The sequence below is a fragment of the Oryza glaberrima genome, chromosome 2 (assembly GCF_000147395.1).
Source record: "Oryza glaberrima chromosome 2, OglaRS2, whole genome shotgun sequence".
Lineage (NCBI taxonomy): Eukaryota > Viridiplantae > Streptophyta > Magnoliopsida > Poales > Poaceae > Oryza > Oryza glaberrima.
Genome location: NC_068327.1, coordinates 4756152 through 4864896, shown reverse-complemented (window position 1 = coordinate 4864896; position 108745 = coordinate 4756152). Strand labels below are relative to the sequence as shown.

Genomic DNA, 108745 nt, shown 5'->3' with positions numbered 1-108745 from the left:
TACTCATAGCTGGTTTGGTTCTGGGGGAGCATAACAAATGTAAGAATATTGGCATATTTACTGTCCCATTGTTTGCTCATATTCCCTGATAAGTCAAAGCGACTTATTAGAAAATAAAAATAAATTTATAGGTGAAAGTTTTATATACAGCTTCTTGGTGACTTAAAAGTTAATGCTGAAAAAGAAACCACATTGAGAATATGTTAAAATTAGTCTCAAAATTAAGTTTAAAAGTTCTAATTTTCGCTTTATCTTTGACTGATTAGGGCATCCGATGAGATCCTTACTCACTTTCTTCTTTAGTGACCTTGAGAGCTTTTGTCAAGTTTTTTCTGGTCCGATAAGTTTTTCTTTTCACTAATCTCTCTGTTATACAACCTTCGTCATTTAAAAATATCTGCCATTTAGGATAAAATAAGGTCAAGTTTTTAAAATTCCAACCATCAACAATTTCTTTAATGCTTAATTTAAACCAAAACAAATGATAGACATAGATTTGCCTCCAAAAGTATTATTATAATCTATACTGCTGTAGAAGAACAGCGATGAATGTTGTAGTTCTATACATTACACCTTAAAAAGCTTTTAAGTATTAAAAATCAATCAAATCTAGATGAATAGCCACATATATAAAATCAAATTAAGTGAATATTTCCTATGTCAAAATGATATATAACATATTTTATGAGGAATTATTTTAAAATTTATTTTAGGTATTATAATATATTGTTTTATCTATAGCAAAAGCACAAACATTTGGCTAGTATCATAAATTTATTAGATTTGGTAAATTTATTTCTAACATAAAATTAGTTTTCGGAATTTATTCCACCAAAATAAATAAAGTGCAAATTGTGCAGAGTTTACACAAAAAGGAAAACAAAAAGGAGAAGAAATCAATCAGAACGAATTTAGAGAATGCCGACCAATTCAGTTCCACTATATAAATGCAGGAGCGCAGGTGCTTTCGGAAATAAAAAAAACTTTCTACAAATTCCGGTGATTAATTAATTTATGATTTATTTTTACTCATTGCTGTTTTGGTTCTCGGGGAGCATATCAATGGTAGTAATTTATAAGATTGTCATAATTCCCCACTTTCTTCTTTAGTGAACTCGAGAGCTTTTGTTATCAAGTTTTTCTGGCGTGATAAGTTTTTCTTTTTGCTGATCTCTCTGCTATACTCCATTTGATGAAAATATGTTTACCGTTTAGGAAAATATTTGGTCAAACCTTTAAAATTTCAGCCATTAATAATTTTCAAATGCTTTGTTTAAAACCAAAACAAACTACATACACAAATTTCACTGAAAAGTGTACCATTATAATATCACAAACTTATCATATTTTGTAAATTTATTCGGACACAAACTTAGTTGCTGGAATTTCTTTAATCAAATTTGTCCTAAACAACAAATATTTTTGACCGGAGGAATTAATAATTTATATTTTGCTCACAGGCGTCAGCAGCCAGCTCGGTTCCATCACTCTTCCTGTTAGGTCTCTTAGCCTCTTAGGGCTTCCTTAGTTCGTGAAAAGAAAATTTTTGGGTATCATATCAGATGTTTGACCGGATGTTGGAAGGGGTTTTCGGATATGAATGAAAAAACTAATTTCATAACTTGCCTGGAAACCGCTAGACGAATATTTTGAGCCTAATTAAGCCGTCATTAGTACATGTGGGCTACTGTAGCACTTATGGCTAATCATGGACTAATTAGAGCAGGTACAATAGCATGCTATAAGCTAGCTATAAACATATTTTAAGGAGATAATAGAGGAGAGAGAGGAGCAACGGGCTACAGATTTGTAGCCAACTGTAGCACGGACTCCAAGACACAGTGTGTATATATGATAGGTGGGACCAGATATTAATAGTGTAGTATGTAACTATTGTATGACTTGGCTATTAAGTTGACTATAGGTGATTTGGAGCTAGTAGTTGGCTATACTATTAAACTTGCTCTTAGGCTCAAAAGATTCGTCTCGCGATTTCCATGCAAACTGTGCAATTAGTTTTTATTTTTATCTATAATTAATGCTCCATACATGTGTCTAAAGATTCGATGTGACGTTTTTAGGAAAAAAAATTTGGGAACTAAATTAGACCTTAGTAAAGCAGGAATTATACTTAAATTTCACATGAATCACTCTAGTTCCCTGGGAAATTCTCGCAAAATTCCTCTATTCTAAAGAATACCTTAGGCCCTGTTTGTTTCAGCTTAGGATTATTATAATCTGGATTATTAGGAGTAAGCTGAAACAAACAGATAGCTTATTGTGATAGATTATTATAATCTGTAAGCCAGATTACTATAATATAGTAATCCACTCTAAAGGTGCTTTTTTAGATTATTGGGTTGCTAACAGCTAACAATTTATTCTATGCTGGCTTATTATAATCCAGCTTATAATAATCTGGCTTAATAATCTTAAGTTGAAACAAACAGGACTTAGTTCATGACAACTTTTACAGTGGTCTCTTTTAAAAGTAGTACTCTACAATTTGTTAAAAAAGACAGAATTTTTATCGACCATTTTTTTTTCTTTTTGAGAAAAAGGGACACATGCAGTCTGTTCTTACCTTATCCATCAATCAGGGCCAATTCCAAGGTCCAATCTTGTGTGTACGTACATAAATACGTGCAAAAGCCAAAGTGTCATTTCTTGTTTTTCTGGCCGATCTTTTGCTGTTCTCAAGCCAGTTTAATTATGCTTATGCCATGCCACTGAAGTTTCACTAGTGGAACATCATGATTCCGTTACTCATGTCTGATGATAAGCACCCTAGACGACGCTAGAGGCATATGTATGTCTCCTGGTACTTGAATTTGATCTGTGGAAAGTATTTTTACCATTTGTTACTACAATTATGTTGAATTAATCAAAGCTACTGAATTTACTGAAGTTTAGTCACAATTAATCTACTGAATTCCAGTGAATCGAACTATCGAATTGAAGCTACTGAATTTCAAAAATACTACCTTTGGTTTTTGTTTTCGACAATATTACTCGGTGTCAAGAACACAAGTATGCTTTTAGTTTTGAAATAAAGAGTTGATGTTAAATTCTTGCCATGTCGTTTTCATGGTAAGAAACATGTTCAAGCAAGATCATTTGAAACCTATCCTCCCTAGAATCATAGGATTCACATTTTCCCGGCAAACTACAGGGATCGCATGAACTACCTGTCTCTGAACTCTCATCCTCTCTTTCTCCTTGAGCTCCCAAAGAAAAAAGAATTCCCTTAGAGGTAGGGGCATCAAATCCTTCCTCCCGGCAAATGAGCCTTCCCTCTCATCTCTTTTTTCCTTCATGGCAATTGTCACTTTTGATAGATAAGAACAAGCCAATATAATGATGCCTGACAATCCATTGGACCTGGTGGCTTTCGATCGATCTTTCGAAAGATCGATCGTCGCTTTGCCGCCAATTGCTCGGAATCATCAGTTGCTTTTCACTGCTCAGATTCTTGATCTGCAAAATGCCATAGCTTCAGCTAGCTCACAGCAGTACAGCACTCAGTAGTGGCAGCATCTATGTATCTGATGTTCTTAGTTGATCACTGTTCATGGTTTTTTTTTGACTGTCCAATCCACAGATTTTACCAAAGTAGTGAGAATGCCGGTGAATCTCTGAATGTTCCCTGAAAAATGGCCGAAATGCCATCCATGGAAGAAAAGCAAAATGTTCCCCTGGCATATGCTTGTCACTTTCATCGTCCCTTGTGCTGTGCTACATGCAAGAAACCGCAGATTTTTTTTTCGATAATGGAATTCTGCAATCCAGCAAGCAAGAAACATAGATATTTTGTATGAAAGTTGCAATCTCAAGCCTCTGAAAAATGTCTGAAGAACCCAGTAACACCTACAGAGATGGAATTATGTCAGAGATTTTGCAGATCATGTGTACCGATTCCGTCAACCTTACCACTAATCCATCGAAAACAATGTCCTCCTGCACAAGATACTCTCTTGATGAAACTTAACCAAAAAAATAATTCCATCCTATCTCTCCTAGCCCTATTTGCAAATTGCAACGGCATCATCTCCTTCTCCTGCATGTGGAATGCACAAAAAAAAAAAAAATCTTCCAAATGCAAGAAAGCTCACGAGTTCACACGCACTTGCATCTTTGCCATTTTCTCCAAGAGCTTGATTTCCTAGTAACTTCGACTAATCAGAGACTTTGATTAAGGAATTTGTCGAGCTAATTAATTAGATTACTCATCACCACTGATCAGATGCTCGTCGTCGTTCCCCAGTAGCTCAAGAATCTCACGAGGTTAATTAGCATTTGCAGCGTTGCTGCTTGCAGCTGGGGCCCGGATCGCGCGACACATTTTCCAAGAGACGCTGCGACGTCGTTCTTTCCGGGAGTGGAGCTGGATCGAGCGAGGAGAGGATGGAATTGTGTTGATGCTTTTGACAACAATTTGGACCATTTGGACGGAGGAGAGCCGTCTGAAAACTGTTGCAGAAGTGTGAAGGATTGAAGATCTCTGAACTGAATGATCACAGCTCACTCATCCATCCATCCAAGCAGGAGTATATAGGACTGAACTTTTTCTGTACCTGGAAAGTACAGGTTGTGCTCTCTTCCTTTTGCTCATGAAAAAGCTCACCATGGACAAAACATTCTTGTGATCAGTAGTATTAGTAGTATGTACAACCTGTTTCAGTGACAGCCTAGAATAAGAAGAGAGTAGAAAATTCTGTCTGACTGTAATTGTAAGTACTAGTCTTGATTTCATATTTAGAATTACAGGCCGAACTGAATTCCAGAATCGTATTGCTCAGTTCATTGAATTTTTGAAATCAATGGACACAAGTTGTGCTCTTTTCTGTACCTGGAAAGTACAAGACTACAAGTTGGGCTCCTTTTCTTTTGCCCATGCAAAAGCTCACCATGGACAACATTCTTGTGATCAGTAGTACAACCTGTCTCAGTGACAGCCTAGAAGAGTAGAAATTCTGTCTCACAGTACTAATCTTGGTTTTATATTTACCACGGTTCCCGCCCGAATTACGGAGCTAACCAAATTCCATAACATATTTACTAGTAATTAAAATTTTGAAATTAATCACAGAGTACAAGAAATTGACTACTCTTGGGATTTGAAGCAAATAGTGGAAGACTGCCTTTTGGAACAGAACAATTCAGCCTTGAGGTCAATTTGGGACAATCTTGAGAAGGAAGATGTCCAATACTACCAAAGACTGGATTGCTTGACAGGAAGCTTCAGTGTAGTAGGCAGCAACCTAGACCTGCAGTGATCTCAAGCTGTTATCCACAGAATCAAGAAGCTTGGCAGAAAGGTGTGTGACCAACTAGACCAGTCGATGGACAGACCAAGCGAGCGCCACTGATCGTCTGATCCTGTACTGAAAAATTCAGAGCATGGCGTCGCCATGCATGGACAGTAGTACAGATTGCAGAACAGAACATGTTCTTAGTTTTGAAGTCAATTCAGGCATGCAATGCAATGCAATTGCAAATGCAGACGGCCTCACGATCTGGGAAAATTCAGTGAGCATCGGCATCGATGCCCTTGCAAACTGCTAACTCTGTCTCACTGTCTCACTGTCTGAACTTTATCTGATCTTTCATGTGGTAGCTAGGCCTTTTATCTGAACTTTCCCTGCTTCTTCTAGCTCTTGTTGCTGGATGAGCAGATTGATCAGAACGTCCAAATACGCTGACATGGTAGCATATTCGTACGAGTTGGTACATATGCATGGATAAGGCTAGAAAGATGTATAGGTCTGAAGTGTTGTCTTTCAGAGAAAAAACACACACACAAGGATATATAGGGATTTCATCTTATCTGTATGACTGTATTGTAGAATGGACACATGAGACGACACTAGGTTGATCAATTATTCTCCTGTGTACAAGAAATTTGTTATCCTGTCCAAGAAAGCGTAGTCACCTCGATCGGTTTTATCCGATGAAATTGACACAAAACGAATTAACTTGATGAGGTTGAATAAGTAGTTGATCTTATCTAGGATGAAGAAGAAGAAACAATTGCATGTATGGTATCAATATCCTCGTACGTGCGAAGATATATAAGAATAGTTTTGCTTGCATGCCGGCAGCAAACAGGTCATTTCAATTGGAAAAAGGTAAGAAAAGATACTGAAATACTCCTGTTTGGCATATATTGTTTCATTGGACAAGATTTTAATCAACAATTGCTCTAATTTTATAAAAAATTGTGTCAAAATATTAGTATATTCTTACATAGTACTTGTTGGTAAAAGCTCTGTCATAACAAAATAAAATATACATCTTATATATTTTAAAATGGAGGAAGTACTTGTGTAAAGAAGCATACGTTAATTTTTTTTTTGCACACACACATATATATATATGCATGGATAATTAAATCACGAATATCTATCAATTTAAACAGGAGGGAGAAAGATTTAATTTTCACCAAAGTAAAAACTATATACTGTTGAAAAAGGAAAAAAAACAGTCTAAAAATCAACTCTACAACCACATCATTTCGCTTATAGAAATGTAGGGATGCAAAGCGAGATTTTTTTACCAGCTTATCCTACTTTTAGTGTATTTTTTTAAAAAAATATGTACTATTATATAAGAAATAAATTAGCAAATATATTTTGCACGGGTTGTGAGATCGCCCACTTACGTCCCTAGCAAAACGGCTTACTAGCGACTACAAAATAGTTAATATGTAGGTAAACTTTTTTTATATACATGTTTTTAACGATTTAAAAACAAATACTGAAAATATACTACGGTGAAAAAAAGCCATAAAATCAAATCTAAAATTAAGTTTAAATTTCAAATTTTCATTTATGCTTATAACTAATGAGTCGAAAACTAAACGATGGGGCAACTAATGTATAAGCATCCTAAGTAAAGTAAAATCCAGACACGGTTCATACCCCGACGCGGAAGAATTTACTATTTACCATTCTCCTAAAATGCACAATACTCTAAAATTAAACCGTGTTCTTCGGATAGACGAGAGTCGTCGCGAGACCAGCAGGCTGACCTAAGTAATTAAACAAGGACCAACAAAGTAATAATACACATATACTTTCGGCTCGATCGATGATGAATGCAGGCGTGCGTACGTACGTATGCGTATCATATGCTATGCGAGTGAAGCGAATCAGCCGACCAGGGGTTGACGACTGAGACTCGCTCTCCTCTCGGCTGCTTCCCAATCGGTTTCCTTGGCCGGCACCGGCTCCCTCCCTCCCGTGCGGGCATCTCGATCGTGGACCTGCTTCCATACCGCCCGTCTCCGGTCTCCCTAGCTCATCGAGTTTTGAATCGTATCTTTGAAACGTAATGCTATATATAACGACGTGTCCTTTTAACTTGTAATCCTTTCTTATCTATTATATACTAAAATTCCTACAAACGCTCTCAATCCGCGACGTGTCACTCCTATGAACACTCCTAGACCGCCACATAGCACTATATAATCTCACCGTCGATTTTCACTTAAATTGATGGACCCGATATTTTAGACCATTAGATTAGATCTATTATTTAAAAAAGTAATCCCTTCCTCTGTTGTGGGCCAAAAAAGAAAAAAAATGTACGTAGGTACGTGTGGCTTCGTATAACCGGAGGCCAGAAAAAGAAAAAAAACATAAGAACGTAGTACGCTCTCCTGTCTCTTCCTCTTCCTATTCTTTTATATCTCCATCTTTTTCTCTTCTAATTCTTTTATGTTATCAAATTAAAAACGAGTTAAGTTGACCATAATTTAAATGTACATAGCTAATTTATATTCTATTAAAACGTTGCTCTATTTATAATTAAATTGACAATTTTACATCGAATGTTTTGCTATATATAAGCAATATGTTATTGTGGTATAGACTGTGCATTTTGCAAGTTTGCATGTCATCTAAATAAATTAAATACTTATTAACAACATATATTATATATCTATCTATCTATTATTATATAGTAAATGTCCATTAAACTTCCTATAAACACTCTTAAGATGCCACGTGAGACTCATATAAACACTCCTAAGCCATCATATGGCACTCTAATAAATTAGAAAAAATATATAACTTGAACTGGTGGGCCAATTGGATTTATCTCATAAAAAAATCCTTCCTCAACTACTACAGTACGTTCTCATCTCCTTCCCCTCAATCCCTTCTCCTCATCTCTTTCCTTTTTTTGTATAGTAGTTAAGATTTTTGTTTTATTACTTAATAATTAATTTCTTCACTTCTATCTCACGAGAATGGATGTTGACTCTTGATTGCATGTCCCATGCCTAAATATATAAATGATTAATGATTTGATGCATGCTTTTATAAATAACAAATCTATTTTTAACTAACAATTTAGAAAAAATATAATAGTTACATAGAAAAATATCATAATTTTAAAAAGTTACTCCCTCTATATCATATTATAAGCCATTTTAACTTTTTTCTTAATTAAATTTCTTTAGATTTGACCAAATATATAAAAAAATTTAACAACATCTATCACACAAAATTGTTTTGTTAGATATAACGTTCCATATATATCCATAATATGTTTTTTTTGAAAATTTTACTATATTTTCTATAAACCTGGTCAAACTTAAAAATTGACTTAAAAAAAAGTCAAAATGACTTATAATATGAAACGGAGGTAGTATATCTGTTTTTATTTAGTTTGTTTGAATGGTTGTTTCATAATTAGACAGCTAAATAATTTAAAATCAATATTACCAATATTTCACTATAAAAATAAAATATGTTATTTGAACTGCCACCTATTCTTTACCTGACAACCCAAATAACATCCTATTTTAAATTTATTTGAACTGTTGATTTATGTTACTCATATTTTACTATGTAAAATTTAAAATACGTAATTTGAACATAGACCAACAAGCAAACAACACTGAAACGTTGAAAATTTGACAATATGTATTATGTCATCTTAATCATTCTACATAATAAAAATTAGAAAAATACAAAGTCACCATGTATGACCTTTTAGAGACATGTTAAATTACCAGGCGTCACATTTTAAAAATTAGTAAAATCTTATATATTAAAAGAAAAAAAATAAAACATCTAGCTAACGGTTTTCACCTAGATCGATGACCTATTAACATTATTTTCAACTATCTAATCTACTTTTAGAAAAATATATCTTAATAAGTGGCATGTCACATATTTTAAAAAAAAATCTTGCAAATCTTAGGAAAATTACATCTAATAATTGGCTTTCACTTAATCACTTAGAAAAATTACAAAAAAAAAATCCCCTCCACACGCGCCCATCACTACACAGCCGCTCCTTCCCCTCTCTGGCTCAAGCTCTAAACTTTTCATTCCTCTTACGTTCCTATTTAACTAAAATATAAATAATCTATAATTATAAGTTTCACGTCTGATTACTAATCTAACTATTGCTCTGTTTATAATCAAACCAACGATATAAGATCCATATGCCTATAGCTTACTATACAACAAATACGACATTTTAACACAATCAGCCTATTACTTACAACTATCTCAAATGCAGCTTATGATACATGCCCGCGCGAATGTGCGGGCTACCTTCCTAGTTATAAAGATAAAGCTAATACTCACTAAACATCTAAAGCTAAACATACAAGCATAATATTTAGTAGCACTTTCAAAACCTACATGCAGGCATGCGACGTTAACCCATTAAGCATACAAAGCTTAATATACAAGCATATTTTAATTATATTACAATTTATTACATTCTAAAACTTTCTATTCAAATCATTTCATCATTTCTCCAATATCTAACATATATACCGCAACAAACATCTAGCACTAAATTATCATTCTCAAATCATTTTCATAATATTTCAATTCAAATCATTTCATCATTTCTCCAAGCCCAGGTCGTGGCTCGTTCGTCGAGGTGTCACCACCTTCGCATGACCTGGCGAGCCGTGCCACCCTTCGACTCTGCTCCGCGTGGCCTCCGTGTCCACCATCGAACCGTCGCCACCTTTGCATGACCTGGCGCGAGCCGTGCCACCCTTGCGACTCCGCTCCGCGTGGCCTTCACGTCCACCATCGAACTTGTGTTGGCTCGACGCCACCTTTGCATGACCTAGTGAGCCGTGCCACCTTTGCGACTCTGCTCCGCGTGGTCTCCACGTCCACCATCGAACTTGATCACACGACTTCGTTGTTGCCTCCGACGAGGCCTTTTGCGCCTTCCTCGCACACATCGGGCCCAACAATCTCACCCGTCACCTCAACCCATATGACCATGAAAACTTGTTACCTGGCCCCAACAATCTCCCCCGTCACCTCAACCCATATGACCGTGAAAACTTGTTACCTGGCCTCCCTACCATGTGACCCAAGGTAATTGTTCCGGCTTCCAAACCTGGGCTCTGATACCACTTTGTTAGAGTGTGCAGCCCGGCCCACCAACCATGGGCCACCTAGGTCACATTGGGCCTGCTCCACCACAAGCCCAACCGGAGTCACAACTTTAGGTCCTGGGCCTACATAACCCAAAAGACTAGTCTGAGGGATAAGAACTGTCCTCACCTTTTAAGTCATGCTCCCCCATCATCAATTATCGATGTGGGACTAAACCCAACACGACACCACTCTCCTCGCTGATGCACTGCTCCGGGCGCCACCATCGCTCCATTGTGGGGGAAGATAGAGAAACAGGAAGAGGGGGGGGGGGGGTGGGAGAAGATGATCTCAAACACAACCCCACAGTAAGCTACGTTGACTCAGCAAAGCTGACCACGGTCAAAGCGTCATGTCAGACGAAACAAGGAGCTATATTGTCTTGGTACCCTGTTTAACCTGATCTTGCAATATTAGAGACACATTTTATCTGCTACTCCCTACATTTCAAAATATAAGGCTTAATCACCCCTAACCTAAAGATCAAGAAAATAATTATTATCATCTTGTAGTTTGGATCATCCTAATAAATACAATGCATGCATCCAATAGAATTAGAGAATATGAGAGTGGAGAATTTAAAAAAGTAATAATTTAATGGAGAAGAGGTCATAGTTAATTGCCTACATACATCCATGCTTTATATTATGGAATATCTAAAAAAAAGTTGTGTCTTATATTATGGAATAGAGGGAGTATTATCGTTCAAGGAAGGTTTTCAAACCCGCCCTCAAGATGAGGGACCAAAAGTGAACTTACTACCACAACCACCACGAAGCGGCCCATGGATTCTCACCGAGAGGCTTGGCGGCAGCTACTAGGCCGCGCTGCTGCTCGTGACCCGGCCTTCTACCTAACGGGCCGCAACATGCATCTATTTCAGTTTTTCTTTCTTTTTTTTTTTTTTTTGCTCGCAAAAACGTCCCGGACGAAGGATGCCTCGCTGCTGTTGGAGAGCGCCGACGACTCCATGCTTGCAATGACGAGTTCTTCTCTGCTAGCCGACGACTCCATGTCAGCAATGGTGGTTTTCGTCGGGAGTAAAAAAAAAAAAAGGAAACAAGGAAGATACAAGGGATTTGTTTTTGCAATTCAATCTACAAGATGCAAAACAAATCTTCAAGTTTCTTATCCTTTTTCTACTTTCATCTCTAGTAGAGCTTCGCGTTGATAATGTATTATACAACCCCGGCTACAAAGTAATCTAATGAGGTTGTATAATCTAAGAAGAGAAGTGGAGACACAAAGTATACAAATGACTAGTCACCTTCTTTCTTTATATAGTGCAATCCTAAATATAGAAGGTTCGTGCCAAATAAGTGTATTTGGGCCAGGTCTTTATGGGCCAAGCCCAAAGTTCCTTAATATCGATAACAAGGAAGACACTGGTTTGGCGAATTTGAGGATGGCAAGAGCTGATGCCCCAAATTTAGAAGGTTCAGGCCTCTTCAGAGCTCCAGAAATCCAGGCATAGATCAGGAGCGTCCCAAATTCCTTGGGATTCTAATTGATACACAAAATTTGTACTATTTGTTAGAGCAATTTTACGGTCCTTGAGGAGGTACCATGAGGTACCATTTTTTCTATTGTAAATTTGATACCTCTTGGTACCTAGATACTATGAGGTACCAAATTTTACACTAAATTTTTAGTACCTCATGGTATCTCCTCAAGGACCGTAGAATTGCTCTATTTGTTATGGCAACTGGATGTCATGCACTGTAGAAAAAGGAGATCTGAATTCTGTTGATTATCACTGAATATGTTCGGTCCATTCTAGGGATGTGCCTGTGCCAACCCGTGGACACGTTTATAGGCAAAATTTAGCTATAAATATGTTTATAGGTTGATCCACTTATAATAGATGTGACAAGCTGGATTCCGACATGAAAATCCATAGATGATTACTTATTTGACTTATAAGTGAGTTGATAAGTCAGCCCGCTTGCATCATGAGTCCATGGGTTGTTGATAAGTAAATGAAGTCATCAATGCCGTTTTGACCGTTTGTAACGGAAAAATGGAATTACTTAAAAAAAGGGAACGCCAGTATTTTCTCCTCAAAACTTTCAAATTCATGATGTTGAAATTAATAGATGGGCTAAGGCCCATTCGAAGATTAATTCTTTGGAAAATCACAAAAACCCACCTCATGGGATGGCATGCATGTGAAGTTTAGTACCACCTTGCTTATTCTAGGAGAGAGGGACCTCCTTAAAAGGGAGGATGCCCTCCTAGCCACTTGAAGCATGTGTGGTGGAGAGAAGAGGAGAAACACACGCGCGCGCTCGCTCGCTTGGCCTGGCAAGGCAGGCGGTGCGCATGCACGACGTACACGTCGAATGGTCCGCAAAATTGGCTCCTCACCCTTGTACAGATGCAGCCTCCTTTTGCAGTTTTGTTTTGCTGCAAGAAATTCGGATTTGTCTTGTTTTGGAAACACTCCGAAAAATCCGGTACGTGAAAACGGCATGGAGTCCGGATAGGTTACACGCGACTTATCCGGTTCGGTTTACGCGGGCGCCCTGATCAGGCGATCTATCTCTATATAAACCGAGCCACCGCCTTCACGCAACACACGCGAAATCAATCTAGGGTTTGCCTCCTACTCTGTGCTGCGCCATCGCTCATAGACTACTCCATCCCGCTCGCCAGCGTGCACCGGCGATCGGGAGAGCAGGTCTCCGGAACCTCTGCCTTCGACGTCCTGCACCGGGAGAAGGTCGAAGGCGGCAATAAGGTTTTTGGGAAGCGCTACACGCGACTGCTCCCTGTTCGTCCGCGACGGCTCGCCTTCCTCTCCGCTCGCGTGCTTCGCGCCTTCGTCAACGCTCGCAATTGCGAGTAGTTCCTGCTGAGCAACCGGTCTTTCCGCCACCTCGGTACGTGTTCGACATGTTACGCATATTTGATCTGTTCATGTTTGACTGCTTAGTTTACATGTGTAGATCTAATGATACGTTCAATCTAGTTTACATCTGCAATGTCATGATTTATTTATGGAATAAATTAAATCATTATGTGCTTATAATTTCAACAATCCAAAAACCTTATTATAGGCGCTGTGATTTTACTATGGCTGGTTTTGCCGATGCACTGAGGTCGGATAAATTCACTGGTGTGCACTTTAAGAGATGGCAGATCAGGGTCACTCTGTGGTTGACAGCTATGAAATGCTTCTGGGTGAGTACTGGCAAACCTGAAGGAATTCTTACTGCTGATCAGCAAAAGCAATTCGAGGAAGCCAGTACTCTCTTTGTGGGATGCATTCTTAGCGTTCTTGGCGATCGTCTGATCGAGGTGTATATGCATATGACCGACGCTAAGGAGTTGTGGGGATGCACTGAATACTAAATTCGGTGCTACTGATGCTAGCAATGATCTGTATATCATGGAGCAGTTTCATGACTACAAGATGGCTGACAACCGTTCTGTAGTCGAACAGGCTCATGACATACAAACCATGGCTAAGGAACTCGAACTCCTTAAGTGTGTCTTACCCGACAAATTTGTGGCCGGGTGCATTATTGTGAAACTACCTCCATCATGGAGAAGTTTCGGTACTGCACTCAAACACAAGAGACAGGAATACTCCATTGAGGGGTTGATAGCGTCTCTTGATGTTGAGGAGAAAGCTGGGGAAAAAGACGCCGCGTCTAAGGGCGATGGTGGGCAGTCCAGTGCCAATGTTGTGCACAAGGCCCAGAACAAGAGCAAAGGGAAATACAAAGCTCAACAGACCACCAACTTCAAGAAGCAGAAGAAGAAGAACATCAATCCTAACCAGGATGAGAGGACTTGCTTTGTGTCTGACTAGAGACGGATTTAAGTTGGTTTTTGAGTCTAATAAAGTAGTCGTGTCTAAACATGGATATTTTATTGGTAAAGGTTATGAGTGCGGAGGCCTGTTCCGCTTTTCCCTTTCTGATTTCTGCAATAAGTCTGTGAACCATATTTGTGGCAGTGTAGATGATGAGGCTAGTGTTTGGCACTCACGTTTATGTCATATTAATTTTGGCTTGATGTCTTGGCTTTCCAGCATGTGTTTAATTCCTAAGTTTTCCATTGTCAAAGGTTCTAAGTGCCATAGTTGTGTGCAATCGAAGCAACCTCGCATGCCTCACAAGGCCCGGAACAAGAGCAAAGGGAAATACAAAGCTCAACAGACCACCAACTTCAAGAAGCAGAAGAAGAAGAACATCAATCCTAACCAGGATGAGAGGACTTGCTTTGTGTGTGGGCAACCAGGTCATCTGGCTAGGAAGTGTCCACAACGCAAGGGGATGAAGGCACCTGCAGGGCAGACTTGTAAGTCTGCTAATATGACCATTAGCAATACAGGAGATGGAAGCGGGTATGCTAATTTACCTACTGTTTTTTCAGTTAATCAGTCTACTAATTGGTGGGTTGATACTGGGGCCAATGTACATGTTTGTGCTGACATCTCATTGTTTTCTTCTTATCAGGACGCACGGGGTTCCACCGTCCTAATGGGGAATGGGTCACATGCTTCTGTTCATGGTGTTGGCACGGTAGATCTGAAGTTTACTTCGGGAAAGATCGTGCAGCTGAAGAACGTGCAGCATGTCCCTTCTATCGACAGGAATCTTGTTAGTGGCTCCCGTCTGACTAGAGACGGATTTAAGTTGGTTTTTGAGTCTAATAAAGTAGTCGTGTCTAAACATGGATATTTTATTGGTAAAGGTTATGAGTGCGGAGGCCTGTTCCGCTTTTCCCTTTCTGATTTCTGCAATAAGTCTGTGAACCATATTTGTGGCAGTGTAGATGATGAGGCTAGTGTTTGGCACTCACGTTTATGTCATATTAATTTTGGCTTGATGTCTCGGCTTTCCAGCATGTGTTTAATTCCTAAGTTTTCCATTGTCAAAGGTTCTAAGTGCCATAGTTGTGTGCAATCGAAGCAACCTCGCATGCCTCACAAGGCTGCCGAGGAGAGAAACTTGGCACCACTAGAACTCCTACATTCAAATCTTTGTGAAATGAATGGGGGTGTTGACGAAGGGTGGAAAACGATATTTCATGACGTTGATTGATGATGCTAGTAGATTTTGCTATGTGTACTTGTTGAAAACGAAAGACGAGGCTCTAGACTATTTTAAAATTTATAAGGCAGAAGTTGAAAATCAACTTGACAGAAAGATAAAAAGGCTTAAGTCTGATCGTGGTGGAGAGATTTTCTCAAATGAGTTTGACTTATTCTGTGAGGAACATGGCATCATACATGAGAGGACGCCTCCCTATTGTCACACCCCGAAGTTCTTTCCCAAGCCTAAATTGAAGTTATAAATGGTCTCAAGAAAATACCTATGTAAAGCAAGAGTAAACCTTAATAAATTAATGCAAATAATAATCGGAATTGGCATGTGGAATTTTTCTTGAGTTCTACATGTCGAAATATGCTAACAAGATTTTTAGTGGAATTTTCAGAGCCCTAGAAATAATTTTAACCAATTAAAATTGAGCATAAGCAATATTTAAATCCCTAGGAAAATTCCTTTTCTTTTTCTTTCTTTTCCATTCTCTTTTTCTTTGAATGGGCCGCCGGCCCATTCTCCTTCCTTCCTCCCCTCCCGCTAGGCCGGCCGAAGGCCAAGGCCCAGCTAGGCCGCGCGGGCCGGCCGCCCGCCTCCTCTCACCCGGGTTGCCGATAGGTGGGGCCCACCTGTCGGACCCGTCTCCCACCTCGCGCCGTGCCCGCAACTGCCGCCGCGCCAACGCCTCCGCATCCTCCGGGCCATGTCGGCCACGCCCGCGCATGCACCGCACCTCCCGCGCCCACTCCCCTCTTTCTCCCGCCCGCACCCGCGCTCGAGATGGCCGGGATTCGATTTTCGAATCCCGCCTCTCTCTCCTCCCCCACTCCCCGCGTTGGCCGGCAGAATCCCGCCCCTACCGGCCACGTCCGGGATTCCCCTCCCCTATTTAAGCTCCGCCGTCGCCCTCTCTCTCTTTTTCCCCATTTCGCCGAACTCCATCGTGCTCCCCATCGCTCCCGCGCCGTGCAACCACCCGCCGCCGCCGCTCCCGCTACTCCGGCTGCCGCTAGCCGCCGCTAGGCTCGCCGCCGCGCCGCGCCGTCGCCGCCGTCGGGTTCGCGTGGCCGAGATCCACCCCGTCCGCCCTTCCTCCGTCGAGATTCGTCGCCGGAACCCGCATCCCCTCGCGCTCCGGGCATTCCGGACCTCGTCCGCCCGTCGCCGCCATTTGCCGGTCGCCGTCGCCGTTCGCCGTCGTCCTCCTCCGCGCCGGCCACTCTCGGTGAGGCATCCCTCTCTCCTCTATTCCCCTCCCTCTACTTCCTAGCCGCCGCTTAGCGCCGCCGCCTGCGCGTCGCCTTCGCGCCGCCGCCTCCGCCGCCGGTTGCCGTTGCCGGTAATGCGTGCGCGCGCGCGCGCCGCCGCCCTTGCCATGGCCGGCCGGCCGGCTTTGTGCCGAGCCGAGCCGAGCCAGGTCGCCGCTGCACCGTCCGATCGGTCCCGGGCTGATCCGGGCCGTCGATCCCATGGACCGGCGGTGGACCACCCGCGTGGTCCCGGTCCACGGTAGACCGACCACCCCGCGCGCCACTGACATGCGGGCCCCGCCTGTCAGCGCCGACCCCCCCCTTATGTCGTCAGCCCTGGGACTTATTGCGCAATAAATGATTTAAGGACTTTTTGTTATAGTAATAAATACAGTGAATCTTCTAAAATTCATAACTAATTCATCCGTGCTCCGTTTAAGCCCATTCAAGTCTCAGTAAATCAAGAAAAATGTGTAGAATCCAGTAAAAATGGTTTTGTTCTCTGTTTCAGTAGTCTTATAGCCTGTTTGTATTGTTTGCTTTGTATGTCGCTTAGATTCCGGTTCTTCCGACGCTCCGGTGTACTTCGAAATAGTCGCCGAGGTTCCTCCAGCAGCAGAGCAAGGCAAGTCATGCTTGCCACTTGAACATGTTGATCCTATATTGCAAATGCTCTATTGTTTTTCTTCAAATATTGCATTATTTTATATTGTTACTATGGGATGTTTACCTATTGTCATAGCCATGCTATTGTTGTACCATGTTCCTTTGTTAGCTTGGGTTATAACATGAATAGACTTTGGACTAGGAATTGCTTAGCCATGCTTAGTTCAACAAGCACACAATGGAGGGAGACTTTATTAATGTTTAGACTGTAGGTTCTAATGGTAATGTTGGATTAGTGACACCTCTTCGGTGTTGGTTAATTAAAATAAATCACATGGTGGGCTGTGGGTGCATGGTTTTGTTGGTCGCGCCCATGGCAGTTAAGGACCGGTTCGCGGGATGCCCTGAAGAACTTATCGTACTTACCACAAGCCAGCGTGGGCAACGGCTGGGCTCGTAGTGTAGCTTTCCTCTAGCTGACGCATCCAGGCAAGGGTGGGCGTGATGGAGCAGGGCGGGCCCTGCGACGGCCTCTGTCGCTTCCGGATTCACCTAGGCACGAGAGGGGACAGCCCGCTGCCTTGCGAGAAGTGGGGGTGAAACCTGAGGTGTGGTGTGCTTGGTTAGAGGGGGTTATGCGAAGGGTCCTGTCACGGCCTCTTTCCGGTATGTCGTGGTGGCATGTCGGCGCACGGAACATGTCGTGGGGCTGTGTCTTGTGGGTACAGTTGTACACCTCTGATCAGAGTAAAACTATTCGAATAGCCGTGCCCGCGGTTATGGGCGGTCAACCAGATTCACCGTGATTAGTTTCACCCTAGTTTAGTCTAATGAAATTGGATAGTTTAGGTGGATGGTTGGGCCTGTTGCAACGTGGGATAGCGTTGGACAGTGGATGATTAATATTGATTAATTATTACAACTATTTACTTCTTTCAACTTGTATTTATAAATGCTCGCTTTATGCAAATGAACCACTCTAGCTCTCCTTTGATAATTCCCTGCATCATACCCCTATTCCGGTATGACTTGCTGAGTACAGTGGGTAGTACTCAGTCTTGCTCTATTTTCCCCAACCCCAGAGTATGAGTATGTGTCAGATGGTGGTTTCTCCGAGGAGTAGGCTTCGTCCGTGCCGTCGAGGATGCCTGTGGAGTGGTGTTCCCGCTGCAGTTCAAGTCAAGGCTTAGCTCCTGTTCTTTCGTTTTTCCGCTGCATTTATATAAGACTTTTATGATGTTTGTAAGACGTGGATCTAAATGTCAACATTGTCGTTTGTGTACCCCGGCTGGTCCTGGACGGGGGTTTTAATGCACATTCTGCTTGGAATTCTATTCGGGAATTTCTGGGCGTGACACCTATTCTCCCAAGTCTAATGAGATTGCTGAAAGGAAGAACCGCACATTGACTGACTTGGTGAATGCCATGTTAAACACGGCGGGACTACCTAAGGCATGGTGGGGGGAGGCATTGTTGACCTCGAATCATGTGTTAAACAGAGTTCCTAACAGAAATAAGGACAAAACACCATATGAGATATGGATTGGGAGAAAACCATCACTTTATTATTTGCGCACATGGGGGTGCTTGGCGAAAGTCAATGTACCAATAACGAAGAAGCGCAAACTTGGACCTAAGACTGTGGACTGTGTCTTTCTGGGATATGCTCATCACAACATTGCCTATAGATTTTTAATAGTTAAATCCGAGGTACCTGACATGCATGTTGGTACAATTATGGAGTCTCGTGATGCTACCTTCTTTGAGAGCTTTTTCCCAATGAAGGATACACATAGTAGTTCGAGCCAACCCTCATTCCCAGTTCAATCACACCACCAGAACAAACTGAACATACACATGAACATGTCACTGAGGAGGATGTCAGTGAAGCTCCTCGAAGAAGTAAGAGACAAAGAACGGCTAAGTCCTTTGGTGATGATTTCACTGTGTACCTCGTGGATGACACTCCTAAGTCAATTTTAGAAGCATATGCATCTCCTGATGCAGACTACTGGAAGGAGGTTGTCCGTAGTGAAATGGATTCCATTATCGCTAACGGGACTTGGGAGGTGACAGAGCGACCCTATGTGTGTAAACCTGTGGGGTGCAAATGGATGTTCAAGAAGAAGCTTAGGCCTGACGGTACTATTGAAAAGTACAAGGCTCGGCTTGTTGCTAAGGGCTATACTCAGAAAGAAGGTGAAGATTTCTTTGACACTTACTCACCTGTTGCTAGATTGACCACAATACGTGTGCTACTTTCCCTAGCAGCCTCACATGGTCTTCTCGTTCATCAAATGGATGTTAAGACAGCTTTTCTTAATGGAGAGCTGGATGAGGAGATCTATATGGATCAACCTGATGGGTTTGTAGTTGAAGGTCAAGAAGGCAAAGTGTGCAAATTGTTGAAGTCTTTGTATGGTCTGAAACAAGCTCCTAAGCAATGGCATGAGAAATTTGACAAAACATTGACATCTGCAGGCTTTGTAGTCAATGAGGCAGATAAATGTGTGTACTATCGCCATGGTGGGGGTGAGGGAGTTATTTTGTGCTTGTATGTTGATGACATACTGATATTTGGGACAAAACTTGAGGTGATAAATGAGGTTAAATCATTCTTGTCTCAAAATTTTGATATGAAGGATTTGGGAGTAATTGATGTTATCTTAAACATTAAGCTAATTAGAGGTGAGAATGGGATTACACTCTTGCAGTCCCATTATGTGGAGAAGATCTTGAATCGCTTTGGCTACATTGATATATAGTAAGTCTTCTCCAACACCTTATGATCCTAGCTTGTTGCTTCGCAAGAACAAAAGAATTGCTAGGAATCAACTGGAATACTCCCAAATCATTGGCTCGCTGATGTACCTGGCTAGTGCAACTAGGCCTGATATCTCCTTTGTTGTGAGCAAGTTGAGCCGGTTTACCTCTAATCCGGGAGATGATCACTGGCGTGTGCTTGAGCGAGTAATGCGCTATTTGAAAGGTACTATGGAATTAGGGCTTCACTATACTGGGTATCCTGCGGTACTGGAGGGTTATAGTGATTCTAACTGGATCTCTGATGTAGATGAGATCAAAGCCACTAGTGGATATGTCTTCACATTGGGTGGTGGTGCTGTTTCGTGGAGGTCTTGCAAACAGACCATTTTGACGAGGTCAACCATAGAAGCAGAACTAACGGCACTGTATACTGCTACTATTGAGGCAGAATGGTTGTGTGATCTATTAATGGATCTGCCTATTGTTGAAAAACCGGTGCCGGCTATCCTTATGAATTGTGACAATCAAACGGTAATTATCAAAGTGAATAGTTCTAAGGATAATATGAAATCGTCTAGACATGTGAAAAGACGATTGAAGTCTGTCAGGAAATTGAGAAACTCCGGAATTATAACGTTGGATTACATCCAAACAGCTAGAAACCTGGCAGATCCCTTCACGAAGGGACTATCACAAAATGTGATAGATAATGCATCAAAGGAGATGGGTTTGAGACCCATGTGAGTTATACTATGGTGGTAACCCAGTCTATGTGATCGGAGATCCCGTGAATTAGAACCTGAGAAGAACAAACCATTAGTAAACTAGAGGAGAGTACCAATCTATACCCTTTCTAAGTGAAGATGTATGTACTCTCGTGAGTTGCAAGGCAGGTTGGCTATGCCTTAATGAGTTCTGTTGGCTTTAATTAGCGAAGATGCTATTCTGCAGAGTATTCTTGAAAGAACTCACCTTTGTAAGCTTAACTGTTGGTTACAGTTTATGGAGATTTTGGGTGAATCTTCTAGGAAGCTTACTAAAGACCTAGGAGTATGACTTATATGCTCCATCCGAGGGGTAGTCTACAGACGGTCTAGTACCAGATAAGACTGTGAGTGAAACTTGCTTGCACAAGACTTGCAATTCAAGGCGTAGTCCTTTGTTCAAGTTGTGAGTAAGTGTAGCTTGGAGTTCTAGGTGGATGTTCAACCTTAATCGGTCTCCATCGAACCACTGGTATATAAACAGTACATTGGAAAAGGCAAATCTCAGTGGGATTTTGAGATTTAGTGGGGGATTGTTGGAATTAATAGATGGGCTAAGGCCCATTCGAAAATTAATTCTTTCGAAAATCACAAAAGCCCACCTCATGGGATGGCATGCATGTGGAGTTTAGTACCACCTTGCTTATTCTAGGAGAGGGGGACCTCCTTAAAAGGGAGGATGCCCTCTTAGCCACTTGAAGCATGTGTGGTGGAGAGAAGAGGGAAACACACGCGCGCGCTCGCTCGGCTGGCCTGGCCTGGCCTGGCAGGCGGGGCGCGTGCACGACGTACGCGTCGAATGGTCCGCAAAATTGGCTCCTCACCCTTGCGCAGATGCAGCCTCCTTTTGCAGTTTTGTTTTGTTGCGGGAAACTCGGATTTGTTTTGATTTAGTTTTGTTTTGTTGCGGGAAATTCGGATTTGTTTTGATTTGGAAACATTCCGAAAAATTCAGTGCGTGAAAACGGCATGGAGTCCGGATAGGTTACGCGCGACTTATCCGGTTCGGTTTACGCGAGCGCCTTGATCAGGCGATCTATCTCTATATAAACCGAGTCGCCGCCTTCACGCAACACACACGAAATCAATCTAGGGTTTGCCTCCTACTCTGTGCTGCGCCGTCGCTCGTAGACTACTCCATCCCGCTCGCCAGCGTGCACCGGCGATCGGGAGAGCAGGTCTCCGGAACCTCTGCCTTCGACGTCCTGCACCGAGAGAAGGCGACAATAAGGTTTTTGGAAGCGCTTCGCGCGACTGCTCCCTGTTCGTCCGCGACGGCTTGCCTTCCTCTCCGCTCGCATGCTTCACGCCTTCGTCGACGCTCGCAACCGCGAGTAGTTCCTGCCGAGCAACCAGTCTTTCCGCCACCTCGGTACGTGTTCGACATGTTGCGCATATTTGATCTGTTCATGTTTTACTGCTTAGTTTATATGTGTAGATCTAATGATGCGTTCAATCTAGTTTAGATCTGCAATGTCATGATTTATTTATGGAATAAATTAAATCATTATGTGCTTATAATTTCAACACATGACTCCTCGAGATTCATGTAAAGGATGTTCTTTTCGCAGCAGTGCATTAGTGAGTCGAACTCACGATCTCATTAGAGATCATGATGCTAGCCAATCCAGCATAAACATGTTTCAGCACAATTATATGCGAGTTATATGTAAGTTACGCTATAATAACTCTATTTTTTCAAAAGAATACATTATAACTACTTCCTCCGTTTCATATTATAAAACTTTCTAGCATTGCCCACATTCATATATATTAATGAATCTAGACATATATGTGTGCCTATATTTATTAACATCTATATGAATGTAGACAATGCTAGAAAGTCGGAGGTAGTATATTTTTACAATATAATTATATTTTTATTATACTATAACTATATTTAAAAATATTTCACCTAAAAAAAGCTTGTGATAGTTTTTGGGTAGTCCCACGAAAAATGCCTGGTGTTGTAAAATTAGCTCGTCATCAGCACGCCTGAAATGACACGGCATGCTAATTTGCTAAGCACTCACGTCACGAACGATTGAGGCCGGCCTGCCTGTCCTTCACCGTGATTAATTGCCAGGTGAAGCTACATCTACGTACTTACATCAGCTAGCATAACATATTCATTGGCCTGGGCCGAGATCAGTCGGGCCTGCATGGTCCGACCTACAAGCTATATCAGCTTGTGTCTGTCCACGGGCTGCACCCACGATCCAAGTATGGTCCAATAAGACTCGGGCCGTGCTGGGCTGGCCCAAAATCACGACAACCCATCGCGCTTTTCATAAAATAAGTCTTTTTTTCTCCCTCAACTCTTTGAGTTGTGTCTTATATGGCTGGAAATAAGTCTATTTTGTATCTCTCAATCTCTTCGGGTCTTGCCTTATATGGCTGAATTAAGTCTATTTTGGATCCCTACTATTTTCATTTGACCGTGCCAAAGCATTGGCCCAGGCACGACCCCGACACCAGTCGGGCCATACCGTGCTTGGTCGGGCCAAATGGCCGGGCCGTCAGGCCTCAGGCCTTAGGCCATCTATACATAGGAGCCTTTTCTCACTCTCCTTCCCTGCTTAGATGGATCTAAAACTAAAACCCGATCCATATAACCTCTTATTAGTGCCAGTTTATTAAAAAAACCAGTACTCCTGAGAAGGTTATAGGTGTTGTTTTTTTTAAAAAAAAGACACTTTTAGATACAGAGTCGAGTTAATCACCAAGCCAAGCCTGGTCTTTTTATCTCCAACCCCAGAACTCTCTCTATATTGTCCTCCTCGCCTCTCCCACCTTTCACTCTTTCCCTAGTCCTCCTTGTTGTTGTCGCCGCTAGTCCTCATCTCATCTGCAGTTCCTCCTCCTCCTCTGCCTCCTCTCGGAGAGCCTTGTCCTATCCCCGCACGCCAACTTTCTCACTTACCGAATCCATCTGCAGCGCCATCTCTCTCACCTCTTAGCACGGGCCTCGAGCTCGTGATGGTTGGATCCATCGATCACCACTCAAGCTCTAGGTGTGTTCCTTGGTGACGCTGAGTGTAGGCAACGATTGTACACCAAGGGTGACCCCCTCACCTCCCTCGATAGCAGGCTCCCCCTGACCTTTCCAATATGGTGGCGGCCTGTTTTCACATGGGGGAGGGGGGTCACAAGGTTAGGCACGCCTAGATTTGGGTGTGGCTCAAGGTGGCTAGATACGGCCGCCACGAGCGCAATGATGGCTAGATCTATCCTCTATCATGACCAAAAGGGCGATGGCCTCCCCTTGATGTCATCGAGTGCATCGGAAGATTGAGCGAGCTGACGACCAGTCTTTCATGGCAGCTTCTCCTCCTCTTTCCGGCTCGGGTGACGGCGGTGGTGTGGCGGAGCCGGTGAGCATGGCTGACGGAGGTTTGATTTTGTATTTTCTTGATTTATTTTTCCCTGAGTTGTGGATGTTCTTGATTCGCAGATGTTGTTTCTGATATGTTCTTCATCTATATATAGAATTGTTGTTTCTATGATTCAGCTCTTAATTAGCTCGAAGCATCAGCTCAATTCGAGCCGATACATCGAGCTAACTTTTTTTTACTCCTAAAACCTCAAAGTTTAATGGGATGTCGGTTAAAAAATCCGACACCTATATAGGATTTTCAATCGGTACGTATTGAATATTATGTAGTAGTGTAACCATATATGATATATCTAATCCATCGTTATCCACGAGCTAATAATAAGCTAGCAACTGAGACTAACTGAGTGACTCTTTCCATTGGATCGAAGGATCGGTCCCATTTGGGGAAAGGAAGAGGGGGAAAGCCATATATGGAGAGATGGTGGCGAACAAGATGCGTGTTGCGTCAGATCGCAAGCAGGCAGGGGTCGTCAAAAGTTGCCATCATATCATTCAGCTGCTATACCTAGCTACTAGCTCATATGCACCTGTTATTGTGTGCCTTCGCCGCAGTTTTTCCCAGCATTAGCTGAAAGTTATCACGCACGTAATCATATCCAAGATATATCACTAGTTAGGGAATAGGGAGAGTATGCCTTTCCCTCCTGGGAATTCAACTATTTATTATTTGCCAATGTTGAATCAGCCATTTATCTGATCAATCTTTACGTTTTTGTCACCAGAGAGAGAAGCTTCTCCGTTTTCATTTTTGTCAGTTTTTCTATGTGGCATGCATGGTAGGGTTAGATTGGCAGCGTGGATATATGGCAGATGCAAAATGTTCACCTTCCCCCTTTAATTTGTGCCAGTGACCCACTGCACATGAACTTCTCCAAGGCCCCGTTCTTGTTTACGAGCATGGTGGACTTGACTAGCACCCGGTGATAGGATGGGCGTCGCTGGTGTGCTAGGGTTCTCATTGGCGAGGAATATAGCGGTGCCGAACTGTCGGCCGGCGCCGATGGCCAGGATGCCATGGCCGTGCGCAAAAGAGAGAGAGAGAGCGGGATAGGTGGCCGGATAGGGGCAAAAAGGGCATTTCGTATCCTCGGTCCATGCATATCGCAATGTGGGAGTGAAAAATGGAAGGAGCTCCTCTAACTTAATGGGTCCCTGACAGGTGGAGCCACCCTCATGGCCCATATGTTAGCGACACATGTCTCTCTAACTTAGAAACCTCTTCCGTGGCGAATAGGTAAGAAATGTTCTCTCTTCAATGACAAATTTGTAACAACAAACACAAAAAGAGAGTGGTTGTTTATGAGAGAGCAGCAGATAGTTAAATTCTCCCCTTTCCAAATAAAGAGTACTTTTAATCAATTAGTTTATAATTAATGAAAATTGTCCACTTGTATGTATGACACAATACATATTGATCGCTAATATGGCATACTTTTGAGTATATATAAATATCTTGGGGGAAAAAAAAGGTCAAAGCTAAAAGGTGAATTGTATCCAGTGAAAGGTATTTGAGACCAGAGGGAGCATCATCGAAATTTGAAATGTGCGTCACATACTCACATACATGTAGGCCATGCCTGAAATATGATAAATTAATTTGTAGGATTACCCGATTTAAACCATATATATACACACAACACACCATTGAAATGCTTGTGCACTTGGATAGAGATATATGTAGTTGGATAATTGGATGACCTGACCTAAGACGGTTGCTGGGATCGTGGAGAACCGCAGGTGCATCCATGCACTACTGCCTCGAGTTGTTGCGCCAATAACCAACCAAAAAGGAGGAGAAAAAAATTAAAAGAAGAGGAATTATTGCTCCCACTAGCTAACTGTTGCTGTAATGCTGCTACCAAACCATATATACACACACAGCGAAGAAGCATCCACGACGACCTGCATTATGTTACGCACCAAAAAATGTTAGTACTCTCTTCGTCCGTCCTAAAATGTAAGTTTTTTTAAGATATTTTTATGAGATTAAAAAATAGTTAAAATTGAATGGTTGAATTGAAGTCTGTAATCGGTTAATTAAGAGGGAAAAATTAGATGAATAAATTAAATGAGAAATGGTTGAGATGATCGAGATGATAGATGAAAAAAATAGTTATAGTTTAGAATAAATTTAAACTTTAGAAATAACTATATATATATATATATATATATATATATATATATATATATATATATATTAGAACAGAGAAAGTATATGTGTGTGTAGTTGGTGTGTGTTGTTTAATTAGTGCACAAGTACACGCAAACCATGTCAACCATCGTCAGCATACATGATAGTGTTGGATGCTGTCTACCACTAGCTAGATAGGAAGAAGCCTGAAGCTCTGAATTTGTATATATAGCAGAAGGTTCTATAGCTAGCTAGTAGCATGCATGGTCCATGGATGGGGGGCCCTTAGCTTTCTTGATAAAATTATCCAATTTGGATAGAATTGTGATCGATCGATCAGTTATCAAAACACGTTATGATTTTTAGATAATGGAATATAATCTCAATCGGTCTGTGCTCAAAGAGCTACAGCCAATTATTATACCAACTCAACAAAAACTCACACCTGAATAAATAAAAGCACATACAAACTAATAAAAAATCATGCAGCATAAAAATATCACAAAAATTATTGAATTCTATTTGTGAATCTCCATCCAAAGTTAGCGAACAGCTACATAACCATTGACTCAAGTTTACGACATGCAGCTTTCACTGGCTTGATTTCTTCATCACACTTTAGTAGTTAAGCCCAAAACCAGAGCCAGTATGTTGCCCTGAAAAGAATCTGCATATATGACATAGATGGTGATTTATCAAAAACCATATCATTTCTACACAACCATATAACCCAACATGTAGCGGATGCTCCAACAAGAATAAGTTTGGTAGATTTTTTATCAACTCCCACAAGCCAATTCTAAAAAATATGAGACATACTATGAGGAGTATATAAACCAGTAGTAAACTGCAGAGCTCTCCAAAGAAATTTTGCACAGTGACACTCCACAAACAAATGTTGAATAGTCTCATTTCTCATGCAAAAACAACATTTCAAACTACCATGCCAATTTCTCCTAACTAAGTTGTTCTTTGTTAGAACAACCCCTTTAAGTAGGTGCCACGTAAAAATCTTAATTTTGAGAGGCATCTTAAGTCTCCATATAATCTTATTCCTCTCAATGTTGCCATTATTAATTAAAGCTACGTACATAAACCAAACCGAGAATACACCATTTTGATGAAAATTTCATCTAAAAAATATCATTCTCCTCTGACAAATGAATATGAATAATTGAAGCACATAAATTATGCCAATTGTTTAAATTCTATCATACTAAAGCTCTCCTAAAAGAAACATTCAGTGAAACAGAAGACATAACATTTGCAATTGAAGCATTCCTTCTACGAACTATAGCATATAATGATGGATACCTATCTTTAAAAGAATAATTCCCTACCCATTTATCCTCCCAAAATCTCACTTGTACACCATTATTCACAATCTAGGAATCCATATATAAAAACTTACTCTTAACTTTCATAAGACCAGACGAAAATGGGAATCCCCTTGTTTCTTCTCAACCCAACTTAAGGATTGACTATAAAGATATTTCATTTTCAATAGATCATGCTACACGCCCTGCTCATTTATGAGCCTAAACAACCATTTACCCAAAAGACATTGATTTTGAATTTCAAGATTATGAACTCCAAGACCACCCTGATCTTTGGGTTGACAAATAATATCCCATCTAGTAAGCCTATACTTCTTCTTGTGCTTATCTCCTTGCCAAAAGAAACGTGATCTATAATAATCAATTTTTCAAAGAACTCCTTTTGGAATCTCAAAAAAAGAAATCATAAACATGGCTAATCTAGAAAGCACAGAATTAATCAACACCAACCTCCCCCCAACTGACATATGTTTACCTTTCCAACTACTGAGTTTCTTTTCAATTCTTTCCTCACCTGTTTTCCAATCCTTGTTACTAAATTTTCTAAAATGTATAGGAATACCAAGATATCTCATAGGGAAATTCCCAAGCTTATAACCAAAAATAGTAGAATAAAGCTCTTGACATTCCTTTGCCTGACCAAAACAAAATAATTCACTTTTATGAAAATTAATTTTAAGGCCAGATAATTTTTCAAAAGTCGATAGTAACAATTTTAGATTTTTGGTTTGTAGTAGATCATGTTCTAAAAAAAAATAAGAGTATCATCTGCATATTGGAAAATTGAAAGACTATCATCCACCAAGTGTGGAATAATCCCACCAATTTGACCATCATCCTTGGACCTCAGTAAGCATATCAATGACTATATTAAAAAAAATTGGAGATAATTGATCTCCTTGTCTAAGACCATTATAAGTTTGAAAGTTAGAACCAACTTGATCGTTTACTTTTATACCCACATCAGGAAACAAATGTTGGTGACTATTGTGTTTGTTAATTTTGACCAACGTATGTTACTGTTTAAAATGTGTTCGTTATGCCTCTCATCTTTGTTTATTGGCTTTTTAACCGAAGCTAAAATTTAAATTTTAAAACTTAAATTTAGAGTTGTTTTTAAGCTTTTTTTATTTTTTTTCATTGGTTTTTAAATCGGTGAGAATATATATAGAGACGAAAGATTTAACAGTAAATATTTTTTCTTGATTTGTTTATTTTTTGCGGCTTATCAGTCATACAACAGACGATCAATCTATTAATGTATATATATCGCAAGTAATTTTGTGATGGAGGATGCTAGCTAGCAATCTAGAAGAGTCAATTGTCGCAAGACAGTATGATATATACACACACATATATATATATATATATATATATATATATATATATATATATATATATATATATATATACACACACACTCTCTCTCTCTACGACACTAGTAAGATGCCCCGTACATTACAATGGACTCACACTAGCTATTAAAAAAGGCTAAGCTAGGAAGTGGATCTAGCATAAATCGATGATTTATTTATCTAGATACTTTTCCTTTTTATTGTTGTTTCTTTTTAGCAAATTTTTTGGTTTTTTAATGCGGAGCGCGCAATTAATATCAACTGTTTTTTTCTCTTTTTTTCTAGTATTTTTTAGTGTGTACACAGCAAGGTTTGCAATTTCGGTAGCCACCAAAATTTCAGTGCTAAATTCATAAATATTTGAAAAAAAAACTGATAATTTCGGGGGGAGATTTCAAACCATTGTGCATGATGGGAAGGGAGTCGGAAAGAGGACGACCATATAGGGTGTGTCTAGTTCACGTTAAAATTAAAAGTTTGATTGAAATTGGAATGATGTGACGGAAAAGTTGAAAGTTTGTGTATGTAGGAAAGTTTTGATGTGATAAAAAAGTTGAAAGTTTGAAGAAAAAATTGGGAACTAAACCAGACCATAGTAGAGAGAACAAAGTGTAGGTAGCTGCTAGCATATAGGAGTATGTAGGTGTGAGAGAATGCAAAAGGTTTTCATTCCTTACCAAACACACCTACATACGCTTTAATTTGTCCTCTCCCAATCACGTACGCGAAATTTCACTGCTGATAAAGCCACAGAACGAGGAAGAGACCTGATCAAAAGAAGTCTTACGATCGTTAAACTTTTGACTACTGGTATACTTAGCTACTAGATCAGGTCGAGGCTCTGCCTAATATTCTCTTTTGGAAGACCATTAGCTAGGGTTAAGTATATGGCATATATTAATATATATCATCGATCATTCGATCATCTATTGTCAGGGTTAATTAGTAGTGCCACTTTAACGACGAAGAGAGCTTAATTAGCTTGCTCTTATCCCTTTCGCAGTGCTTTCGGCTGATGAGCTTTGCATTGCTTGCTAATGCTGTTTGCTAGTGCGTGCTTGCATGTAACCCAGCTCCATCTTGGGAGATGCCGATAGTTGATGACGATCGTCTACGTGTGTGTGTCTGGAAAAAGATTTATTTTTCCTGACTTGACTTGCCTGCCTTGAAATATCACAGCTCTGATCTCTAGCTGCCTCTCTCTGTATATCCAGATGTGAATTATTGGATGCATTTTGCCTGAAACTACCTGTCTATTGTCCAGCAACGGAGCAGTTTTTAAGCTTTCACCGGATTGTTATTTGCTTCATATTTTAAAAATATATGTTTTTTATTGTGTTGCATAAACTACTTTTATTTAAAAATTGTCTGTTACGCTTATTTCTTGAAATATTTATATGTCCCATAGATAATTAATCCGCTCCAAATCAAATGGGTCCTTTGTGCTATCAAAATTGTTAATTAACTGATTTCCTCAAAGTACAATGATAAATTAAACCATGAAATTAATTAGCCAAGACCCACTGAATATATATAGCTAGCTGGATGTGATTTTAGAGAATATATATATATATATATATATATATATATATATATATATATATATATATATATATATATATATATATATATATATATATATATATATATATATATATATATATATATATACACACACACACAAATTACAAAGAGACAAAAGCAAGCTTCAAATTAGTATACCCAGCTGCCATACTATCCATGTATATAAGTAATTAACATAGTACAAATGTACAATTTTTTTAGGGAAGAGCAGGAGCTCTGCCAATTTCATTAAAGAAGAGAAAGCGAGAATACAAACAACCCCTATCAAGTTTTTTGATCTAGATCCCTTTGAAGAAAAACTAGGCACAATCCTATCCATATATGCACCCACAAGGCCAGAACAAATAAAGCCCTACAAAATCACACATCAAACCATATACAACCAGACTAGTTGCAAGCAAATCAGCTCCCTGATCCTCCACTCCCCTCAAAAAGCAAAACCACAAATCTCTCTTCCATACCAAATTAATTAAAACACCAAATCCATCTGATTAACCATCATCAGTCCAATTAACTAATCAACCAATCAAATCAAATCAAATTAAATTACTAGTGGCCACAAATTAATTAGAGATTAACCTGGGAGCAGCACAGCACAGCACACAGTTTAGCCCAGCCACAGTGTGATGACAGCGTGACCCACTCCCATGCATCCTCTTCCTCCTCCCCTATATAAACCAACCAGCTCAGCTCAGTAGCCTCACATCACACCACACTAGCTGATTAGCTTAAGCTTAGCTTAAGCTTAGCTGAGATTGATCAAGGCGAGAGGATTAATTTGGTTTAATTTCTTGCAAATGAGGCCGGCTGGAGCGGCTGACATGGCGATGGGCGGGATCGGCGGCGCGGCGGCGTCGACGTCGTCGGTGCCGGCGATGCCGGCGGCGGTGGCGCCGCCGCCGTTCTGGTCGACGCCGACGCCGTACCTGTTCATCGGGTTCGGGGTGGTGATGGCGCTCATCGCGGTGGCGCTCGCCGTGCTGCTGTGCACGCGGCGGAAGGACGGGGGGCGCGGCGTCGGCGGCGAGGAGGGCGGCGACGTCGTCGTCCCGCCGGGGATGATGTCGGTGCGCGTGCTGGCGCCGCTGGACAGGGAGGCGCCGCCCAGGGTGGTGGTCGTGATGGCCGGCGACGACTCGCCGTCGTTCCTCGCCAGCGCCACCCCGCTCGCCTTCGCCGCCGCCGCCGCCACCGGCGTGCCACTCGCGCCAGCACCAAAGGTGGTGGCCCCGCCGCAGCCGTAATACGTACGCCGGCGTCAAGAACGGCGCCGCCGTGTAGTGGCTCGCCGGCGCCGCCATGCGTGGATGTTTCAAGCTACATGTGATCAAGGAGCTAACGATTTTGTCAGAGTTTTCTCCTATTAATTTCGCGGCATATGAAGCAATGCTAATTGCTACCTGCAAATATATATGCTAATCTTGTAACATAATTTCCTGCTAATGAGAGGATGAATTACCGGATCTTAATTTTTTTTCTAATTAGCTACTGTTTTGTGAAGAATTAAGAGTGCTTAATTAACCAAATTTGGGGATTAACTTGGAGATTAATTAATGATTTATCATCGGTTAGTGATCAGTGATCTTGACAGTGACGCGTGGCATGCTTTGATTGGTTTCTTTCTCTTTTGCTTTATAAAGAGAATGAAATTAAAGCAATCTGCATGCTGTCGCGGCCTAGTGATGACTACCGAGTCACTGAGCACTATCTCGCCCCGTTCCCATCCGAAATTCCGAATCCCAATAAACTGGTTTTTTTTTTTTTGCAAGCAGCGCACAAAGTTTTTGCCAACCGTAGTTTCCATGAAATGGATCGGATCATATAATGTTGTGTTTGTATTGCTTTCATTAAGAAAAATGTTGTACTCTATTAAGCTCTTATTTAATTTACAAATTCTTAACTTTTGGATTAACTGCTCGTAGATTCATACTTCGACCACCACCTCTCTAAAGAGGCAGGTAATAAGTGCTCGATGGAGTTAGGGTTTGGGGTGATGGTTGTTATAGAGGTAGGGTGGAGAAGAGGGGGTTAGGGGTAGGAGGAAAAGAAATTGCTAGATCTGGAGGAGTCATGGTGTTGACTGATAATTGTTATCGGCGGTCAAAAGTGTTGTTGTTGCTAGAGTCACTGGTGAGTTTAAGCCGTTCAGCCAATGGTGTTATGGGCGAGTAAGGCTAAAACTAGTTAATTAGAAGGTTAGAGGAGACAACAATAAATCTGACGATGAGAGCCGACGAAGAGAGAAAGAATTAGGAAGCGAAGGAAAGAGATGGTGAGTGTAGACTGGAGAATTGATGGACATGAGAAGAACGACAGGGCGAGAAATGTTTACCTTTTCGATGGACCATCGAATCTCAACCCCCCCCCAGTACGATGTTTTTCTTGCCAAATTTTGCTCGAATTTACTGTTTCAAATTTGAATATCTTGTAAACCACTCAAAATTTTTCCTTGAAATATGCTTTCATCCATGTTGAAACCTCAAAATTTTATATATAGGTTTTGACCGATTTTCTTCGAAAAGATAAACACAAGTAGTCGAAGACAGTAAAGAAATGAAACCAGACATTAAAAAACCGATAAGCCATATAAGCATTACTTGTACATATGGGCAAGGTGGTATAGGACGGTAGTGGCAATGTGGATGTTTTTATTCGTGGGGTTTGTACAAGTCTGGGTGTTTGTTTGGATGGAAAGAGGAGATATAATGGTAGAAATTGAGATGATGTTTTGTAACAATTCCTTGATCAATACACAGACAGTAGAATACTCTCTAAGCTACCATGAGCCTATGAATAATTTTTCCTCTATTCGAAGAATAAGATCAGATTAAGGTTTTTTAATTAGTGGAACTGTTTGCAGGCTGGCATAGAAGTCAGAGGATATGTGTATATATTTATAGATATATATACTCCAAAAGTCCAAAGCTATTTTACAAACCATTTGCAAAGCGAATCGTTTGCTTTTGCTTAATCCAGAATACCAACAAAGAGCACTTCCCAATCCAATGTGCCCCTCGAACAAGATTCGATGTCCATCAGTCCATGAACAGTGTCAACAAGTTAAATTAAGCAGTAGTACATGCAATGCATGTACCATTTGTCGCCTATTAATTCTATATCCGGTAGTAATATCCACTCATCTTTATCCAAGTTAGGCCATATCTCTGCTCTGCATATGCACTTCTTAAACTGTTCAAAGGCAATGGTTAAGTATGATTATTCTTTTGTAGTGGGAGCTATTAGAGATGTGGAAATAATTTGTGGCATCATGCATATATGTATGTTTGTCTAATCTTAATCTGTATATTATATAGCTCACATCACCTGCCATCAACTTTTAAAAGCCAAAATATGCGTGCATCTTGGATAATAATCCTGTCAAAACCCAAAAGTAAGACATCTTGGGCCAAAGATTATGCAGGCCAATTAAGTCAAAAAAAATTGTAGGCCAATTGTTTACATCTGGGCAAGGTACTTATGGGCTTGGGCTGAAATCATTCTCACACTATTGTCAGCTAATACTGGCCATTTTTGCCTTCTCCACAAGACCATAACAAGTGAGGTGAGAGACCACGCTTCATTTCACAACAACAACAACAACAACAACAAAAAAACAAACAAACGTTCAGTTTCATAAGAGGTCTAACACGTAAATCCACTTATAAATCATTTCAATGGAGGTTTAAATGATTTATAAGCGGGTTTGTGGATCGGCCACTTGCATCCCTACCAATTTATCGATTAATCTTGATATGTGTGGCCCTCTATGCCTCTCATTCAAAATGCAAGAAAGGAAAAAAAATGCAGAATTAAGAATTTATATGTATGAAAATTCCTAAGAATTGAAAATATATGAATGAATAAAAGAAGCATTTGGATGCTTCACATGACCCCTTTTTTTTTCTTGAATTTTGGAGTAAAGCATCACATGAAAAGCTAGAGTGAGGCGTAATCTTAAATACTAAAATAAACTAGTAATATATCCGTGCTAACACAACGGTGATATTTAGTAAAAGGGGAATTCCTAACTAAAATTTGAACTTATACCTCAGTGTGTTATTTGTTATGTTGTATTACAAGCTGACGAGTTAATATGGATGCAATATGATGCCATGCATGGTGCGAGTTTGACGGTGGTGCTGAATCCTACTTCCTCTCCCATCCTTTCCCTTCCACCCATTTATCCCATCCTTCTCTCCATAGATCTACTCTATTTATGGTTGGGCTTGTGCCGTTGACGTACCTCTTCTTTCTCTCCCCATTTGTTTGATGAAAAGCTAGAGATTCAAAAGGCGTTGTCATAGCATCTCTAATTTCTCTACTGATGTACTTCGTCTGGATCAAGATTTGAATTGGTATGTCCTTTGATTTGTTGTTCATCTGATTCTAACAATGCATTTCATTTTATCGAAACGAGATTATTCCGAGGATCTCGTTAACTTTTTACTATATAAAACGTGAATTAAGAAGTACAATTATTGATCCGCCATAATATTTTGTCTGTTTAGTGGTAATGAATTATCAAAAACTTCGAGTCTATTTGGACTTAGTTACCATAGTTTTTCAAAGAATTGACTATGCACATCTCTATCCATGAGTTGCCCATACAAGAATTGAAAATTTTCATTGAAAAAGAAAAGGAAAAATCAAAGAGGCGAGATCTAGGAATCAAGAACCATCACATCTCGCTGCTTTAGTTTTTGACATCATGTGCATCTGTTGGCGATCCACCCTGCATCGCATATAAAGCCGTTGACCCCGTGCAGCAGCCCAGATGGACCGGATCGGACGGCTGGGATTGCGCCGAGATTCGTGAGGCCGCCGCGTTAAACCATCCGCGTCTCCCTCCCCACGTCGCGCCACGCGCCACGCCGAGCTCGCTCTCGCCGCGCCACGCCGCGCCGCGCGTTCGACCGGATCGGATCGGCGGCGAGGGAGAGGAGAGGGGAGGGATGGAGGCGGCGGATCTGAGCGCCGCGGCGGAGGCGCTGGCGCTGCAGGTGGACCTGCTGCAGCTGCCGCCTGAGATCCCGGCGCCCGGGGCGCCCGCGCTGAGCGTGGTGCTCGACCGGCTGTTCGCGCACTGGCTGACCCTCCCGGACACCGTCGCGCTGGTCGGGTGCCTGGTGCAGAAGGCGAAGGCGAGCGGCGGGGGCGGGGGCGGGGGCGGGGGCGGGGGCGGCGGCGCGGCGGGAGCCGCCGTCGGCCCCGGGTCCGCGATGCTGCCGTCGATGATGATGCAAGGGGGCGCCGCGGTGCCGCCGCTCTCGCCGAGGTCGCCGCGGCTCTCCAGGAGGCCCAGCGGCGTGGGCACCGGCGGCCAGTCCAACCGCTCCGCCTCCCCGCTCCGGCCGACCACCGCCCGCGCCGTCAAGGAAGTCATACCCCAGGTACGCGTCCTCGATCCCCATCGATCAAATCCACGCAACAATCTCTCGCCGATGGAATCGCCATTGCCGTTGTTGAAATGAGCCAATTCTAATTATTTCAAAATAAATGTTAATGTTGATTTTGATTGGCAGTTCTACTTTCAAGATGGGCGCCCACCCACATACGAGCTGAAGAAGCAATGCATAGCGATTGTTGATCAGCTCTTCGCTGGACACTCCAATGGTCTCCGGATTCAAGGTCTGCTCCAAATCCAATCTGAGACATTCTTTTCGTTCTAACCTTGATTCTTTTCGTTCTAACAATGGATTGATTCTTGGAATTGATCATAATTAAATAATTTAATGGTGTCTGGATGCTGGAGCTAGCATATCCTGATTTAGTCATTGGGTGTTTTCATCCGACCGTATTCGCTTTCATTTTCATAACATGTTCTGTTAATTATTTGTGATGTTGTATAGTCTTGTAGAAGACAAAAAAATGAATTTGTGCCAAGATGTCAACTATCTTGATCAGATCAGTTTGTGAGTGATGCTGTCAACTAATATTCTTTTCTGTCTCCTTTTGTTCTATAATAGAGTTTCGGCTAGTCACTAGGGAACTCTGCAAACTGCCATCATTCTTTACCACTGTTCTTTTTGGGAAGATTGATAAGGAAAACACAGGATTTGTCACAAGGTAGTTGACTACTTGGCTACTTGCACTAGTTTGCAGGGTGCAAAAAAAAAATCCGGTTAAATCCTGTTTTATGTTATTTGTTTTCAGGGATGCCTTCATCGATTTCTGGTTAAATAGCAATATGGTGACTATGGACGTTGCAACCCAAGTATTCATAATCTTAAAGCAAAAGAATCAAGATTTTCTCACAAAGGTATGCCTCATTCATCAAAATATAGGTCTATGGTAAAATATTTCAGAGATGGATTAATTCAGGAAATCAAGGTGTGGGCTTATACACCCCACTGCCTAGGTTTGAGTCCTGTTCAATTCGAAATTGGGTGCCTATTATTCTTATATATAACTAAATTTATACTGTGTCGCTCTTTGGTGTCCCGCACATATAGTTCATTGCTGATGTCCTTGTCTTACTATTGTTCCACAATAACTTAGGAGGATTTCAAACCAGTTCTTCGAGACCTTCTGGATAACCATCCTGGCCTGGAGTTCCTAAAGAGCACACCTGAATTTCAAGAAAGATATGGTAAACTATCAATGACATACTGAAATCATGCAACTGAAATATTAAATCCAATCTTGTATTTTTCTTCTACTTATACAGCATTGTTTGCCAGCTGAGACTGTCGTATATAGGATATTTTATTGCTTGAGTCGAATTGGAGGTGGCCATCTTACACTTAGGGAGCTAAAGCGTGGAAATCTGATTGATGCGCTGCGACATGCGGATGATGAAGAGGATATTAATAAAGTTTTAAAGTGAGTCATTAAAGCATTTGGTTTCACATTATCTTTGTTGCTTCTCTCCTCTCTTATAGTTGTTATTCTCTTTTTTTGGGGCTCTACAACAAGTGCGGCACTAAAGTTTCTCATTTTTGTATAGGTATTTCTCATATGAGCATTTTTATGTGATATATTGCAAGTTCTGGGAGCTGGACACAGACCATGATTTCTTCATTGATAAAGAAAATCTTATTAAGTATGGAAATCATGCATTGACATATAGGATTGTAGATAGAATTTTCTCAGAGGTTGGTATTATTTTTTTTCTAACCAACTTCAGATTAACTATAACATTGAGTTTGTTTTGACCAATTTGATTTGATATACAATAGGTTCCTAGGAAATTTACCAGCAAGGTTGAAGGGAAGATGGGATATGAAGATTTTGTTCATTTCATATTATCTGAAGAGGATAAGTCATCAGAACCAAGCCAGGAATATTGGTAGGTCACGTTGATTTTACTACTATTTGTTATTATTCCTTAACCGTGCGATGCTCAAACTTCAATTATTGTCACTAGTATTAGAGTGTTCATTTATCTGTCTCAGTTCCTGTTGTATATCACATAGGAACGGAATCTAAATTGTTTCAAGTTTATGCATCTTCTATGCTGTTTTGATTTTCAAGTTTATGCCCCTTATGTAAGCATCAGAAACATTTCTGTGCAACTTGGGCATGCTATTAGACCTCAGGCTAAAAAGTAGTCACAGGACAAACCCCCCAAAGTAACCTTCATCAAAAGAATCTTCATGTTCCTATGGTACTTGTTTCACTGCCAATTTAAGATGGCATACTTCTTATTAATGGTCCCTTCACCAAAGTTCCCTTCATGCTAATCATTCAAATGACAAATGAATGTCACTTCTCTTATTTGTCACTTCTTTTGAGCTTGAGTGTTGAATATTCTAACAATTTCTCTTATTTGTGCTGCACATAATCTCTCTTCAGGTTCAGATGTATAGATGTGGATGGCAATGGCATTCTCACACATAATGAACTACAGTTCTTTTTTGAGGAGCAATTTCATCGCATGGAATGCATGGCCCAGGAACCTGTACTGTTTGAAGACATCTTGTGTCAACTAATTGATATGATTGGACCTGAGGTAACCAAACATTTTTCTGTATTTATATTCTGTTACTAGGTTCTTAGGCTTTTTAAGCTGATATATTTAATTTGTTCTTGTTTCAGAATGAGACCTTTTTTACATTAAAAGACTTCCGAAGGTGCAAACTGTCTGGGCATTTCTTCAACATTCTCTTCAACCTGAACAAATTTATGGCCTTTGAAGCTAGAGATCCCTTCCTCATCCGCCAAGTAAGTCAATTGCCCACTCATATTCTGATAAAATTCAAACAATATTAGCAGATTATGTCATGCTGATAAGTGTTTATGATATATTATTACCTGATGCAACTGCAGATGCGTGAAGAGCCATCATTGACAGACTGGGATCGTTTTGCTCGGAGAGAGTATATAAGATTGGCCATGGAAGAAGATGGTGAAGATGCTTCAAACGCAAGTGGAGATGTTTGGGATGAGTCACTTGAATCTCCTTTCTAAATTGCAGAAGCTGAGGAATTTGGCAAGGCACATCAGAGCATTCACAGACATCCTTAATAATATCAAAATGAATCGAGCTGATGGTGAAATACTGAACAGCTATTTGATATCTCTACAGAATTTACAGTTGAGGCAACTGTACTCGTGTTGATACATCTAAAGTTTGAAATAGTTTGCCGTGGAGGGCCAATCCAAATCTAGAGACAAATACTTTGATCTAGTTGCCAGTTTCGGTTCTTGATGCCTGTGAGTTTGAACGGCAATTACATTCATGACATGGATCTGGCCTAGTTTTGCTGTTAAACCGAAGCGCAAATCTACATCTACTTGTGATATTCTGAAGTTATCATCCATAGTCAACTGACAAATAAGAAAGTGCATGGGTTCTGATTGAGGGATGGAATCATCGTATGTTCAACTGTACAGTGGCTGGAACCACAACTTTACTTTTTCTCATAGTGTTGATTAGATATATGTTTTCTTTTTCAATAAAGTCATCGAGAAGATCATTTACCTGTGAATTTTGTATCTATAATAGTTTGTAGTCGCAATGAACAATGAGTTATTATACAAGATTTATTGTTGCTTTTCTAATAAGTACGTGACAAACTGATGCTGAGAAATATAAATTATAATACGATCATTTTTTTTGTCTAATAAGATTCGATCAATTTTTGTGCTGCATGATGTACATGTGTTAAGAAAGATGGAACGACCAAACAACAAAACTATTCTGAATTATCTCAAGTAAATAATTTTGGACCAGGTTAATCTGTAATTTCTGTATGATATACGTATTTGCAACAATTTGATGGTGATACGCACATGACTACAGGAGATAAAAACAGTGGCTTGAGTGGCTGAACTTCTTGCTAATACCACATCAATGATTGCCTCATGGAGAAAGGTACAGAAAGAAAAGAGTATCCTTTTGCTCATCTTTTGAAGCAAAATGATAATAAATAATTAAGAGCAAAAGGAGGCATCTATCATTGAGTCATCTTTCCTACAACGGTGGAAAGAAGCAGAAGGAACACAAGATTGCAAAATTAAGCATATCCATGCTGCAGATAGAAGAATAATAGCATATCAAACTGCAGAAAAATCAGCATGTTAAATTGAAGAATTATTAAGCAGTAGTATCCTCTCATGGTTTACACACACGCACACACAAAATCAAAGATGAACTGAATTCTCATCAAGAGTTTACCCTGGATAGGACAAAGTTTCTATCTTAAAAAAAAAACAGAAAACACAAAAGCCTTGCATATGCCATTTCATTAAGATATCTAAAGTAACATCGACAAAATAGCAGGCCAAACCGCCAAAGGTTGATACAAATTGTAATCTGGAGTTGATACAAATCCCAAATAAGAATTCCTCTCGATTTAGAAAGAATGCCAAATAGCTGACTAGTATTTAGTTTCAAACTAACTACTACTAGTCAGCTATTAAGGGTTGATAATTGTAAGTAGTAATTGGGAATAAGCATCACTCCACAAAAGTAGAAGCAACCAAAGGTTGTGTATACTTCTTTATTGGAGTATATCCAAGATTCATTCCCTCAAAGTTAAGCCCTTACATTTCTTTTCTGAATTGTCTCTTTAGGAACAGTTAGTTGCTAATCATAGGGATTCTGATAGAGCATTGTGTCGCAATCATATTAGCAATACACATTCTGCTCTTTTTCTAGAATCCGTAAAACCATGCCTTGCAAATAATCACTCACAGATTCCAGCAACTCCAAGCTATTTTTGCATTGGAGTTCTTGTCTGGAGTTCTCAAGTTAGGAAGAAATCAAGAAACTAGCCAGCCAACTATTTAGATTTCTTTTCTTTTAAAAGTTGATAATTGAGTAGTAGTTGTGTATAAGCGTCCCTCCAGAAAAAAAGTAGCACCAATCAAAGGTTGTGTATACTGCTTTATAGTATATTCAAGGTTCATTGCCTCAAAGTTAGACCCTTACATTTCTTTTCTGAATTGCCTCTTTAGTCACACTTAGCTGCTAATCATAGGGATTCTGATACGATTTTGTCTCAATCCTATTGACAAAACACATTCCAATCCTTTTCTTGAACCAGTAAAACCATGCATTTTGCAAGGATCAATTCACAGATTCCAGCTAATTTGGCATTGGAGTTCTTGTTTGGTGCCACACAACTAACTAGATGTTCCCCATACGTGTTAAATGCCCAGTTTGAAATTGTAGTAAAGGCATAGGTTCATCTAAAGCCTAGGGCACTAAGGCACTAACTGTTGTGGTGATAAAGGTTGCTTAGACCACAAATCACATCCCTATCCTGTAATATCAATTGTATAATTGAATGATGGTTCTAATGGCTCATTGGCCTAGCCATTGACGTCATCAGAAAAGCTCTTCTGATCAACCCTTTGTTTGGGCTGAGGTACTGCAAAAATTGCAAAAGAGAAAAGGTGTCCTTGTCCATGCTAATAGTCTATAGTTTCCTCAAGCAAGATACTTAGCCTTGTAGGAGATGAACTTGCCGACTAGGACCTGACCAAACACTAGAAAAATTGCTTTCATTTTTTAGTGCTATTGAGAATTGCTTTCATTTTGAACAGAAAATGTCTTGAAGACACCAGATGATATGCAAATAAGATAGCAAAATTCAGTTTTTTTTAAAAAAAAATAGCAAATAAAAAAAGAGTATGCGTGCAAAACTGAGTCTGGACTTTAGACCATCAGCAGTGAGCATGATTCATAAGAAACTCTTGCCAGAGATGTAGGACATAACTCCATGTTCATGATAACAATAGAAAGGCTAAGGCTCAGAAAAAGCAATGGTCAAAAGGAGTCATCGTTAACAATCATCGACTTTTTAATGATAACAACATAAATTGATTGCTAATCAGTCACAAGAACATGAAATAGTTCTTCTACACACCAAAGCGATTTGGTACATTCTGATTAAACAATCATTGCCACTACTGATTGGTAAGTAAACAAAAGCTTTCAATAACATGAGAAGCCTAGTTGCCTAGTCCAAAACTAAAGTACTTCGTAATGCCACTGCAGAGTACAACATAAAATCATGTACACAAAGGACTGTTGAGTAATAGCACATTGGTATATTATTTATGAATTCCAGAAAGGTCACCATATCTACCTACTGTTTTAGGTAAAACTAGCTGTCAATGAATCTAAATAAACGATTGAAGATGAACAAGTAGCCAAAGACTATTCAAAGAAAGAGAAGAATTTACCAGTGTCTTGATCAAACAGTTTCCAAGCTATACGTAACATGCAGAGTGGAATGAACAATTGGAGTGCTGGCATAGGCCATGTTTAACATTTGCAGATTCACTGAAGATATTGTTGTCACATCTTGATATAAAAGGCTAGGAAGGTAATTGCTTTACTTGGTCACAAGAACCAATTTGGCCAGAGTGCCTAATGCATTACTCTATGTTTGAGCACACATTATTCACTATAACTGTGTAGCATTCAAGATGATATTTGACATATTAAGAATGAAAAAGAAAAGGAGAAACTTACATCTGATTGTGAACTTAGATGGTGTAAACAACTGGTGCAATTTCTAAATGAAGATTCAAATATCATGCCCTGTTCATATTTCCAAATCTTTCTCATCTCCCTTCTCTGGGTAAATTTCACATGCATTGCAATCGCCATTCCATAGGAAAAATGACGGCTATGAGCATTGCAGATTCTACCTGGAACAGAGAAAACAGTTGTTACTTTAGACAGAATTTCCACACAGAAAAGCATTTTTTCGAGAAAGCATACCTTTCTCTACGACGCCGACATGTTCGCAGCAATAACCTAATGCTATATCTCATAAATCAACATGATAATCTCAAACAGCCACAAAGATGCAAAGGCAAACTTGCTTACAACACAAGTAGGCCATTGTCTACAACTTTAGATGCTTTTCTGACAATTTAAAAGGAACACATCTCTGCTCAACCTTCCCCTCCATTCATTCAGAGCACCCAACTCCTTGAAACTAAAATCCACTGCCTCTTTCCTCCTCCACATTGCAAACCTTCCAAAATCCCCCTCCCTATCAAACATGCAGCATGATGCCATATCCAACATTGCATACCATCCTAGCATGGATTTCACAAGCTTTTTCCTGCCGCAAACCGACCCTTACTCGCATGATCTCAGTGCATTGCTGGACATGGCTGTGGTTGATCCATACATCAGCTGCAATGGCAGCAGCATCACCATGATTCCAGTGACTGAAGATGAAGCAAATGCTCAGCCGATGAACCATGGCAATGACGAGAGGAAGAAGAGAAGGCTGGTGTCAAACCGTGAGTCTGCAAGGAGGTCCCGGGTGAGGAAGCAGAGGCGCCTGGATGAGCTCTCATCTCAGGTTTCAGAGCTTCGAGACACCAACCAGAGGCTTCTTGTTGAGCTGAATCACATGATCTCCAAGCATGCTCGCATTGTCAGGGAGAATTCCCAGCTCAGAGAAGAAGCTTCTGACCTGCAGAGAAAGCTCAGTGAGATGGAAATGGAAGATGCTGAAGTAGCTGCTGCTGCTGCTGCTGCAGCACCACGAACATTAGAAGTAGCTTAATTAATTATTTAAGCTAGTTCTAATGTTCACTAATTAATTGCAGCATATCATGGCTAGTAGCCTTGGAGTGTTGCATACTGCATAGTTGTACTACTAATTAATTATAGGTGAATATTCTTTTTTTATTATTTTTATTTTTCCTTTGTGCAAAGAGAGCATATAGGTAGTTCGAGACTACTACCTTTGTATTTTGTACTAATATCGATTGAATTGAGAATGGCTGAATTCTCCTCCTCTAGATATGTCAAAAGAATATGACAAAAGAATTTAAAGATGCATGTCATTTCATTTGATAGCACCTTTTGACTGTTCGATTAAGAGCATGTCAATTGTCAATCAGTCCTAAACGCTACTACTACCACCTTTTGTTGGGCATTATTGCCCTGTACTTTATCCATGATTGCCAGTGTTACATCAATTTCAAATGGTAAGCATCGCTGATGATGTTTTTATGTACAGAGCACAGTTACATTTGGCAAGTGTTATAAGAGCACTTTCAGAAATCAAAAGATGCATACCAAAACTGTAATAAGACAGTTCTGCTCCCCCCTCAGAAATTGCAGGTCTGTGACCTCCAAAGAGAGGTAAAGAGTGGTAGAGAAGAGATTACAAAAACAATTTGTGACAATTAAACCCATCTAATGCGTCATAAAAACAATTAAACCCATCTCAATTTGTCAGACAGACAACTTGTCAGAGAGACAACATTTGGGGTAGCTATCACATGTCAGAAGCAATCTCCTGGGCGATCTGATAAAAGATTCAACAAATCCCAACCATTACAAATCATGCATTCGAAGGGGAAGTCTGTTTTCAGCTTCAGAAACAAGAAAAAGGAACTGTAGCTAATCAGATTAGTGCAAGAGCCTTAAAGATAACCGACAACTCATCATTCATACGAGCCGAAGAACGAGAAAATGAGTGGATCGAACTACTTAGTTTTGTACATTTACAGCATATCATAGGACAACAATATGCTGAGTGTTAGCCAAAATGTTGGATGCCGGTACAGTTTTCCTGCCAACATTCCAAGGGAGTTGGGGGGTCCCTCTACCTACGTCAGTTCAGTTTCTTGTCTTAGCTGCCTGATCATCATACCAAATACTGGGACCGCATCAAGATGAAGTTTTGTCAGGTCCATTTTCTACCACACATTCACTTGCGCCTTCAGCACCCATGGTTGCGCTGTCTCCACAGCCCTGTCAATGTAGGAGGCAATACATCACATTACAACACAGCAGTTTAATCGTACCATGTGCTTTACTAAATTTGAAAGATAAGACCGAGTAAAATGATAACATCGACAGAGACTGCCAACAACTATATCATTCCTGGAAAAGACAGGTGGTGACTGGTGTCAAACAAGCCTCCTAATTAGCATTGCTACCTGTTGTAAAAACAACAGACTAAGAATATGCCAGCAAGTTGGTCCCAAACGTTGGGTCAAGTGTGACCTATGCTGAAAAACAAAGGGCAAGCGCAATGTTTGCAAGGATGAAAATACTCAAGTTTAGTAAAATATAATGACTTTCACAGTGTTTCAATTTGGTCCCATAAATAGGTTCGATCAAGGGAAACCTATCATTAAAAATAAAGGTCCACAGTCCCCTGCAATGTTTGCAAGGGAGAGGTAAATTCTCAGATCAGGTTTAGTAAAATCCAATTGCTTTCACAACGGTTAATGAAATTAGCATTCGAACTGGTACATCAGTATACATGAACCAATCATGTCACCTGCCATTACAGCCTTACAGACACAATCAGAGAAGTTGCACAGGTCCTCACTGTTTGCTTTGGTTAAAATTAAGAACAGTGGTTTTCTGCTCATGCATTTTATCCTAAAGGCTTCTTCTATGACTTAATATGAGCTCTTAACTTCTGGTTTCCCTAAAGGCTTCCCATGCTTTCTCCAGTTCATAACTTAATATGTGGGCATGTTTAGCCAACAGAGCTTACAATTAAATATCCCTAATTGTTCATTCCTGAGTTTCAAAATTCAAATGTACATTTGGAATAAGCAAATAGACAGGCAATATCCAGCACACCAATAATTACATTAGCATTGAAATTTAGTCAAACCACTTAACTATAAATACTTTGCAGTTTCACTATTTTATATTGACCATTGAAGTCCAATTCGTTTTTTTAAAAGAGAGCAAATACAAATTTTTTAAAAAAATTATGAAGATGCATGCTGTAAGCCACCGCCATGAAAGTGCACCTAAGATCTTTTCCACTAAATGTCAACATCATACCTGTGCCGGTGCACCCTGATGCTCCACTGCTGCTAGAACAATCACGCGCCGAGCCATACGTTGTTCATAATCGTCATCTTCAGTGCGAACTTGGTGCCGGCAGACAGGGCAAGTGGTCCTGATAGCTAACCATGGCCAGATACAGTCCCCATGGAAGTAATGCTTGCACGGGAGCAAGGCGACGATCTGCCCCGACGCAAAACAGTCCTTGCACACGGCGCAGCCACGAGAGGCCTCCTCTTCACTGAGCGTCGCCTCCGGCAAGCTCTCCACCACCAATTGGGACGCACGCGAGGGCCGCATGCTCATGCCGGCACCGGCCTCCCTGACCTGTCCTCCTCCGAGTACCTCGACAAACTGGAAGTCATCGGAGTCAGTGTCATCGGCGTCCACCATCATCCGGAATCCCGCGGCGGTGCCACTGATGGCCCGCGGCGGCGGCCCGAACTCGAATCCATTCGGCATGATCCCCCTGCCATTGCCGGCCTCCTCCTCCTCCACCACCACCTCTTCCCGTACCTCATCGGCGCCCATCACCTCGTGGATGTCCTCGAGGATGCCCCCAATGGCCATCGCTGTGTCGAGATCGAAGGCGCTCACCATGAACCCATCTACGTCGCCGCCGCCGCCGATGCCGACGCCGTGGCCGTGGCCGAGGACCAGTAGCTCCTCCTCCTCCTCTTCGTCCTCGGAGAGGCGCATCGCGGACACGATCTGGTGGAGGGTAGCGGAGAGGTCGCCGTCGGAGTCGAGGGAGCGGGCTAGGGTTTGGGGGAGGGGATCGTCGTCGTGGGGGTCGCCCGTCTCGCGGGCGCCGGAGGATGACGCGTCGGAGAGGTCGCGGACGGAGAAACCGGAGACGCAGAACTCCTCCACGCCGCCGCCGCCGCCGAAGGGGCCGTCGCAGAACTCCTCCCAATCGTCGTCGACATCGGAGGCGCCGTAGCAGAGATCCTCGACGTCGAACGGCCCGTAGCAGAACTCATCGCCGTCGCCGTCGTCCCCGAAGAATGAGGAGTCGTCGCCGGCGAGCCCCGCCATGGGGATCGGGGCAGGCGTTTCTGTCTTCCGTTGGTTTTTTTTTTTTCCCTTGTCGCAACTCGCAAAGAGGAAGCGTGATTTCAAATGCCGCTTTCCCAGTCTGAAAGCGTATTTTGTTTCCTTCTTCATATAGCCCACCCGACGCCGTTTGATCTCCACGAAGATGTTAGGCCCTGGCCCATTATTGAACTTATCAAACTACGGGCGGAATAAGTTCACTTGCCATCCCTCATCTTTACGTCTAGTTTAACTTATATTCCTAAACCACGGTACCAGAAATCTTCACTCTCCATCTTAACAGAACCGTATAATTCAGGTCCTTTGACGATGGTATAGATGATGGTTTCACTGACGTAGCATCCTATATAGTAAAAAGAAATTAAAAGGCACATGGGGCCCACCTGTAAGTGACATACATCTTCCTCCTCTACTCCCTTTATCTTTTCCCTGCATCTGCATGTCGTAGCAGCAACCCTTCGCCCGCAAATCTACGTGTCAACTGTCAAGACAAGTTAACCAAATAACCATCCCTGAAATAAAACAGATAGCTCCTGAACAAAAAAGGAAGCCTTTTTAATTGTTGCAAGCCTGCAACCGGTGAACATGCTCACACACCGATCGCATGCTCGAATTCTCGGCAATCAACGAAACAACCCAGCAACAACATTAAAAACCAGAGCCTTTCTGATGAAAACTGAAGCAAAATTAATTGAAGGTGGCCTTGCTGTACTTAATGATCCAAGCCACATAGATCAAACTGAATTGGCTATGTGCTTCCGCTGAGCAAGGACAACAACACAAGGAGATAAGTGTTAATCTCCCTTCCTAATCCTTCCGATCCTGTTGCTATAAGTCGGTTAAGTGGTTATGGCAAGGAGGATGTCTATATGTACGCATGTTCTGTGATTATTCAATCTATCGCTTCAATAAGCAATATTTTCTAGTGGGGCGATTGGATTCGCCTGTCCTGAGCTAGAATTCCATGGTGCAACGTCGTCGCTGGTGTGGAAGCCACGGCAATGATGGACATATATACTTGGGTGCCCCGACGCGGTTTGCGTCTACAAGCTCGTCAAGGTCATCATATCGTTGTGCAGCCCCTGCCCCCCTGCTCCTAGCACAACATCTACCTCATCCATCTCCACACGAGCCGAGCCTCTGCGCGCTATCGCGCCCGTGAGCTCAGCCCCGCCCGATCCCTTCGTCTCGTGCACCGGCACCGCCTTCATGCGGGTTTGCTCGCATGCCAAGCCCCTCCGCGCGAGGCCTATCCCGGCGCGGCGTCCACCCGGCATGCCATCGGTCCCTCTGCTTCGTTGCTGTGGGATGTGGGTCGGGGATGGATGGATAGGCGAGGCGGCCAACAAGCTCAAGCATAGCCTCCATTACGGACACGCTTGAGTGAGATTGGGAAAGAGAGAGGAGTAGAGGAAGAAAATGTCTTGGGTCTCATATGTCTTTTTTCTGACTAGGATGCGCCCGCACCGTGGGACCTGATTTGAATGGCTTTGTCAAGATGGAGGATAAAGATTTCTGGTTTTGTGGTTTAAGGATGTTTGTTAAACTCGACATAAAGATGAGGGATAACAAATGGACTTATTGCAACAACGGGCCGTGTCGGCCCAACTAGGTGGCCCGGTTCAGCCGAGCGTTTTTTCCGTTTAGGGCTCATCTAGTTTTTTTTTTCAACAGAAATTTCACGGTTGACAGGAAAAGATCACAAAACTATATTTTCAACTATAGTTTCAAGTTACAATATAGGGTAAGGTTTCTTACGATAGAACATGCCCATCCTGTTTTAAGTTACATGGGCATTTATATTTACGACTGTATATTCTATCAGTGGTAGATGACGTAGTTGAAACTTCTTAATATAAAAGTGTTTGTGGCGATTTCATTACATCAATTTTAAGTTGTATACTTATATTTATACAGTTTTTCAAAGATGCTTATAAAGCTAGAGGATGTGCACATGTGTTCTTATGTGTGTCTCTCAAGTTACGTTGGTCTAGTATTTTTTTTCTCTTTTAGAGGTGCTCATATATTTCGGATGTGCATGTGTGCGCTCTTGTATAACTTCATCAATCATCAATCTTAAATTATGTTGATCAAGTCTTTCGGTCTCTTCTCAGGAGCGAGTCCGTGCACTGCACGTTGTCAGCGCCTTAAAAAAATTACAAATCATTCTAGATCCGCGTTAATAATTCGATAAACAGTTTTATCAAAAAAAAAACGAAAAAAGAAGGATAGTCAGATAATGCCAATCCATAAAGTATGCACACGTGTGACATATGGCAAGACAACAAGACGATTTGCCCCCAAAAAGAAAAAAAAAAGAGGATAAAACGGATTTGCCAACAAAGACGATGATGAAAAAACACCTCTCATAGTCCCGCAAACACACACTTGTGCTATTGTCGAGTAGCGGCAGATCCATCCCTCTCGCCGCAATCCGCCGTCGCCGTCGTCGCGTGGCCGTCGCCGCCACCCGCCAGTCGCCGCGCACACGCATCGCCGTTCTTTTAACTTGTCATCTTGTTGCTGTGGATAAGGGACCAAACCAGAGAAAGAAAGGCGAGGCCGGAAGGAAGCAATCAGCCGCCCGCCGGGGAATTTCTTTTCCTTTTATTTACTTTTAATTTAATCGAGCACAAGCAGGAGGAGGAGAGGCAAAGGAAAAGATCGATTTTGATTGGCGAGCCAAGGGGGAGGAAGGCGGCGGGAGGACGCAATCTGGATTGGAAAGTTTGGCCTTTTCTCTCTCTTTCTTTGGGCGGAAAGCGACCCCCAGCCGCGGCGACCCGGAAGGCAAGAACTCCTCCAGTTGTTGGTCTGGTGTGAAAGAGAAGAGAGAGGCTTTTGCTCTGCTGATCCACCCGGCGTTGGTTCGCCTATAAAAAAAGAGAGGAGTTTGGGGGAGGAAGAGAGAGCTTCTGTAGGTGTGATATTCTCTTTTGATCTTATCTGATCGCCGGTATTGAGCAAGGATTGGGGTTTGGGGTAAGGTATGTTTCTTTCCCCTTCTCATTTTTAGGGCTTAAAAATTTGGGTTGTGGAGATTGGTTTGTTGTAGGATTGGGATTAGGTGGTATTTGATTGGTTGGGCTGAGTGATCTCACTCTGAACAATCCCCCCGAGTAGGCGAATTCGTCTAAATTTCGATGTATGCTTCTTCCTGTCGATGGTTGTAGTGAAACCTCGTTCAAGGCATCCTGTATGAATTTAGCTGGAAAATGTTGGGTTCTGGGGGAATTTTAAGTGGTTTATCCGGTGGGTAGTGCTCAGATTGATCTTTATTGTGATTTTGCCATCATTTATTGGCAAACTTTTAATCAGAATCCGTGTCAGCTCGGATTGGTGTGCGGCAAGCTTATTTCTAATCTGTAGTTTGTCATTGATATGGTGGTTATAACTATGCAAAGCTCCTGAATACCTTATATGAACATTTTGGGTTTTTCCGAACCACAAATAAACTTGAAATTACGCTGCCCAAATTTGCGAAGACAATTAATGATCGTAGGAGTCCAAACAAAGATCCTGTTGTTCTAACTGAAGATTTTTCCCATACAGGATAGCGAACACAAATGGGAATTGGGAATGGATCACCAAGTGACAGCAGGCATGTATCACACAAGGAAATACGAGATGAGACCACACCGCTTCTCCCAATTAAGGAAGAGGAGGAGGGGATCCATGAGTTCAATGGAGCTTCTTTCTCCGGTGCAGTGTTCAATCTGTCAACGACCATCGTGGGGGCTGGAATTATGGCACTGCCAGCGAGCATCAAGATGCTGGGAATTATCCCTGGTATCCTGATGATCATCCTTGTGGCGTTGCTCACTGAGGCATCCATTGACATGCTGGTTAGGTGCAGCCACGAGGGCAAGATTACGTCCTACGGGTGGCTGATGGGTGAAACTTTCGGTCAGTGGGGGAGGATCGCGCTGCAAGCATCTGTTGTAATAAACAACATTGGCATGATGATCGTTTACATGATTATCGTTGGTATGCCTCTGAAAACCACACCCTTTTGTTATCCTACTTCTGAACAACAACCATACTGTTGAATAGTGCTAGTACATGTTTAGTTCCTTTTTTTAGTTGCTCCTCTGAATAATCAATAATTCTTGGAAGCCAGGGAGTCTCTTAATTACTCGTGTTGAACATATGGCATGTGACATGTGAAGAAAACCCATATTTGTTTACAGAGCTTAAAAGTTAAAACTAACTCTTCTTATATTTATTTGCTTGAGGCTCTTCTAAGTATCGATACTGATTGTTGACTAAGTTATTGTTTTGGAGTTGATTTTTCCTTCTTTTTTTTTGTCTTGTTATACTTTAAGGTATGGTAAGCATTCACTCGTAATTTGATTAGCCTCCCTCCACTGTACTAGACAATATAGATGGTTTGCACTTGTGCTCATTATTGTTGTATCATAAGTTGTGGTTGTAAGTTGTCTCGTTCAATAGGCTATCAATTCACCTGAAATTATTACCGTTGATGGTTAGTAGATACTCATTCATCTTTCTTTCTTAAGGTGATGTGCTGTCCGGAACATCAACAAGTGGTGTTCATCACCGTGGCATCTTCGAGGGGTGGTTTGGACCTCATTTGTGGAATTCTCGTCCGGTTGTTCTCCTTGCTACGACTCTTTTTGTGTTTGGTCCATTGGTGAGCTTTAAGCGTTTGGGTAGGTGAATTCCACATTGTAATATGAGGTTCACTGTGCTAACTATTGTTTACGGTTAACTCATACTAATAAAACATCTTTGGTTTATAGATTCATTGAGATACACATCTGCACTGTCAGTTGCTCTTGCTGTGGTTTTTGTTGTCATCACTGCTGGAATTGCGATTGTCAGACTCATTGAAGGAACTGTGGAGATTCCCAAACTCTTTCCCGAGTTAGATGGAACTAATTCCATCTGGGAACTCTTTACAGCTGTGCCTGTTGTTGTCACTGCCTACATTTGCCACTACAATGGTGTGTTTCCTACTGCTCACTTAGTTTACGCTTGCTGTTGTTTATTTGTGTGTGGCCTGAATGTGAACTTTTCATGATTATACAGTACATAGCATCGACAATGAGTTGGAAGATAGAACTCAAACCAAGCCAATTGTGCAAACTTCACTGGCTCTCTGCTCAAGTGTGTACATTGCGACAAGCTTCTTTGCATATCTCCTCTTTGGCGAGGGTACCCTGGCTGATGTACTCGCCAACTTTGACTCCAACCTTCATATTCCATTCAGCTCTGTCTTCAATGATGTTGTGAGAGTGAGCTATGTAGTCCACATCATGCTCGTCTTTCCCATAGTCTTCTTCGCCCTTAGGCTCAATTTGGATGGACTGCTCTTCCCTACTGCAAGGCACATTTCTCGTGACAACAGAAGGTTCGCCATTATCACGGGATCACTCCTTGCTGTAATTTATCTTGCTGCCATCTTCATACCGAGCATCTGGGACGCGTTCCAATTCACCGGTGCCACAGCTGCTGTTCTTATCGGCTTTATCTTTCCTGCCATGATCATACTCAGGTAACCTAGTGACCACTAGTATTATTTTCAGTTGATACATAATTGGACATCGCTCAGGTTCTATCTGATCTAATTTGTATGTTTTTCCTCTTTCATGTAGAGATCCTTATGGAATTGCAACCAAGCGCGACAAGATTTTGGCCTTAACCATGATTGTGCTTGCGGTGCTCTCAAATTCTGTGGCTCTATACAGCGATGCACTGAACATCATCTTTCACAGGAAAGTGGAGGTCTAAAACTCCATACTTCGAGCGACAAAGTGGAATGTACAGTTAGAATGATTTGGTGAGTTTAAATTAGTAATACCCAGCAAAGCAATGTGATTTTCGGTGGTAGCCATTGATTTTTATTCTGGACACCTGAAAGGATTTGATTTGCTGCATTTGTCTAGTTTCCTGAACATAAGCTGGTTCAACATTTAGAAGAGCCACTTGTGAATTGTGATATGGTTGCGGTTGTTTGTATCTATTCCGCCAAAAAGAATTTTTCTTTTTGTTCTATACATGTTTATTCAATCATCCTGAAAATTTTAAGTGGATGACTTGAAAAGGTTGTTTATATATACAATAATGCACATTGAAACTTGAGTTGCTGTTTTGTGTTACAAAGAACTTTGAGCCACTGTATGCTACCCTCTTTTTTTTTTGCGCGCTACTGTATGCTATGTTGATTTGCAGAAATATATAATTGCCCAATTGCCTTAACAAGAGTACAACTATTTGAACAATCCAATTGAATGTGCATCAATATTGAGATTATGTACATTCTTGTGTAATTGTGTTGAACTGGCAGCTTGGTTCCGGAGAAGTTAAGCAAGATGTGGCAGGCTAAAACAGACTTCTGCGCAGATAATTAAGATGTATTGTTTACTTGATTAATATTTTGAAACATAAACTTCACAAGTAGGTAGAAAAATTGGTCCAAACAATACAGTAGATTTTTTTTGAGAAATTGTTTTTTTAGAAGCGTTGGGAAAACAATCAGCGGCAAAAATTCTGTGTAAAAAAATTTTGAAGAACAGGAGGGCCGCTAGTTCATGCACAGGGAGAAATGCTTCAGATAACTGTTGCTGTAATCAATCTTTTTTTTTTTTTTGAGAAATTGATGCATGTACCGCGGCACACGTCAATCAATCAAATAAGCTTATAGATTGGCAGATGAATTGTTTCGTCATATAGAATAAATTGAAATTACTAAGCATTTATTTACTGTCTAGGATACAAATTAACTAGAAATATTTCAGGAAAAGGATCTATATTGTCCCTTAAATTTTACGGTTCCTTCAGCCCAGGCAGCAATGGTAGCCATCCAATCCAGATTCTGTCCATAGGAGAAAATCAGCAATGAAGCAAGCATAGGGAAGACAGATCCCCTTACCTGCTCCGGAGAGAGAGAACTCATCCAAACTGTCACATTAGAATACTAGAGCTACTAACAAACAAAAGGCTAGCAAATGCAAATTTTCCTGCCAAGCATGTATGTACAGATGGCCAATGGCTGCTCAACCTGCAGACACTAGATGAATGCCATTGCAAAGATCAGCCAGCCATACAGGAAAACAGCATATTCTTCGATTGACAGTAGGGTAGATAACTTAATTAGCACATACTCAGATTACAAAGCAAAATAAACCAACATTGTCATTACAATGTACCTGCGCTTTGGCTGAAATCCTCTGGTAGGTCTGAAAATATGAAATTTCGGGGAAGCTGACTCAACAAGCCAAATGCCGATGATTCAATATCCAAAGTTGGCCCGTTCAACTCTGAACTGCTAAAGGATCCACCAGATGCATCAATGATTCCAGGAAAGCATTCCCACAGAAACCAAAATTACCAATGCTCGAATAGCCTGATTCCGTCTTGAATGTTGTCCCGTTGTCCACACCAAACAGCAAAGAATTAGTATTCTGCACTGGAATTTCCATTGCATATTACATCATCTGGTATTGCAGGCATGGGAGTAGACCTTGCTAAAAAGCATGGATTTTGCTTCACTGAAAGAGGAAAACATAGGGCTATACGAGGGCAATCTGTATCATGTTCACCTAAAAAACACAAACTTTTTGAGCTTACAATTGGATAAGATCATTTTCAGAAACATGGATTTCTTGAGGCTCCTGAAGAACTAATTATTTGTTAATCATTACTACTCCACTACTCCAGTTATGGACATCAGTCATCCAACAAACAGAAGAAATTAGGGGACAAAAAAAAAAGAGCGCAATCCAAACTGGTAAACAGAATAATAACATATGCTCCTACTTTTAGGCGGGGCAGGATGAGCCAGCGATATTTGGATTTTTTACCTTAAGTGAGCGGAAGCCAGGGATGACGGGATTAGTCATACGAGCATCACAGCGGCTGGGTGGCAGGAGGAAGATGACCCTTCTGACAATCTGCCTGCTGCTGGCCTATTGCGTTTGCTTTCCGTCTTGGTCTTGGCACTTTGCCCCTGAACTGCCCCAGAGGCGGTGTGCCGGCCCATCCAAAAGATTTTGACGACCCACAAAGCCCATCAACTACCAACCTTGAGGATGAACGGAGAGCATTGTGATGCTCGACACAGCTGACATCATTTTACTGAAAACGCATATTACTGGTATTAGAGTATCAAAATGGCAACAAGAATCTAATTAAGGAGAAGAAAGAGTACCTTTGGTGATCAGAAATTCAAAAGCAATTCCAAACTAAGGAGACTAGGTGAGAACTCCTGTTCACAGTGTTCCTCAACCTCAGCTTTTTCACACACAAAAATTGGTGTCCTATGAAATGGTATTTACCAAAAATCGTTGCATGAACATGTTCCCTCTCTGAAATGGTGGAACCTACTCCGGTCTCTGACTATGATTTCCCGGTTCCAAAGCCTGGAAATCAACTTGATTGCAGAGTGGCAGTCCTCACATACCCTCAGATTCTTTCTGATATGAACCGGCAAGTTTGGTGCTAGACTAATGAGGCCAAAAGCAATGGCCAGCTTCTCACTGTGTGCTAGCAGCGCTTGTTCTTTCTCTTCCTCATCCACATCCACTGTTATCTGTGATGTAAGCGGTGAATAACCCAATGACTTTAACCTGTGTGAAATCTCCTCCAGCATTGCAATGATTTCCAATATCCGTGGATGTGATTTGTCACTAACAACAAACTTGTGCACCTGCCCAGCCACAGTAATAGAACTATATCCTGCAGTCTTCTTAACTTGCCTTTCTTCCATCAACATCCTTATCTTTGACGCATTTTCCCATTGTCTAGAGTCTACGTATATGTTATATAACTGGACATAGACACCATCCTCGTCAGGTTCTAGCTTCAGAAGATGCTCTGCGGCACATTGAGCTAAGTCAATGTGTTTATGGACTCTGCAAGCACTCAAAATGGAGGCCCATATGACAGCATTTGGTTGTATGGGCATGGTCTTGACAAGATCCATTGCTTCATCCAAAAGCCCACTGCGTCCCAGCAGATCAATCATGCAGCCATAGTGCTCAATCTGAGGATGTATGTTGTACAAGATTCTCATCTCATCAAAGTACAGACGGCCTTCATTCAGTAGACATGAGTGGCTGCATGCAGTCAGAACAGCAATGTAGCTAACTGAATTAGGCTGGAAGCCATCACACCTCATCTGGTAGAAATGCTCCAGAGCAGCCTTACCCATCCCATTGAATGCAAGACCTGCGATCATAGCGGTCCAAGTATGAACATCTCTCTTGCCCATCCGTTGGAAAACAATGGTTGCCTCGTCGACCCTCCCACATTTCATATACATGTCCAGCAGTGCAGTACCAAGGTATATATCTGCTTCCACCAGCCTCTGCTCAATGCAAGCATGCAATGCCCTGCCCTGTTGTAATGCACCTAAGCTTGCGCAAGCAGTTAGAAGATTCACCACCGTAAAGTTGTCGACACGCAGGTCATGTCTCCTCATACTCATGAACAATAGCAATGCTTCTCTAAGCTGGCCACTGTGGATGCACCCAGTCATCATCGAGTTGAATGTGATGATATCACGGACCTCCATTTCATCAAACAGAGACCGTGCAACATCAACATGCCCATGCTTGCAGTATCCATCAATGATAGCATTCCATGATTGAGGCCTTGGGCCTCTACCCAGGGCATCGAAAACCTGTTGCGCATGACCAAAATCACCACACTTGGCATACATGTCGATGAGCGCAACCACGAGATTTTCACTCGTCGGCATCCCCTTCTCCTCGACAAGCAAGTGCAGGGAACGTCCCAGTTCCAAATCCTTGAGCTTTGCGCATGCCAAGAGCACGGCGATTACGGTAACCTCGTCCGGTGCAATGCCATGAGAAAGCATGGTCTTGAAGCAACCCACAGCCTCTCTGGCCCGATTGGCACGGGAGTAGGCGGCAATCAAGCTTGTCCACGAGATCACATCCCTCACTGGAGCCTGAGATAGAAGAAGCTGCGCGTCACAGAGCATGCCCATCTTGGCCAGCCCACTGATCAGCATTGTCCAGGCAACCGCGTCCTTGACATGGATCTCATCAAAAGCTCGGCGAGCGTCGGCAGCGAGCCCGAGCCGAATGTACATGTGGATGAGAGAATTCGAGACGAACGGCGCGGCGGATGGTAGCATGGTGCGCAGGCAGGCGGCGTGCAGCATCGTGCACAGGAGGAGGGAGTGGGGGCGGGAGGAGGAGGAGGAGCACTTGAACAGGAAGTGGAACGTGAAGCCGTCGGGGCGGACGCCCGCGCGGCGCATACGGCGGAAGAGGAGGAAGGGGCGGTGTGGATCGGAGCCGGCGCGGGAGCAGGCGCGGAGGGCGGTGTCGAAGAGGAAGGTGGAGGGGGGCATTCGTTCGAACAGGTGGAGGGCGTAGCGGAGGTGGAGGGGATGGGGCTCGAGGCAGTTGACGAGGGAGTTGAGGAGGTGGCGGGCGGATGGCGGGTGGAGGAGGAGGTGGCCGGAGGTGGTGAGGCGGGCGTGGAGCTCGGCGGCTTGCCTGACGGTGCGTGGCGTCGGCCATGGCGCCGGCGGCATGTCTCCGCCACTCCGTTTTCTCTCTCGGGTGAGCAGAGCGGATGCCGGTGACCACCGAGGAAGCCGTTCCCGCGGTCCCGGCAGCCGGCGGTGACCGTCGAGCAGATGCAGGAACGGCCGCACGCCGGCGGTCGTCAGCGAGCGCGGCTCGCTCCGTGCATGGGCATGGCCGCCGCCGCGAGTGCTTCCCTCGAGGGCCGAGGCAACCCCTCCAGCTCCGGCGGGCGCACTACTTGCCTCGAGCTCCTCTTCGCCGGAGCTCGTGCACAACGACCCTCGAGCTCACCGGCGGCGGCCGCGTCGCTCCCCGGCGCCGCGGCTTTGGATGGCCTATGTTGTGATCGACCCGACCATAGTGGGCCAAATCCTGTGGGCCATAGTGGGCTTTGCTCACCTACGCAGAGAAAATGGGCCCCTGAGAGAGCCCGCATGTCGGAAAGTTTAGGCCCATATCACGGAAATGGATTTTAATCCGTCAAGGGAAGTTCCCTCGTTGATTCATGTCATTCAAATTGTCGTAAAAAAATAAAAAAAATTGATAAGATATATTAGTATGTAATATATAACTCACAGACATGTAAGTTGAAATTTGATCTTCATAAATTGTAAAATAAATAAATTTAATTGTAATTTGTATACATGTTCTCACAGTCATATTTGTGTTTTTCATTGTAATTTGTAAAAGTTAAATTTAAGCTTATATATTTTTAAAGTGACATATTATTTTCATTTTTCTTTAAAAAAAATCATAACTATTTGAATGGCATGCAAAGAAACAATTTTTTTTTAAAAAAAGAAATCCCAGAGTTTGCCCACATTCACAACCAAATTAAGCTTACAGAATTGAGCACCCGTAAAACATTTATTCTGACTTGTCGTGTCAAACCATTTAACCAGCGGTAGCGAAGGCTTCTCTTCGTGGGGTTTTTAACTATTTGCCACTCTTACGAGTGGTGCTTAACGATTTGCCAATAGGCCCACATGTCATAGACACATGAGAGCCCACATATCAGACACATGAGGGCCCACATGTTATAGACACGGTGTGGCAAATCGTTAATTGTTATGTCACAAGAGTGGCAAATAGTTAAATTTCCCTCTCTTCGTTGCCCGGTACATGTGGCCGTCAGCAACTGCAAGTGATGGCATAGCATAAATCCAATCAACCCTTCTACGGCTTTTCAATCCCAACCGAATTTTGGATTTTGGATTTTAATTTTAGAGTTGATTTTTGATTTTTTTTATTGTAGTAGTTTATTTTTGAACATCGACTAATTTTTACGTCACTAAGAGCATATGTTTTATCCATTTTTTATCGCTAATAAAGGTCACGGCTTGTAAACCGCTGTAGGCGAAAGATTGAGCTGAGAATGATAGATGATATTTCGAGCAAAATTATTCTTCCGATAATAGCAAAACTGTTCTTTAGATTATATGATGATAGACCTTTTTTTCACAGCTGCTAACAACGCAGTAACATTGATAGATCTTAGTATCTTACTGTGTCAGTTGATAAGAACTTGCCCCATAACTCCACATCTCCACGTACTCAGTGAGTACTGAACATTCTCGTTCATGTTGCTGCATATTGGCAATTTACACAATTCCCCACTTGAAATATGAGCGTTTAATTATGGTCAAATAAAACTTCAGATATGCATGGTTACCGTTTCCAAGATACAATCCACAATTGAACAGTGAACACTTTGTACTGAGCTCACCAAGTCACCATTCAATGATGCAAAACCAAAACACAAAGCATTCTAAAGAAGTTTATTCTACAAAGCCCATGGTATCACCCATACAATAATACCCACAGTTACCTTTTGGCTTTTATATTCTTATTATGGTAGTCTGTTCACTACACTCAAGCAAACACAAATTGTCTCGCAAAGATAGTTCAGTTTGACCAAAGAAACCATGTATGATAGGTATTTTATTTATCTAATAATGGACAGGTGAGGATTAGCACTAGAAATAATACTTCAAAACCCTAGAGTTCAACAACATAGTAGTATAGTACCTTTAAACGTCCAATCAATTTAAGGATGAGTTGACCTGATGCTTCTATAGATTGCTTCAAGCCACCTGTGTTCAACTGCCACAAAATGTTCAACACATCATTGAAATCACTGTTCACTTCATTTCGATTAATTTGGTCTTCAATGGCATCGTAGGATTTGGAATCGCATCAGGTGAGTTCATCACTTTTCTCGAGTACTATACTACATATAGAGAGAATTAGACATTTGTTGAGCTGTGACTACTTAGTTTTGCCATCTCATATAGAGGTTTGTTCCTCTGATAAAACAATCTCCCCAGGGATACATGCAGGGTGATTGCTACATGCTTGAACGGCAAACTTGGGTTCAGAACACTGGACAGTGAATAATAATTTCTTGCTTCACGAGCTTATTTCCAGTGGAGCAGGGGAGACCGTTCAGATCGTAGAGGATTCTTCTCTCTTCCCCTCCTGTCCCAAAGAATCATATCTGCAACTGCGCATCATCAACAGGCATGCGATCTTTTACTAAAAAAAAAGGCATGTGATCCTGCAAATCTAATAGCTCATATGTACCTCGTCCAGTTACTGAAAAAAAAATCTCCGAAAAGATAAATTTTTTTAACCACTCAGAATAAAATTTATACTCCCTCCGTTTCATATTACAAGTCGTTTTAACTTTGATCAAAGTCAAACAACTCCAAGTTTAACTAAGTTTATAGATAAATATAATAATATTTACAACACCAAATTAGTTTCATTAAATCAATAATTGAATATATTTCATAATATATTTGTCATGGGTTTAAAATGTTATTATTTTTTTCTACAAACTTGGTCAAACATGGTTCAGTTTGACTTTGACCAAAGTCAATACAACTTATAATCTAAAACAGATGGAGTAGCAAATATGTTGGTAGCAAGATGCCAAGAAATATATCGAAAGTCAAATTCCTAGTTCATAAAATACATAGTTTGGCTAGTGTTTGGGGGCATACTAAAACGGAAATTAGCAAGTAGTACCAACCAGCATTCACATACACCACCATGTTCTTTTCAAATTTTCGCCGCCTCACTAAGACAGACAATAAAGCAGGGATATCATCTTTTGTTCAACAGGCTAAAAGAAAAGGAGCTCTTACCGGTTAATCTTGCATATCCACAAGAAGTAACACATCAGTCAGTAAGTGAAGACAGACAATGGCAGAGGCAGCAGTAGTCCTAGCTCTCGGCAAGCTTGTTACCTCTTTTGGAGTATCATCACTAAGGACTTACCTAGAGAAAGAACCCGCACGGCTCCCAGATCTACCATACACTGCAAAGCGCATCGAGAGGGAATTAGACATGATCCATCATTTCTTGAGCCAGGTTGGAACAAAAATCTACAGCAATAAAGTTCTTGAAGGCTGGATAGTAAGGGTGCGGAAGGTCGCTTACCGTGTTGAGGACATAACAGATGAGTACAGCTATAACATAGCTCTTGAACATGAAAACCATTTTAAAAGGTTAATACACAAGTTCTTCTATCCAACTGCTTTTCATCGCATCGCTATTGAGCTTAAAGATATCGAGGAAGAGATAAAGCACTTGTCACAGCTGAAAAGGGATTATCGAGAAATGTTCAATGAATTACTTGACAACACTAGTGATAGTGCTCATATTCATCTCCTGTCATCTAATGGTTCTCCTCATGCCGTTAAAGGAGATGACATTGTTGGGATGAAAGAAGACATGGAGCTTCTTGGCAGATGGCTAGATCCCAAGGAGTTAGATCGAACAGTAATATCAATATGGGGTTTTGGTGGATTGGGTAAAACAACCCTAGTCAGGAAGGTTTATGATTGGGAGAAGGGAATGAAGAGCTTTGACTGTTATTCATGGATTGCAGTATCACATAACTATAACATCAATGCTATATTAAGGCAGTTGATTCAAGAGCTGAGCGAGGACCAAAGCAAAATCCCCACTGATCTTGACACTATGCACCATGGTAAGCTGAATGATGAGTTAAAGGAGGTTTTGTCAAATAAGAAATACTTGATTGTACTCGATGATGTATGGGATACTAGAGCTTTCCATGAGCTATCTGACTCATTGATGGATGATAAGAAAGGAAGTAGGATAATAATCACAACCAGGAATAATGACGTTGCTTCATTGGCTCAAGAAATGTACAAGATGAAGCTTAATCCACTAGGCAATGATGATGCATTTGAACTCTTTCGTAGAAGGTGCTTCCAGAAAAGCAATATGGAGTGCCCCTCTCATTTGGAGGAATTGTCTAGGCAGATTGTAAATAAGTGTGGAGGCTTGCCGTTGGCAATTAATGCAATAGGAAATGTATTGGCTGTACAGGAATCAAAAGAGATAGTATGGAGAAGAATAAACAATCAATTCAAGTGTGAATTGGAGGACAACCCTGGCCTAGACAAAGTAAGGAGCGCACTGAGCATAAGCTTCATGTACTTGCCAAGGCATCTCAAGAATTGTTTTTTATATTGCAGTATGTTCCCGCAAGATTATATTTTCAAGCGTGAGCTTCTTATCAAGCTATGGATAGTAGAGGGCTTTGTAATACAGCGAGGTCAGAGTACATTGGAGGAGGTTGCAGACGGCTACTTCACTGAGCTGATCCAACAAAGCATGATGCAACTTGTCGAGAACGATGAGATTGGTAGAGTGGTAAGCTGCAGGATGCATGACATTATGAGGGAATTAGCACTCTCCTTTTCTAGGAAGGAAAGATTTGGTCTGGCGGACATAAACCTTGAAACTCAAAAGAAGGATGATGTTCGCCGGCTGTTAGTGTCAAACTTTGATCAGGTGAATCAGCTGATAAAATCAAGCATGGACCTTCCTCGTCTCCGGACATTCATTGCAGCCAACAGAGTTGCTAATTATCAGTTGTTAACCTTACTAATTTCCAGGTGTAAATACCTTGCTGTTCTAGAACTACGAGACTCACCCTTGGACAAGATTCCAGAAAATATTGGGGACTTGTTCAACTTGCGCTATCTTGGCTTAAGGAGGACACGTATTAAGTCCCTACCAATATCAATTAAAAAGCTCACCAATTTGGAAACTCTGGACTTGAAATCAACTAACATTGAAAGGCTCCCAAGAGAGGTAGCTAAATTAAAGAAGCTGAGGCACATCTTTGCAGAGCAATTGTATGACCCAGAAGAGAGGCAATTGCGTTACTTCCGTGGTGTGAAATTGCCTGACGGTGCTTTTGATTTGGCACAGCTGCAGACTCTCCAGACTGTTGAAGCAACCAAGAAATCGGTGAAGCTACTGAAATACTTGCCTGAGCTGAGGCTTCTGTGTGTCGAGAATGTTTGTCGTGCTGACTGTGCAACACTGTTTTCTTCCTTATCAAATATGAACCACCTTTATGACTTGGTCATCAGTGCCAACGATCTGAATGAACCTCTGGATTTTAATGCTTTCAATCCTATATGTACAAAGCTAGAGAAGCTCACAATCAGAGGATGCTGGGACAATGAGACATTCCGAAGACCAGTGTTCTGTGAGTATGGTGCAAATATCAAGTACCTGACACTGACATTTTGCAAAAATGACACCAATCCACTCCCATCAATATCATCAAGCGTGCCAAATCTGATATTTTTGAGCATACGCAGGGGATGTTGGGCTGAGGACATAATTCTCCGTGCAGGATGGTTTCCTCAGCTGAGGACTCTTTGGTTGGGAAAATTGGAGGAGTTGAGAAGGCTAGTCATTGAGGAAGGGGCCATTATTAGGCTGGAAGTGCTGCTTCTGCTGTCGCTCCCATCCCTCAGGGAGGTTCCTAAAGGTTTGGAGCTTCTTGCATCCCTCAAGAAGCTCAATGTCACGATGCAACACCATGAACTCAAGGTAGAGTGGGAACGAGACAACTGGAAAACAAAATTGCATCGTGTCCAAGAAATACGTTTCTAAGAAGAGATTATTGGCTGATGCCTGTATTTTTCTTTTTCTTTTTATATGATGCTAGTATGTCTAGCGTTTGCTTGTGTTTTCAGTGTTCACAACAAATTGAAAGAGTGGCTGTTTTGTCTTCTTTTATTGAAACAGAACTCGTCTTGACAATATCTTCAATTTGGTTATTTAACATGGACAGAAAAATGGATAAAACTCCTAACAAAAAAAGTAAGATAGCATAAAACTCTCTCTGCACCATACTCAATATCATTCCGACTTTCTGGCATTTACACCCAAGTAAATTTTGCGGAACATAACTACTAAAAATTACATAGTACTAATACATATTGCAGTTTGCACAATTGCACTTATTAGCAGTCTAGAGCTACACATACTTTGTCAGAGCATTTTAATGTGATGGAATTCAATATGTGGGACTAGGACCCACCTGCAACTGGGAAAACATGTGTAGTAGTATGGTCCCACCGAGTAAAAAAATCAACTTCACTCACAATAAATTGGTAAAATTAAACTTGTGCTATGATCAAATAAAGAAGTCAAAATCCTGTAAAAAATGTATGGTAAACAAAAGCATAAAAATAGTTGTGCTTAGTACAGTATGTACATGTACAACAAATTTTTCTAATTCATTTCTCCTAAATTATTTTGAGATTGAAAGAAGAGTTTCTTAATCATATATTTATCTGTAGGATGCAATCTAGAAAAAAAAATCTTTCTAGAAAATAGTAGGAAGCAAACTCAAATGCATGCATTTCACAAAACATGCTAACTTTATAAAAGTACCATAAACCTGCACATTTCACAAAATTATACATATTCTGGCCATGTTTAAGATTTCTGTCACATTTAATCGAGAAATGTGGGTTTATCGATAGGCCATAAGAACATGTCTGTAATTTATGTGCAATACATCTTAAGATGTGTTTTTCTCATAGTATCTTCTGTTTGCTAAGATATGCATAGGCTTGCGAAATACTCCCTCATTTTTAAACAAAGAGAAGATAAATCATTCCACTACTGCTCTTCTCATATCTAACCAAATTTCGGTCTTAAGCCACATTCGCAAAGAGAATCCGCATAGACCCTAACCCATCCGAGATGCAGTTCTACGCTAACTCCATAATAACGCGACGAACGCGGACTTTGTGACTTCCTATGAAAATTCAAAAAGAAAAAAAAAAGAAGAGGGTGAACAAAATGTCACCAGGCGTCGTGCGAGCCGAGCCGATGGAGCCTCCGGCGAATCTCCATCGCCGCCGGCACCGTGCTCTGGCTGACCACTTCGCGCCGCCGCCCTCCGCCTCGCCGCCGCCAGAGGAAGGAGAGGGGAGAAGATGTTGCGGGTGAATCGTGCAGTTTTGGGCCGGGCCCATTACGGCTACATAGGCCTCGACGACCGCCCAATTTGAGCCGGGCCGGGCCGTCCATCCACGAGGCCCGAACTGTAGGACCAGCTCCAGTGGGGGCCCAAGAGAGCGTCTTCCGCAAGAGGGCCCGAGTAACCAATGGGGTTGGGCCCAAAAGCCTACTCACGCCTTAGTCCCAAATCCCAATCTCCGATCCCGAGCACTCGCCACCGCCGCCGCCGCCGCGACGACGGCGGAGCTCCGATCCGAGGAGGAGGAGGAAGGGTGGGCCACAGGGGACCGCCGGCGATGTCGGCCGCGGCGTCGGGGGAGCGAGACGAGCTCGCGGATTCGCTCGCGGAGCTCTTCACCAACGTCTCCCTCATGGTCCGCGGCGAGCTCCAGGTCCGTTCGCCCCCACCTCCGCCTCGTCTTTGTATCCATGGACGGCCAAATCGGCGGCCTGAACCCGTAGTTTCTCGCTGGTCGCGGTTGCACGGTGGGCCGTCGTAGAATTCGCCGGCGCCTGCCCTACAATTCTGTGAATCGCAGCAGAGTTGATAACCCTAGAGTGCCAAATTTAGCTATATTTTTCGTGGAATATGCGTTGAATTTATAGTTAGATTGTCTCACCTATATAGTTCAGGTGCTCCAATTGTTATATCCCAATCTGTTTCCCAAGGATGTGTAGCAGTTCCAGTTATCTTGGTATCCCACGATAAATGGGAATGTTCAGAGTTTAGTTATTAGTGTGAACTTCACATGATTGAATTGGGCAATTGGTTGATGCTACTCGCGTGCCACTTCATGGAATTGTTTCACATTTTAGCAGCAAGTCAAAAATCAGCTGAGTTTTTTTAGTCATTCATAGTGTGCCTGACTCAAAGTTTAGCTAGTTGTTGTTTTTTGAGATTGATGAGTGCATCTTTTGCGGCCAAAATGGCATGCACAGTACGGTGGGGAAGGAAGGTATCGGGTGCTATTGCATGAACTCGTATTTCACAAGTACTAACAGACATTGATTCACTCTTCTTTGGCATGTGGAATCGAAACATGCAGAGTTTATGCACAATGATATTGTGAGACCTTTGGTTTGAAGCAACCAGAGGCTATTCACTTGAATTTGGTGTTCCGTGTTGTTGAGAACTGTACTACCTCTCAATTATTCGCTTTCGCCAACAAATTGTTATCATCATTTCAGCAATAAATGAGCTTTTCGACAGCAAAGTTCTTTTGCCGGCATAAGTGTGCATAAATGATATGAAAATGATTACTTCACATAACTTCACCTAATCATGTGGATCCATTAAACATTTAAAGCTTATGGGTTGCTCAATCTGGACTTTGAAGTAAAATATGGCAGTTTTTGTTCACTATGAACTGTGAGTCAACAGTTGAACCTATGCTTAATGTTTAGTGGTGTGGTTATTTATTAGACTTGGGTTTTCATTTGGATCTCATTCACTGCAGGGGACTAACAGCCAGCTTTCTCTACTTGAGAAAATGAATCGACGTGTAGCAGAGGAATACAATAACTATGGAGATGTTGCATCCGGCCTGCGGGTTTTCGTAGAACAACTGAATGAGAAAAACCAAAGCTTTGGTGAGTATGTATCGCAGATTGATGCGATAGACCAGCAGGTGACCGAGTTTGAGGCAGTGGTGTCCATGCTTGATAAGCATGTTTCCCTCTTGGAAAAGAAAGTAAAGTCCGCATATAACATTGCTCCTACCCAATGAATAATCGTTCCTCTCTGTATGTTTCATTTTAATTTTTGTCATATGAGCTTATCTAAGCGAGGTAGAAACCAAACCTGTGGATGAGAATTTGATGCCCGTTATCTCTGATGTTTCCAACACATGTATAGTAGCATGGTGCTAGCCAAGTTGTGATGTTTCAGGCATTTTGTTGCTAGTTGCTACAGCATCGACAAATGACAAATTGCCACAGTGTAAGATTTTGTTCTCATTGCCCTATTTGTTGTGATCATGTTCAGTGTTAGGAAAATGGTGTGTGGACCAGATCTGTGAGAAAAACTCTGAAGAAATTGGCTGATGAAAATGTGCACATTCCAACCCAGATTCCTGCACATTTTCAATTCATGGAATCCATTGTCATGTGGAGGCAGTGTGAGTTGAGAATTGCTGTGGCCAAACTGTCATTATCATCCAGCACAGGGTAATTTGACCACCATTTGATTACTCCGGGAAACACGTCGGTTTGACCTCGTGTCTTCTGCCCAAATGTCTTACTACTAGTACTCCAATTTAAACAAATTTCTTCGGAAAAACAGGTTAGGTTAGACTTGTTCTTCTAAAAAGGACACTTCCCCATTAGAGAAGTTACTAAATAATCAAGAAAGGGATTGATTGATTGATTTAACGTAACACTGCAAATAAGCACTAATATGGACTGGGCTTCTTTATACTACTCACACTGACAGTGGGACCTAGCACAGCTGTGGCCCACCTGTCAGAGGGAGTGGGCCCCGATTGCTACGGGATTAAATTAATTAATTAAGCAGGGAGAAAAGCATCTCTTTGTCGATAATGGTGAGGCCTCCACGGGGGTAGGCAGCCTTGCGTTCCCTCCCCATAATCTCCACCTTATCCAGCGCATCTTCTGCAGGATTGGCCCCTCTGCTTTTTCAGAATTGCACCATGATGGTGTCGGCCGTCTGTTGCTGCTGTTTGTTCTTAATTAGGATCATGGACATGTCGACCCACTCAAAATTAATGATGCTCTTGTGGTTGCACTTGTCACTAATTAACTTAAGTAATTAATAACCACATGTATTTGTGAGTGCTTTATTTATGAATTTGTAAAGATTTGCAATGATAAGTGTCATGATCCAATACATGGTTACAAGATAATCATGTTAGGTGAACTGTAAGGAATTGCGTTAAGAGTTTCCACGTGTGTTTAATTGGTCCATCTTCTCATACTCCTTCCGTTTCAAAATGTTTGACACCGTTGACTTTTTAGTATGTGTTTGACTATTCGTCTTATTCAAAAAATTTAAGTAATTGTTTATCTTTTTATATCATTTGATTCATTGTTAAATATACTTTCATGTACACATATAATTTTACATATTTCACAAATTTTTTTTGAATAAGATGAACGGTCAAGAATATGCTAAAAAGTCAACGGTGTCAAATATTTTGAAACGGATGGAGTACTAAGCATGTATGGGAATGGCATGTTTCCAAGTGTGGAGGGAATTGAGATGATAATGATGATGGAATGTGCACGTTGAATAAAACTGCAGATAATTGGGATTCATGTTATGATCATATCTATCATTTATGTCTTTTTGGAGTGAATTTGGTATTCATAATTCAGTCTTAGCGTGCGCATGAGAACTCTCCGAATATAAAGCGGTAGTTGATAAATGCAAATATAATGTGTAATAACTGATGAGTTTCAGTTTAAACAAGGTGCATATGAAGCAACATTAACGCTAGGTTTTTATCTGTTTAAGCCGGTATGAATTTAACCACACAACTAAAAACAAGCCGTCGCTTTGCATTTTCTTTCACATACAAACATATTGGCGAAGGATCACACCAAAAATCTATGGAGCCACTCATACTAAATCATCCCATTATACATAACCATCAAGCTCTCAAACTTTATTAACACAATATCTCCAGCCTTTTCTAGATAATAGTAATGATCATACAAATAAAAACAAACCATAACTTTACACCTTATTAAAAAAAAGAAACACTGCTACAGATAGCATACAAACATGCTGGCAAAGGATAACACCAAAATCCCATGGATCTATTTGCACCAAATCATCCAATTATACCAAACCATCAACCATTTTTTCTAGTTCCAACTTTTTTTTTGTTGGTTGTTGGGATGAACCTTTTCTTTTCTTGAAATTAAAAACCTCCACAATTAACCACCCACAAACCGCCCCCTTTCCTCCTCCCTCCTCCCCCTCCTCCCCTTTGCATCCAAAAAAACCAAAACGAAACGGAAACGCGCTCCCCTCCTCCTCCTCCCCGTCGTCGCCTTCTTCCCCTCTCCGCCTCTCCGCCTCCGCCTCCTCCGCCTCGGCGCAAACCCTAACCCTAACCCTAACCCTACCAATCCTCCTCCTCCGATGGGAGCCGTCACCTCGACGGTCGCGGCCCGCTTCGCCTTCTTCCCGCCGAGCCCGCCTTCGTACGGCGCCGAGGCCCCGCCTCCCCCCGCCGCGGCGGGCGCGGGGGTGGGGGTGGAGAAGGATGGAGGGGGAGGAGGGGTGGTGGTGGAGCTGACGGATGTGCCGAGGAGGGGGAACGTGGAGGCGAGGCGGCTGCGGACGAAGCGGGGGACGGAGGTGGTGGCGATGTACGTGCGGCAGGCCGGGGCGCGGCTCACGCTGCTCTACTCGCACGGCAACGCGGCCGACCTGGGCCAGATGTTCGAGCTCTTCGTCGAGCTCAGCGCCCACCTCAACGTCAACCTCATGGGGTACGTGCGCGCGCGCCCCGATTGGGTGGATTGCCTTTTTAGATTGGGAGATGCCGTGCTCTGTCGCCCTCGTGGATTCGAGTTCTATCTCGGATCTTCCGGGTGGGGCGTATTTTCCTGGATCAAAGGCTCGAAGCTACGATTTTCTAGGATTAGTTAGTATTGGGAACGTTAGATTTTCCGGGCGGATCAGTAGGATGGCTGTTTTGTAGTTTCGACGGATGCCGCTAGCTTCTCTTCATCAGGGCTCGTTCGATTAGGTTGATGCTTTGGTGTGATGTTGATGTTGAATAGTGTCCTGTGCTGTAGGATTAGGATTCGCAGGCTGTAAGTCTCTGATTCCATGTGAATTTTTTGACTCATGATCTCGTGTGTTCTGTTGCATCTTGGCATGTATATTTTGTTTTTGCTAATGGGGTTATCTGATCATTTTTCTTTTTCCCTTGAAGCCGATCTTTTTAATGATTGATTGGGATAGCTTCTTGTGTTCGAATTGTTATCTACTCTTGGTGATGTAGATGGTGAAGCATGTCCACTTAGGTGAAATTTTTTGACTTTTTATTGATCTTGGGTAGCAAGAATGATATTGATAAATCGCTATCTGGTTCTGTAATGGTATTTCATGAATCGCTTTTTTCTATGGGAGACGGTGGGAGCTCGGTGCTTTTGGATACTTGATTTGTTACTATCTCAGGTCATAATTTGAAGCTTTGGATAATTTTCTTCAATTAATTGTTAGATATTAACATTTAGCTGAGTTTAATCTACTGTTTCATTAGATTTGTTCAACAATGGCTGTAGTGAAAAGAAATGTTTGCAATGAAGGTTTGGTTGAATTATCGTGTACATGAAATTGTACCGTTACTTATTAATGAAGTGTGTTGAGGAAACCAATAGTTAACAAATCTTTTCACTATATTATTACATGCATTCATTTTCTTCCCTCTTGTAGCTCTTATAGAAGAGTTAATGTCAGGGTTGCCATCTGTCTTTGGTAACCTCCATATTGTTCTGCAAATGTCCGGTCATGGCCTTGTGGGTTCTCTGCGAGAACATTCAAACAGTTGAGTAATTTGTGTCAGTACTGCTGGGTACCCAGAGGTAGAGAAGAGATAACACAAATCACCATTCTGTTTGTTTGTTTGCTTCTGTTCTTTGGTCCAAGTTACCTGATACATTGGATGAAGGAACCTTTGCTCTTTTCTTTATTGTGTTTCCTTGCCAGATTACCTTTATTGTGGTGGAAATTATGCTGTGAAGGTTTGGCCTAGTGAATTGTTTGATGATGTGTGGTCTGGTTATTGGCGTTGCTGATGGGAGAACCATTGATTGATTCAGTGGATCTTGCAGCTCTAACTAATTTTATATTTTGTGGTTAGGAGTAATTGGCTTGTCCTTTCCTCCTTTTTTAACTTCGCCTTTTTGTTTGTTTCCTAGCATAGATACTAATATAATCGTTATTTGTTTGTCTGTGTATAGCTATGTCATTTGTCTGTTGAACCTAGTTTTGTGCTTTTTATGTGCTCACTACTTTTTACCAAGACTATGTATGTGTACTAGTTGCTAGTATTTGACTGCGTAATGCAGTTCTAGGCCACCATAGAGGCTCCTGCTAACATGGTCCATGATGACTAAACTAACAACTGATGTAACCATTTATGAGGCTATAGTTTTAGTCTTAAGTGATCAATCTGTTCCTTGCCAGCTTATATGGTTGAGTGTTGCATCTATAACTCCATGTTTTACTCCTAATGTAATATTAGCACCTTGCACAAGGAAAGTTTCACAGCCCACAACTAGGAGGATATCAAATGAAGCCACCTGACATCACTCGATGAGCTTCTTCTTTTAAGGCTTATTGTAGCTCTAAATTAATACCTTCCGTCTTCATTCTGCAGCTATGACTATTCTGGTTATGGGCAATCTTCTGGGAAGGTAAGATTTTTGTATACACATATTTTATGCTGAATCTCTTTGATGTGCATAGTATTAACCTTTTATTTTTTATCTAATACCGCAGCCCAGTGAGCACAACACTTACGCTGATATAGAAGCCGTTTACAGATGTCTTGTAGAAACCTATGGAGCCTCCGAGGAGAATATCATTCTTTATGGACAATCAGTGGGTAGTGGTCCTACTTTGGATTTAGCCTCCCGTTTGCCTCATTTGAGGGCAGTTGTTCTGCATAGCCCAATTTTATCTGGCTTAAGAGTGATGTATCCTGTAAAACATACATACTGGTTTGACATATACAAGGTAATTAATTTGCATTATGTCAACCTTTTTTGACACTTAACTTTAGTTAATTCTGTATTTTATCTCTATTTCTGCAGAATATTGACAAAATTCCATTAGTCAGATGCCCTGTGTTAGTGATTCATGTGAGTACCATTTCATCCTCACAGCAAATCTTATTATTATTATATATATTTGATTCTTTTTGTGCATGGCGTGCATGTGCTCATGCACTTGTTTGTATGTTCACATAGTGAATTAAATCATTGGAATATGAAATCAACAACAGTTATATGTATGTTCCTCATATATGCACACTGTTGCATGGTGATAATTGTAATGTTACATAAGTGAAGTTTAATGAAGCAGTTCTGGTGATTTAACTACCAATTGGACCATTCTTTTATTGACCTACACCCTAGCCTTTAGTTTATTTTTTTCCTGTTATTTTTTAGTGCCGTTAGTGTGCTTATGTGACAGAAGCAGTGCTAGCAATGCATTTAAAAAGATGGCATGGAAACTAAATGTGAATGCCTGTAGAAGTTTTTTCAGTTCACTGAGATGAAAAAACTGGCAATTGAGGGCAACATATTCTGAAAACACGGGACAAGTGTTCTGTTAGCAGCATCAGCTTTATCATGACTACCGCTTGCTACATTATTTTACTTGGCAACAGATTTATGATGTGAGAAAGAACCTATTCATTCTAATCAAGATGTAGAAGAAAGTTGATGATGCTAAGGTACTAACACAATCTCTTTTCCCAGGGTACAGCTGATGAAGTTGTCGACTGTTCCCATGGGAGGGCATTGTGGGAGCTTTCCAAAGTAAAGTATGAGCCTCTATGGGTCAAAGGAGGAAACCACTGTAATTTGGAACTGTACCCAGAGTACATTAAGCATCTAAAGAAGTTTGTTGGGGCCATTGAAAAATCACCACCCCTATATGATGAATCTCCAGAGAGCTCAGGTCCATCAGATAATACTCAAACAAACCCTGAAGGCACAGAGGAATCTAGGAAAAGCACAGACTGCAGGGAGAAAACAAGGCCAAGCATAGATCACAGACAAAGCACAGATCGCCGGGACAAATCAAGGGGCAGCACAGATAGGAGGGATAAAAACAGAAAGAGTGTGGACCAACCACGGGCTAGTGTCGATCAGCCTGATCGGCCAAGGAAAAGCGTTGACCGGTATGGTTACCTTGTTGACCTATGATTTTCTTTTTCTTTAAGACCATAATGCTGTGTATGTATCAACTATTTCTACAGGGTTGATATATAACATGTTTTCTTGACTAATTTGATCCATGGTGTAACAGCTTTGGTGGGGTGATGAAGTCCGTCAGATATATCGACTGTTTCAGAGTAACAACTGCATCTGGGAGCTGAAGAAAAATATATATACCAAAAAGGTTAGCGTTGGGGTTCTCTGTATGTAGTCCATTTGTATAACTTAATTCATTCGGGTGATTGGTTTGGTCGTTGGAGGCGTGTCTCACAACAATGGGGGGACTTGTATTGTTTTTCTTGATTTTTTTCCAATATGAAATAATTATTTGTCCATAAGCAGCTTCTTTTTCTTTTTCCCCAAGTGGTTGATACTTGATGCTTCATAAGAGATGTGCCTGCAGGAAAGTAAGCGATCCGTGATAAGCAAACTCTCTCGGTTGCCATTTATCTTGTGATACTGGAGATCGTTTAGTTTGCTGTAGTTGTGGTGGCCTCCTGGAGCCCTGGTTACGGTTGTTGATTGGAACAGCGCTAACTTCTGCCAAATACAGCAGTTAAATTTGACAGAAGATCGTTGATCGTGCAACTGGCAGACTGATGGATCGGAGCGCCCTGTGCAACTGGTTTCCATGGCAATGGGCCAATGATCATCTTCCAGCTTGTTTTACGGGGAAACACCCATTTCTGCTTAATTTGTCTCTGAAAGTCTTTAAGTCGTGAGTCGTGACACCGTGTTTGTGGTGGTATTTTATGCGTTGTGGTCATTTTTATGACATAATTCCAGTGAGCTAAGAGCTTCACGCCGTGTTTGACAAATGCCACAAATGCTTGTTGCTATAGTTTTATCTGCGTAATATGCTTGGAAGAGCTGAAGATTAGACCGGCCATCTTTTCCTGACACCTGTTATAGCAAAAATGCGTTGCTTCCTTTCAAAATAAAATAAAATAAAATGCGTTTGGTTCGTTTTCTCGTCCTCGAAAGCTTGGTTGGATTTCCATAGGCCTACCCATTCTGTTACAGCAGACGCTCCCCAGGCCCCAGCAGGGTGTGTTCTTTACCCCATCTTTCCAATTTCTGCTCTTAGTTTTTTGCATGCACGTTTTCCAGACCGCTAAAACTTGTGTTGTTTAATCTATATATGTTTCAGTATTTATAGCAAACACTTCATCAATCATGTGCTAATTCATCATTCCGTTTTTACGTGTCCAAGGGGAAGGCTATTCATGATTTTTTTTTCAGATATTATTCGTAGGAATACATCGATTTTCAAGCTTAAAAAAAACTATATTCTAAGATACTACATAATTACACCGTAGTTACAATGTAATTTTAGTATTGTTACATTGTAACTTTTAGTAAATATAACGTGTTGTTGGATTTTATTGCCAAATAAAACTATAATTAAAGTTACAATATAATTACATTATAATTATATTATAGTTACACTATAATTACATAATAGTTACATATAATTACAGTGTAACTTTCAAGTATATATATGTTGGTACTAATATTTTTGTTTTAAATTAGAAAATAAATACAATGCAATATAATAATCTATTAAAATACTCCCTCCATCCCAAAATATTTGACGTCGTTGACTTTTTTAAAAATGTTTGACCGCTTGTCTTATTCAAATAATTTAAGTAATTATTAATTCTTTTCCTATCATTTGATTTATTGTTAAATATACTTTTATGTATACGTATAGTTTTACACATTTCATAAAAGTTTTTGAATAAGACGAACGGTCAAACATGTTTAAAAAAGTCAACGGCGTCAAATATTTAGGGAACGAGGGAGTATGTCAAGTAAACAATAGCTAGTCCAATCCTATAATTGAAAAAACGTGTGAGCTTTAACAAAAAAAAAAAATCTGTCAAGTGATAGCTAGCTAGTCCCTTTTATTTTTGAAACCTTTTGGAAAAAAAAATTCCCACCGATATTTTCCGTTTCCAAATACGTTCGAGAAACCCAAAAACTTTCCGAAACGTTTTATCCCTAACCCAAACTGTGTGATCTCTCAAGAGTGAAGTCTGAACCGAGGATGATGAGAAGAATGTGCCGCCAACATCATCAGGTCAGGAGGATCGATGGAGGAGTCCACCTGGACGGCGCGCGGCCACCGACGGCCGGCGCCCTGATCGGATCCGCCGCGCACGCCCTCGTGTCCCCCCTGCCTCCAAATTCCAAAACCGTCGCGCGACCGACCGTGCGCCCACGTCCTGCAATCAACCAGCCAGATTTCACTGCCTACCCAAACCAAATTTCCAGTGTGCTACAGCCTAGCTAAGCTGCGTTCTTCAGCAGCGCAAGTTTAGAAAAAAAAAACTCACTTATTTTTCACGGGCGCTTTTTAACAATTAAATATTAAATGGTGTGTAGTATTTTACCCGAAAGAAATTATAAAAATATGTTTTAGAAAAGAAAACCATATTAATCGATTTTAAAGTTTAAAATAATTGATACATAATTGATTATACATTAATAGCTTATAATTTATCTCGTTTTATTTATCTTCTTGTTCTTCTTCTTTCCTCTCCTCTCAACCATATATCCATCTAGTTTCGCTGAGTGGAAAAGAGATGAGGGAACGAAATGACGGCAAGCAGTTAGTAACCACAAACTAAAAACACCACATAGTACTACGTGATATGTACATAAGGGCAATTATTATAAATATTCAAGCACAATCCTTTAGATACCACATAAGCTTAAATAGAGAGGTAAAATAAGAGAGATAACCCTTACACAAAATTCAAGATAAAAGGAGAGAGAAAGAGTAGATTGACCAAAAAAATATTAGGACTAGTAGTATATTAGAATTAGTATATTTATTAGTTATCTCTTTTATAAAATTTGCCTTAAGTGTATTTCCAATTTGGAATTTGTCATCCCTGTTCTCAAAAAAAGAAGAGAGAAGAATTTATGATCCCTTTCAGAAGACCGAGTTAACTGTGTCTGTCTGTCGGTCGGTCGGTCCGTTTGAACAGAGCTGTTACTTTCGTTGCATCCTACTTGTTCGTATACATAGGGCCTGTTTAATTCTCAAACAAAATTTTTCACGCTGTCACATCGAATGTTTGGACACAGACATAGAGTATTAAACATAGAAAAAAACAAAATCAATTACACAGTTCATCAAGAAATTGTGAGATGAATTTTTAAGCCTAATTGCGCCATGATTTGATAATATGGTGTTACAGCAAATATTTACTAATAACAGATTAATTAGGCTTAATAAATTCGTCTCACAGTGGGTAAAACTTTTTACCAAACCATAACCATAAAAAATGCACACTACTACTACTTACTATTTAGTGCAGCAATATTTGATTCTTTCGTAGAAGTATCGATCAGAGAGCACCTAGGCAGCCCTGGTAATCTCTCATCTTCGAATTTCAACGTCCTCTCCTCGTGACCAGCACGTACGGTACACTAACACTACTCTGTACCATCACACTAGCAGTACACATGCTTCATCTTGGAATCAATCCATGATGATTAGCACCAACAACCAAGCTAGAGCTGTCAACGAGCCGAGCTCACCTGCTGGCCTTCAGCTCGAGCTTTCAGTCAGGCTTGGTTCGTGCTCGATCAAGCTCGAGCTCAACTAATAAAGTTGGCTCATAAGTAATCCCTCTATTTCATATTATAAATCATATAACTTTTTCTTTAGTTAAAATTATTTATGTTTGATCAAGTTTACATAAAAAATTATATCTATAACACAGATTAATTTAACATTGAATAAATTTTGATAATATGTTTGTTCTATATTGAAAAAGTTAATGTATTTTCTACAAACTTAACTAAACTTAAAAGAGTTGGATTTAAGAAAAAAAGGTTGAACGACTTACAATAAGAAATGGAGGGAGTAGTATATACATATATTTTGAGGATAATCTCTCCATAAAAACAGTAATTTCTATTTAATTATATTGATAAATAAGGAGAAAAATAAATAAGATAAATATATGATAATGACACCAATACACACTATTTGGATACATATTAATGGTATACTAAAAATGGTATATTTGATCCACTAGTTTACAATAAGAATTCTAGAGCTCGAGTCGAGGTAGAGCAGCTTGAGGGAGCTTTTCTTTTTTTACCGCCCTACACCAAGCCCTCGTCACCGGATCGAGGAGAACACCATGCATATGCATGTGTTCTTCCAATTGCCACCGACACAGCAACGACGGCTACTTGTATATATTACCACAACATGCAATCGATCGATCCATGCATCGGTTTACCTTCCTTCGTTCTCACGGGATGCCATCTGCTACACTTACTTGCTCACTACGTGTTACGCTTCGATCACCTCGTATTAAATCGATTGATTAATCAGCAGCAATGGCTTAATTAACTCACGGTTTCAGAGCACACCCACAGAACCGAATCATCGGAAGGATTACCCAACTGAATTTTCAATCTCATCGGAAGCCACGACTTGATCGCAGAATCTTCAAATCCAAGCAATGGCAGCAGCAGCAGCCTCTCGGAGAGATCGAGGCACCTTTCTTTTCTTACAGTTTTCAACGACATCTTCGGTAACAGCAGCTTGACAAATGACTAATCGACAGGCCTACGCTTAGCCCCAAATGAGCAAGTGGTAATTAGCACCTAGGATTAGTAGCTACTTCCTCCGTTTCACACTGTAAGACTTTCTAACATTGTCCACATCCGGCATATGTATGTGTCTAGATTTATTAACATCTATATGTATGTGAACAATACTAGAAAGTCTTACATGAGGGAGTACATCAGTGTAAACAAGTGCAAGAAAAAGTACAGGTGCAGTATTAGTAGATGCATGGGCACGCTCAACTTTGACCAATCGTTTGCCTCTCTTCATCTGACCTGACGATGAACTCCTCCACGTCTATATATAAAACCACCACTGTCTTTTCAGTATTGCTCTCTCTTCTCCTCTCTTCGTTGTGACAGTAGTATTTATACCTGAAGTCAGATTCAGAGATTTTTCTGGAGACTAGATTCAGAGTTCAGAGGTTGGTAGGTAGTTTAGGTAGTAGGTTTATTAGTTATGCAGCAGCTGAACTGGGTCAGCCTGTTGCTCTTGCTGTTCTTCGTTGCCGCACACAGCTCCTTCGTTGCCACTGCACACAGAGGTAGATCATCAGCATTTTCAGGCAAAACTTCCCATTTCTGAGCCATTTGGTCTTTGTTGCTCGAAGATTGTCACTCACAAAATTATCACTGTCTCTTTTCAGAGCTGCCAATGGCAAGAAAAGCCGATGAAATTGGAGACCATCTTCAGGCCAAGCTGGTAAGTTCAGTAAAACACCTTGTGCTCTTGAGGATTTGAGATGGATCGATGAACAGCAGTGTACTTATCTGAGGTTTAACTTGCTGAATTTTTTTTGTGTGACAAGCAGGATAATCAAGCTAGCTCTGTCAGTGTAACCAGAGCAACGGCGAAGGCTGAACATGATCATCAGGAGGCTGTCATGAGGAAATGCAAGAACGGGAGGAAGAACTGCAAGAATTTCAGAACAAGAAAGCTTCCTGCAGATGCAGATGGCAAGATCCATTTCGATGGCCACATGCCATTCACTGCAGATTACCACTCAGTTCGTCGGCATCCTCCCAGTCACAACTAGGAGTTAAGCTTAACACTACTAGTACCAGCTACTAGTTGCTTTGCTTAGAAATATATATACAGTAATTAAGTAGCCTAATTTAATCAGTAGTGACAGTCCATATAGCTAAGCTGTAGTATCAATTCTTCTTTCCTTTCGTCCTCGGATGGTCATCACTGTCAGGCTCTCAGCTTCCAGTTAGCATTGCATGGCTTTGCTCTTTGCTTTGCTGACATTTTTGTTAGTTAGCAAGAGTAGCTCACAGTGATGGCATGTCACCACCCTTGATGTCCCCTAATTTAAGCTGTTAATCCATCAAAGTTAAAAAAGGATGTATCTCTTCTCTCTTGTTGTTTGGTTTTTTCCTCCTATCACAAAGCCAGCTCCCGGGCATGTCGGACGGTCACCTTGACTCGCCATCATGCATATCATGGTTAGCTCCTTAATAAAGCCCTATAAAAATTGCCAATAATAAAAATTACTCCGTTGTCCGGGCTTGACGATGTCGCTGGCTTCGCCATGGCTGGCTTTCTCCTACCATGGGTCCAGAGCGCAGACACGTGTCATGCTCTCCTTCTCTCACTTTCAGCTTAACTACTGATATTTCTTTTTTTGCTTGCCGGCCATGGAAGCCTTTTTGCTGGTACATATATAGGCTGATGTGGACTCTCGTTGTGTACATACATTTGCTCGGATTATATTTAAAATCTCGTTTCTATTTAACTATTTTTCATGTGTTGTCCAGGCATAAGTTGCCACGGATATTTGGACGGCTTGAAATGTGACAGGTAGTGGCGGCTTTGGCCTAAGGTGTATTTAGTTGGGGAAAAGGAAATTTTTGGGTGTCACATCGAACGTTTGATCGGATGTCGGAAGGAGTGTTCTGATACGAATGAAAAAACTAATTTCAGAACTCACCTGGAAACCGCGAGACGAATCTTTTGAGACTAATTAAGCTGTCATTAGCACATGTGGGTTACTATAGCACTTATGGTTAATCACGGACTAATTAGGCTTAAAAGATTCGACTCGCGATTTCCCCTATAACTGTGCAATTAGTTTTTCTTTTTATCTATATTTAATGCTTCATGCATGTGTCCAAAGATTCGATGTGATGTTTTTGGGAAAAAAAATTTGGGGAACTAAACGAGCCATAAAACGATTGAACTTTTCTACTCTGTGTGGGTCTTTGTCCTCACCTTGGGTCGCACTTTTATAGGATCTACATGTGGAATCCACAACTAGCTTTTTCACAAGGCTATCCTTCATCTTTTGTGTCAACACATCTACGAGAGATTTTTTCTTATTGTTTGAACTTATTTATTTTTTTATTTAAAAATAAACCATTCTAAAACTTATTTTCAGAATCTGAATATTTTGGTCACGCCAGTTCACCTAACGTGAGAAAATAATACTGACACGCCACACACTAGGCGTGACAGTTTTATTCTACCATGCTACCGAGGTAACATGGCTAAATAAAACTGCCACGCCAGCCAGATCGACGGGACCAAATAACACTGTCACGCCAACTGCCAGGCTACCGTGACAGTGTTGTTTTGCCACGCTAGTTCGGCTGGCGTGAAAAAAAGTTCAGATATTGAAAATAAGTTTTAAAAGGGTTTATTTTTAAAATTAAAAATTAGAAACGTTCAAAAAATCCTCTTAGAAAAACACAGTAGTTCAATTTTTTTTTAAAAAAACATCTTTGGGCTTGTTTAGATTCATTTGGAATGGCAAATGGCAAATGGCAAAAGTTTTGGCATTGCAAAAGTACTAGTTGGTGTTTAGATGCATGTTAAAGTTTTGCTATTCTAGCACTAAAGTGAGAGAGAGAAAGAGAGAGGGAGTGGTCCCAAAGCACTTTTTGGCACAATTTGCTACTATGGACTAGCAAATGCCAAATGCCAAATTGACAACTTTTGCTACTAGTGTTTAGATCCAAAATAGCAAAAAGTGCTACAAAATGGTAAAACTTTTGCTATTTTAGAGGATCTAAACAGGGCCTTTGATTATAATAGACATTTGGGGAAAAAAAATCATATAATGCAAACAGGACCATCTTACTATTGGAGGTCTAATAACTAGAAGTAACTTGAAGCCAATTGGGTTGAGAATATCAGGATTTGCTGAAGTCGTAATTTGACTACCGACCAATCATTGATAACTGCACGGTTATTATCGCTTCAGTTTAGTAGAACTATATACCGAATTCTATCGAATCATTACCGTATTTGTATCGAAATTTGCAATTTTTCAGAATTACACCGTGGTAACCAAAGTAGTAATTAATTATTGTCGGTTTTTGTGGACGATGTTGAAAATTCCTATGTTTCAAATAGGACCGAACACGTTTAAAATGAACACTAAATTTTGACACGGTTAACTTGATAGGTGCCTTCAACCACCGTGCCGTAGGATATTTGTTTAGCCAAGTCTTAACAGCATGCACGGATAGAGTTGTAGCAAGTTCCTTCTTTCTCTGATAAACTGCTAGTAAAGCTGAAAATACGTAGGATCGAACCATTTAATGGTTTTGTACAATCATAATTAATGAAAAAAAGGGGAAAAGAGTCCGCTGCTTCAATTAGAAAAGGAAAAACGTCCAAATCCCCCTAAATTATGCCCCTAAATCCATCTAGCCCCTCAAAAATATCAAACCAGGTATAGCTCGCTAAACTAATTTATAATTTGACCCATTTAACGCACAAGTTATTTTGCGAGTTGGTTTTATACATCCGGCATGCTGACTCAACCGTATTTGCCACATTATGATTCTGATTGGATATATACGAATGAGACTATCCAAAAAGCATATAATATTTTCAGTGCATAATAAGTTTACTAAGATACTGTATACTTCTTCTGTTTCACAATGTAAGTTATTCTAGTATTTTTCACATTCATATTAATGTTAATTTAGATTCATTAGCATTAATATGAATGTGAAAAATAATAGAATGACTTACATTGTGAAACAAAGAAATATATAGCTAAGAATTATTACGTTTTAGGACCTGTTCAGCAGAGTTCCCATTCTAAAATTCCATAATAAGTTGGCATGCAAAATTGCAAGAAGCCAGGTAGTTGGGAGAAAGTGGGCACTGAATCACTGTTCAGTGTTCAGTGGCGCCCCCCTACCACTCTCCCTGACCTCGCGGCCGCCCCACCCGCAATAAGAGGAAGAAAAGCTTATCAGGATTGCACGGCGATTCCCCACCTCCCGCGCCACGCCGCGCCGCCATGGCCACCACCGCCCTCCTCCTCCGCGCCCACCCCTCCTGCAAGCCCCCTCCCCCTCCCTCGCCGTCGCCGCGCCCCACGCGCGCGCTCGTCTGCCGCGCCGCCGCCGCCGGCGAGGCGCTGCGGTCGCTGGCCCCGCCGTCACGCCCCGAGCTGCTCTCCCTCGACCTCCCCCGCTACGACCCCGCCCGCTCCACCCCCGTCGACCTCGCCGTCGTCGGCGGCGGCCCCGCCGGCCTCGCCGTCGCGCAGCGCGTCGCGGAGGCGGGCCTCTCCGTCTGCGCCATCGACCCCTCCCCCGCCCTCGTCTGGCCCAACAACTACGGCGTCTGGGTCGACGAGTTCGACGCCATGGGACTCTCCCACTGCCTCGACGCCGTCTGGCCCTCCGCCACCGTCTTCACCCACGACGACGGCGCCGCCAAGTCGCTCCACCGCCCCTACGCCCGCGTCGCCCGCCGCAAGCTCAAGTCCACCATGATGGACCGCTGCGTCGCCCATGGCGTCACGTTCCACAAGGCCAGGGTCGTCAAGGCCGTCCACGGCGAGGCATCCTCCCTCCTCATCTGCGACGACGGCGTCGCCGTCCCGGCCACCGTCGTGCTCGACGCCACGGGGTTCTCCCGGTGCCTCGTCCAGTACGACAAGCCGTACGACCCGGGGTACCAGGTCGCCTATGGCATCCTCGCCGAGGTGGACGGACACCCGTTCGACATCGACAAGATGCTGTTCATGGACTGGCGCGACGCGCACCTCCCCGAGGGGTCCGAGATCAGGGAGCGCAACCGCCGCATCCCGACGTTCCTCTACGCCATGCCCTTCTCCCCGACGAGGATCTTCCTCGAGGAGACCTCCCTCGTGGCGCGCCCGGGCCTCGCCATGGACGACATCCAGGAGCGCATGGCGGCGAGGCTGCGCCACCTCGGGATACGCGTCCGCGCCGTGGAGGAGGACGAGCGGTGCGTCATCCCCATGGGCGGCCCGCTCCCGGTGCTCCCGCAGCGGGTCGTCGGCATCGGCGGCACCGCCGGGATGGTGCACCCGTCCACGGGCTACATGGTGGCGCGCACCCTCGCCACCGCGCCCATCGTGGCGGACGCCATCGTGCGCTTCCTCGACACCGGCAGCGGCGACAGCGCGTTCGCCGGCGACGCGCTGTCGGCGGAGGTGTGGAGGGAGCTGTGGCCGGCGCAGAGGAGGAGGCAGAGGGAGTTCTTCTGCTTCGGCATGGACATCCTCCTCAAGCTCGACCTCGACGGCACGCGGCGATTCTTCGACGCCTTCTTCGACCTGGAGCCGCGCTACTGGCACGGCTTCCTGTCGTCGAGGCTCTTCTTGCCGGAGCTCGCCATGTTTGGCCTCTCCCTCTTCGCCAAGGCCTCCAACACGTCGCGCCTCGAGATCATGGCCAAGGGCACCGCCCCTCTCGCCAAGATGATCGGCAACCTCATCCAGGACAGAGATAGGTGAGGTGAGGATCTGCATCATCTCTCATCTCAAGATCTGCATTTGGATCACTGAATTTTGCTGCTGCTGCTGCTGCTGCTGAATGTATCCAAGATTTGCAAAGATGAGAACACCATTAGCAGCAGCAAGCTAGGAGACAATCCATCCAGGAGATGAAGTGTGTGAGTTGAGTAACAATTGCTGCTGCAAAACACACTCTTTTTTAAGCCTGGTGATTACAAAATTTGAGCTGTATAGTTCATATTTGAGGTATGATGATGTGCCTCTCAATGTACTGTATAAATGTCATGATGTCAAACACACAGATCAATATTTCCCCAGACATATGGTAAAATTTTCACCTACATACTTCCTCTGGATTGATAATACTTGTCGTTTTGGACAAGGGCACGGTCTCCAAAAAGTAATTTTGACAACTATTTTCTATTATAATATATATAGAAATATCAACAAATATATGATTTTATTGAAGTACTTTTTAGGACTAATCTACACATATGGTTTTTATATTTTTAAGATAAATATTTTAGAAATTATTTGTAGTCAAAGATTTTAAAGTTTGGGGCTGTTCACTTTGACGCCATTTTCTACCATACCATTTTTTTTTGATAAAGTAGCCAAAAGAGTGCCTACATTTAGTTTGTTGCTAAATTTTAGTAAACACATAAGAAATCCTACCAAAATTTGGTAATATTGCCAACATTGCCAAAATTTTGGTATTGCCAAAATTTGGTAAGGTTTATTTTGGCATCAAAGTAAACAGCCCCTTTGACTTTACCCTTGTCCAAAACGAATAATATTATCAGCCCGGAGGGAGTAGCACAGAACAATCAATAACACATGTAGTAGTATGAAGTGAAGCTACACAAGAATTCATATGTGGTTGTAGTAGTAAGGTGTAAGAGCTTTGAAGCAATCAGCATTAATAACACTTGGTATGAATTAACACAGTTGAGCATGAGCTCAAGGTTAAATCTCTTTTCCATCTTTTTCTCTACCTGTGAATCAGTGACCAACATGCTATACATATGCCATTGATTTAGGCCTGAAGAACAATGACTGGGAAACAAAAAATGAAAAAAAGAAAGGGGGAGAAGAATGAACAAAATTTGAACAATGAAGTACCAAAATTATCTTCTCAAATCCGTTCGACCATGAATCGTGTGATCAACTCGCGTTCACCAGTTCATCTTCATCATATGAGTAGTCCAAAGTTCTTGTAACTGAGCCTCCAAACTGTTTTTTTTCGCCTTGTACCATGGAAGGAACTTCTCAGAAGGAAAGGTCTCTCATGTCGCCTTCGCGTTCAGGGGCTCTGTATGAATATCCCAATTCTTCTCCAGATTGTCGCCTCACTATGCTGGCCCTTTGCATCAGGCGAACAAGTTGCTGAACTACCTCAGACATAGGAGGGCGAAACTCGGGCTCAGGCTGCGCAAAAAAAAAAAAAATCACAAAAGATGTTCTTAGAATATGCTCCTGGCAGAGGATATTACAAGAAATCAAACTAAGATGCCCAACATCCAGATACTAACAATGTGGTCAGTGTCAGACTACAAGAATCCTACCAAACTCAGCAAGAAAGCTTATGTTACATTCCATTTTGGATTTCATGAAGGTCTCCATGTGTGCTCACTGATTACTATGTACCTATATCAATGTCTAAAGATCTATCACAATGCAAACGCATGAACATACCTGAACACACAGCGCGATTATGTCCGCAAAACGGGAGAGCGATTTAGCAGGGTACATTCCATTTAATGCTGGATCCACCATCTTAGCAAGCGCATCGATATCATGAAGCTGTGGAGTAGCCCATCGAACAAGAGATTGTTCTGATCTCTCTCTAGAACTGCAATATCCATCAGAAGGTCATTTTCAATTTATAAAACGCAATGCACCGGGATTTGAATATAAACTAGAAGCATACCTGTCTAGTGGTTTCCGCCCTGTCAATAGCTCTAACATCACAACTCCAAAACTGTACACATCACTCTTTACGGTATAAATTCCTGACATGGCAAACTCCGGGGCACTGTATCCAAATGAGCCAAACACCTCAGTTGAAACCTGGAATGGCAAACCAAGCATATTCAGTCCATTAATTAACTACTTCTACAGGAGCCAAACAAGGCCATCTGAGAACTTTAGCAACCAGAAGTTTAGAAATGTGGTGGTATGACTGACCTGTCTCTCCGTGTTGGGTGTCAAGGTGGCAAGCCCACAGTCAGATAAATGTGGATTATGCTCTTCATCGAGTAGGATGTTTGAGGACTTAAAGTTTCTATGCACAACAGATGGCAAGCACACCTCATGCAGGTACCTGGGAGAAGGTTTGAAAGACGTTAGAAGTGCCCCTGCTGCTGTAAAACATCAGAAAAGGTGAACAAAAAATGATGTATGATTCATAAAACTTACTCTAGCGCCCGAGCAGTCCCTAGGGCTACCCTTACACGGATGTTCCATGTAAGCTTCCTGCTCAACTCATCAGAGTAGTGCAGCACATCATGCAGTGTTCCATTTCCAATGTACTCGTAAACAAGAAGCCTTTGCCCATGCTCAACACAATACCCTGTAAGTGGCACAATGTTTGGATGCCTTAGCCGTGACATGCTCGATACAGCCTCAAGAAAATTGTCTTCTTCCTGCAAGGAAAGGGCTGAACTATCTATCTTCTTAACTGCAAGAACCTGCAATCACAGCACGCAACTCAGTCGCAGTGCATAGCATGACACAAAAATAATAAGAGGGTGAAAAAATTTCAAATATTTTTAGTTTTACTGCCTATAGGAGTAAACAGGCTAAAAACCATCGGGGTTTGGCTGTATGTATAACAGTGTTGCACAGCTGATTCATCCACTGACTAAATTATAAGGTTATGGTTTACATTCCACTTCATGCAACATTCATTTAATATAAGATGCATATTTTACCTTTCCATTGGGGAAATCGGCCTTGTAAACACGACCAAGTGAGCCCTCTCCTAGAAGGGAATCTTGACAGAAGCTATTAGTGGCAACTTGGAGGGAAGCAACAGTATAAGGCGTTGCAGTGATTGGGACCTTTGTCTTTCTCATAGAACCAGTTTTACCATAAATCCTCTCTGGAGTCATTTTCTCAGCAGGTGAGATCTTCATAGTTGCTACAGAAGTATTCTCTGGACTCTGCTCTGGGATTTCCCTGTTAGAAGCTACAGAAGAGAAGGGTGGAAATATGTATTATGAGCAACACAAGTGCATTCAGTTACACGCTGTAAGTTAATGATGTAAAACAGTTCTTAGTTTTGATTGTATTTTCAGAGCAAAGGTAAAATCATCAGAATTCCATATAGATCTATCAAGTACATATGATCCAAGACTTCGAGTTTTAGCTGCCCCTAACTAAATTGACAAACTAAGCTGGTCTCATGCAAATGCCTGACTTGAAATATACTAAAAGTGGGGTCTCAAATATACATGATTTATCATTGCCGGCACCTATACTGCTTGTTTCCAGATCAACCAAAATTCAAGGATATCTTATTTTCTAGGGAAAGCATATGGTTATCCTTTCAACTAAGGATTGTCTCAGCTAACTGAAATTATATATATTATTAAAGATAAGAAAAATATTGCAATAAGAAATCATGACAGCATATGAACAAGTGTAGTACCTCTCTCTATGTTTACTGATAGTGGACCTACAAAATCTTTTGAATTGCTGCTGGTATCATCCTTTCTTTTCTGAGCATTGCGAATGCAGAATACCAAAAGAAGAAGTGCACATAAGGCACCAACTGTTGAGCCAGCAACTATCCCGACAAGCGGGCCTGTCTGAAGACCTTGCTTCTTGTCACCTTGACCAGCTGGGCTTACTGAGCCTTCTGGAGCATCTCCACTTCCCCGAGGATGGCTGGGCCGATTACGTGGCCTTCTAGGGGGTGGTGGCATAAAAGGTGGTGGTGGTGGAGCAGGTCCATTTGTGAATGAGTTTCCTCCAAGTCTATGGTTGTAATTGCAACAGGTCATTAGAGTGTGTCAAAGATGATTTCCAAAGAGAAAGGGCAGTAAAAGTATCTCATACGTCAGATCTGGGATTGAACTGAATTCTTGTGGTATCCAGCCATTGAAATTGTTGTTTGCAATATTTCTGTTTGAAGAGAAGGAAATCTCAGTTATTAAGCAAGCAGCATAGCAGTCAATTTGTTGTCTGAAAAACTCGCTTACAGTGTTGTGAGGCTTAGACCACTGAGAACATTGACAGAACCTGTTAATTGATTGTTTTGCATAAAACTGCAAAATGGAGAATTTTATATCAAGCATTAGAAAGTTTTTAAAAAATGTTTAAATTGGGGTTTACATGAAAATTACAAGATACTCACAGACTAGAAAGATTTGAAAGAGAGCCAAGAGAATTGGGAAGATCCCCTGTCAATTTGTTGAAAGATACATCTCTGCCAAGGAATGTAAACAGTATCAGATGAATTCATGAGACCAAGGGAAGAGCATGTGTGTTAGTATCAAGTACTTCCTCCGTTTCACAATGTAAGACTTTCTAGCATTGCCCACATTCATATAGATGCTAATGAATCTAGATATTATTCATTAGCTTCTATATGAATGTGGGCAATGCTAGAAAGTCTTACATTGTGAAACGGAGGGAGTAGAAGGTAAATCTTATTACCATAAACGTGCAAAGGGTATAACTGCATGTCAAAACATAACGGCAAGTTTTACAACATTCATTGTAACTAGGAAGGTAGCCCGCACACATCTGCGGGCATCTTATTTAATGTGTTTGAAATTTCATTACGAATTTTTACGATTACTCTATTATAAACATGTTTTTTGAATAATTTGCTTGGGGTTTCTTTGAGTGCTAGTATTTCTTTTTCTAATTACCACTGTAGTGTATGAATTCTAAACTAAAATTACTTAAAACCATTGTAGTTTTAAATTTATAAGAAACTATTGTGTCACAGTGGAATTGTTTCCTATGAAACTATAATATCATTTGTACACAATGCATTTCTTTTTTAATATTTAGTATATTTTATTTTTGCAGAGTAACATTTTTCTTGTATACTATATATGTTAATATCCTTAAAAATATTCATAAATGACATATATGACTTTGCTATTTAGAATGGGTTTCAAATTCGAAAAAAATGTTAGATTTAGAAAAAAATAAATGTTCAGTTTTCAATTTTATTTCATGTTATTTTAATTTTTTTTTCTAGATTTCCATTCCGTCAAGCATCTCTTAAATGTTTTGATCTCTGCAATTTGGAATGAAAATATAAATGGGTTAAGGTGGTACAACTTGGCATGGGGTAATGGCATCCTTTCTAAATTTCTCTCTCCAATTAAGAATTAAGTAATGGTACCACTAAACTGGAGTGTTTCTGGATTTACCAAATAAATAAATATATAAATATATATAGTCTTTAATTTCCATATAGAATTGATTTGATATATATGGTTGTTTCACTGCTATAATTCCTTGGCACAAACCATGTGCTTGCTACGATCTTATATGATGCTCAACGCACCATGTTGGTTATTTTCAATCTGTTATCTATATATGACAAATAGACCCTACACGGGGTACACGTTACGACTAAAAAAAAAGATATAATCAAAAGCTTTTTCTCTAATCTATTAGTGACACCATATATCATATGTATAATTTATATGCTATGATCATCCTAGGAACATTTATTTATCTCGTATAAGATAATTTATTCACAAAAGCGCATCTAAAATCAAGTACAAGTAAATAGCCCCTATTTGCCTATTGAGAGAAATTAATTACTTCCTCTTTTTTGGAAAAATATATCAATAATTACAACACCAAATTACTTTTAGTAAATTTAAAATTGAATATGTTTTTTATAATATATTTGTTTTTTATAATATATTCAAAACGGAAGTAGTCGGTAGAAAGACATTAGATGTCTAGCAGGGTATAATAAATAATAGGTTTACTGGTTTATTAAAAAAATAAGGTGGGATATTTGAATTTCTAATGAGAAATTTTTATTTTATTTTATTTAGTGGAGGCCTCAAGGTGGATATGTTCCACAATGTAAGTCAATACGCATATTAAATTATTGATTTAATTAAAAATTACAGTAGTTTATACATATTGTAAATTATATATAATTTAAGAAATTATGATTATTTTAAAGTCCAATTTATGCTGCTTCTATAAGTGCTAGATAGAGGAGAAAGAGAAGAAAATCATGTGATAGAGGGAGAGCCAGCTACATGTGTTAGGTAGAGGTCCATTTTTGAGTTTTTTTGGGTAAAGATAATTTTTATTTTAGTCGTTGCGTGGAGTGAAAAAAACAAAGAAGGAATGGCAAGGAGAGAGAAATAGGAGGATGGGTGAGGGAAGAAGGTTGGTTTGCGATTTTTTTAAAAGATAGATCTAACCATATAAGATAGTGGGTCCATCAATTTAAGTGGAAATCGATAGTTAGATGTTTTATTGCACATATTTATTGAATTTTTAATTTATTAGAGTTCCTTATAACGACTTAAGAGCATTTATAGGCGTACCACATAGTTAGAACGGTCACATGATCTGAATTTTAAATAATAAAATATGAGCAATATGAATTTTGAATTATGTATTTAATTATAAATAACTCAACAATTGAAAAGAAAAAAGAAAAATATGTAACTTGAGAGTTATGATTATTTAGATGTCCGAATTATTTTTTAATATATGGAGTGTTAGTTAGAAAATAGGATAAATTAGCTAAAAGATAGGAGAGAAGGGGAGAGTAGGAGGGTGGGAGGGAGCACGTACGTACGTACGCAATGGAGGTGGGGATACCACTTTTTTCCTTTTTCCTTTTAGATGTAGATCTAATGGTTAAAATTAATGGGTCCACCGATTTAAAGGAAAATCAATGGTTAGATATTTATTTGATTTTTTTTATTAAATTAAAATGCCATATGGCGGTTTAGGAGCGTTTGTAGGAGACGACGTGGCGGCTTGAGAGCGTTTATAGGAAGTTTAATGGACTTTTAGTATATAATAGATTTCTAAGTTCATACTCAACTGTTGGAAGGGTTGCTTAGCTTTGCACTAGGTGGTTGATAGTGTCCCCTGGTACTACTACCAAGAATCAAGTCTCAAAATAATAATAAAGGTCACGTAACAGTACTAACGAATTGGAGGGAAATACTCAAAGCATTTATTGTATGGGCATCAATGTTATGGAATAATAAAATGACAAGAACCAAAATGGACAAGAAGATGGCTTGCCTGGATTTAATCACTACAAACAGAACTGCTACTGAATTTCAACCTCTTAGGACTAACTTCTGCTATGGACCATGAAGCAAAAAGGCATTTTATGGAAGTTTATATGAGGCCATTTTAAGAATAAAATTTGAATTGAATTGTTGCCAAAAGATATATGCCATGTTGCAGAAGAATGTCTCTTGACCGTAAATAGAAAAACTGCGTAATCACACAAAATCTAAATAAGATGACTTACAGCTCTGAAAGTGAATTGAGACTTCCAAATAAATCACCTATCTGTTGAGACAGTGAGTTGTGGCTGACATTGCTGCATTAACGATGTTACATTAATACTTGTTGATACAAAAGACAGCAAAGTAGTGATGGACAGAAGCTTACAGGTACTCTAATGAAACCATGTTGGATATAGAGTACGGAAGGTTGCCAGATAAGTTGTTGGTTGCCAGATTCCTGTGTCATCATTTAGAATAAAACACCCTATACTTATTGCTGCGTAACAGATTATAATAGGTGGGGTACATTACATACAGATATGTGAGATTCGGTGGCAGCTGGTAAGGAATTGAACCATGCAAGTTGTTGTTGCTCAAATCTCTGCAAGTAACGAAACGGGAGTTCAAAACAATGCATAAAAAAAAATGAAGAGTATAACCAAGTTTTGAGCTCTCACAATGTCTTCAATGAGAATAGACTGGAGAGTTCATATCCCAGAGAGCCATCCAGTCCTACCCCAGCAAGCCTACTATACAATGGAAGAAGAATACGAGAGCAAGTCAGTGTTGAGTAGCTTCTCATAGTAACAAAAGTAAATAAAACTAAACAAAAGATAATGTATGTTCCAAAATGAAGTTTTTTTCCCACTGAATTTCCAACAAACTTGGTAAGAGGAGTTGAGACACCAATGAAAACAGAACTGCCATGAATGTAGTGAAGTTGGTTAGTGAGATGTAGTCACATTCCATAGATGGATCCAGAAAAGGAGTTTAATTCCCCTCTTTTCATTAATCCTGTTAGAAGATTTTGGCAATCCTAAACTATCTGCCATCAATGAAGATGGTGCACAATGTGATATTGTGATTCGATTCCCAAATGCACATTTGTTTTTATTCAGCTTGCAGAGAGTCAGAAATTTAGAATGCAGTAAGAATCAAACACCAGCCAATGAAAGAACTCATCAAATCCAATAAAAAAAAGCCAATGAAAGCTTCGGCATCACGGGATCTTTACATTTCGGTGACGCCAGCGCCGGAGCAGGAGATCCCCTGCCACCCCGCGCCGCAAGGGTCGCCGCCGCCGCCGGCCGACCACCCAGCCAGCTGCGACGGGCTGTTCCACGACGAATACAGATTCCCAAGCGCCGCAGCTGCAACAACACCCCAACCATCAAAGGAAAAAGAAAACAAGATTTCCTGAACATTCCAAGAAAACCAAGAACCCCATGAATCGTGGGCCGCAGCTCACCGTCGGAGGCGTCGGTGGTGGCTCCCGCCGGCGCCGACGAGACAGCAAGAAGAAACCCAACCAATGCGGCGGCCAGCGCCGCCATTCTTGGCCCCTCCCTCCCACTAACACCCACTAGCTTCCACACCCTCTTTCTCTCAAGAACGCAAACTTTGTAGGCCTTTCTCGGTTGCTTCTTGCCTTCTTGGCTAGGAAACGGCCACGCGGATCGCCATGGCCGCCGCCGCTGCCAATGGACAGCTAATGTGCAGGGAGCAAAACAGCTACTACTAGTAAGATAAAGAGGAGGAAAAGGAGAGAACACCGGATTGCTTCCTCCAGGAGGAGATTTGGATGCGGCGAGTGTGGGTAAAGAATTCAATATCTTTCTCCGCGGCCTTAAATTCTTTGATAGGCTTCTTTTTTAGGGTGCTGTTTGTTCTTGGCTTCTGCCTCTCATCAATGGGAGGAAGAAAGGGATGAGCTTTTTGATTCGATTAATAAATGTGGGGAGCAGGTGAAAGGTGAGGTAGGAGGAAGGAAGGAAGGAAGCAAAGCTGATCCTATGCTTTGCTAATGGAGTGGGAAAAAATGTTGTATATTAGGTTGTGTTTAGTTCAGCGCAAAGTTTAGATTTTGATTGAAATTGGAGATAATGTGACTGAAAAGTTGTGTGTATGATATATTGATGTGATGGAAAAGGACTGAAGTTTGGATCTTTGGATCCAAACTTTGGATCCAAACACAGCCTTAGTAGTATAATGATTCTTGTGTTTGTGTTGTGTTTGACTCAAGATGTGGCTCTTCACTCAAGTGATTCCACCTCAGGATTTATAGCCCATAAAAATCGGTCTGAATTTTTTAAACCGGGCCGAAAATATAAACTAGAGTATTTAGTTTCGATAAAGTTAAAAAAGACTAAATCGAGTTTTATTTTTTTATAAGATTTATTTAAATTTTATCGGTATTTGTCAGTTTATCAAATAGTTTCAATAAAACCCAAAGGCATTGCTCATGAGTGGTTTTTGATCTGTTGGGACTGTGAACCATGTTCCTCCTCCTTCCTCCTATGTTCCCCACAGCCAAAAAAAAGCTTGCTTTTTTCTTGCCAGTTTCCAACTCTCTCTGAACCCAGCTATGCTACTTACTTTTGTTGTTGGATGCAGTTAGTTGGTGACCTGTATTGCAACAGTTTCACACAGCAAGTGTTTACAGAAATGTAATCATGTACTACTACAGCAGATGTTGGCATGGTCTTCAATGCACTCATTTTACCAGAAAATAGTAGATCTTGAATCATATGTAAAAAAAAAGATATTAACAATATATTCATGGTGTAAAAGTATTCTCAATGAAAATTTGGGTCATTATTGATTTCGTCGTGGCATGCATATATTTTTTATGTATATGTATCGATCCGTCATCAAGGTTTTGAATGTTTTAAGTTATATTATGCACTCTCTCCGTCTCAAAATATAGTAATTTTTGTTGGATGGGACGTATCTGGTCCTTCTGTTCAAATTCGTAGTATTAGGATACATCCCATCCATCCAAGCAAAAGTTGCTATATTTTGGAATGGAAGAAATAGTGACTACTATACCAAAATAGTATAAATGTAGTAGTTTAGCGTAATGTAAATTTTATCACAATATGAGCAACTAATATTATGATGAGTATTATATAGTTCAGAACATACTTGTCAAAGCAACTTAGAACATGTGCATTTCTTAACACTTACTTCAGGTGTTATAGTGTACACGCTGGTACTCTCTCCTTTAACACATGCTCTATCATTATTATTTTTGTCTGCTCCATCACATCAGATACTATGCCTGTTATTTTCTGATTAACATATATATTTTACTTCAGTTTTCGTTAGCCCGTTAAAATTTTACTTTAGAATATGAGATATTTCAAGTCTGTAATAATTAAAACTCTATTATTATCTAATAGTTTTTTTTTGATTTTTTCCTTAACTTCATCTTCATATCTAGTAGAAACGAATGCTATCATGCCAAGCTTGTTAAATTTTGACTAGAAGTTTATGATTTGCGTGTTAAGAAATTTTGGTACATTACATGAGCTTAGGATGTGCTAGAGTCATGGCAAACACTTACAGTACAGTACTATGCTAAATCAGCCTAGCTAGTCTTCGGCTGAGATTGATGTACATCTTGAAGACATTTGTCTCCTGCTAAATGTGTTTGGTAGATCATGCCGGTTGCTTGACAAGTTGGGTTCTGACTATTTTGACCTACCATTTGATTAATTGAGCCGCCCGTTTGCAACTAACCAGTACAGGGTTAGTCTTTGTTATTTTATTTTATTTATTTCAATCCATATGTATGTTGCATTGTACTTAACTATGCAATTATGAACATGGTTACGTACTATATTACTATTCTGCCCATGCATGTGGTGAGCTGAAAAAAATAATTGCTCTAGATGGCATCAGTTCTGTGTTCATCTAACTGTACTTAAGATGTAGCAGGATGATCAGTGTCTGAAATTGTGGCTTTTGGTCCTGGTAGTCTTGTTGTGTCTTGTCATCTTCTTTCCAAGAAAGAAGCTGAAAAAAATAAGATTGTGTTCAGCTGTTAGGTATGTGTAGAATGTTAGGGGAGACTTGCAAAGACCATTATTAATATGTGAAATCAATCTAAAATCACAGAGATGGAACAAGAGAACATGATAATGCTAGCAGGGTTTGATGAAATTTGGGCAAATTTAAATTTAGAAAAAAATAATAAAATCCTATAAGTAGTATCTAATTTCTCTTGCTATTTGGTGAAAAAGAATTTGTGAAAAAAACGAAGTTAACATCATATTTTGCCGCTAAACCAAAACTAAAACTAAAAATAGGAAAAATAGGCTAGGTCCACAGTGAACACTATACATGGAGCCCTTTAGGCCCACTTGAGGGAAAACGTGCAGTTCCTACCTTGTTTCAAAAATGTCTATAATATACCACAGGTCTCTACATGATTCTTATATTCTTTTACATTTTCTGAATTTTACCTATATTTTTCTATAGATACCTATAATTTTCAATTTGTCCTACTTTTTTTTTTTTGCATTTTTCAGTCCACTGAATAATATATCATGGTTACCACCACTTACCTGCGGTTACCGGCTACTGCGACCGATTGAGGGAGTTTGAAAATTTTGAATTCAAAAAGTTAAAGATGAATTTTTGTGCCCTTTTTTTTTGTGTTAACGGCACAGTTACCGCTTACCTTGGGTGGTAGTAAAACCAGTACCACCACAGGGGGAACCTTAGCCGCAGTCCAATTCCTGCCGATTTTCTGAACCTGAAATTGCAAGAAAACTAACCATTCTACTCACATCTGAAACCTGAATCCTGAAGCAATTAACCAAACCATGCATGGCATGTGACAAGGTTACAATGCAGCCGATTTGTTGGCCCTATGGCCTGTGAGATCCTGCAGATTTACAGCCTAAATTATTTATCAGCATTTTGTCCTTCAGCTCCTGAAACCTTCTGCTTTGTCCACTGCCCAGTCCAGACTCCATGATTGACATTATTCTGCTTTGTTTGGCCATCTGCATGGATGAATGAATGATTTCATTTCAGTTACATCTAGCTTGCTCACCTAAAAAATACGGAGTACTACTTAACCCCCAAATCATTGGCTGTCTTGATCCAATAAAAGGAAATAGAGGATGATGATGTAATAGCAGCTCATGCATCTATCTGCTCATCTTCACCTACCTATAGTTGGAACAGCAGGTTCATTCAGGTAATTATTCTGAATCCCTGTTCAGTCAAGATGTGAGTTAAAAAAAAAAACTGGATCTCCCATGATGAGAGAAAATGATGGTTAACTGTGGTGAGTGGATCCAGTCAGGCACTCAGACAAAATGCATCGTGCAACTGGGATTCAATTGCGAAATGCTGGTCTGGTCCCTTCTTGTAAAACCTGATGCAATGATCAGATCACCCTGACACCTTGGTGTTTTTTGTAACATTGTGGATTGCTCTGAACATGGTGTGTGCAACTGTTGGTTTGTCACACTGTTCACTTGTTCAGTGCCCTGCCATTTGGTCAATTTGTACAGGGATGGATGGCAATCTCCCCAAGAGTATCCGAGACACCAGATTCAATGAAACAAACGTCGAATGTCCGGTTTTAAAGTTTGGGCGATCATATTTAGGCTTAGGGGAAAGTTCGGGGGTATAAAATAGACTAATCCAGAAAAGGGATAATACCACTTCCTCTGAAATTATTGTGAATTTGTGATGCAGGCATGCAGAAGATTGTCTCTTGTGTAATAAACAACACTGTTAATCAGAGAAGCCTCATGTTACATGTCAACCGACATTCTGCTCTCTCTTTGAAGTAATAAGAACATAAGGACACCAAAGTAATAACAGAAGGACAATGCAGTGTGGCAGCAGTGTTGCATTTGCATACCCCACTACTGCTGAAGTGATGAGTGCATGTGAAATGCACAACCTAAAATAAGTTAAAGAGAGAAGAGGAAAGGAGTTTATTTGCATATATGCAGAAGAATCTGTCCATTAATTTCCAGCTTTCCATTTCATGGGCCGTCATGGATTGCTTGTCTTGGCTTAACCTTGAAAAAACGGGGAGAAATTAGTGGGCTTGAATTGGGTCCTCCAAGGTTTTGTTTTGATCACAAATCGTTCTTGGACCCATGACGCCCCAGTTAACAAACTCTTAGTTTTTTTGGAGAATTCTGTTGAAGAATGCCCTTTACTCATACAAACTGATTTTCCACAAAGTCGGAGAAGTTTGAACTTTTAGAATTAATCTAGAGGGGTTTCTTCGTTGCTGCCATCGTATTCTCATACCACTAAAAGTACAAATGTGAAAGTCTTACCATGAAATCATTTTTCATCACTTTGGGCGCATGTCCTTCCTAAGGGTATGCTTGGGAGGAAGGGCCGAAGGGATCCGGAGCATGGAAGGCTGAGAAGATAGGTAAAACGAGATAAGCCGTTAGCGTATGATAAATTAAATATTAATTATTTTAAATTTGAAAAATGGATTAATATGAAATTTTAAAGTAACTTTTGTATATAAAATTTTTATAAAAAGTACACCGTTTAGCAAATTGAGAAGCGTGGCGTGGAACACGTGGAATTTTTTTTCTCTCTTTATGCTGCAGCCCAACGCAGCCTAACGATGCTTAATTTATAATCATATGAGTACACAGTAGACGTTTAGTGATCCAATTAATATGGAAGTTTGGTGGCACTTTCTTGGGCTGCCATAAAAGAAAATCTTTCCGGAAAGTTTTTGATGCAGGAGTGATCTTGATTACTTGGATGGTTTGTAAGGATAAAAATGCCAGGTAAAGGGTATCACTAAAACTGCCATTGACGTCTTCTAGTGTGTTTCCAAAAAAAAAAAAAAAAGATGAGAGTGCTCATGATGTGCCGCTGGTCTTGGAGACATCACGATATAAGATATATATACTATCTCCGTCACATAAAAAAACTAATCTAGTATTGGATGTAACATATCTTAATACTATGAATCTGAACATACATCTATCTAGATTTGTTGTCCTAAAATATATTACATCCAATACTAGTTTTATTTTTTTGGGATGGAGGGAGTAGGACCTAGGTTATTACTCCCTCCTTTTTAAAATTGTTGATTTTTTAAATACATTGGACATTTGTTTTATTGAAAAAGTTATATAATTATTATTTATTTTATTGTGACTTGATTTGTCATCAAATGTTCTTTAAACATAACTTAAAACGTTTTATATTTGTATAAAAATTTTAAATAAGATGAATGATAAAACGTCTGTTAAAAAAATCCATGACGTCATATATAAAAAAAATGGAGGTAGCAATTACCTTTGGTTATTGTGCCGGGTAGTTAGTCGTTTAATTTGCCGGCAAAAGTAAGTATTGGGTTATCACAATAACCATATTTGTTGGAGTAATATGCAACAGTACGTCTTCCTCGTAATTAATCTTAATAAAATCTGATCGGGGGAGTGAAAGAAAAAATGATATTTAGATATTCATGCAAAACTAATTAACTACGCAAATGCATGCGATATTAAGCAAGCCGCCTGTTGATCGCTCACGTACGAGAGTTCGGCGAGCTAGCACGATGGCGAATATTTCAGCAGCGACAAGCTAATTAAGCCGACGAGAAAGGCCGGACGGGCAGGCAACCGGCCAGAGCTAGCACAACTATAAACTTACGTTAATTACGTGGAAAATAAAGGTAAAGAAAAACAATAAGTATTACCTCATGAGCTAGTTATATACATGTTTCAAGTTATATATTTACGTTAAATTTATAGCGATAGAGAAAGAAAGATGAGAGAAAAAATATAGCTAACCTCTATACACTCCCCATCTCGTAACATAACGAATTTTGGAAGATGTGACATGTCTATTATAAATCTAGACTTGGTACTAGGATAATGTATCACATCCTTCAAAATCCCTTATATTATGGGACATAGGGAGCTAGCAGTTAATCTATTATACATATTAATTTTAATATAACTTGCTTCCTCCGTTTCACATTATAAGACTTTCTAGCATTGTCCACATTAATATATATGTTAATGAATATATATATATATATATATATATATATATATATATATATATATATATAATATATATATATATATATATATATATATATATATATATATATATATATATATATATATATATATGTGTGTGTGTGTGTGTGTGACTAGATTCATTAACATTTATATGAACTAGGAAGGTAGCCCGCACATTCACGCGGGCATGTATCGTAAGCTGCATTTGAGATACTCGTAAGTAATAGACTGATTGTGTTAAAATATCATATTTGTTATATAGTAAATTATAGGCATATGGATCTTATATCGTTGGTTTGATTATAAACAGAGCAATAGTTAGATTAGAAATTAGACGTGAAACTTATAATTATAGATTATTTATATTTTAGTTAAATAGGAACGTAAGAGGAATGAAAAGTTTAGAGCTTGAGCCAGAGAGGGGAAGGAGTGGCTGTGTAGTGATGGGCGCATGTGGAGGGGTTTTTTTTTTTTTGTAATTTTTCTAAGTGATTAAGTGAAAGCCAATTATTAGATGTAATTTTCCTAAGATTTGCAAGATTTTTTTAAAATATGTGACATGCCACTTATTAAGATATATTTTTCTAAAAGTAGATTAGATAGTTGAAAATAATGTTAATAGGTCATCGATCTAGGTGAAAACTGTTAGCTAGATGTTTTATTTTTTTCTTTTAATATATAAGATTTTACTAATTTTTAAAATGTGACACCTGGTAATTTAACATGTCTCTAAAAGGTCATACATGGTGACTTTGTATTTTTCTAATTTTTATTATGTAGAATGATTAAGATGACATAATACATATTGTCAAATTTTTAATGTTTCAGTGTTGTTTGCTTGTTGGTCTATGTTCAAATTACGTATTTTAAATTTTACATAGTAAAATATGAGTAACATAAATCAACAGTTCAAATAAATTTAAAATAGGATGTTATTTGGGTTGTCAGGTAAAGAATAGGTGGCAGTTCAAATAACATATTTTATTTTTTATAGTGAAATATTGGTAATATTGATTTTAAATTATTTAGCTGTCTAATTATGAAACAACCATTCAAACAAACTAAATAAAAACAGATATACTACCTCCGTTTCATATTATAAGTCATTTTGACTTTTTAAAGTCAATTTCTAAGTTTGGCCAGGTTTATAGAAAATATAGTAAAATTTTCAAAAAAACATATTATGGATATATATGGAACGTTATATCTAACAAAACAATTTTGTGTGATAGATGTTGTTAAATTTTTTTTATATATTTGGTCAAATCTAAAGAAATTTAATTAAGAAAAAAGTTAAAATGGCTTATAATATGATATAGAGGGAGTAACTTTTTAAAATTATGATTATTTTTCTATGTAACTATTATATTTTTTCTAAATTGTTAGTTAAAAATAGATTTGTTATTTATAAAAGCATGCATCAAATCATTAATCATTTATATATATATTTAGGCATGGGACATGCAATCAAGAGTCCACATCCATTCTCGTGAGATAGAAGTGAAGAAATTAATTATTAAGTAATAAAACAAAAATCTTAACTACCATACAGAAAAAAGGAAAGAGATGAGGAGAAGGGATTGAGGGGAAGGAGATGAGAACGTGCTGTAGTAGTTGAGAAAGGATTTTTTTTATGAAATAAATCCAATTGGCCCACCAGTTCAAAGTTATATATTTTTTCTAATTTATTAGAGTGCCATGTGATGGCTTAGGAGTGTTTATAGGAGTCTCGCGTGGCAACTTAAGAGTATTTATAGGAAGTTTAATGGACTTTTACTATATAATAATAGATAGATAGATATATAATATATGTTGTTAATAAGTATTTAATTTATTTAGATGACATGCAAACTTGCAAAATGCACAGTCTATACCACAATAACATATTGCTTATATATAGCAAAACATTCGATGTAAAATTGTCAATTTAATTATAAATAGAGCAACGTTTTAATAGAATATAAATTAGCTATGTACATTTAAATTATGGTCGACTTAACTCGTTTTTAATTTGATAACATAAAAGAATTACGAAGAGGAAAAGATGGAGATATAAAAGAATAGGAAGAGGAAGAGACAGGAGAGCGTACTACGTTCTTATGTTTTTTTTCCGGCCCGCGGTTATACGAAGCCACACTTATGTACGTACGTTTTTTTTCTTTTTCTGGCCCACAGCAGAGGAAGGGATTACTTTCTTAAATAATAGATCTAATCTAATGGTCTAAAATATCGGGTCCATCAATTTAAGTGAAAATCGACGATGAGATTATATAGTGGCATGTGGTGGTCTAGAAGTGTTTGTAGGAGTGACACATGGCGGATTGAGAGCGTCTGTAGGAAGTTTAATGGACTTTCTTATGTTTTTTTCTTTTTCCGGCTCACGGTTATACGAAGCCACACGTACGTACATACGTTTTTTTTTCTTTTTTTTGCCCACAGCAGAGGAAGGGATTACTTTAAATAATAGATCTAATCCAATGGTCTAAAATATCGGGTGCACCAATTTAAGTGAAAATCGACGGTGAGATTATATAGTGCCATGTGGCGGTCTAGGAGTGTTTGTAGGAGTGACACGTGGCGGATTGAGAGTGTTTGTAGGAAGTTTAATGGACTTTTAGTATATAATAGATAGATGTGGGTAATGTTATAAAGTCTTATAACCTGAAACGGAGGGAGGAGTAATAATCAATAATCCATAGTTACCTATAGGAGTATTAAACTTGCTCAAAGTTTGGCGATCGATGGAGTGAGTGCGCGTCACTGCTTTGCGGTCGCGTACAGCATGCAGCTACCCCTCTCCTTTCTTGATCAATTCCAGTCTATCTCTCTTTCTCTCTCTCTCGAGATGGTGGTGGCCGCACCACCATGGGCAGATGGCACCATGCATTGCATGATTCATCGCACCGGCCGGTTCTCTCATTGATCCGTCACCTCTATCGACAGATTCAGATAGATGGGAGAGATAGAATAATGGTACTAATTATAGAGATAGTAGATACTTTGTCCGTTTTATCTTAAATACTATTCCTTCCGGTTCATATTATCAGTTGTATTTTTCTCTAGTCAGATTTCTACCGGTTCGATCGACCAAGTTTTTTTATAAAAACACAGTAATATATTCAACACAGAATAAACAAAATATATTATATATTAGATTTAATTTTGATGTTTTTATATGTTGCTAAATTTTTCTATAACTTAATCAAACATAACAAATACGAAAAGGAGAGAGTATTTCTAAAGGTTAATTTTCGTAGGAATTATGAAAGTAGGTGGAATTAAGTGACAAAGACTATGAGATTTGTTAAGGGCGAGAAATTAAAATACGTAGAGGAATTAAATCAGGGATAATTGTAATTAGTTAAGATAATTAAGAAAAATAACCAGTATAATTTAGAAAAAAAATTATAAATAAATAGCTATATTTTATGACGGATGGAGGATATATATGCTACTGTACGCGCCAGTGGTCAAATATGTCGTGCCTGCATCGATCATCGGCATAATTGGAGCTAATTGCATGAATCTTTCTTCGTCATCGGTTCTCTCTTCCATCGATATATCGTTAGATACCCTTTGCGGCTCTCTTGTCTCCACCTGAGCCGTCAGCGTCGCCTCAAAATATATACCTCATGTATGATAGCAGCATATATGAATGCAGATGCAGGATTGCAGGGGTTTGCTATATATAGAGACGTAATGTCAGAGGAACGTAGTCACCACTGCAGAAACTCCAATATCGACCAACGACACAACATGACTCGCTACCAGAATCCAGAATTTTTTTTTTTGGCGGCCAACTGATTTATTTAACGGTGAAAAAATTAATTGTTTTATGTTGAGTAAGTTTCAGAAAACTATAACTTTATTGACAAAACTATCAGTTTGCTGCAGCGACAGAGTGGGAAATTATCATAAAACTACAACTTTATAAAACTACAACTTTTACGTTATATGCTGGTACAATACATATAGACTGCCAAAATCAACGAATAATCTTCTTGGTTGTATCTAACACTGTTAAAAAACAATTAGAGATTTTCCTTAAAAATACATTTACGATGGTATTTACTGATAGTATATATTCTACTACCTATGGTATTAATTATCGCCGGCATAAGTGATCATAAGTGTTTATTTATGAGTTTTATTACTAGTAGGAAAAAATATTCTACTATCAGTAGTTGAGGTGGCTATATAAATAGATAAGATCCATCATGTTAGAAATTAAAGATAAATGTTTTAGATTGATTCTTCTATTATAATTATAGATAGTACTAACTTCTTTGGGATGAATCTAGATAATTCTTTTTATGATGGAAGGAGTCGTCCCAAAATAAATTTTGGGATGGAGGGACTACTTGGTAATGAATATTTTTTATTTACAAAAGGGTATATCGGCACATCGTTGTCATGCATGGTGTACTAGCTCTAGTAGTGGATGATGTGAGTGCAAAGCCAATGGCAAATCTACCGAGCCATGCATTCACAATCTCATGCGCAGTACAGTCACTCTAGTCTATACTAGTCTAGCTAGACATGTCACCAAAGGGGTTACTATACTATATATATATATATATATATATATATATATATATATATATATATATATATATATATATATATATATATATATATATATATATATATATATATATATATATATATATATCATTGAGACATCGATCTAGAGATGTCCTTGAGTTTGTTTAGAATATGGAACAATAAAAGGATACAATTTCTATATATGAAGGGAAAAAATATTGGTAGTGATTAAGAAACCAAAATAATGTTTCTTGAGTTTTTTTTTTCATCCCCCATGTGGATGAGACTAAACTATAACTTGTCATACATGACATTGAGACCAGAGTCTATGCAATGTACATGAATGGTGACAGTCCAAGCCTCTCCACTACACATTTCATGATATACATACTTTAATTTGGTATTGTATAGGTGGTATTATTTATATTTGCTAGCTTGCATATATATTATACTGATCACAAATGTCAACGGGACACTTCTTAATTTCCAGGCCATAGTTTTGGAATAATAACACTCCTTCCTCATATATGCATATAAATCACGAAAAGTTTAACTTCAATGTTTTTAATGTTTGTGTAACTATCGTTGTCGTAAGATGTTCCTAGCAGTTGTATTTCGTTATAATTATCCGAGTTTGTCATAATTCAGATATAAAAAAACCACCTAAATTCAAAGAAAACATTAATATTTTTTTAAGAAATGGACAACACACATTGTATATACATGCCCCCGTTAATATTACTATCTATGACTCGGAGGTGTATATGGTGTATATATTTATAGAAGTGAGTGTGCGCATGTGTGAGTGTTTATGTTTGTTCCGTGTTTCTTAAAAAAAATCACATTTTTCAAGGAAAAATTGTAGAGCTGTACGAGCAAAAATCATGATAATAAAGCGAGGCTGTCATTGGCATCTACTAATATACAGCCACCTCCACTTTTTTATCGTGTTAAATTAAATTAATTAATTAATTATACATCGTCAACTCTTGATCCGATAATTTGCACATGTTTGCGGCAGCAAATCTGTGTACGCGAAAGAAGCTTGACCCTCCTAATTTTAGAATTTAGCCAGTAGGAGTTATTTTATCCTGTCATTATTTCTCTTCTAAAATATTTGTGAGCTTCTAGAAGCTAGCTAGCTCAATCATACAGTTGTGCATGCTATAGCAGCAGCTGGCTCCCTTTAATTAATCACGGAACGGAGTCGCCATGTTAATGTGTACTGAAGACTTAATTTGGTGATATAATAACATTGGCTAGTATTATATTAGAGATAAATTTTCATTTAAAAAGCGACACCGTTAATCTGCTGGCACTTGTCCCTCCTAACAATTAATTAATTTGAACTTAATCAGGGATGACAGGAGCAAGGACTTCCTTTATGTTATCAGTTTGAAAATGTTATGTATACGAGACTAATGAAATTTGTGGTTGTGAATGTCTTGTAGATATTAGGCATGCATGCAAATTAAAGCATTTCTAAAATACCTCAATCAGATCATTTAGGGTAGCTAGAAGTAATCAAGAGCACAACTAATAATGTTGCCAATTTGCCACATTTAGCATTCAAACTGCTACCACTAGAGAAACACATGCAGTACTCCCTGACTACTAATCGATTTTTCTAAGTAATTTAAACAAGATTTAGTTTTATAATCTCATAGTACTACAAACTCTTGTGTTTAGAGCAACAAATATTAAAGTTTCTGCTTCTAGAACAAGTTCACTGTTTTTTTTTAAGTGGAAGAACAAGTTCACTAGCTGTCATCTAGCTAGCTAATATAATGGGATAGATGCATGCATCAGCAACCAGATGTCAATTACATCATCAATATATTTTTTTTCGAGGGAACCATCATCAATAAATTTGTACCTTGTATTTTCTTGAGAAAGATGCATGCATATGTTCCTGTGATTAATTGCTTCTATCCTCTTAGAATAATGCATAGCATATTTTCTTTATCTTCTTGCATCAGGAATGGATTCTATGCCCTTCTCCATGAGAATAACCACATCATAATAATGTGGCGTCTATGTTCTAAATTAACCAGATAGTAGCTAGCCACCGGCAAGGGCGGAGTTAGATCAAATATATTACAAGGTATAGGGATAGCCATTTTAATTAGATCAAATCTATTTTTTTATCTATTGTGATTTTAATTAGATTACAAGGTTCAAGCTCAAGTTGTTTAGGCTTGTTTTAGCCCCTTGCCATCGAATTTGAATATAACACAAACCGAGTCCAGAATTGAGGGATGAAAAACATGTCTTTTTAATTAATTAATTAATTGTCTTCTATATATCAATTCATGCACGCTAGTGATCGTTGATGGTTTGATTTGTATGGTTGAAGAAAGGCAGGACAGCATGTACATATGTACCTGATTAGCTTTTCATTATCATATAATAAAGGAGGGTAGAATCGACATGCACCTAATATCTTTGTCAGGACAAAGGGGAAAACCACATAAAAGTGAACCAAATAAAAAGAAGCGACCTCATGATCATCCCTAAAATAAAAGCAAATTTTGATTGCATTATATTTACATTTTTACTATAAATATAAATATATATGCATTTAGGTATTGTTTCTGGATGACCCCACCAATAAGGATTCAAATTCTCGCAAAGCATTCATATATGCACACTTCATCAATATATAGAGAAAGTTATTATATTTTTTCTCTCGTCTCTATCTATTAAGCGTGTGTTAAGGGGGCATGCTCTTAGTGTACTATATCAGCAAGTACATGTATGTCTATGTTCATTTCCGTACAATAAAATTAAGAAAAAGACGAAATGAATGGGTTTATCTTCCATGTACGATCGCTGCATATGTTGCAAGGTCGCAACCAATGTGAAGAACGAACGGCCGATAAATGATAGTACATATAGTACGTACTACTTAGTGTCCTAACTGCACAAGTGTGTGTTAAGAGGCATGCCAGCAATCTATACGTAGTACGTGTACTAGCAGATGTTTATGCACATTTCGTTATAATAAAAGAAAAAAAAGGAATGCATGCATTTATCTAACATGTATGTACAATGCAAGCTGATGAAGGTTGCAAGGCCAAGCATGCGAAGAACGTCTCCTTGTTTAGCGCATTTCATCTAGAAAGTCATACTCCCTTCGTACTCGTAAAGGAAATTGTTTAGGAAAATGTTTAAGTCAAACCTTGAGAATATAAATTATAAATAACTCTTAAGTTGTTGAGTTTAAAAATATAAAAATTATATGAATAGATTTGTCTTGAAAAATACTTTTATAATAGTATACATATATCACTTTTCAATAAATATTTTTATAGAAACAAGAAGTCAAAGTTGTGTTTTGAAGACCGTGCCACTGTCCAAAACGACTTCCTTTACGGGTATGGAGGGAGTAAAAATTATAAAAAAAAACTAAGCAAGGCCGGTAATAAATCAATATTTGATGCCACCCCCACAAACATGCAAATTGAAATTACACATATATAACTAGAAACAAAAATAAAAAAAATATTGTGAATTATACGGTCTATTCGAAATCAATTATTTTCTTGTTTTTACTAGTTGAATTTAACTTGCATATGCTTATGGAGCGATGTATCACATATTGTTCTATTTCAGTAAATTTCTTCAAGTTCTTGGATGATTTTTTTGGACGAGACGAAAAACAGGGATACTTTCCCTTGAGACGAACTTTTGCATAGTATATATCACTAATTCTTTTGTTGCAAAGTGAAACAAAGCGGGGATGGGTAAGGATCGATGCATGGCCCGATTGACGGCAAAATTTGATCGATCAGAGCCGATCTCTTTGGCTTTCGCCACTTCAAAGGTCATGATTTACACATAGATAACATATCAAAGTAGCAAGGGGAATAAAAAGTAGGTTAATTATCGGTTCATGTCTAGCTTTTCTCCATCCTAAAAGGAATGGATGACCAATCAAAGGAGGCCTTTTTGTACAGTACCCATGGAACCTTTGGCAATGCATTATCCTGTTTCTTAATCCATTGTGATTTTAATCTAAAATGTTGTACTGCTATATCAATTTTCAGGGAAACATGCATATAAATAACCTCAAACAAATACTACCACAGTTAATTAAGTTACCACACAATTTATTTTCTACTATATGTATTTTTTCGCGAACGCGTAAAGGATTGCATGTCAGTATATTAGAAGAAAAGAGTTTTCCTAACACAATGCAATCAGCTAGACCGGCTTATGCCGAGAGGAGAAAAACAAAGACAAAAACCAAGGAAGAAAAAGAAAAACTCGTACGACGGGTAACGCTACTCCAATCAGCGAGAGTGGGCAGAGCCGCGCTACACTCCCAACACAAATCCCCAAGGGAAGCAACGCTAGCTAACGATCACAGCTAGCCTTCCGAAAGGATGGACTCTAAAACCACTGAGACCGAAGAGAGCGCAGAGTCAAAAACCCTGGAGTTCCGTTCCTTCCACAATTCTAGAGCTATTATATGTAAATATCAGAAGGTTAATAATTACTCCCTCCATCCCAAAATACAGGAAGTTTTGGTTGCGACACATTCTAGCTAGTACTACGAATCTAAGCATGTCCAGATTCATAGTACGTATTAGGATGTATACATCCAACCAAAACTTCTTATATTTTGTGACGGAGATAGTAGGTCTCTATCGACCATAGTTAATTAAGCCATAATTAGTTGTTCTTGTTGACCAGCTTACTTGATGTGGGAGAGATGAGATCGGAGTGGCCAAAATAATTACGCTTGCATTGCAGAAGGTGAGAGGCTACATCAATCGTTGAACCTTCTGCTAATAACGATCTCCATTTCGTGTGGCTATTCTTGAATCTTGATTCCCCTTTTTGCTGGGAGATGTTGCAACCAGGTTCTTTCTTCTCCCACGTCACGGAATATTGGCAGAAAAAATCTGCACACGAAATTGCATGTTAACTAATGGAGATGGAAATTTTCTGAATGCGACATGTCTCAACGGTGGTGTAATTGACAGGGGTGGTGCATGTCTCTTTGTTTAGATTATTAAGTGAATTATTGGTACGCACGGAACTATGTACTTATTGTACGAATAAATTAATAACTATTTTGACAAATACATTTAACAAATAGGCTTTAACAATTAGCCTAAAAGATATGGAAAAATATTTTTGTTCATAAAACATAATTTTTAAAAGTGCTGAGGGGATAATCTGTTTTAATAATTCGGTGAATAATATTACCCTTAAACTCCGAGTTAATTGCCTTGTGGCTCACAATTAATATTGGAAAAAACTACATCGCTTTTTCTATGCAAAACTAAGAAATGTAATAAGAGTATCTTTTAGGCCGGAGCAATCTTTTAAGTCACAGTATGTTATCAGATATATGTCTACGATATAGCATTGATTCTCAAGACATGTAGGGTTGGAGCCATATGTGTCAGAATCACAATGACTGACATATTGTGGGCATGGAACGAAAGCCAGTTGAGCAATGCGAATTTATCCCTACTTTTATGAGATGTTAATTGACCAAAAAAATACTATGTACTAATTGACCAAAAAAATACTATGTACTAACATAAAGAAAGGGAAAGCATCAGTGCCAATTCCTTTAATTTTGCTTAAATCAGTAGGTTATGTACTGCAAACGATATATATGGAACCAATTAATCCTTACAATATTATTTACAGCAATGGAAGAACAGTGATCACCACTACACTGAACTACAGGAGGAGATCAGATAAGTCATTGATGTGCTGCTCCAGTAGCAGCAGTAGGAAAGCATGAGATTCCATTCCTCCACTTTTTCAATCTGCATAGAAAAATATCCCAACTTGGGGAGATGGAGAATCTGCACAGAACATGCACTTTTGTGAATTTGGTAGGA

At 40.1% G+C, this 108745-nt stretch overlaps 12 protein-coding genes across 15 annotated transcripts; 9 read left to right on the top strand and 3 right to left on the bottom strand.

Annotated features, from left to right (window-relative positions):
* Nucleotides 1-31353: 31353 nt before the first annotated feature.
* Nucleotides 31354-32146, top strand: LOC127763669 (protein GLUTAMINE DUMPER 6-like). Its single transcript, XM_052288444.1, has one exon. The coding sequence runs from the start codon at nucleotides 31463-31465 to the stop codon at nucleotides 31907-31909; it is 447 nt and encodes a 148-aa protein (XP_052144404.1). The 5' UTR covers nucleotides 31354-31462; the 3' UTR covers nucleotides 31910-32146.
* Nucleotides 32147-34909: 2763 nt separating this feature from the next.
* Nucleotides 34910-39671, top strand: LOC127764820 (serine/threonine protein phosphatase 2A regulatory subunit B''beta-like). 2 transcript variants are annotated; one of them, XM_052289744.1, is made up of 12 exons: nucleotides 34910-35020; nucleotides 35432-36055; nucleotides 36188-36293; nucleotides 36632-36731; nucleotides 36819-36924; nucleotides 37164-37254; nucleotides 37346-37487; nucleotides 37612-37759; nucleotides 37844-37953; nucleotides 38460-38616; nucleotides 38703-38828; nucleotides 38934-39671. In XM_052289744.1, exons 2-12 carry the CDS (start codon nucleotides 35618-35620, stop codon nucleotides 39072-39074), a joined length of 1665 nt encoding a protein of 554 aa, XP_052145704.1. In that variant the 5' UTR covers nucleotides 34910-35020; nucleotides 35432-35617; the 3' UTR covers nucleotides 39075-39671. The 2 variants fall into 2 exon arrangements, with proteins under 2 accessions (XP_052145704.1, XP_052145705.1); XM_052289745.1 differs by having other exon boundaries at nucleotides 34928-35020; nucleotides 35435-36055.
* A 3348-nt stretch (nucleotides 39672-43019) lies between these two features.
* Nucleotides 43020-44289, top strand: LOC127764804 (basic leucine zipper 43-like). The gene has a single exon (XM_052289721.1). The coding sequence runs from the start codon at nucleotides 43130-43132 to the stop codon at nucleotides 43643-43645; it is 516 nt and encodes a 171-aa protein (XP_052145681.1). The 5' UTR covers nucleotides 43020-43129; the 3' UTR covers nucleotides 43646-44289.
* Nucleotides 44290-44406: 117 nt separating this feature from the next.
* LOC127764803 (uncharacterized) lies at nucleotides 44407-47022 on the bottom strand. The gene is made up of 2 exons (XM_052289720.1): nucleotides 45901-47022; nucleotides 44407-44844 (listed from the first exon to the last, which is right to left on the bottom strand). The coding sequence occupies exons 1-2, from the start codon at nucleotides 46939-46941 to the stop codon at nucleotides 44761-44763; spliced, it is 1125 nt and encodes a 374-aa protein (XP_052145680.1). The 5' UTR covers nucleotides 46942-47022; the 3' UTR covers nucleotides 44407-44760.
* A 2310-nt stretch (nucleotides 47023-49332) lies between these two features.
* Nucleotides 49333-53088, top strand: LOC127763335 (amino acid transporter AVT6A-like). Of its 2 annotated transcripts, none has more exons than XM_052288004.1 (6): nucleotides 49333-49941; nucleotides 50512-50946; nucleotides 51480-51632; nucleotides 51723-51926; nucleotides 52012-52477; nucleotides 52578-53088. In XM_052288004.1, exons 2-6 carry the CDS (start codon nucleotides 50526-50528, stop codon nucleotides 52711-52713), a joined length of 1380 nt encoding a protein of 459 aa, XP_052143964.1. In that variant the 5' UTR covers nucleotides 49333-49941; nucleotides 50512-50525; the 3' UTR covers nucleotides 52714-53088. The 2 variants fall into 2 exon arrangements, with proteins under 2 accessions (XP_052143964.1, XP_052143963.1); XM_052288003.1 differs by having other exon boundaries at nucleotides 49333-49946.
* Nucleotides 53089-53102: 14 nt separating this feature from the next.
* LOC127763334 (pentatricopeptide repeat-containing protein At3g62890-like) lies at nucleotides 53103-57766 on the bottom strand. Of its 2 annotated transcripts, none has more exons than XM_052288001.1 (3): nucleotides 55133-57766; nucleotides 54786-55059; nucleotides 53103-54391 (listed from the first exon to the last, which is right to left on the bottom strand). In XM_052288001.1, exon 1 carries the CDS (start codon nucleotides 57488-57490, stop codon nucleotides 55256-55258), a length of 2235 nt encoding a protein of 744 aa, XP_052143961.1. In that variant the 5' UTR covers nucleotides 57491-57766; the 3' UTR covers nucleotides 53103-54391; nucleotides 54786-55059; nucleotides 55133-55255. The 2 variants fall into 2 exon arrangements, with proteins under 2 accessions (XP_052143961.1, XP_052143962.1); XM_052288002.1 differs by having other exon boundaries at nucleotides 53103-54338.
* Nucleotides 57767-60692: 2926 nt separating this feature from the next.
* LOC127761657 (disease resistance protein RPM1-like) lies at nucleotides 60693-63434 on the top strand. Its single transcript, XM_052285983.1, has one exon. The coding sequence runs from the start codon at nucleotides 60693-60695 to the stop codon at nucleotides 63432-63434; it is 2742 nt and encodes a 913-aa protein (XP_052141943.1).
* Nucleotides 63435-64961: 1527 nt separating this feature from the next.
* LOC127761585 (biogenesis of lysosome-related organelles complex 1 subunit 2) lies at nucleotides 64962-66739 on the top strand. Its single transcript, XM_052285896.1, has 2 exons — nucleotides 64962-65188; nucleotides 66254-66739. The coding sequence occupies exons 1-2, from the start codon at nucleotides 65093-65095 to the stop codon at nucleotides 66521-66523; spliced, it is 366 nt and encodes a 121-aa protein (XP_052141856.1). The 5' UTR covers nucleotides 64962-65092; the 3' UTR covers nucleotides 66524-66739.
* Nucleotides 66740-68711: 1972 nt separating this feature from the next.
* LOC127763463 (uncharacterized) lies at nucleotides 68712-73537 on the top strand. Its single transcript, XM_052288171.1, has 6 exons — nucleotides 68712-69254; nucleotides 71153-71189; nucleotides 71275-71511; nucleotides 71589-71636; nucleotides 72258-72682; nucleotides 72811-73537. Exons 1-6 carry the CDS (start codon nucleotides 68902-68904, stop codon nucleotides 72878-72880), a joined length of 1170 nt encoding a protein of 389 aa, XP_052144131.1. The 5' UTR covers nucleotides 68712-68901; the 3' UTR covers nucleotides 72881-73537.
* A 4152-nt stretch (nucleotides 73538-77689) lies between these two features.
* On the top strand, nucleotides 77690-78629 carry LOC127764598 (uncharacterized). The gene is made up of 3 exons (XM_052289494.1): nucleotides 77690-77860; nucleotides 77963-78018; nucleotides 78128-78629. The coding sequence occupies exons 1-3, from the start codon at nucleotides 77776-77778 to the stop codon at nucleotides 78350-78352; spliced, it is 366 nt and encodes a 121-aa protein (XP_052145454.1). The 5' UTR covers nucleotides 77690-77775; the 3' UTR covers nucleotides 78353-78629.
* A 2802-nt stretch (nucleotides 78630-81431) lies between these two features.
* On the top strand, nucleotides 81432-83385 carry LOC127763446 (lycopene beta cyclase, chloroplastic). Its single transcript, XM_052288149.1, has one exon. It carries the CDS (start codon nucleotides 81575-81577, stop codon nucleotides 83042-83044), a length of 1470 nt encoding a protein of 489 aa, XP_052144109.1. The 5' UTR covers nucleotides 81432-81574; the 3' UTR covers nucleotides 83045-83385.
* A 479-nt stretch (nucleotides 83386-83864) lies between these two features.
* On the bottom strand, nucleotides 83865-92290 carry LOC127763445 (protein STRUBBELIG-RECEPTOR FAMILY 8-like). The gene is made up of 16 exons (XM_052288148.1): nucleotides 91763-92290; nucleotides 91529-91664; nucleotides 90972-91043; nucleotides 90830-90895; nucleotides 90680-90751; nucleotides 90537-90608; nucleotides 87405-87476; nucleotides 87250-87315; nucleotides 87107-87172; nucleotides 86697-87025; nucleotides 85978-86234; nucleotides 85463-85734; nucleotides 85232-85367; nucleotides 84975-85114; nucleotides 84740-84896; nucleotides 83865-84472 (listed from the first exon to the last, which is right to left on the bottom strand). Exons 1-16 carry the CDS (start codon nucleotides 91845-91847, stop codon nucleotides 84314-84316), a joined length of 2157 nt encoding a protein of 718 aa, XP_052144108.1. The 5' UTR covers nucleotides 91848-92290; the 3' UTR covers nucleotides 83865-84313.
* Nucleotides 92291-108745: the final 16455 nt, after the last annotated feature.

Coding starts and splice junctions, on each gene's coding strand:
- LOC127763669 (XM_052288444.1), top strand. CDS start 31,463: ATGAGGCCGGCTGGAGCGGCTGACATGGCGATGGGCGGGATCGGCGGC.
- LOC127764598 (XM_052289494.1), top strand. CDS start 77,776: ATGCAGCAGCTGAACTGGGTCAGCCTGTTGCTCTTGCTGTTCTTCGTT. Junction 77,861..77,962: donor CGTTGCCACTGCACACAGAG/GTAGATCATCAG, acceptor GTCTCTTTTCAG/AGCTGCCAATGGCAAGAAAA. Junction 78,019..78,127: donor ACCATCTTCAGGCCAAGCTG/GTAAGTTCAGTA, acceptor TGTGACAAGCAG/GATAATCAAGCTAGCTCTGT.
- LOC127763446 (XM_052288149.1), top strand. CDS start 81,575: ATGGCCACCACCGCCCTCCTCCTCCGCGCCCACCCCTCCTGCAAGCCC.
- LOC127764804 (XM_052289721.1), top strand. CDS start 43,130: ATGCAGCATGATGCCATATCCAACATTGCATACCATCCTAGCATGGAT.
- LOC127764820 (XM_052289744.1), top strand. CDS start 35,618: ATGGAGGCGGCGGATCTGAGCGCCGCGGCGGAGGCGCTGGCGCTGCAG. Junction 36,294..36,631: donor CAATGGTCTCCGGATTCAAG/GTCTGCTCCAAA, acceptor GTTCTATAATAG/AGTTTCGGCTAGTCACTAGG. Junction 38,829..38,933: donor ATCCCTTCCTCATCCGCCAA/GTAAGTCAATTG, acceptor ATGCAACTGCAG/ATGCGTGAAGAGCCATCATT.
- LOC127761585 (XM_052285896.1), top strand. CDS start 65,093: ATGTCGGCCGCGGCGTCGGGGGAGCGAGACGAGCTCGCGGATTCGCTC. Junction 65,189..66,253: donor TGGTCCGCGGCGAGCTCCAG/GTCCGTTCGCCC, acceptor CATTCACTGCAG/GGGACTAACAGCCAGCTTTC.
- LOC127761657 (XM_052285983.1), top strand. CDS start 60,693: ATGGCAGAGGCAGCAGTAGTCCTAGCTCTCGGCAAGCTTGTTACCTCT.
- LOC127763334 (XM_052288001.1), bottom strand. CDS start 57,490: ATGCCGCCGGCGCCATGGCCGACGCCACGCACCGTCAGGCAAGCCGCC.
- LOC127763335 (XM_052288004.1), top strand. CDS start 50,526: ATGGGAATTGGGAATGGATCACCAAGTGACAGCAGGCATGTATCACAC. Junction 50,947..51,479: donor CGTTTACATGATTATCGTTG/GTATGCCTCTGA, acceptor TTCTTTCTTAAG/GTGATGTGCTGTCCGGAACA. Junction 52,478..52,577: donor CCTGCCATGATCATACTCAG/GTAACCTAGTGA, acceptor TCTTTCATGTAG/AGATCCTTATGGAATTGCAA.
- LOC127763463 (XM_052288171.1), top strand. CDS start 68,902: ATGGGAGCCGTCACCTCGACGGTCGCGGCCCGCTTCGCCTTCTTCCCG. Junction 71,637..72,257: donor GCCCTGTGTTAGTGATTCAT/GTGAGTACCATT, acceptor CTCTTTTCCCAG/GGTACAGCTGATGAAGTTGT. Junction 72,683..72,810: donor CCAAGGAAAAGCGTTGACCG/GTATGGTTACCT, acceptor ATGGTGTAACAG/CTTTGGTGGGGTGATGAAGT.
- LOC127763445 (XM_052288148.1), bottom strand. CDS start 91,847: ATGGCGGCGCTGGCCGCCGCATTGGTTGGGTTTCTTCTTGCTGTCTCG. Junction 86,235..86,696: donor ATCAGTAAACATAGAGAGAG/GTACTACACTTG, acceptor TCTCTTCTGTAG/CTTCTAACAGGGAAATCCCA. Junction 85,735..85,977: donor CCGATTTCCCCAATGGAAAG/GTAAAATATGCA, acceptor CTGTGATTGCAG/GTTCTTGCAGTTAAGAAGAT.
- LOC127764803 (XM_052289720.1), bottom strand. CDS start 46,941: ATGGCGGGGCTCGCCGGCGACGACTCCTCATTCTTCGGGGACGACGGC. Junction 44,845..45,900: donor ATCAGGGTGCACCGGCACAG/GTATGATGTTGA, acceptor CTACATTGACAG/GGCTGTGGAGACAGCGCAAC.